We start from the raw sequence: 127255 nt of genomic DNA on the forward strand, positions 1-127255 counted from the left end.
AAAAGAAGGTTTGTTGACTAAATGTAGGCATCTAATTGGCTTCCCCAGCATCCATACCCAACTCTCTCTAGTTCACATCTGACACTCCGCTCCTCCGCCTCTGGGCAACTGGGCAGCCGTGTGTGTGTGTGTGTGTGTGTGTGTGTGTGTGTGTGTGTGTGTCTCCATGTGAATGCACACACCCTGAAGTATTTCACAGGTGCCCCAAAGGCCAGCTTCCATAGCGCCAGCCCACAGGCTCACCACACTGGTTCCCCTCGGCCACTTCCCCCAGGACAAGCAAAGCCCCTGGCCCAATACTTCCAGGGCTCCAGCCTGCCTGGTGTGGCTCAGTAGTTGAGCATTGACCTATAAACCAGGAGGTCGGGGTTTGCTTCCCGGTCAGGGCACATGCCTGGGTTGCAGGCTTGATCCCTAGTGAGGGGTGTGCAGGAGACAGGCAATCAATGATTCTCTCTCATCATTGATGTTTCTATTTCTCTCTCCCTTCCTCTCTGAAATCAATAAAAATATATTTTATTTATTTTTTTAAATATATTTTATTGACTTTTTACAGAGATGAAAGGAGAGAGATAGAGAGTTAGTAACATCGATGAGAGAGAAACATTGATCAGCTGCCTCCTGCACATCTCCTATTGGGGATGTGCCCGCAACCCAGGTACATGTCCTTGACCGGAATCGAACCTGGGACCCTTCAGTCCGCAGGCCGACGCTCTATCCACTGAGCCAAACCGGTTTCGGCTAAAAATATATTTAAAAAAAACGTCCAGGGCTCCAGTGGCCCTGCTAGCCACACCCACTCCTGCCCTTTGTGCACCTATGAAAGAGGGTGGTGCATAGAGGCTCAGGCAAGGCTTGGGGCGGGGGGTAGCTGCCAGTGTCCACCTAGGGCTCACTCAGAGCAGCTGCCCATTATTGTGGACAGGTGGTCAGAGGCAGTCCAGTCACCAGTGGATGTGGCCAGGGCCTCCTTCTGAGCAGCTGTGGGGAGCTGGCCCAAGAACGGGGCAGGCCCAAGGGTAAGGGTGCAGCTCAGCCTTGTGGGGGAGCCCTCCTTGGGGCCAGCCCAAGACAGGGAGGAGGCCGGTCAGGGTCCCTCACTTCTTCCTCCTCTGGTCTTTGCTAAGATACTCTCTGGTTGGGGGGTGGGGGGGAGTCTGTAGGATGCTAGGTCTGTAGTCCATGAGAGAGGTCCAGGCTGGAGACCAAAATGCAGGGGTCATCGGCACATTGGTGGCATTTAAAGCCGTGAGCCTGGGGAGGTGAGGATGGTAAGAAGCTCAGGAGGGGAGGAAGGGCAGAGGTGGGAGGAAGCCCCATGAGGCCTGCCTTCCAGGGGGGCTGTACTCCCCTCCCATCAGCCCCACAGAGAGTAAAAGGACAACCCCCCTCCCATGCATACACAGCTTCCAGGCACCACTCCATGGAAAGCTCGGTGCCCCCTGAATCTGGAGAAAAGGGTGCTGTGTATGGACACAGCCTTGTCCTTCTCCCAGACTCAGTTCCTGTCTGAAACCAGGCAGGACCCCTGGCTCCCCACCCGCCCCCCCTGCACCCCTGGCTTCTTCCCCGGCAGCGAAGGCAGGTGAGGATGGGAAGCTATTTCTAGGGTTCAGTCCAAGCATCTCCCCAGACTTCAGTTTTTCTTTCCTGGGAATTATGGGGCTGGGGTGAGCAGAGTGGAGTGAGCTCACTTAGGGGTCAGAAGCCCCTGCACTCCGGGCTTCAGCCCCCGCACGTCAGCCTCAGGGCTGCCAGCTTTGTCCAAAAATCTCTGACCCTTTATGTGGCTGAAGCGGGAGGAGGGCAGGGGCAACAATGGGGCCAACCCCGACCGGTTTGGCTCACCCGCCTGTGGACTGAAGGGTCCCAGGTTCGATCCCAGTCAAGGGCACATGCCCGGGTTTCGGGCTCGATCCCCAGTGGGGGGCATGCAAGAGGTAGCCGATCAATGATTCTCTCTCATCATTGATGTTTCTATCTCTCTCTCCCTCTTCCTTCCTCTCTGAAATCAATAAAAATATTATTAAAAACAGAAAATTGGTTTAAAAAAAGAGCATGTGAATATCACATCCGTGAACAAGTGAACAAATAAAATAACTTTATTTTTTAAAATGGGGCCAGTGGTGGGAAATGCTCCTTAGAGGAAAGCAACAAGCAGGACCCCACAAGGGCTCCCATGGGCTCTGCACCACCTCAAGCTGCTCAGCCAGTTGCAGGGGCCGGAGGGCAGGAGGGAGCCAGGGACTGCTGGGCTCCCAGGGAGCCACAGAGAGAAGTAGGCACCCAAAGTGCAGCCCCCTTCCTCCCAGGCTGGGAGTGATGCTGACCTTCCTGCCCCAAGGGACGCAACCTGCCTCAGACCTCGGGAGTGAGGTCCCCTTTTCCGCTCCCGCTCTGAGCCCTGGGAGCACCTGACAGTGGGGGCAGGAGCAGCAGAGCCGAAGCTCATGTGGGCGGGGAGTCCATGCACGCCCCACCCAGCAGCACCCCCTCTCCAGGGCATGGGCACGGGCATGGGCCACTGCCCCACTCACTAGCTGGGTGGCCTCAGACAAGACGCCACTGCCCTCAGCCTCCCGCAGCGTAAAGGAGGCTGGGCTCAGGTACCAGACACACGACCCGCATTGACTACTGAAGTCAGTATTCTTACTGGTCATTGCCACTCCCGCAGAAGCAGTTGGTACTGTGACGCCCTTTGGAGACCTCCCCCTCCCCACCACCCTCCTCGTGGCCTCTCTCCAGAGCCCTCCTCCCACACCCCTCAGTCCGGCGCCACCCCAAAGGGGCAGAGGTGATTGGTACGGGCAGCTGCGTAGGCACGCTGCGTAGGCACGGCTGAATTCCTGGAAGCGGGGTGCACAGCCAAGCCAGGCCTCACCAAAATGGCTCCAGCCCACAAAGAGGAAAGTGCCAGGGCCAGGGCAGACACCACAGCGCAGTGGGGTGCGAATGGAGGCTGGTACCGGGCCCCCAGAGCCCCCCGCCGGGAACAGCGGCAGTGCCTGGCGGAGGACACAGACAGCTGCCACAGTGACAACAGACGCCTGCAGCTCTGTGCCGTGGGCAATCCTGTGGAGGGTCCCCTGGATCACTGCAGGGAGACACACTGGCCAGTGGCTCGCATAGAGGGGAGGGGAGGCTCCCCGGCTTCGCCCTCCGCCCCATTGGCGTGGCAGGGCCTCTCACCAAAGTCGCCAGAGTACAAGGCCAGGAGGAGCTCGGTGTCATTACAGGGCCTGCAGGCACCTGCATGCAGGGAAGATGGTCAGTGTAGGTCCTGCCCTCTTCTGGACCCCCCCCACCCCAAGGCCTCCTCCCACCAACCAGAGGCAGGAGGGCGACAGCAAATGACCAGACACCACAGTGCAGTGGGGTGCGAATGGAGGCTCCTGGCCTTGCGGCAGTTGGGATCCCAGGGAGCACATGTGTACAAACCCTGAAGACCCCCAACCCTGAAGACCCCCTGCATTTGGGGTGATGCTTGCAGGCTCATGCATGCACCCACACATGTGCAAAGACACGGGCCTGAGGGTTGTGCCTAGCACACCCCACCTGAAGCTCAGTGTCCTGATGCATGCTCTGGCTCCCGGATCTTGCATATACAGTAACCCCTATGGGCTCCCAGAGCTGTGTCCAGCCCAGTCACCAGCCTGAATGGTGGGGGGATAGGGGGCAGCAGTAGGATATGGTGGGCACGGAGCCAGGAGGCAGAACAGAGACACTCCACCCGCTATGGGGTCAGGCTCTAAGCTCCAGGAGAGCAAAGAGCTGGGCCTGCTGCCCTGCAGGGGGGTGGGGCATCTCCATGGTGACAGGCTCACACTGGACTTCTGTTATATTGGGATGGGGGAGGGGAGGGAGGTCGCCGCTGGGCCAGAGTGTCCAGGAAAGCTTTGGCCTGAGGTTTTGATCCCCCGCCCGACCATCAACCCCAACCCCTTAGGGGCTAGGGACCTGGGTTGTCGAGACTGGCCTCCCCTTCCCCCTATTCTGCACCTGCCGGCTCTTTCCCCAAGTGAGTCACTGCCCTTCCTCCCGCTGACCGTTCCTCCCTGTGTGGTGGGGACGACAGGCATTTCCCACACGGCCCGGGCAGGGCGCGATTTCCCTGACTCCCACCCAGACCGCCACTGCGCTGGCCTCTGGACGCCAGTCCTCGCGCAGCTCGAAGCGGAAGGCGGCCACGCGGCGGCTGATGGCGCGGTGCGGGGTGGCCTGCAGGAAGAGGGCCCCGCGCTCGCGAGGACCCCAGCGCGCGCACCGCCCCGGGCCGGGCCGGGCCCTCGGTCCGCAGCAGCTCCGGGGCGCCGCCCGCCGGCTCAGCGAAGACCTGCAGCCCGCGCAGGGCCCCCCGGGCTGCAGGCAGGCGCTGCGGGGCCGCGCGCCGGGGTCCGCGCCGCCCAGGGAAGAGCCACTCGATGCCGCCCTCCGCACAGGCCAGGTCCGCTGCCCCGCGCCGCCGGGCTCCGGAGTCAGGCCGCTGCGGACAGAGGCTCGGGTCTGAGCCGAGCGGCCTGCGCCCGCGCCCAGCGCCGCCACACAGCTGCGTGCGCGCGGGAGGGAGACTGAGGCCGCTGCACTCCGTGCGGGGAAGGAGCGCCCCCGCCCCAACCCACAGGGCGGGCCGTGCCACCCCGCAGGCCCCTCAGAGACCAGCGCAGCCCCAGCGCTGACCCCGCGGGCAGTACCTGCCCCTCCAGCGGCAGCGGTCCTCCGAGAAGCCGGCGCGGGCGGCCGCGGCCTCGGAGCGCGCAGAGCAGCGCAGGGGGCGGCAGGACGCCGGACCGAGCGGCGGGAGCCGCCGGAACCCGGCCCCGGCCGCGCGCAGCCCGTGCCGCTGGCCGCGGGGGCCGTGCGGGGCGGCAGAGCTGCAGGAGGCGGGCTGGGCGCGCGGCCAATCGCAGCGGCCCCGGAACTTTCCGCCAATCAGCGGCGGTCGCAGGAGCCGGGACGACAATCCGGGGACCTCGGAGACCCGGGGAAGGGGGCTCCCAGCTCTGCTTGCTCTGAGTCGCCCCCTCGAGGTGCCCCCGCCCCCGGCCTTGTGCACGCCAACCCGGTTAGCCTGCTGTCCTCTGAGCCCTTGGCCAGGGTGGGGGTGGGTTTGATACCCACTGGAAGGGGGGCGGGGCGGGGTCGTCTCATCACGGGTGGCCCTTTCCAAGACTGGGACCTGGGCTCTCAGCCCCCATCCCGCCCCAATCTGGACCCAACCGACCCCAGGAGGCGACAGATACCCAAGGGAGGTGTGGCCAGGTGCCTGGGCTGCTGGCACCTGTTGCAGGAGGCGAGGGGCAGGCCTGAGCCACAGAATCAGGCCCAGGAGGTCCTGACATGGGACCGTGAAATGGGGCCCTCTCTTAAAATGAACCCAGAGGAGTGGGGCGGGGCACAGAGATCCCACAGCCAGTATTTCCCCTGAGGGGAGGGTCTGGGGAGTTGCTGGCCAATGGGGACTGGAGAGATTCCAGACCTGGCAAAGACCCTAATGTGGGGCCCAAGTGGACCGGGCCTTCAAAAGCCCTGGAAACCTTCAGGGTCCGCTCAGAGAGGCCGTAGCCACAAGGCCAGAACTCAAAACTCATGCCGGATCCCTTGGGGTCACTGAAAGCTTTAGGGGGGTCTTTGGGAACGAGCATAGACTCTGCCATCTGTGGTGTGAGCTCTCCACCCCCGCTGTCCCCAAACCCCAGCCCTCCTGCTACCCCTGGGCCTGACAGATGAGGGCAAATGGCCCAAGGGGAAGGGGAGGGGTTCGAGCAGCTACCAAAATGAACAGACCACTGCCCTTTCCCCTGGTCCCAGGGCCCTCCCAGGCCAAAGAAGGGCCAGACGCCTACAGGGCTCAGCTGGTGGGATGAGAACCACCAGCTACACAATAGCCAACAGGTGGACACAACTGTGGAGAGCGGCTACAGTGTTTGGACGGGTTCGAGCCTCGGACTGATGAGAGGGCACAGTCCTCTCATGGCCACATGCAAGTCCCAGCTTGGAAGGCAAAGCCCTCCCAGCACAATTATAGCCAACAGCTATGGTTGTCAGCTTGAACCTATGGTCCGAACACGTGGCCCCACGTGCCTGAGTGATTGGGCTTGAGAGAGCTCAGGTGCATGTCATTGAGTAGGTTCGAAACCCACGAGACTGTTGTAAACATCTTGACCACGCCCTTACTTTGTCTCGAGGAATCTGGCTATAAAATAAAGAGATGGCTTGTAGTCCGTGGCGCTGTCGCTAGCTCCTCATCAGAGAGAACAGCGTCCCACCCAGACCCAGCTTTCTCCTCTTGTCTGTCTTTTCCCAACCCTTCACCGCCCCCACTCAGGCTCACCGAACCCGGCTGAGCTGGCGCGGCACATAAGGTGCCCATGTGGGGCTGAGTATGCCATGGCCGTGCCGGCTTGCCACACACAACACAAGTATCCATCAATGGATGAACAGATAAACAGAATGTGGTCCATCCATACAGTAGAATTTGATTTAGCCTCAAAAAGGAAGAAAATTATGACATGCACCACGATATGGATGGGGAGTTAGTACGTAACTGCTTGACGGGGACAGAGTTTTAGTCCGGAAAGATGAAACATCCTGGAGATGGACGGTGGTGATGGTACTTGAGCACTACTGAACTGTACACCTAAAAACGGTTAAGATGGTTAAGTTTTATGTTATGTGTATTTTACCCAATTAAAAATAAAAAAGGGTAGTCAAGGCCTGGGGCTGGACACCATAAGGCAAAAGAGGTGCTGCAGATGGAAGGGAGAGAGCACTAGATTAGCTTCTAGTGCTGCCCTGGCCAAGGCCGTGGGTCCACTTACGGCTGGCTAGTCACTGGGGCATTGGCCTGTCCCCCTGGCCTCTGAGGCAGAGTGGGCTCCAGGCGCCCTCCAGTGGCAGTATGAAGAAACAGCCTCAGACGCACCCTCCGCCAGTCTAGGGCCCCTGGCTCCCCACCTCAATCCCCTCTCCCCCCATAATGGGTCAGTATCTGTGGGTGCAAGGGCGGGAGGGGGACAGCTAACCTGTTCCAGAAGGGGCACATGCCTACCCATGAGCTGTATCTCCCTCCCCCGGCTTCCCCTTCTCCTCCCCCAGCTCTTCTTTGAGGGGCCAGGCGATGACGTAGCCCACAGAAGACTCAGACAGGAGCCACCTGTCCTCACTTTGGTGGTGTTAGCCATGGGAGTTCTGCTGCCTATGGGACCGGGAGCCCAGAAGGCCCTGTGTGGCCTTGATTGCTGTGTGTGCAGGACCAGACTCACTGCAGGTGCCCAGTACATATCTGGAGAATGAGTGTGTGTGCCAATGAGTGAACGAGTGAATGAATGAATGAATGAATGAATGAATGAATGAATGATATCCCAAACCTCAGGCAAATCCCCTGACGTCTGTGCTCAGTTTGGGAGCTCCTTTGCATCTCCCAGTTCCAGACCCTCGGTGCCCTGACCCTTCAAAAAGGACTCTCTCCATCCCCACATAAAACCTAGGTCTTGCTAAGTGGCTGGAGCTGATGCTGGGACAAAGAGCAGTGTCTGAGGTGAGCCCTGCCCTGAACAGTGCCTGGGACAGGTGGCACTGGCCTCCAGCAGGGGAGGAAGCCTGCAGTGCTGGGGACACGGGCAAGGAACAAGGCAGGGTCTGGCCTGGATAGGGGCCTGGGGGAGCAATGCAAAAGCCAGAGAAGAGTACCCCAAGTTCGGGGAACAGAGGGTAAGGGCCCGAAGGCCAGGAACCAGGGAGGTGGCCGGTGGGAGGCAGGCATCGCCAGCCCCAAGCCCATAGGCTAGAGCAGCGTCGCCAACCTTTTGGACCCCACAGACCACCGGTTGGCGACCGCTGGGCTGGAGGAGTTTGGGGACAGCGAACAGGCCCCTGTGGAAACGGTGAGGAAGCCCAGAGAGAGAGGTCAAGCCTCCCACTAGCCCAAGACCTCCCTCCTGGACTCCCACTTCAGCGAAAGCAGGGCAGAGGGAGAGATGTGGGCAGAGCAGAGGCCAGCCCCACCCATGTCACCAGCTAAGACTATGGTCACCCACACCCCTGAAGCCAAGACCACCTGCACACCTGGGCCTGGGGGCTAGGGACAGCAGGTACAGTTTCCACAGCTGAGGGCCAGGGGGTGCCAGGAACTCTCCAGAAACTGGGTCACCCAGTGATGTGCTCTGATGGTGCCATGAACACGGGCCTGGATCACCCCTGGCCAGCCTGACCTAGGGAGCCCCAGGGTGCCGAAGTGACCAGCCCTCCCAGAGACCCTGACCGGGAGAGAGTCATATCTGCCAACTCTTCCAGGCAGCCTGTACAACCTCTGGCTCCCCTGCACCCCACTCACCCACCCCCAGCCCAAGCAGAATCTGGCCTTGCCACCTATGATGAGCCTGCACCCTGGGACATGGGGCAAGTTTCCTGTAGCTGGGGTATTTTCCTCCCTTTGACAAGAAATACACACATACACACCTTGCATCTTCTCCAGGAGCCAAAAATGCAGTTGCGACTGATTTGCAATTGAGCTAAAAATAACTGCCAGACTCCAGCCAGGACTGGGAAAATATCCCATTGCTAGGAGACAACCGTTACCAGGAGACTGCCATTGCTAGGCGACAGGGTTGCCTTGGAGACAGCTAGGCCCTGAGTCATCCTCAGCCCTGGCTACTCCACTCTCGCAACCCAGTGCTTCCGGTAGGTTGGGCCTGGGTCCCAGGAGGACGGAGAGCAGGGAGCAGAAGCTAGAAGGCAGCAGAGACCCACCACCTGCAGTTGGCCACCACGGCCATGCCAGGCTGAGAGGTTCTCGTTCCTGTGGGCGTCTATGCTGCCTGTGGAGGGCTGAGGACAGCCAAACACCTCTGTGGCCTGCCCACCCCACAAGGACCCCTGCCTCTGGGTGGGGCCTGAGGCAATGGGGGCCACCGTGTCCATCTCATGGCTGCATAGCAGGAGGCTTCGGAGCTAGCGTAATCACTACCGGGCATGAGGCACTTACCACCTGTGCTCTGCTAGGGCCTTCGGGGCACCGCTGGGACCCCAGACCCGTTTCCAAGGAGGGGAAGTACTTGCCTGAGGCTCCACTCAGGGAGGGAGTATCTGGGCCTAGCAGATGCTCCAGGGCACACATACCACTCCAGAACCCCCAAGGGAAGGCCTGATGACCCCCTGTGAGGAGAATCAGGGTGTTTCAGAGCCACTGCCTCAGGCCTTGAGAGCCACGAGGGGTGACCCCATGACAGGCTTCCCCATTCCCTGATGTGACAGTGGCTCCCTCTCTCTTAGCCCCAGGATGTACCAACAGCCTCACTCCCCCTGACTCTGGAGCTGGAATCCCCCAGCAGCCCGGACTGGGGAGATCCCTTTGTGCCCAGGCATGAAGATAAGGGAGGGGGACTCCCCCCACTTCTCCAGGTGATGGGCCCTGAAGAAGGCCAGTGTAGCAGAAGCTCCACGAATAAAGGGCAAGGCTGTGGGCTGACAGTCCTGGAGTCAGGGGGCTTCGTAGGCTGCAGGACAGAGCCCTGGGAGGGTGGGGACCATCTCTGCACTATAGAGTGAGCCCTCTGCACCAGAGAGAACAGGTGGGTCGCAGCAGGGTTAGACCAGTGAGGAGGTAGGTACCATCAGCCACGGAGGAGAGAGAAACCTGGCACAGGAAGAGGCGGTGAAGGTAGAGACGCAAGTTGTCCACAGGTGTTCAGGAGGCAGGCCTTCCGCAGGACATTTCATCTCCCTTTTGCTCTTCATTCAGATTCTTCCAAGGCAGGCGGACTTCTCAGGCCCCTGTGAGGGCACAGCCTGCTCTCTACCTGAGGCCTCACACCTGCTGGGGGGGCATGAGCTCCTCCCCGTCACCCCACCCCCCCAATCCTGACATGAAACCCTGCCTGCCAGCCAGGACAATGTCCACATCGGGGTCCACACCAGCTTGTGCCGGTGCGCATGGGGTGGAAGCTGAACTGGAAGGCCAGCCTGCCAGACTCGAACACCGGAGGTGACCGGATGGATGGGACAACTCTTTTTTCAGTCACTCAAAATGTCTTCACGCATCGCACCCTGTGTGCCCATACCCAGCCTCCTCCTTGACTCACTGTCTGTACAGGGGCAAGACTGATTCTTCAGTCCCAGTCACACCAGAGAGCTGCCTCCACCCAAGCCAGTGTCCCACAACCAGCCAGGGTCCAGCCAGCCTGGTTCCCCCTCCTGCCGCCCCCATCGCCCCCATCGTCACTGGGTCCTGCTTCCAGTCATAAAGCTGCAGACACCAAACACCAGCCGGCTGCACAGCCCAGCCCTGGGGCTCTTTCCCTGATGCAAAGACCCTGTTTGGCTTTCCCCACACCTAGTCCCTCTGGGAGCAGAAACCTCAGGCTGGATACCATTAGCTTCCGTCCTCCTGCCCGAGCAGGCAGGGAGGCCTGGCATCTCCCGGGGGACAGGCAGCCCTCCACACCCACCTGCCACAGTCCGTCTCCTCCACCATCTCTCCCAGCCTGGTCCCTAAAGAGCAGCCACCACCAGAGCCTCCCGTCCCCCCAAAGGGAACTGGCCAGGCTCCGTAAGGCCTTAGGACCTTTGCGCACGGTTCCTGGACCATCTCACTCTTGGGGTCTCAGCTCCAGCGCCATGTCCTCGGGAGCCCTACCACCACCACCCTGGAGGGGTCACCATCACGTGGCCCTGTTCAACGTGCCTTGCACTCAAAACAGTCACTCTTTGAAATGATCTGTTGTTCTTCCGCTCTGAAGGGGGGGGGGGGCTCCCACGGAGGGGGGTTCCTGGGCCTGACACTCAGCCGCTGCGCAGGAGACGTCAGGGCCTTAAAGGGGGACGGGCTGACCGCTCCGCAGGAGGTGGGTGGTCACGTAGGGAAGGGGAAGGGGTGGACCATCCTAGCCCCCGCAGGTGGCAGCCAAGGGTTAGGACGCACGGGGCCGGCAACGAACCCCATAGGACCAACCGCGCACCCCTGGGCTAACCGCTAGCCCCTAAGGGCTTGTGTCTTGTTTGCACCGCAGGATTTGGGGTCCCCACCGCGCCGCGCAGGCATGGCTAGCTCCGGACCCGCTCTCCAGCCCCGTGCCCTGGCCTCCCCTCCCCTCCTCCCCTCTCTTGCCCTCCTCTTGCCCTTCCCTGCTGTCCCCGCGCAGCCGCGCGCCCGCGTTTGTTATTGTGAGGGCGCCCGCGGCGAAGGTGGGGGCGGGGTGCCGCCGGGACTGGCGCGTGCCCGTGGGCGCCGCGGCGGGAGCGCGCTGTGTGCGCGGCGGGGCGGGGCGGGGCTCGGCATCCTCGGCCCTCCCGCCGGGCTCCCCAACCCGGATTGGCTCCCGGAACCGGGAGCGCGCGAAGGCGCGGCGCGTAGGGCCGGGCGGGGGCAGGGGGGCCGCGCGCGCGGCGCCGCCGGCGACCGCGGAGGAGCGTCGGGAGGAGGGGGGGGAGGAGCGCGGGGAGGAGGGCGAGGGGAGGGAGAAGGCGCCCGCCCGGCTCCCTGCAAAGCGGCCTTATTTATCTGGGCACAGCCTCAGCCTCCCCGGTGGGAGGCTTGGGGCAGCCGATCCTCTCCCACCGGGGAGCTCCTCTGGGGTGAGGCCGAAGTGGCCAGCCAGGCCGGGGCACCGGGCGCGGGGTGCGGCCAGGCCCTGCCGGCCAGGCCAGCACCTCCGCCGCCTTCCCGCTTCGCCGGCTCTCATGCCGGGCTCCCAATGACGGGAGGAAGCCCGGCGAACAGCGTGGCATGAGCCAGGAGCCCGGGCCGAGGTAAGGTGTGTGCTCCCGGACTGGCTGCGGGGTGGGGCGGGGGGCAGGCTACGCCGCGGAGGCGACCACAATGCGAGGGTGGGGAGGGGGCTTGAGACCGCCTCTCCACCCCCGAAGGCTTATGTAATCGCATCCCCTTCCCTGGCCTTGGCTGCCGGGCGTCGGGCCCTGCCAGACCTTCCCACAGCCCCTGACCCCAAAGGATGGCCTGGCTGAGTGAGGCCCACTCCCCATGGCAACCGGACCAAGACGGTGGGTCGGTGCTACCTGACAGTGCCCCCTGGAAGCGCAATCGCAGGCCCCCAGTCGCCTGACTGGGTGAGGTCCCGGCCCACGGCTGAGCTCCGTGTCCCGGCCTCAGCACCAGCAGCCCCTTGGGCTGTGAGAGGGTGTTAGATACATCACACTCCAGGTGGAGCCGTGCGGATGCCCAGCCTCAGGGCCTGTCCGCCTCTGGACACCTTCTGGCCCTGGGCCTGTATGGAGCTGGCACAGTGGGCGGAGGAGGGGACGGGAGGGGACTGGGCACATGCCTGGTTCTGGAGGAGGGGTCAGGCCTTGGCCAAAGCTGCAGGGCCTCAGAAGGGGAAATGGGTACCCCGAGACTTGCGGGGGAGGGGGGCCTGTACTCCTGGAGTTTGAGCAGGTGGAGAGAATGGAACACCAATCACCCCAGGAGGAGAGAAGCCCTGGCTATTGGAACCTCAGGGAGCCAAAGGCCCAGTGCCACTCCTCCAGCCCCTCCCTTCCTCTACACAGGAAGTCTCCCCTGCATGGAGAGAGCAGATGGTGGATGCCACCTCACCTGCCCCTCCAGCATGCCCCTCCCCTCACCGCCTCCTCCTAGGGCCCAGTGACCAGAGTCAGTTCAGGCCTCCCTGATGCCAGGCAGGCACTGGGCCCCTTCCTACATCAGACTCCTTTGAAGGCTGCTGGACAGCAGCCTGGGTGCAGAAGGCCTGAGAAGTCTGGGGGCCCACAGGCCAGGTCAGAAGCCTGATGGAGACCCATGGGTTCAGCAGGAAGTGGCCACAGGGCTGGAGCTGAGCTGTCTGGAGAGGAGAAAAAGTCATGCCCCAGTCGTAAACATGGGCAGTGCAGGACCCCAGGACTAGCTCCCCCAGTGCTTCCCGCCTCCACTCTCTGGCTCCCCCCACGTCAGCCACCCCTCACCTTGGGCCAGGCCTATGAGCCCCGCTAATGCTGCGGAGGGTCATGGGACATTTGCCACCCTCCAGCTCACACCCACTTCCTGGGCACTTGAACGAGTCTTATCTCCCACTGATGGGAAGGAAACAAGTGAACCTGAGGTTGGGGGACCTGGTGCCCTCCAGACAGCTGGGCCCAGCCCAGGAGGCCTGCACGGCTGAGAGCCAGGGAGACATCTCCCCCGGAGGTAGGGGAAGGAGCTCCTTGGCTGGCCCCCATTTTGTGACCTGGGTCTCAGAGGCTGGCGTGGGAAGAGTGGAGGTGGCAGTGAGGGAAGGTTTGTGGGGCCGGTGGGTGGCTCAGAATCGTTTCTACACGTGGACTGGGAGGAACTTCAACCAGAACAGCCACAGAGGGTGGGCTTGGGCCACCTTCCCCTACTTGGCAGGAAAGAGGGAGAGGGGTCAAGGCAGCTGCCCAACGAAGCAGGCACTGAACACCCCAGGCCTGGGCCCTGGTGCTCAGGTGCTTCAGAGTAGACGGGCTTAGATGAGGCCTGACATCCCACATCCACTCCCCAAGGCACCCAGTCCCACTTGGCTGAGCTGCCCCGAGCTTGGCCAGAAGACTGTTGGAGCATGAACTCCAATCCCTCTTGAGGCCGCGTGCTCCCTTCTCGGAGCCCCGGTGCATGGGTGGGGCAGCCTGCATCCCAGAATCATCTCTAAGCTGGGGGCGGGAGGGGAGCGCTGCGGCTAGGACGTGTGCAAAGTGACAGGGATGTGAATGTGCCTGAGTCACGGGGTTTGTCATGGAATGTGTCAGCCTGCACCACACCCCCAATCCCAAGCTGCCCCGGTTGTCACCCAGGCCCTGGGGTTACCACCACAGATCGGTCTATGTGAGTTTTTCTGGCTTCGTGGCTCTCAGCAGGCAGGGGGACTAGTCAGTGCAGGTTCTGCTGGGGCCAGACCTCCAGTGTCCAAGGCAGGCTCTGTCAGATGGGGTATCAGAGATGGAGGAAGAGTCCTCCACGGTGGGGGACATGAGGGGTGGAGAGTTTCCCGGGAATGAACAATCCAAAAGAACAGTGTCCCAGGGGTGGACATGCAGCTTGCAGCCTCTGGAAGGAGATAGGGGTGTGACAGGGACAATGGTGGGAGAGACCACCAGCCCAGGGTTCCGAACTGGGAGGGCACAGGTACGTAAGCAGAACAGAGCAGAGCAGAGAGGCCACAGGAGGTGTGCCTGGCCAGGGACAGGCTGGCTGGGGGGCCTGGGTTGCCCTCTGGACCACTGTGCCTGGCCTGGGCTTAGGGAGTCAGACAGGTGGGGATCTTGGGGTCCCAGATTTGTACAACTTCTAAAAGTTGACTCTCTGAGCCTGCTTTCCCCACTATGTTGGATGGTTAGGCAGTGTGTGAAGGACTCAGAGCAGCAGTGAGGGGTGTGGTGCTGGGAAGAGCAGGACCGCTAGCCTCCGTCCCTCCTGGTGGTGCCTGTCCCCTTCTCCTCAGGTCCGGCCGGATTATGGGGGAGAGGCAGCCAGCTTCCTTAACCCTGCAGTTCCCAAGGGGAGTCTCAGCCGAAAAGGAGCCATGAGTCAACCTCTTCCCAAGGGTCTGAATAACTGCAAGGCCCACCTGGAGCCCCAGGGTCTTGGGGGCCTTCCCAGAGGCTCTGGTACCAACCCAACCCCAGTGGCCTCCCTCCCCTGTGGACACTAGCCTCTGTCACAACCGGGATGAATGAACCAAGTTGCAGCTCCCCCTCTGACTGCCCTCCTCTTAATCTAACCTGTCCTCCATCAAGCCTCATGAGCTCTAGGTAGCCACACCCCTTTCTGCATGCCCCTGCTAACTGATTGCCAGTCCTCACTCATTCATTCATTCATTCAGCAAGCAAGCACTGAGAGGCCCCTGAGCCCTGGTGCCATCTTTCCTCAAGGAGCCCCCAGCCGAGGGGAGAGGCCAGTAGGTAGACAGTGATGAGATCCCAGCTGCTGACTGAGACCCTGGAGTCAGTGCTGGGGGTCCTTCGGGCCTAGTGGGGACCTGGGTCTCAGGGCCTAGTGAGGGTCTGCAAAAGAGGCAGCTCTTTACGATACCCCAGTGTGGCTGTCTGCAGCCTGTCAGCCTGGAAGTCACAAAGTTCCGGAGGACTCCCAGGAGTCCCCAGGGCCTCGCTGTGTTTCCTAGGTCCGCTCTGGCTACCATGCTTCGCTGTAAGCCTGCTGGGGAAACACAGGGGCTCTCCCAAGTGGCACCCTGACCCAGCTCTGGTTCAGGCTGAGGGGGACCAGACAACTAAAGTAGAGGCCACCATCTTCCCCCTTCCCCTGCGGTGACCCCAGGAGCCTCAAGCTCTGGGGACCTCCCCTGTAATTCTACTCCTCACTGAGGAACAACCCACCAGTGCTGAGGCCAATAATAGTGCAAGTGTGGGCATCTTTTTTGAAAAGCCTCTTTTCCCAGCATCCGCTCCTGGTGTTTATCCCTAAATGGGGAGGCAGCCCCCAGCAGACCGGCAGCTGTCCCTACCCCTTCCTGGTGGGAAACTCCAAGCAGGAACTTCAAGCCCCACTGGGTGCAGTCACAGGTACCAGGAAGGTAGAGGCACTGCGACCCATCTGGCTAGGTGGATGGGGCCTGGGCCAGGCAAAGGGGCCCTCGTCCTCGCCCTGCATGGACCTAACTGGCATCTGTGACCCTGAGCTCACCTTTCTCCCAAAGCCCTGACCCCTGGGCCAACGTGTGGCTGTTTCCAATTTTGAGCTACAGAGCGGGGGATTCTCAGGCTGGGTCAGTGAGGCTGGAGTTCGAGGAACAGCTGGAACACAGCAGGACCATGGACAAAACTTGAGCAGCAGCCGGGCTGCCTCTGTAGGGAGGCAGTTCTGATCCAGGGCATGGAGGTAGGGGTTGGGAGGGCTGACTGACAGGCAAGGCAGTACCCTCTGGCCGGGGTGGGGGTGTGGGATGAGGGGCAGCCAGGCCTCAGACACCCCCCAAGCTCCCACCACCACCACCACCCGGCTGCAGAGGGTCGACCTGGTCCTGGCCACTCCTGAGGGCACTCTCCCAGAGGCAAGTTTGTTTCACCAGCTTGGCCCTGAGGCCCTGGAGTGGAGATAGGACTGTGGATGTGTGCAAATGTGAGCTCCAGTGGGGGACAGGAAGGGGCGGGGGGGCATCCACGTGCGTCCCCCCAACTCAAGCACTCCACACGCACGCCCATGGCTGGAAGCATTTTCAGTCTAAATCTGCTCTTGAGTTATTTCTCCCCTAGTGCCGCCTCCGCTGCCTCCTTGGGATCTTAGACGAACCGGGCGGCTTCTTTCCTCTCCCCGAAACCCCTCTCCGCCTCCAGGGCCCCTCCCTGCTGAGCTGGGTTTGCCGGATCCGGCTCCCACACACCGCCACACCGCCAGCCGCTGTCCGCGGTGGAGGCGGCCGGCCTCGCCTTCGAGCACGCGCACAGCGGCTGCTTGGGGCGCTGTCCATGGTGCTGCGCGCCGAGGGCCAGGCCGGCCCCGCCTCGGCTGTGGGAAGCGGCCCAGGCCGGGTGGGCGGCGCGCCCTGAGGGATGAAATCATGGAGCCCTGCTCCGGGAACGCAGAAGGTCTTCAGGCCGGGGCTGCTTCTCTGCGCCCAGCAGCCCAAAGGTGGGAGCTACCGGGATATCCTCTGCCCTGGACCCAGGAGTGGGGGCCAGTTGTGGCCTTCATCCTGTAACTCCATGAAACACTGCTGGCCACGATGGCCCCCTCCTCCTGTGCTGGCATTAAGGGCAGCCCTCATGTCACACCACCCCCGCCACTGTGGGCAAACTGTAACTCCTTGGAGCCTAATCTAATCCCCACCCCGACCCCCAGCTGCTCTGAGGCTGAAAGCCATTACTCCAGTGGGTAATTGGCAGAAGTTATAGATGTCATGTATCAACCTGTGTGAAGTCATGAGCTACCTGGTCATGAGCTAGGGAGGGGCTAGCCAAGGTGTGGGAGCCTCTTCAGGGGAGGGAGGGCCCAGGGTGGACTCTGGCCTAGGGGCTCATGGCTGCCAGGTCAGGAGGGCTTTGGGGCCCAAAGCTGGGTTGGCAGTTATGAGGGCCACGTGTCCCAGGTCTGGGCACCCTCTCCAGGCATGGAATGCTAGCAAGGGTTGTCCTGTCCAGGGCTTGGAAGCAATAGAGGGTGTGGCGCTGGGAAGAGCAGGGGAAGACTGCCCACTTACCTCCCTCGTTCCTAGTGGCTCCTGTCCCCTTCCACTCGAGCCGGCCGTGGGGTTCAGAAGCAATTCCCGTGTCATTTCCTAAGTGCGCATTGTAAGCTATGCACCATGCGTAGCCCTTTGCACATGCTGTCCAGTGGAGGAGGTATTGTCACCTGTCTGGCTTCTAAGTGAGGAGAGTGAGGCTGGGAGAAGAGAAGGCCTTGCCCAGGCCACACAGCCGAGGTGGGACCTGTTTTGAGTCCAGTGTGTGTGACCGTGTGGATGAATGCAGTGCACAGCCTCCTCGCTGGATGTCTGGTGGGCAGGATATCTGGAATGTGGAGCAAAGGGTAGCACTGTGAGAGCCCCACTGCCCCATCTCTCAAGGGCCATCTGTGGCCTGTGCCCTCTGACACCCACTCACAGACCTGGAGGCCTAAGAAGGGGAGCCAGGGTGGTCTCAGCCCCGCTCTGGGGAGAGCCCCCTTCACATAGCCTTCCATAACCAGCTCTGCTCTACCACTATGACCTTGTGCAAGCATTTCACACTGCCTCAGCTCGGCCTTCTCCTCTGGTCAATGGCTACAGTCACCACAGCATCATCCTCAATGAACTAGGCGGAGGGTTAAAGAGATAGTATGTGCCCTGGCCAGTTTGGCTCAGTGGATAGAGTGTCGGCCTGCGGACCGAAGGGTCCCGGGTTTGATTCCGGTCAAGGACACGTACCTTGGTTGCAGGCTCCTCCCCAGGTGCGTGCAGGAGGCAACCAATCGATGTGTTTCTCTCATATTGATGTTTTCTCTGTCTTTCCCTCTCTCTTCCACTCTCTCTAAAAGACCAATGGAAGAATACGCTTGGGTGAGAATTAACCAAAATAAAAAAAATAAAGATAGTATGGTCCAGGGCTCAGTGTGCTGGCATCACAGTGATCTCTGGGAAGCCACCTGCCCTTTCTTTGTGTAGATTCTGAGCTACAGAATCTCCTGTAGCCACTGAGATTCTCAGGGGCTGGTGTGGGAATCTCAAGAGTACTGGAACTACTCCAGAGCCGTGCCAGCGCCCCACCGTGGAGAGGCCAGAGACTGCCCTAAACCCTGTCCCTTAGCTATGCAGCCCCTGTGCAGTGGAGGTAGGCCAGGCAGGCACGGATGGTGGGCATCGGAGTAGCAAAGGTGAAGAGAACAGTAACGGGTGAGCGACTTGTCTCTCGCCACCTCTGTTCTCTCATCTGTAAAATGAGAACCATTGTAACCGAGATGTGGAAAGCTCTGTGAGTGGGTGCAGGTTGAGCTCAGTGCACACACTAGGCGCTCAGAGACTGGCCCTGTGCTGTTGCTGCTCCATCAGGGAGGGAGGCTACACTTAGATCCTCTTTGTCGGGTGGCTCTAGGAGTGTCCTGGGAAGGGACACCCGGGGACAGGAAGGGGCCCAGCTCTTCTGCCCTCCCAGAGAGAGCATGAAATTCATTCCTCACTCTGGGCCCCTATCTGCAGAGTGACGGAGGAAGATGTCCAGCCCCGGAGTCGACGGCGACCCCAAGCCCCCATGCTTGCCTCGAAATGGCCTGGTGAAGTTGCCAGGCCAGCCCAACGGTCTGGGTGCAGCCAGTATCACCAAGGGTACACCCGCTGCCAGGAACCGCCCCTGCCAACCACTGCCCCCACCCACTCTCCCACCACCCAGTCTGGCTGCCTCGCTGCCCCGGGCTGCCCTGGCTGGGGGCCTATGCCCCCCAGCAGGGATCCCCCTTGGTGGACCAGCCTCAGCCCCTGCACCTGGGCCCCCAGTGGAGCGGCCGCCACTGGCCACAGATGAGAAGATTCTCAATGGCCTCTTCTGGTACTTCTCGGCCTGCGAGAAGTGCGTGCTGGCCCAGGTGTGCAAGACCTGGCGACGCGTCCTCTACCAGCCCAAGTTCTGGGCGGGCCTCACACCTGTGCTGCACGCCAAGGAGCTTTACAACATGCTGCCGGGTGGTGAAAAGGAGTTCGTGAACCTGCAGGGCTTTGCGGCACGCGGCTTTGAAGGCTTCTGCCTAGTGGGCGTCTCCGACCTGGATATCTGTGAGTTCATCGATAACTACGCCCTGTCCAAGAAGGGCGTCAAGGCCATGAGCCTCAAGCGCTCCACCATCACTGACGCTGGCTTGGAGGTGTGTCCTGCTGCTGGCTCAGAAGGGACAGGGAGGGGGCAGGGCTGGGCAGCAGCAATGGAGCAGGTGTGAGGGTGAGGAGAGGTGGGGAGTGGACCCAGAGGCAGCTCAGGCATGCAAGAAGCAATGTAGCTGAGGGCTGAGCCAATGCCCTGGGGAGGATCATGGCTCTGGGATAGGTGAAAGCGGGACTAGTTACATAATTTGAGCAGCCCAGTCCAAAATGGAAATGCAAGTCCCTTGTTCAAAGATGATTTAGAATTTCAAGACAGTGACAGACACGCAGCTCATTACGGGTAAGGTTCTTCTGAACACCGGCCCAGTGGGGAGGATTCTAGAGATAATGGGGGGAGTGTGGCAAAGGGCAGGGGTGCAGGTGGCGCCTTCCTTGGGATTTGGACTGTAATCATCAAATCATTAACACCAACTGCTCTGGGCACGTGCTCTAGCCAGGCCATGGGCTCCCAGTTCCCTGCGCCCTGCCTCCTCTGTTAGTGTGGTTGAGGTGTAACAGGAACACTGTAAAGTGCCCTCGTCCAAGCGTACAGCTCCACGTGTGATTACACGAAGGACAGGGTTCCTTCTACCCTCTCTCCTATTCTCCTCACGGTGCTCTGTGGGGAGGGGCACACCCAGGGGACCTGGGTGAGCTTGAAGGTCACACCTCCTGACCCGCCCACAGGTGATGCTGGAGCAGATGCAGGGCGTGGTGCGCCTTGAGCTGTCCGGCTGCAACGACTTCACGGAGGCAGGGCTGTGGTCCAGCCTGAGTGCCCGCATCACCTCGCTGAGCGTGAGTGACTGCATCAACGTGGCGGATGACGCCATCGCAGCCATCTCGCAGCTGCTGCCCAACCTGGCCGAGCTGAGCTTGCAGGCCTACCACGTGACGGACACGGCACTGGCCTACTTCACAGCGCGCCAGGGCCACAGCACCCACACTTTGCGCCTGCTCTCCTGCTGGGAGATCACCAACCACGGTGTGGTCAACGTGGTGCACAGCCTGCCCAACCTCACAGCGCTTAGCCTCTCCGGCTGTTCGAAGGTCACTGATGACGGTGTAGAGCTGGTGGCTGAGAACCTGCGCAAGCTGCGCAGCCTCGACCTCTCCTGGTGCCCGCGCATCACTGACATGGCGCTGGAGTACGTGGCCTGCGACCTGCACCGGCTGGAGGAGCTGGTGCTGGACAGGTGTGTGCACCCTCCCCCACCCCCAGGCCATGAGGGCGGGGCGGGCGAGGTCAGCAGAGCCCTTTGAGCCCGCAGCCTAGATTAATGAACTGTAAATAGGGTGGGGCTGCTGCAGGGTTGGGAGCGCAGGTGAGGGGCGCGGTCCTCAAAACTCGGGCCTAGTGTGGGTGAGGTGGGGCTGTGGAAAGGAAGGGGCTATTATGAGTGGGGCAGGGGGTGAGTCCACGCCAGGGGACCCCGGGAACAGGAGTAAGGGGTGGGAGCTGAGGGAAAAGGAGGGGTGTTCTGAAGGTGGACGGCCCCGCTCTGTTGCAACCACAGGTGTGTGCGCATCACGGACACGGGCCTCAGCTATTTATCTACCATGTCGTCCCTCCGCAGCCTCTACCTGCGATGGTGCTGCCAGGTACCGGCCCTCTCCGCCTCTGGCGATTGGGGAGTAGGCAAGGGGTGGGGGGCGCGGGGAAGGCCCCGCCCGGACCGTCCTCTGATCTGCTCCCGGCCCACTCAGATCCTGTAAGGAAGTCTGGGATCCCTCCTCACCCAGCGGCCGACGTAAGCGGAATGTGCGGAGTCCCCAGGGCCCTCAACGACATTCCCCAGCTGCCTCCTGGCTCCGTGGGGAGCCGAGAAACCCCCGTTTTGAACCCCGCTCCCTGACCCTCCAGCAGCTCCAGGCCAGCGGCCTGACCCCTGGAGTGGGGCTCCCACCGGGCGCGAGCGGAAATGGTTAACTCGCTCCGCCCTCCCGCCCAGGTGCAGGACTTCGGGCTGAAGCACCTCCTGGCCATGAGGAGTTTGCGTCTCCTGTCTCTGGCAGGTGAGACTACCCCGGCCGCCCTCCTGGACAGTGATCACCCCCGCACACGCACACACTTTGTCCGCCTCCGCCAAACCTGCGGGGTCCCTTGTGCGGATCTAGGTCCAGGTCAGCGGAGGGAGAGGCCCCGCAGGCTCTAGCCCCGCCCAGCGCAGGCTCTAGCCCCGCCTTCCACGAACCGCCCCTTCCCCGGGCCCCGCCCACTCAGCCACCGCCCGGTCCCCGCAGGATGCCCACTGCTGACCACCACCGGGCTGTCGGGCCTAGTGCAGCTGCAGGAGCTGGAGGAACTGGAGCTGACTAACTGCCCCGGGGCCACCCCCGAACTCTTCAAGTACTTCTCGCAGCACCTGCCCCGCTGCCTCGTCATCGAATAGCGTGGGGTCTCCTCGCCCCGGTCGCTGGAACCCGCCTGGCTCTGGGCGGGGACCCGAGGGCCCTACTCAGACCCCCCTCCCCGCACTTCCTTGTCCAGCACGGGAGGTCCAGCGAACCAAGGGAAAGCCCTGCCCCGCGGCCCCTCCGCTCCTCTCCTGGACCCGCCCAGGCAGGGAGAAGGGGGGTGGGGGGTAACGGGCGGAGCCCGCCCCATGCACGCACGCACACACTCGGGGATTTGTGCATGCCCCTCGTGCCCGCCCTGCACGCCCACCCTCCGCAGCCACTTCCCTTGAATCGCACGCCCACTGGGGGTGGGGGGTGGGCCTGGGCCTGAGAGGCCTTTTAAGCTCTCAGACGCCGTTCTTACCGCCTTCCCCACCGCACTGCCCTCTGTCTCCCGGGGCTGTCCTCCCCGCCTCGGGAAGGGCCCACTGGGATTGAGGGGGGCTGGGTCTCCCAGGACACAGGGGCCCGAAGAGCCCCATGGGCTGCCTGCATCTTCCACCGCACCTCACCTGGAGCCCTCCAGGGGGTACGAGGGGAAACAGGCTGCCACCAAAGCCATGGCCCTCCAAGGAGCCCAAGTCCCACCGCCCTTCCCCCACTTCATTCCAGCCTGCCCTACGCCACCTCCCCTCCTCTTTGGCACTGTGTGAGACAGTCCCCTGCTTGCCCACCCTACCCCCAGGCCTACAAGTCCCTAGGCCCTGGCCAGACTGGGCTGAATTAGGCTGGGAGAGGTGCAGAATGGGTGACAATGACCTTGGCACAATGAGCATTAGCCCAGCCAGCTTCTGTCCATCTTAACCCAGAGGTGGTACAGCTACCTTGAGAGACCCCAAGCTGAAGCAAGCCCCAGGGCCCACAGGCCGAGGGAGCAGTCCTGGGTGGACCCTTCACTGCAGTCCCTGTAGGTAGCTGGGCCCAGGCCTCTCGGTGACACACGTCACCTTGGGCAGGTCTCTATAAGTTAGAAACTGGAAAAGTGGCCCAGTCAAGGCTCAGGGTCAGCAGCAGCCAGCTTCCAGCGGCCAGCACACCCTCAGCGCCCAGAGGAGGGAGGGCTCATTTCTAGCCGCCCCCCACCCCTCCCCAGCTGCCCAAACTTTTGCTTGCCCTATTGGGCTCTGACCATGATGTGTCAGATCCTGAGACTGGGAAGTCCTAGGGGATGCTGGCACATCATGGCAATTGCTGAGGAGGGGGCTGGGACCCCTTTCCATCCCAACCTTGAACCCCAGGAGATACAGTGCCCACACCTAATCTTGGGACATCCTGCCCCCCATCTGGTTGGAAGAGAGTAACCAGTTCTAGAGAGAGAGAGAGAGAGAAAGAGAGAGAGAGAGAACAAGAGATACTATTGAAGCATAGAAACAGTTCAACAGCCCAAAGATCTTTCTGCCCCTGGAGTGCTCACAGGAGGCTCCTGGGCTGAAGTAGTGAGGAGCCAGTTTCTTCAGCCCCTCCCACAGCTCCTTAATGGGAGGTGGCAGCTGTCCATTTGTCCAAAGTATTAATGCAACTGAAGCTGTGATATTTCCAACGACTGTAGAAGGAAAGATTAAGGGGAGAGAGGAAAACAAAACCAACCAACCCCTAAAATCATTTTCTTATTGTACATAATGACCTCATTCTCCTGTATATGCGGAAGATATAACCTTATATTTGGTAAGTGTTTCTTGTGCTATTTTATCACGTGACCTGTTTATAAAAATATATATTAAAAAGGTTGTAAAAACATGTGTCTGAGTTGTTTTTAGGTAATCAGGCTATGATGGGGAAGGTATATCTGCCTGAGGGGCCTAAGTCTCTGGATTCTTGTGCACCACTCAACTTATCAAACTTGTTGGTTCTTTCCACAAATACAGGGGCTGGGTGCCTTGGTGCCAGGCAGAAAACCCAGTACTGACCAACAGAGAAGGTCCCTAAGCTCTCTTTGGTTCAGGGGGAAGAGACAGGCACTAAAGTCATTACACCTAATATTCTCTCCAAAATATCTAGGATCTAGTCCATCCTTTCAGAAGGGCAAAAATGAGCCTTGTTTTATGCACATGGTAAATGAGGTTAAGAGAGGGGCAGGCCCGGCTGGTATGGCTCAGTGGTAGAGCATTGACCTATGAACCAGGAAGCCACGGTTCCTGGTGAGGGCACATGCTCCGGTTGTGGGCTTGATTTCCCCGTGTGGGGTGTGCAGAAGGCAGCCGATATATGATTCTTCTCATCTTTGATGTTTCTATATCTCCCTTCCTCGCTGAAATCAATAAAAATATATTTTTTTAAAAAAGAGAGGGGCAGGCCAAAACCGGTTTGGCTCAGTGGATAGAGCGTCGGCCTGCGAACTGAAGGGTCCCGGGTTCGATTCCGGTCAAGGGCATGTACCTTGGTTGCGGGCATATCCCCAGTAGGGGATGTGCAGGAGGCAGCTGATCGATGTTTCTCTCTCATCGATGTTTCTGACTATCTATCTATCTCCCTTCCTCTCTGTAAAAAATCAATAAAATATATTTTTTAAAAAAAGAGATAGGGGCAGGATGTCCTAAAAGATCACACAAGGACAGACCAGAACTCACACCCAGGAGAGAAAGGGAGGCTCATAGAGGGGCACCTAACAGGGCTGTGTGAACAGGCGCTCAGGCACTGGAGTCTGTGGAGACCAAGACAGGGTGATCCCTGCCTGGTGGAGCTCACATTCGTATGCAACAGACAACCACCAGTAAACAGAGAAACGGGTTGTGATGAGTGGAGTGACAGTGATTCGGAGAGGCCACGTCAGATAAGGTGGTCAGAGAAGGCCTCTGCGAACGGACCGTAAGCTGAACACTCAAGGGTGGGCAGAAGGCGCGTTCTGGAGAGGAGAGCCTAGCACGGTGGCCGAGAGGCAGGAACGTGGCGGGCTGGAATAAAGAATGGAAGTCGCTGTGGATGGAGGTACGCCGGGAGAGAAAGAGGTCAGGGGTTTGGGCTTTATTCACCACGTGATGGGGAGCTATGGGGCGCCTTAGTCCGAAGAACGGTAGGTAGCTGCTCTGCGGAGTTCAGATCATGGGGAACAGGGGCCCGGGAAGCCTTTAAGAAAACCTGCTCCTGGGGTTCCGGGGACATGCGCAAGGAGGTGGAGACGACTGGAGGAATTCGGGACTCGTTTAGGGATGATGCATGGACTTGACGGACCATGAGGGAACGATGAGCACTGGTAACAAACACTGAGATAAAAAAAGAAAAGAAAAAAGACAACCACTGAGGCGAAACCGGAGGATCCTGGACCGAACCTCCCGCCTCCACCAGCGTCTATTCCTAACCCGGAACTTTTGTGGTGTGGGAGCTCGTTTCCGGCGAGGAATTGACAAGTAAAGGAGCACTTCCGACAAGGGGCGGGAAACAGACGGGCTATTTCCTGTGCGTCGCTTCCGGCCCAGCCGGGCAGCTTTACTAAATGGTTCGGGTACTCGCGGAGGAAGAGGCTCCATCAGTTCCTCTGGCTCTGTTCCCGCTGCCTTCGCCCCCCCACGCCACCGCAACCTCCGAGCCGCCGGCGTCTCCTGCCTCCCGTCCCGCCAGACCCTCCAGGCTCCTTAAACATCTCGGCTTGAAGTTCCTCTGGGTGCCCAGCGCCTCTGTCCCTCCACGGCCCCCTCTAGCCCTCTGCTCCGTCCCCCGGAGGCCCGGGAGCCGACTGTGTGGATGGTGGTAACGACCTCACTTTTCTGTTGGGATTGACTAAAGGTCCAGTGACTGCCTAGACCTGACTGCGGAGGGGATGGAAAGGTGGTCTGGGCAGGGACTGACCAGGTAGGGTCTTTCCCACAAGTCAGACATGGGACTGACCAGCTTCAGGGCAGCTATGGCACCTTCTGACCGCCTCGCCAGGGTGCTGGAACTTGTCAGTCAGACTGACTGACTGACGGTGGACTGCTCTGGACCGGCTCACCAAGACTGACTAGCCCAGGTCTAAGCAGTTTTGGGGGATCCAACTAGGGTGAAGTGTTTGAACTGACAGAGCCCCTTCCTTTATGGTGACCCGGCCAGCCAACTTCACTGACCTCCTGTCTCCACTACCTGTACAGCCATGGAGAAGATGTCCCGGGTGACCACAGCCCTGAGTAGCAGTGCGCTCACAGGCCATACTATGCATTGCCACCTGGACGCTCCAGCCAATGCCATCAGTGTGTGTCGTGATGCAGCCCAAGTGGTTGTGGCAGGCCGTAGCATCTTCAAGATCTATGCCATTGAGGAGGAGCAGTTTGTGGAGAAGCTGAACCTGCGTGTGGGTCGCAAGCCTTCGCTCAACCTGAGCTGTGCTGACGTTGTCTGGCACCAGATGGATGAGAACCTGCTGGCCACAGCAGCCACCAATGGTGTCGTAGTCACATGGAACCTGGGCCGTCCATCCCGCAACAAGCAGGACCAGCTGTTCACAGAGCATAAGCGCACGGTGAATAAAGTCTGCTTCCACCCCTCTGAGGCCCATGTACTGCTCAGTGGCTCCCAGGACGGCTTCATGAAGTGCTTCGACCTCCGCAGGAAGGACTCTGTTAGCACCTTCTCAGGTGAGGCCCTTGGAGGCGGGTTGGGCAGGTGTGCATCTTTGCAGGTGGCTGGACTCTCGAGGCAGGTTAAGACGTGCTGCATGGAGCCCTGGCCTGGTGGCTCAGTTGGTTGGAGCGTCGTCCGTACACCAAAAAGTTGTGGTTCGATTCCGGTCAGGGCACAGACCTAGGTTGTGGGTTTGATTTCCCTATAGGGACACATACAGGAGACAACTGTCTATAATCAATAAAAACATCCTCAGGTGAGAATTTAAAAAGAAAAAAAGGCCTTCCTAGGGGAGGGACCAGCTTAGCTGGGACTGAGAGAGTGGGTGGGGTCAGCAGGGGAGGGACCAGGCAGGCCTAGTTGAAGTGTGAGGAGTAGCTGGAGTGTGGCTGCAGCTCTGATGCATCTGAAAGGACAGCTGGGTATTGGATGGAAGGGCAGAACCTGAGCAGACCTACAGCCAACCTCAGTGGTTGAGCAGATGGTTGTTTCACTGCTTCCTCTTCCCTTGCCTCAGAGCCGCAGGCTGCCTCATTGCAGGAAATCCACTGGGACTTTCAGGGTCCTCAGCCCAGGGATGCAGAGGTGGGGTGCACTGCCTGGTCCCACTATGGTTGTTTTCCTAGCAGGCCCAGCTCCCTGACAGTGGTCTTGAGACAGTTCTCCCTTGTCCATCTCAATGAAACCAAGTGAAGCATAGGGCAGAGTCCTTGGAGAATTGAGGGTGGGGTTCCCTTAAGACAGACCCTGAGCTACCTGTGCTGGGGCAGAGCTGCACACTGCGCTCAAAGGCTCTCGGTGTGGCAGTTTATGGTGGTGGACACGGACCCTCAAAGCCTCCAGTCCTCTGGATTTGACCCAGAACTTCAGCTCAAGGTGGAGGGACTGGGCAGAGGCTGAGGCACCCTCATCCATGCCTCCTTGGGCCTCCTTCTGGGGCCTCAGAACTCACTGGGGGGCATGGACATGTGGTCCAGTGAGCCTCCTGTCCACCCAGTGTTCTGCCACCCAGTCCTGAAGCTAAGCCACAGCTTTGTACAAGGACTGACATCAGAGAAGAGAATCCAGGGAAAAGCAAGGCCCAGGAGTTTCTATCAGAAACCACCTGATGCCACCCTGGCCGATGTGGATCAGTGGTTAGAACATCGGCCTGTGCACTGAAGGGTCTTGGGTTCGATTCCTGGTCAAGGGCACACGCCTGCATTGCAGGTTCCATCCCCAGCCCCAGTTGGGATATGTTCTGAAATCAATGGGGAAATGTCCTCTGGTGAGGATCAACAAAACACAAGAAACCACCTGATGCCTGGTGTCTGCTCTCCAGCCCAGGCTGTTGTGTCTGTGCGGCCTCTCCTCTTCTTGTCTATTCCAGGCAGGACTCGAAGGGTCCACAGCCACTCCCAGGACTCCCCTCTTGGCCACTCTCTCTTCTGGAACCCCCTTTGGGCTTCACCCCCTCACCTTCTCCCTCCATTGACATCCTACCCACAGGCCAGTCTGAGAGTGTGCGGGACGTCCAGTTCAGCATCCGGGACTACTTCACTTTCGCCTCCACCTTTGAGAATGGCAATGTGCAGCTCTGGGACATTCGGCGGCCTGACCGTTGTGAGAGGATGTTCACAGCCCACAATGGGCCTGTCTTCTGCTGTGACTGGCACCCCGAGGACAGGTATAGGGCGGGCTGGGGCAAGGGCATGGGTAGGACGGGATGGGTGGCACTCATGGAAGGACTCTCTCTCACTGCCTCGAGTCCTGTGAGTCAGAGAGTGGGGAACCCTCCCACCCCAAGAGAAGAAACTGAGGGCTCATGCGCCTTCCATAGGGGCTGGCTGGCCACAGGTGGGCGTGACAAGATGGTGAAGGTCTGGGACATGACCACCCAACGTGCCAAGGAGGTGCACTGCGTGCAAACCATTGCCTCAGTGGCCAGAGTTAAGTGGCGACCCGAGTGCCGCCACCACCTGGCTACATGCTCCATGATGGTGGACCACAACATCTACGTGTGGGATGTGCGCAGGCCCTTTGTACCAGCAGCCATGTTTGAGGAGCACCGCGATGTCACAACAGGCATCGCCTGGCGCCATCCGCATGACCCCTCCTTCCTGCTCTCTGGCTCCAAGGACAGCACACTCTGCCAGCACCTGTTCCGTGATGCTAGCCAACCTGTAGAGCGTGCCAATCCTGAGGGCCTCTGCTATGGTCTCTTTGGGGACCTGGCCTTTGCCGCTAAGGAGAGCCTAGTGGCCGCTGAGTCAGGGCGCAAGCCCTATGCTGGTGATCGGCGCCACCCCATTTTCTTCAAGCGCAAGCTGGACCCTGCTGAGCCCTTCGCAGGTCTCGCCTCCAGTGCCCTCAGCGTCTTTGAGATGGAACCTGGCAGTGGCAGCATGAGCTGGTTTGTGGACACTGCTGAGCGTTATGCCCTAGCTGGCCGGCCACTGGCTGAGCTCTGTGACCACAATTCAAAAGTGGCTCGGGAGCTTGGCCGAAACCAGGTATGTGGGGCTGAGAGGGACTGAGGGACCATGACCTTGGGGCAAGGTCAGGGGACTCCTTTAACTGCTGCACCCAGCCCCTGCCCTGAGTTCAATTCACCAACCCTTACCTGCCCCAGTAACTGAGGGTGCTCAGGGCCCCAGAGCAGAGCAAATCCTAGTGCCATCCTGGGGGTATAATTTGGGGGCATCATGGGGCTTAAGCCCCCTATTCTGGCTCATTCTTGCTTCAGACTTCCTAAGGTGCCTGGCCTTGTAGAAGTCCACACTGCCTCTCTCATCATCTCCCTGGGAGATGAGGTTTATTTCCTCATCAGCCACTTCCCACATCTGCCCCTGTGCCCTGCAGGATGGGGGCTGGGATTTTTGTCTTTCCCTTACCTGAGGTGGGCCAGGACACCGGGTCCCTGGGCAGCTGAACGCAGAGAGTTTATAGTTCCATCCAGGCAAAGGGAGGGCCTGCATGGGGCACCAGGGACCCAGGACCCCATGAGTGACCAGTGCCCACTCCTAGGTGGCACAGACATGGACCATGCTACGGATCATCTACTGTAGCCCTGGCCTGGTGCCCACTACCAATCTCAATCACAGTGTGGGCAAGGGCAGTTCCTGTGGCCTGCCACTCATGAACAGGTAGATCCCTGGCGGCGGCTCTCTCAGAGGGTGGGACTGCTGGAGCCTACCCACCTATCAGCCCTCCCTGCCCCCAGTTTCAACCTGAAGGATATGGCCCAAGGACTGGGCAGTGAGACCCGGCTGGACCGCAGCAAAGGTGACACACGGAGCGACACGGTGCTGCTTGACTCCTCAGCTACACTCATCACCAACGAGGGTAGGCTAGAGGGTGACACAGGGTATTGTTGGGAGTGGGGCTGGGCATCCCAAAGCAAGCCAGCTGTGTAAATCCCTCCCTCCCTCATGAGCAGATAACGAGGAGACCGAGGGTAGTGATGTGCCTGCTGACTACCTGCTGGGCGATGCAGAGGGCGAGGATGATGAGTTATACCTGCTGGATCCAGATCACGCCCACAGTGAGTGGGGGCTGGGAGGGGCACAGCTGGGAGTCAGGGCCAGAGGCTCAGACCTTGCCTTCCTGGCCCCTGCCCCACAGCTGAGGAGCCTGAGTACGTGCTGCCCCAGGAGGCCTTCCCACTGCGCCATGAGATTGTGGACACGCCACCGGGGCCTGAGAACCTACAGGACAAGGCAGACTCACCCCATGTGAGCGGCAGCGAGGCAGATGTGGCCTCCCTGGCGCCCATGGACTCCTCCTTCTCGCTGGTCTCTGTTTCACACGCACTCTACGACAGCCGCCTGCCACCCGACTTCTTCAGCGCCCTGGTGTGCGACATGCTACGCTTCTATGCTGAGCAGGGCGACGTGCAGATGGCTGTATCTGTACTCATCGTGCTGGGTGAACGTGTGCGGAAGGACATAGATGAACAGACGCAGGTTGGTGAGCGGGCCGGAAGGAGGGCCTCCCTGCACACCTGTCTGGGCTTGTACCCAGCATGCTGGGGTGAAACCCCGGGCCCACGACCCTGGTCTCTTGCTTCCCTCTGCCCTCCCCGCACCACCAGGAGCACTGGTACGCGTCCTACATCGACCTGCTGCAGCGTTTCTGCCTCTGGAACGTGTCCAACCAGGTGGTCAAGCTCAGCACCAGCCGTGCTATCAGCTGCCTCAACCAGGCCTCCACCACTCTGCACGTCAACTGCAGCCACTGCAAGCGGCCCATGAGCAGCCGGGGCTGGGTCTGCGACCGGTGCCACCGCTGCGCCAGCATGTGTGCCGTCTGCCACCACGTGGTCAAGGGCTTGTTCGTGTGGTGCCAGGGCTGCAGTCACGGGGGCCACCTGCAGCACATCATGAAGTGGCTGGAGGGCAGCTCCCACTGTCCTGCGGGCTGCGGCCACCTGTGCGAGTACTCCTGATCTGGTCCGGGGAGGGAGGAGCCTGGAGCTTGTGAACCAAATAAAGGAAACGGAACCACGGTCTGAGGCTGCCCTGTCCTCTCCTTGAGCAACTCTGTGGGGCGGGAGGGCAGTGCCCCGGGGAACTGGTAGAAGTCACTAGTAGTTCTGCCTTCCCTCTGCTTTCCGGAGATAACGCCCCTTCTGGGGCGGGCCAAAGGAGGCCGCTTCCGGGAGCCCGCCCCACGCCAGGCTGTTGCCACAACGACGGAGTTCCCAGCGTGCCTCGCGGCGGCGGGCTCATGGCGCGGCGGGGGCACAGTCTCTGGCTGCTAGTGCTCTGGACGCTGACGGCTCCCGCCCGGCCCGGCCCCGGAGAAGAGGGCGATGGAGGGTGGTGAGCGGCGCTGGCCGGGTGGGGAGGGGGCGCACAGCGGGGCGGCCCGGGTCGCTGACCGGCTGTGCCCACAGGCAGCGGCGCGGAGCCGCCCCGGCGGCGGTGGCGGAGGAGGAGCGCTGCACCGTGGAGCGCAGGGCGGACCTCAGCTACGCGGAGTTCGTTCGGCAGTACGTGCGCCGCCCAGGCTGCCCCGCCGCCCAGGCCCGAAAACCGCCCGGGAGCGCTGTCACGCCCTTACTTGCCTGCGCGCACCGGGACCCCCAAGACTGCCTCTCCTTGACCTCCTTGAGCGAATGTGTGGGAACGGGAACAGGGACGGGTCGGGCCAGACTTTAACTCTGCTGTTCCTTCTAGCTACGCCTTCTCCAGACCTGTCATTCTGCAGGGACTCACAGACAACTCAGTGAGTACTGGTTCCTCTCCTGGCCGCCTCTCCCCCGTGCGGGGCGGGGCGGGCCCGTAAATACTCTCTCCACCCCCAACCCCCAGAGGTTCCGGGCTCTGTGCTCCCGCAAAAGGCTGCTGGCATCATTTGGGGACAACGTGATTCGGCTGAGCACTGCCAACACCTACTCCTACCAGAAAGGTGAGCTGCCCCACCTCGCAGCCCAGCCTGCTTGACAGCATCCTGGAGGCACCAACCAGTCCTGACTGGCCTCCCCCCGCCCCCCCTCCCCTCCACAGTGGACCTACTCTTCCAGGAGTATGTGGAGCAGCTGCACCCCCAGGACCCTACCTCCCTAGGCAATAGTGAGCACTTGGGCTGGAGGCAGTGGGTTGGGGAGGTGGCACTTGGAAGTGCCCAAGTGCCGGGACCCCTGCTTCCTCCTGTGTTCTTTGCTGACAGACACTCTGTACTTCTTTGGGGACAACAACTTCACTGAATGGGCGTCACTTTTTCGGCATTACATCCCACCCCCATTCCGTCTGCTGGGTACCACTCCTGCTTACAGCTTTGGGATCGCAGGTGGGTGCCTTGCAGGACCAGGGGATTTGGGGGATGGGGAGTGCAAATTGGGTTTGGTCACTAGCTGCTTGTAACTAACCCCACAGGAACTGGCTCTGGGGTGCCCTTCCACTGGCATGGGCCTGGGTTCTCAGAAGTGATCTACGGACGAAAGGTCAGCATAGGGTTATGACTGAGACTTCTGGCTCACTGACCACAATACAAAGAGTGACCTTGCTGCTCCCACCCCCAGCGCTGGTTCCTATATCCTCCTGGGAAGACCCCGGAGTTCCACCCCAATAAGACCACTCTGGCCTGGCTCCAGGACACCTACCCAGCCCTGACACCATCTGCACGGCCCTTGGAGTGCACCATCCAGGCTGGTGAGGTCAGTGGCTGGTAGGAGAGCGTGGTCAGGCTGGGTTGGAGTGAGGCCCCCCAACCCCCACCCCCGCTAATCTCTGCCCTACCCAATCCAGGTTCTGTATTTCCCTGACCGATGGTGGCATGCCACACTCAACCTTGACACCAGTGTTTTCATCTCTACCTTCCTCAGCTAGCCAGAGCGGGCAGCCGACGAGCCCAGTCTCACACCAGCACACACCCCTATACTGCTCACAGGTTTTATTACAAGGATAGTAGTGGCAGCAGCCTCAGCCAAAACCACCATAGCCTGCTGTTTCAGGCCAAGAAGGGAAATGGGGGGTAGGGGGTGGGAGGGCTCGTGGCCTACCAGCGGAACTGATAGATGGGATGGGGACACCAGAGTAGGGGTCCAGGGACACAAACTATATACAGGAGCGGAGGAGGGGTACTGCCCCAAGGCCCTCCGGGGCCAGGGTGCCAGGCGAGGTGGGAGGAGTTGCCCTCCCACTTGCTGTGCCTCAGTAGTCCTCCACCCAGCCATTCTCAGAGATGAAGGCATCGATGACCTCTTTCATGGCCAGGTTGGGGATGAGCTGTTCCTGGGTCAGAGGGCTCCGGGTCACAGGGTCAAAGTGGCCCACACGCTGCAGTGACAACAGAGTCAGAAAGTGTTTGGTGGGCTGGGGCCCTGCCCCCAGCACCCATGGGCCCTCACCTGCAGGTGCTCCTCAATGTCCTTACGGTCATAGGTGATGCCACTGGGTGTGATGCACGGCTCCCGCATCAGCTCAAAGCTGATTTTGCCACACAGATAGTCAGGGATGTCTCGCTTCTGCATCATGAGGGTCAGGGATCAGGAAGGGGATGCTACTACAGATCCTGCTACCTACAGGCCCTAGAGAACAGCCAACTCACCTTTCTCTTCTCATCCACCTGGGAGAAGAGGTCATCCATGTCTGCTAAGTACTTGTCCTGCAAACAACCAAGCAGCCATGCATGGGCCAGACTTCCCGTCTCCCTTCCCCAGACACAGACACACCCAGGAGCCAGGGCACCCTCACAGAATGTGCACACAAACACAAGACCCACACGTGGGCCGGGGCACCCTCACGTGCTTGGCCTCGATGCAGGCCTGCTGGGCCCGGACGTGGCCATCATCCTCATCACCCTCATGGTTCCGCTGACACTCTTCCAGCTCCCTGGGGGTTGACCAGGAGCTGGTCAGAGACAGATCTGGCCAGGAAAGGTCAGACTCCACCCAGCCTCAGGCTTGTTCAGGCCTGCTCCCCCTCTGCTGTTCACCAGGGTTAGCCTTCAATAAACACTTGTGTTCATGACTTAAAGTGGTGACTTGTTGGGGGCAGGGGAGGGGGTCCCCGGAGTCTGTCCTCACAGCCCACCTCTCACGCTCGGCCACAATGAGTCTTGTGAGGTAGGAGTGCAGCTCGTTCTCCTGGTGGATGCGCCGCTCCTCAATGCTATTCCAGCGCTTCTTCTTGGCGATGCGCAGAGCACTGGGGATGTCGTCCCCAAAGTTGAGTCGCTGCTCCTTAGCCAGGTTGTAGGCTGGGGGGACAGAGGCTTCGGGTCACCCTTTGGCCAGTCCACCCACCTGGTCCCAAGCACCCCCATAACCAGCCGCCTGCAGACCCACCTCGCTGCAAGTTGGCAATCGCCTCATCATAGCTCTCCATCTCCAACTGGCATTGCCCCAGGAAAAAGTGTGCCTTCACGGACTGCCCGTCCAGCTCCAGGGCGCGCCGGCAGTCAGCCAGGGCCTGCTCGTGCTGCTGCATCTTCAGGTAGCACAGTGCCCGGTTGGTGTAGTACACTGCCACCAGGGGATTCCGGGTCTGGGGACCAAGGCAGGCCAGTCAGCGCGAGGGAGCGACCTCAGCCTGCCCCCTGTCCCAGGCCTTGTCCTGCCTTGGGGTCCACGGTTGAAATCAAGACACTAGAGGTTTTACAGCTTCCAAGCCTGAGGCCTGAGGACGGGTGGAGGGCGGTGTCCGGGCCCTGGGGCCTGCGGGAGCCCTCTCAACTCCAGTAGGTTCTGTAAAGGTAAGTGTACCGGAACTGTGGAGGCCCCCGGCTTTGGACGGGGTCCCTGGCCCTGCCGGCCTCAAGCGCCCTGAAGCTCCCACCCGACATAGGTCTCCGGCAGCCAGCCCTGGGTTCGGCCTTGGCACCTATGCAACGAGATCATCGAGTCCTCAGAGCCTACGTGCTCCTTCCCCGTCAGAACCACGGCCCTCCTAAGGTCCGAAAAGGGCGGCCGGGCAGCCCGGCCCCACCCCCTCCTCTGGCCCGGGCGCCGGTCCCCTCCCCCGGCGCCGGTGCACTCACGATGGCGCGGCCGTAGCAGGCCGCCGCCTCCGGGTACTTGCGGCCCACGAAGAGCCGGTTGCCTTGCTCCTTGAGCTCCTGCGCGCTCGGGCTCTTCTCCGGGCTTCCGCCAGCTGCGCCCAGCCGCGCGCCGCCCTCCTTCTCCTCCTTGCCCTTCATGGCGCCGCGCGGCACGGCCTGGGATCCGCTCCCAGACTCGGCGCCCGGGTCGCCCAAGCCCGCAGCCCGAGCCCGCGATCCGCTCGGGCCCGGTCCAGCGATTCGCCACCGGAACTTCCGGCCGCGTGGGGCGGAGTGAACGGGAAGGATCCGTGCCAGCGGGGTGGGCGGGGCCGCGCGTGCGCACGTCGGCCTGTGGGGGCGGGGCTGATGGGCTCGAGGGTGGGGGCAACGTGAGCCGCGACGTCGGAAGTCTGGAGGAGCGCCTAGGTTTGCACCAGGCAGCTCCGCCCCTCGCGTCCGGGGGTGGTCCTTCCAGAAGTCGGCCCCGCCCACGCCCCACGGCCGCCCACGCCCATCGAGGCCCAGCCTGGCGCGTGGACTTGGCGGCCGCCCGCGGGCTGTGGGACGGAGAGGACCCGGGCTGCCGAGCAGCCATCCTGGCGCACCACGGAGAGGTGCTGCGGCCTCGCGCGGGGGACTGGAAGTCCTGGACAGTGCGGCCTCGTTGCCCAGACGGCCATCACCGCCCTTCCCCAGGCATCCAGAGGATTTGCCCGCGGCCATCGAGGGCGGAGCGGAGCACGTGACGAGCTGGCGCTGCTGCTGGCGTGGAAGCTGGCGATGAGGGGCTTCCACGTGGGTGGCGGAACCTCAGCGGGCGGCCCGCCTCCTGGTGTTGGGGCTTCCTTTTGGCGGCGGCCCCTGCGCCGTGGGACGGGGCTTCCTCCTGGGAGTGAGCCTTCTCGTGGTGGGGCAGGCCCCCCTGTCGAGGTCCACCACCAGTGACCATTGCACCTACCCCAACTCTGCTGCACAGGGCCGCTGCCACCCGCGCCTGCAGCAGCCGGTGACCCCCAGAGCTCGTAGCAAAGCGCTGGGCCGCCGCCTCCCTCCACAGCCTCAAGGTTAGTGGGGAGAGCTGGTTGTATGGGCGGGTCACAGGAGGGACCAGTTAGTGACTTTGTGAGATGAACCGATGGTCACCTCCATGACATGGAGGGTCATTGATAATGGCCGCCCCCACCGACGTTGTTCTGACACTGGCGGGTCTGAATGCTGGCCTTTCACTTACCCCAGCAGCCTTAGCTGTTGCAGCTCCTGAGGGGGCAGCCCTCATGTCCAGTGAGGCAGTGGACCCCGTACCTGGCCTGCCAGCCCTGCAGTATACTCAAGGTACTCCCAGCTGTACCTGGGCCAGGTGTGGAAGCATGCCACAGCCCTGAGCCCAGGTGAGGGGACTGCTGGTAGGCTAGGAGGACATTCAGGACTCTGGTCAGGATGCAGTGTACAGAGCTGTTCCGCAGGACAGGGTGCCCTGGGCCCCAGACTCCCTGTGCACCTCCCAGCTAGTGCCTTAGCGTTGTGGAACTAGCACTATGGACCTGGGCTGTGGGGTAGAAGCTGCTCCCAACCTGCTCCCTGATCTCAGCCCTAGCCTAGCCACCCCTGAGGATACCAGGCCAGCCAGGAAGTATAGGACCCAGTCCAAGTGAACTTGACTATGGCCTGCTCACCTGCTAGGTGACTGTAGGAGCTCAATAAATGCTTGCTGAACTCACTCCAGACCATGAGGTCCACAGCCCCTCTCCAGGGGCTCCCACTTCTCACACAGACATACCTCATACACCTGCAGAGGAGCAAGGGGGAATCCAGGCTGCCCACATGGAGGGAAGAGCCCTCATAGTTGGCTCAGTGAGTTGAGGGGAGGCCAGACCAGCCCCCAGAGCCCCATTACAGCTACCTGGTGTTGTGTAAAATATTTATTTATTCTCCAAAAAGGCTCAGACTGCAAGTCATGGAGGGAGACCAGGACAGGGTCTCCTCTGGGACCACCCTTGGGACCTCCACCACCCAGCCTGGCCCAGCAGTCCTAACACCCCCAGGCCTCGGAGGGGGGCTAGGGCTGGTGTAAGGCTTGGCTTGGACTCAGTAGGCCACAGGAGCCACCTGCCCTCACGGGAGAAGCAGTCTTAAGACATACTTTCACAGAAGGTGGACATGCAGGCCACGCCCTGGCCTGTGTGGCCCCCAGGAGCTCCTCAGGGTGGTGGAGGAATATGGGCACCCAGCAGGTCATAGGCGAAGATATTCCAGAAGATGGCGAAGAGCAGGAAGGTGCCGTAGGCAAGCAGCACCACCCACCAGCCGCACTGGTCCCGAAGGCGTTCCTCATAACTGCGCAGGATGGTCAGGCCCATGCTGACCCCCACCACCGCACCAGCCAAGTGCGCCATGAAGCTGGGCTGTGGGCCCGAGGCGGGCAGTGGCGGGGAGAAGCGCAGCCACACAGCCCGGCCCACCTCGGAGCTCACTGCAGAGGGAGTTGACACATGGGAGGCACCCCTGGCCCTGGGCTCAGTTCCCCGCCCGCCTCCGGCACCTTTCATCCCTACTTACTGCACACCAGGGCCAGCACCATTCTCAGCAGCTTGTAGGGACACCTCATCCCAGCCCAGTTCTGATGGGACATGAGACAGGCAGTGAGGCAAGCCTTGTGGGGCCCCCCCGCCCCAAGCCCACCCAGGTTGTTTGATTACCATGACGACATTGGCCAGGTGTGCAGAGCACAGGGCGTAGACTCCGCCAGAGCCCCCCACCACAGGGGCCCGCATGTCAGTAATGGAGACAGTCAGGGAGCCTGTGTGAAGCAAGGGGAGGGCTGTGAGGATGATGCATTTCAGCGAGGTGGCCAGGGGCTATGCGCCTGCCTCACCTGCCAGCACGCCAGCCAGGTAGAGCAGGCTGATGCGGAGCAGGCCGTGCACCATTTCCAGGGGCACCCCAATCATCAGCTGTAGGAGTGCGTTGAACCCCAGCTGCTCCAGCCTGGTCACGTAGAGGCAAATGGGTATGAGGGGTGTGCTCAGTCATCAGGCTCCCAGCCCCAGCCCCAGCCTCTGAACTCAGGGGTGCCAGAAGCAGGCCGGCACTCACCCAACATGCATGAACATGTAGGTGAGGAAGCGCCAGGCCCGCGCCCGGTGCCCGGGGTGGTATACAAGAGGGCTCTTCATGTACTCAGGGTGGTAGGTCTGCAGCACCCACTTGTTGAGACGGGCCCCATAGCACAGGAACACGATGATCTAGGAGAGAAGGGCATTAGGACTGGGCCAGGCCAGGGATGTGGGTGGCAGACAGGGGGTAGGCTCACCTGGGCCAGAGTGACCGAGGCCATAAACACAGGGGGTGGGCAGCTTCGGTGCCGGTAGAAGTACCAGTGGCGGTCCACCTCTCGGGGCAAGATCTCGTAGGCCACGTAGCGCACAAACCGCTTATAGACACCCAGGCCCGGCTCGTCTAGCAGCCCCTCCCGGGGCAGTGCCCGCTGTCCATTGGCGATGGCCCGCTTAAAGCTGCTTGAGCGCTTGCTGCTGATCTGGGGGAGGGGGCCTAAGCATGGGGCATCACACTACCCCCACGACCTCCGTGCCCACCTGGTCTGCCCAGCTCCTCACAGGGTTTGCAGCCCTGCTCCAGCGGGGAGGTAAGGAAAGAGGGGCTACCTGCCCACCCAACTCGCCAGGCACTATGCGGGCCACGGCCTGGGCCCCCACCCCTGCTGCCCACCCACTTGAGCACTGACCAGGTCCACCAGCTCCTGGTAGCAGACCTGGCCCCGCTCATTGCTCTGGGCCAGGGCCACCAGCATGTCCAGCTTGGCTGGATCCAGGGGTAGCTCATGGCTGTGCACCAAGCCAGTGAAGGTGTCTGCACCGATGAAGCCCGTGTTCTCAGGGTCCAGCTGCTGGGGTGGGGGGTGGAGGAGGTGATGCTGGCCAAGGCCTGAGGGTGGACCAGACCCACAGACCCAAGGGCTGCCCCAAGCCAGCTGGAAAAGGCAGTCTCCCAACACCCTTGGGCTAGATCCCTGTGCCCACGTGGTCTCAGGAGCTGCCAGGGAACCGGTTCCTGAGTCCCAAGCCTCTAGGGGTCTCCTCACCTCATTTTGGCTCTGTCCATTCTGGAAGGGTAGGGCTAAAGTCTGAGGACAGTCGCCCCCCCCCCCCCTTGCCCCTCCTCAGGCGTCCTGGTCTGGCTCACCCTTTCCTGGGGTCTCAGGCAGTGGGCCAAGGTCGTGCATAAGAGGGTGTGGGGAATGGGCATGAGCGGGGGCTGGGCTAAGGCGCTGCGAGTTCCATTTCCCCAGCCCACCCCAACGGCAGGGGCGGTGCCGGCGCCCCTCTACCCCAACGCACCTGCTCCTGGATAAGCTGCAGCAGCGAGCTCCTGTCCATAGAGCCGGGCCGGGTCCGGGGTCGACGGCCGCGGCCGGGAGGGGCTGCTCTGCGGATGACTCCGCTCCGCCCCGGCCCGTGCGCTCCGCCCGCTCTGCCTGGCGCCGCGTCACCGAGCCGCCCGCCCCCGCCGCACGCGTGGCCGGAACACGCGCGTGCCCTGCACGCGGACGCGCTCCAGGATGGTGATGGCCCGACCAGCGCCCCAGCCTCCTCACCCGCTCACCACATGCAGGCTTCCCCAGCCTCGCCCCCGCACCCTGGCAGAGCTCTCTACTACGAAGAGGGGACAGTCGTGGGAAACAGCCGCAGGCGGCAGCCAAGCCCCTGGCACATCCCTTCTCCCGGGACGGGGCCTCAGCGCCCACACCACCTCCTTGGGGAAGCCTCCCCGGACCACCCCGCTACCTGTGACTCCCCGGGCCGGGGCTCCCTGAACGCGGCTGCCTGCCAGGGTGCTGGTCCATCTGCAGTCGGGCAGCAAAAGGCCCCGCAGATGGGTGCCAAGGCTGACGGGGCTGTTAGTGACGGGTAGAGAGGAGAGGCGCCTGCATGCTCTTTGCAGACCAGCCCCAGCACACGCCTTCCACTGGAGCCCCTGCAGCCGCATGCTGGGTAGTGACAGTGGAGACTACCCCAGAGGGCACCGGAGAGCCCAGGCAGAGCCCGCGAGGGACAAGGCTGCTGCTGAGACAGGAGGCCCTATTTCCTGGGTAGGCAGGCAGACCCCTCCAACAAGGGGTTACAGACTAGGAATGTCACCACAGCAGCCCCTCAGAGCAGCACTCGGAACCCCCAGCCATGGAGCGGTCAGTCCTAGCAGCTGGGCCTCAGGATAGAGCTCAAGTGAGCACCACACCTCAGCAGCTGGAATAGCAGGACAGTGGCAGTTCGACTTCAAGAGTCTTACCCTCTCCCCTGGCTGGTGTGGCTCAGTGGCTGAGTGTTGCCCTTTGAACCAGGAGGTTCCAGTTTGATTCCCAGTCAGGGCATTTGCCCAGGGTTGGGGGCGATTCCCAGTGTGGGGAGTGCAGGAGGTAGCCAATCAATGATTCATCAATCATTGATGTTTCTATCTCACTCCCCCTGCTCCCTTTTTTTCTGAAATCAATAAAAAAAATATTTTTCTTAGTCTGATCCCAGACCTTCTGGGTCCGGCCTGAGCAGAGCAGGTAACTCCCCATGCCTCCCAGAAACAGCACTGATGCTCTGGGAGAAACCTTGGTGTGGAAGCTCTGTCTTGCATGGAATGACTGATGGCAGCGGGCACCTGCGGGGGTAACCAGGGTCTCCCACCCAGTCCCACCATGGGCTGCCTCTGCTCCGCGTCCCAGAACACCGGCCAAGTAAGCACCTGGGACAGGTGTTGAAACATAATCCCAAGTAGAGCCTCCCCTTAGGCTGGGGTCTCTTGTCAGGGTCTCTGGTCACGGTAAGAACAGGCAGCTCCCCCACACCAGCAGCCACCGTGCACCCCGGTTCCACCTCAGAATCCCAGGTCCTCCCCATAGCTCAGGCAGGCTGCCGGATGGATGCTGAGGTTGGGGAGGAGGTAGGCCACCTCAGGAAAGCAGGGACCTCAATGTGGAGGCTCCCAGGCTGCAGCTGAACCCCAACTGGACCTCATGTGGGTCTGTTTGCAGCCTCAGGCCTAGAGGGCAGGTGTGGGGGGTCAGGAGTGAAGTTTCCAGTCCACAGAGACAAAGGGCATGATTAAGAAAAACCACCGTCAGAAAGTAGGGTCTAAGATGGAAAAGACACTGAAGTTTAATCAGCAAACCCAACCTCACATCTTCCATGAGTGCAGCCCTGGACCAGTCTCCCATTGATGGAGCGGGGAGCAGCACAATGACCCAGTCACTTCCTGCCCCCACCCCCTGCCTGTGGCCCAAAGCTCTGCCCTCTGACTCCCCTCAGACCCACTGGCTGCCTGGGACCAGGAATGGGTGGAACCCTGAGAATTCAGATCTAGGATCACTGGCTTCCTCACCTATACCCCAGTCTCTCCAACGTGATGCCCACACAGGTGGGTGATGCTGGGCAGGACACAGGCTGGCAGGACCTTGGGGCCCACCACTGGGGTTGGGCAGTGAGTAGGCTATCCTCAGAAGCCAAGTTTAGATAGAGGGCAGCTCCACCAAGTGGGTGGCCCAACACCAGCACCCTGGGACCCTGGGGCCGAGATCAGACTGCAGGGCACCAGGGCCTCATCGGCTCTTCACCAGAACCCTGTAGAGTGAGAAGCTGAGGATGGCAGCAACAGCAGCCCCAAAAGCCCCCAGTGTCACCCGGAGCCAGAAGGAGGTGGTGTGCAGCTCCCCATGGACCAGGTACCTGCAGGAGAGAGGCTGGTTGGAGACACCCTCAGGGTGCTATCCAGATGCTTGCTGCTGTGCCCCCCTCACCACCACCACCCCAATGTCCTGGAAAGTCACGGAGCTGCTACCTGTCAGTGTCTACACAGCAGAACTCCCAGACCACAGGGCAGCTGGTGAGACAGGCCCCAGAGGGCCTCTCAGGACATCAGCATCTGACTAAGGCCCACCCTGCAGTCCTGACTGACTCCAATCTGACACCACAGCTGTGCCACTCTCCTGGCGACAGGGACCACCAGTACCCTGGGACACGGCAGGCCTCCCACCACAGGGGCTGTGGTGCTGGTACCCACGGGAAGGTGGCCATGGTGGCAAGCCGGGTGAAGACAGCTGTGCCTGGCTCTCCTGGGCCAGCGCAGGAGAACGGGACAGGGGCAGGCAGCCGGTGCCTGCGGCAGAACTCAGCTGGAGACAGCCCAGGCAGTGGAACACCTTCCGGCAGGTCGGCCTTGGAGGAGACGAAGAGGCAGGGGGTCTGCCCATCCATGTAATGGCGCTGCGGGGAAAGGGCCGCGTGATGCACAGTCCCAGAGCAGGCAGGTGAGGGTGCTGGGGGACGACCACTCAGCCATGCTGCCCACAGGAGCTGGGGTAGGTGAGGCTTGCCTTGTAGATGCTGGTGCAGAGTGCAAAGGACTGGGGGTCACTGCCATCAAACATCAAGCAGGCGACATCACAGGCAGCATCAGACGCAGTGGACAGCAGGCTGTCTGCATCCACCTCGCAGAGCTGGACAGAGGGTGGCCTCAGGGAGCTCAATTCCCCCGGCCACATTGGGACAGCACCGCCCAGCATGCACCTGGGATCTATTGCAGGGACCCCCCTCCCCAGCACTCACTATCAGGTACTTCTCCTGCCCGTTGACCTGCACCGTGTTGATGGCATAGATGGCAGGTGTCTTGTGGAGCTCCCTGGTGTCCGGATGCTGAGGAGGGAGGTACCTGAAGCTCGCTGGCCCCGATGCTTCCCAAAGCCCATACCCCCGCCCCCCCATCCCAAGGCCCTAGATGGGAGCGGGGTCCCCTCACCCAGCACACAGTGATACTCACCCCTAGGCCACGGCCAAGGAAAGCCTGCAGGAAGGCGGACTTGCCCACGCCACGCGCCCCCACCACCTTGCACAGAAGGACATTCCTGTGCGTTTGTCCCTTCTCCTGGTCCAGCCTCTTGTCACGGGTGACTGTGAGAGGATGGCAAGGACAAACAAGAGTAAGTGGCTGCCAGGGAGGAGCTGGCCAGACCCCTGTGAGGGTGGGCGCCCACCTGTGATGGCATGGGTCTGGGAGTCCTGCTTGCAGAGGGTGGGGTAGCCCAGGTAGCCAAGGTGCTCCAGACAGCGCCGGACATCCAGGTAAGTCACCAGACTGGGGCATAAGGGGGCAGGGGGAGCAGTCAGCATCATGACAAGGCAGCGCTGTTTGCTAAGTGGGGCAGGTGGGGGCTGCACTTACGTCCACTGGCAGAGGTACCCGTGCAGGGGCAGCCGACCTGCTTCGGTTCGGACTTCCTGCAGGAACTGAGGGCCCCAAGGGGGTGCTGGGGACACACTGAATAGGTCCTGCAGCTCCGCCAGCGAGAGGGCTCCATCATGGTCCTGCAGGCAGAGGGGCTGTGGTGACACTGGCTGGGGGCCACGATAGGAAACCAAGACAGGCAGCACAGCAGGGTGACAGCGCCCTCACCTGGTCATGCTTCTCAAACACCCTCTGCACAAACTGGTAGCCAAAGTGGTTGAGCTCGGTGCTGCAGCCAGGGGGCACATGAAGCCTGTGGGGTTGCCATCCGTTTCCACCACGCTCAGAGGGTGCAGACCGACCCTCCCTGCGAGTCTGACTGAACCCCAGAGTTCCTCCAACTCTCTCCCTTGACTGAGCACAGCAGAGAAGCAGGCGGAGATGTGGCTGGGGCCAGGGGCCACCTGCTCGGCATTAAGTCCCAATCTGCCTGCCCACAGCAAGGTGCCTCCTACACAGGCCATCCTCTGCCCAAGCCAGGGCTCCAACCCGCCCGGCACCATCTAACACAGAGCCCATCCCCCACTCACAGAGGGAAGAGGTAGTCGGCGGACAGCTCGAGCGTGTCGCCGTAGCCGAAGCGCCGCAGGATGGTCCACGTGGTCTCGTGGCGGCCACGCTGGATGAAGAGTGTGTTCAGGAAGAGGAAGCCTGTTCAGGAAGCAGAGGAGGTGACACTGGGTATCAGCTGAGCCTCTCCCCACACCAGGATACAGGGTGCCAGGGCTCACCGTCCAGGGTCAGCCGGTCATCCCGCACCCCGCCTGCCACGTTCTTGCGCACCACCATCTTGACATCCTCCAGGGCTTGTGGGGCCAGGGGATGCCCAAAACAGCATTTCTGCCTCCAAGAGAAAGTTGCTGTTAGTAAGCCAGCTGTCCTCCTGACAGCTGGGCCCGGTCATTAATGGCATGGAGCCCGGCTGCGGCCAAAAAAGGGTGGGCACTGCCAGGAGGCGGATGGGGCCCACCTGGAAAGCGTTGAGCTCCTCATCACTGAGCGCCTGGTCCAGGTCCTGGTCTGAGAGCCTGAAGATGCGTGTGAGGGCCTGGGTGCACGCGGGCTTCAGCTGTGGGGACAGCCAGCTCAGCATGTTCTCCCAGTCCCACCTGCTGGCCACCCCCGCCCACGCCAGCTGCTCACCTGCTTGGTCTCAGGGTCATACAGAGGAGCTGTGGGGTGCAGCACGGCCTTCTGTGCGTAGTAGAACAGCTCCGAGATGTTCCTCAGGTTCCGGGCCGAGCACTGGGAACCACGGGACAGACTCAGAGAGTGCCCGAGGCTGGGAGGCTCGGAGATGCAGGCACAGGGGCTCAGCAGCCCCCGTCCCAAGGAAGTCCTCAATAAGAAAGCTTGCCTGTCCTAAGGTCCCAGGCCACCAGCACATGAGTGCCTGCTGCAGGGCCCTGGCCCTTCTCTTCTCCACCCCCTGCCTGGCCCTGCTGTGCGTGTCTGCTTACCTCCACACAGGTCTCAATCTCAGGGAACTGACTCATGATGGGCAGCACGGCCTCCATGGAGCTCCCTGGCCGCAAGTCCGACTTGTTACCCACCAGGATGATGGGGACCCTGGAGAGAGGCCCACGGTCATCAGGGATGAGGGAGCTGGAGGAGGCCGACCAGCCCCTTGGGCACTGCCCATTACCTGGGCCCCTTCTCTGTCCCTCCATTCACCAGTGGGATCCATTTGGTTCGGATCTGAAAGGCAAGGCCTGGCATGAGGTGAGGGAGCCGCCCAGCCCACACCTCTCAGATGGAACTTAAACCTAACCCGAGAGAGATGGGGGGAAGCTGAGGGCCAAAGTCACGGTCACTGGGAACAACCGGAGAATGCACCTTACGGGTGTGACCTTATCTGATTCTAGCAGTTTCCCAACACCCGCAAGGGACCGGGGGTCAGCAGCTAGGGATAGCCCCTCTGCAAGCCTAAGTGGTTTAGACTCATGGCTGCTCATGCTTTCTGCAGGGAGACGGGGTCACAGGGAGCTCCCTGGGGAAGTTGAGGGGGCTTGTGGCCAAGAAGCTCCCTGAAGCACCCATTAGAGATGGGGTTGGCAACAGGTGAGAGTCACCCCAGCGCCTGGATCAGCTGGGCATGCCCCTGGGGTCCGAGCGGAGAACAGAACGATGACCAAGCTGGGTGCCAGCAGCAGGGATGCAGGATGAACACTCGCTCCCTTGCTCACCTTCTCAATGGTGGCCTCCTCGGACACGTCGTACACCACACACACCACATTGGCCTGCGGGGGAGGGCACGTGGCACAGCATTACCAGAGGCTTCCTGTCCACGCCACCCCGGCACTCAGGCAGGACACGGAGTGGCTCAGAGACCCAGGAAGCCACCCTTCACTGGCGCTCCTCAGCCAGTGCCCCTTGGCGGTGTCACTGGGGTGGTCGTCTGCTGTGCAAACCTCAGACCGCCCTTCCCTGAGCACTTCCAGGTCCCAGCACTGTGACTCTGATCAGCGAGGCCCCCGAAGGGCTCAGGGCAGACACAGCCACCCCAGAAACTTGGTACCCAGATCTGGCCTTGGTCCGTCACTCCGTGTCACTTTGGGCAGAAAAGATGCTGAGAACAGCACCCCTAGGACACAGCAGCAGCTGCAGAGGGACAGGGCAAGGCTGCAGCGGGCGGCTTCCTCCCAGGAGCTTGGCCCAGACACATGTCCTCCCGATAAACGGGTGAACAGAGGGCTGTGCAGCCTGCGGCCCTGGTCACGGTGCCACGGCTCAAAGGCCCAGAGTAGTGGGTTGCACTACAGGGTGGGGAGCGGGTGGTCGGGGCACAGAGCTGTTGAAGGGGTCATTTTGAAAGATAATGAGATCTGTCCCCCAGTGTCCACTGGAAGAGTGATGGGTGGAGAGAGCCATGGGCTGGCCAGCCATGTGGGTAGGAGGAAGGGATGGTCCCTTTTCTCCCCAACTCCCAGCAGGGTGCATCACAACAACTTAGTACTGGACTAAGAGGTCATGGGAGAATTAGCGAGGCGGAAGCAGCTCTGAGCACCTTAATCCAATCCTCAGAGAGAGAAGCCGATCAGAACTAGGCAGCAGCCCACCCCCCCCCCCCCCCCCGCCCCAGCCTGAGCACCGAACCCATCCTCTCCCCGCGCCCCGCGCCCCCAGGAGTGGGCGGCCCTCCCTGAGCCTCAGAACACACCGCACCTTGTTAATCTCGTCCTGCAGCTCCTCCACCGTCTGCTCAGCTTCTGGAGGGAAGAAGGGACGGCACTGCACACCTCCTGCCGGGAATGCGGCTCCTGGGCAGGACGTGGCGGTGGGGGGTGGCTCTACCTGAGGAATCCACGATGTGCGTGGGCACCTTCTCGGGGGTGACGTCCGCGGGGATGGTGATCTCTTCCGCCCGGGGAGGCACCTGAAGCAAACGGGCCGTGAGGGTGGCCCGGGGCGGAGGAGGGCCGCCCTGGGGCCTCAGTCCCTTCCTCTGCGCGACCACCACCGTCCTCACCTCTTCAGGGAACTCCTCGCCCACCAGCGACAAGATCAGAGACGTCTTCCCCACCTGGGCTGCGCGGGACGGCGCGGTCAGCGCGGCGGCCAAGGTCGCGGCGCCCCCCCTCCCAAAGGACAGGCCCGGCCCCGCCCCGGCCCTGGCGCCCGCCCTCGCCCAGCCCGCCCCCGCCCCGGCGCCTACCCTCGCCCAGCAGCAGGATGCGGACGTCCCGCTTCATGGCAGCCGACCCAAGCCCCAGCCCCAACTCCAGCCGGAGCACTTTCCGAGTCCTCTGCCCACGCTGCCCACCCCCCAGCCCGCACTTCCGGCCCCGCCCGCACGGCCGCACTAGCGAGCCCGGCGGGCCAGAGAGGCCGGGTGCGCGGCAGTGCCACCGCGTGGGCGCCCCCGGCATTGCTGGCGCTGCGCCGGCCAGGGGGCGGGGCCACGGCCTCGGGTGCCACTCAGCCCCAGCAGTTTCCCGCTGGGCCAGGACCAGCCCGCTCTGGGCAGGATCGCCCTTGCAGGTGGACTGGCCAGGGCCTCAGTTCTGGACAGGGAACAGGAGGCCTGGGATTTGGGCAGAGGCTGATCTCAGGCCAGGCAGGAGAGCCAGGCCCAGGGCATAGGAGCCTGGAGTGACCAGCAGACAATGCGACAATGCAACACCCACATTTATTTCAACTGTACAGGTAGAAACACAGAAAAGCACTCAGGTGCCAACAAGCACTTTACACATGTTTGGGGTCTTGATGATTTACATACAGAGTCCTGAGCCCATCCAGTGTGAAGGGGCTGCACCTACCCAGCACCCTGGCCTAGCACGAGGTTCTCCACTAACGCAGCTTCTCAGGAGAGCCCCTGCCAGGCCAGGTGCCCAGTGTGACCTGGACAGCACACCTGACCCCAAGGTCCCCAGTGCAGCTCAGCAGTCTGTGACCTCCCACACCAAGATCTCGTTGTGGGCCGCCGTGAAGAGCAGGCTGGCAGATGGGGCAAACCTACAGAGCTGTACCCCGTCGTCGTGGCCAGCAAAGTCTTGCGCAGCCCCTGACACACAGTCCACCAGCCTCAGGACACGCTCTGTGGGCAAATAGTATGGGGTGGGCCCTGTGCCCATGCCTGCAACTCCAGGGCCCAGGGGTTCCCCACGCACCCTGGCTGTCTCCAGCTGGATGCTGAAACACCACAGAGAATCTGCGCTAAATGGCCTGTCTCCCACACCCACGGCCAAGAAAGAGCCCGTCACCGCTGAGCCCCTCTATTTAGTGCTGGACTCGGTACCCCACTTCAGAGATAAGGGTACAGATTTGAGGGGCATGTCTCAGTGTGGGGGTACAGGTGAGTCCCCTAAGCCGCACTAAGATAGGCTGAGTCCACACCCACCAGTACTCACCAGCAAAGCCAATGGCCATGAAGTGGGCCCTGGGGGACAGACTCAGGGACACAGCAAAGAAAGGCAGTGGGATCTTCTTCACCACCTGTGGGCATCGAGCACAGGGCAGTTAGCAGCGGTTCCCACGGCCCAGGACCCTCCCCTCCCAGGGTCACGGGGGGCGGGGGGGGCGGGGGCGCGCGCACGTGCCTGCTTCAGGCAGAGGCTGTAAAAGACCACCTCTGGATGGGGGCCGAGGCCTGCACACACCAGCAGCGTCCCATCCCAGGGACAGAAGGCAGCGAGGGAGGGCGGCGAGCAGTCTGAAGCCTGAGGAAAGGCACACGTGCTGTGGCAGGATGGGCGGGCACCGACCCCACCCGAGGTGCCCCCAGGACCCTCACCTCCGTGAGGATCGGTGCCGGGAAGCTCAGCCAGTCCACCAGCTCACAGCAGTCCCGCAGCCAGTCGGAGGCCCAGACGCTGACCCGCTGGTCCCCGCTGGCGGCCAACCACAAGTCTGTGCCCTCCACCCCGAAGGCTCCATTCTGGGCGGGTAAGGGCAGGTGAGTACCTCCTGCCCCACTCTGCCCAAGCCCCTTCTCTGCCAGCACCCCCCAGCTGAGGCCTGCTGGCCACTTCACCTCCTTGCTCGTGCTCCGGATGGTAGAGATGGGAGCGCCCCGCTGGTCGCTCAGTGTACGGAAGGTCAGACCTGTGCGTGGCTGGCTCACAGCCACAAGCCCGTCCTTGTCGCCAGAGATGATGGTCTGACCTGGGCCAGGCAGGAGCCACTCTGTTACCTTGTGAGCTCCCGGCCCAAAGGTGTGACCTGGGCCAGGCAGGGGCCATGGGACCACCCTGGGGGCCCCCAGCCCCTCACCGTCAGCAGAGAAGGCGATGGCCGTCAGTGCAGCCAGGTGTGGATGCATCTTGAGCTCCATGGAGATTCGAGAGACGTTGAAGACACGCAACGTGCCATCACTATAACCTGCCGCCATGTGCTGCTGTTCTGGGCGCCCACAGGATGGGGGGCTCCAAGCCAAGCAGAGGCAACTCTGGGGACCCCAGTGGGGAAACATCAGCACTCCCCTGGGGAGCGAGATGGGGCCCAACCCCAAGGCCGAGGACAGACACTGAGGCTGAAGGGAGGGTGCATCTCCCAGAGCCCTTCAGTGGAGAGGCCGGGTCCCACCCCAAGCGCACGCGCGCGCGCGCGCACACACACACACACACACACACACACACAACCCCTGGTGCCCCCGAATACCTGGTTCAGCACCTGGAACTGGATTACCAGCTCCATGCTGGACAAGGACCACACCCGCACACTCCCATCATCTCCACACGTGGCACAGTGGGACTCGCTGGGGCTGAAGACCACCTCGTTCACCTGCAGGTAGCCAGCCAGCCCTGAGGCCCCGTGGCCCTCGGGCACAGGACACAGTGAGGCCAGGTCATTCCTATGAGAGCATGTGTCTCCTTCCCAAGCCCGCCTGGCCATGGTCACCTCCACATGGAGTAAAGAAACTGTCCTGACCTCCCTCCTGGGTGCCCCACACAAGACCTAGGTGGAATTCAAATTGTAAGGAGCCCACCTGCCATTGAACCCGACTGGGACACCAGAGAAGTGTTCTGGAAGAACCTAAAACGTGGTGAAGGGCGCTCGCCAGTTTGGCTCAGTGGACAGAGCGTCAGCCCACAGCCTGAAGGGTCCTGGCTTCAATTCAGGTCAAGGGCCCGTACCTCGGTTGCAGGCTCAATCCCGGGCCAGGGTCAGGGCTCATGCAGGAGGCAAACAATTGATGTCTCTCTCATATTGATGTTTCTCTCTCTCCATCTCTCCCCCTCCCTTCCAATCTCTCTAAAAACCAATGGGAGTGAGGATTAACAAAAATAAACCAACAAAAAATAAATAAAACGTGGTGATGGGACAGCACATCCCCGGAGGACTGCAGACTAAAGGTAAAGGAAGCATGAGACACTGTCCAGGCCAGTGCAGGGGCCTCACCACCGGTGCTGGTGGCGTGGCTTTTCCGGAGATTGTCGCGTGCGCACCGAGGGCGAGTCAGGATTTTGGGTGTGGCAAAAAGGGGATACAGACGCCATACACCAATGAGGTAAAATAAAATGGCCTCATCCTGCATTTAAATTTCAAATGTCTGTATGAACTCATCATACATTTTATCTTTAAGAATAATAATTTAGCTCTGTCTGGCTGAGAAATGACGGGCCCGCTGGAGGGAGCTGCAGGGGGAGAGCCAGGGCACTGCCACTCCACGTGACAGGGACCTTCGGCTCCGGTCCAGACTCAGGACCCAAACGCTCTTCCCCGATGGGTGGACACACAGTGTGCCCTGCCTGCACCACGGGACAGTGTTTGGCAATAAGGGGAGAAGCCCTGACACGCTTGCACAGATGAACCTGGAGGCTGTGGTGCTCAGCGAGAGAAGCCGGCCGGAGAGGGCCACGTGGCGTGTACCCGTTTGTGTGGAAAGCTGAGAACAGGTAAATCCACGGTTAGCGGCTGTCAGGGGATGGGGGGCGAGTGCTTGATGGCATGGGTTTCCTGTTGGGGTGATGAAGGTGCTCGGAAATGGGCTGTCGTGATAGTTGTACAAGTCTGTGAACAGACTGAAAACCACGGGGTTTGAATGGCTGAAGCGTATGGCGTGTAAATTATACCTCAGTATAGAACTGTCACCAAAAAATAGAAAAAGCCTATCACCCTTACTCCTCTCAAACTTAATTTCTTCGATGGATGTCATCACTTCCCAACAAATACATACAGATTTAAAAAAGAACTCGGTCGCCAACTCAAAGAACCCGTCACTGGCCGAAGCCAGGGCTCCGTGAGCAGCGACGCTGGGGAGGCCGGCCTCCACGCACACCCACCAGCTCTTACAGACTTGGAAACACATTGGCTGTTGTTGGCAGAACCAACCCCGTGCCTGGAAACCTGGTCCGTAAGGGAGAGAACCAGCGATCCCGCAGCTCCTGTCCCAGCTCTGCCTCAGCAAACCCAACTCCACCAAGGTGACGGGCACGCTGGACAAGGGCAGCACTGAAAGGCAGCCGGCCCCAGCTTCCTGGTGGGACACAGCTCACCCAGGAGGAGCTGTGGGACTGCCCGGCCTGACCAGGTTCTGGCAGCCTCCAGGTTCTCGGACCCCAGGGGACGTGGGAGCAGAACGGCAGGTCGAACCCTGGTCTGTGGATGCCCAGGGATGGACGACCTGGTTTCTTTGCCAAGTAAATTACAAGGGGAAAAGCAACAGAGGGAAGAGGAAGGAGAAGAGGCCGGGCCTGTGTGCTGGCGCGAGTGGACACGGCGTGGACTGTGTCAACACAAGACGATGTGCAGTTCTAAGTGTGGGGCATCCTTATCCTGAAAACCTGAACTATTTACGCGTGAACTAATCCCACAGCTGGGCTTGACTCGGAACGACAGCTGGGGGTTGGGGGTGACAACACAGGCCGGGGAGTGACTGTGGGGCTCACAGCGCTGCCTGCGTCCAGGGGGGAAACCAACTCAGACATCTGACGGACAGCCGGGGGCCCGGCAGCCTCACCTTGCTCCTGTGGCCGCTGATGAGGCGGGTACTGGTGCCCTCGACCCAGCTGACATACCAGAGCGTGCCCGCTGTGGTGCCCACCACACCCATGTCCATGCTGTCGTGGAAGACAGCGCTCACGACGGCCCCGTCCAGGGTCAGCTCGCGCTCCATGAACACAGAGCTGGACCTGGGGGGAAGCAGAGGGTCCCGAGTGGTGGCCAGGGGAGCCCAGGAAACCTGGTGCTTCTGGGGTGCACCCATGTTCGTGAGCTCTGGCCTCCCCCAAGCGGGTCCCCACAGAGGGCAGGCCCAGCTGGCAAGAGTGCTGGCTCACAGCCCTGGTCAAGGACGCCGGCTAACGCGGAGGCTCACCTGGCTCCGGAGCCCTTGCGCCTCAGCTCCGCCACGGCTCCCACGGCCCACAGGCGCAGTCGCCTGGTGTTGCTGCCACTGACCAGCCGCGATCCCGAGCACAGCAGCACTCCTAGGAGGCAGATGTGGCATCAGCTGCTTCCCCAGATGCCCAGGACTCGACAGGGTCCTACTGCCCCAGCACTGGGGCTCCCAGGCAGAGGCCAAGCCCCTAGCGTGGGGGGCGCGCAGGGGCTCCTCAGGCACCCACCGATCTCACCGTCGTCAGCCTCCCAGGCCAGGAAGCAGCGGCTGGCACTTGTGTCCCAGACACAGACCTGGCCGGCATTGGAGCCGCAGTACAGCAGCGGCTCGGCCCCGTAGCACAGGGACGTCAGCTCGCCCGCCCCCACCGTCTCGGGGATGGGCTCTCGGTGCACCTGGAGGGACACGGGGACAGTGCGGGTCAGTAATGCCCCAGGCCCGGCTGTACCCATCCTCCAAAACTGCCTCTGAACCCGGGCACCTGGAGGCTGATGTCGGCCCCGCGCTGCTGCAGGAGCCACAAGGTGAGGGCGCCCTGGCCCACGCAGGCGAGCTCCCCGGCACCCCAGGGGTTGAAGGCCATGTCGTGCACCGGCTCTGGGAGGTGGGTAGACGAAACGAGCTCATAGGTGGCCATGCTCCACAGGGCCAGGGTTCGGTCACCATAGTCCCCTAGGGAGATGCATGGTGGTCACACCAGCTGCCCTGGAGTCCCAGGACAGGCAGGGGAGTCCAGACGCCACTGCCCTCCGCACACCCCCTCCCCCCAGCCGACCTAGTGTGACAAGGAGCCGATCATCCAGCGAGAAGGCTAGGGCTTGCACAGCGGTGCAGTGGTGAGAAAGGAGCTGCTGGCAGGAACCTCCAGGCACATCCCAGATGAGGATCTGGCAGCCAGAGGCGGCACCACTACTCCCGGAGGCAGAGGCCAGGACCTGGCAGGGTGGGTGAGGGGGAGGTGGTGAGTGGGATGAGGGCAGTCCAGGGGGTACTGGCTCTGGGTGGATGGGAGGCCCCTGGGCTGCTCTGGAGGCCCGACAGGAGGCATACCACCACCTGGGCGTGGGAGGAGCACCTGGGCGTCATGGCTGAGAGCCAGCGTGGAGATCTCCTCGGAGTGGCCGAGCCAGTGCTGCTGGGAGCCGGAGTGCAGGTCCTCCACTACCACCAGGCAGCCGCAGGTGTAGGCAAAGAAGCCTGTAGCAGGGAGGGAGCCCCAGAGCTGGTCTGTGTGGCCCTGTCATCCTCCCTGCAGGTTCTGGGCTGGGAGCGGGGCGGGTGGTGTCCGTGGTCCCTACCTGTGTCTGGCCTCCAGATCACGTTGGCCCGCCCATTCCCGTTGTAGCCCACAACAGCCTTCAGGTGCAGCCACTCGGCCCCCGCAGGAGGGGAGGAAACATTCTGTGAGAAAGTGGTCCAGGACGCTTACGTGTGGCACAGCACCCAGCCACCCGCCCCACCCCGCCACCTCAGGCTGTGTCCCATCAGGCTGGGGCCTGGGACGAAGCTATGGGAGGTACATGCCCGGGATGGGACAAATGGCAAGAGCGTGGGCCCACAAGCCCACACATGAGAGGCCAACTGGGGACGGAAGCTGGGGGTGCAGACAGGGAGGCAGGAGTAGGAGATGTGGGCGGTCCCTGGAGTCCGGGGAGGGCAGACAGAGGGATAGCAAGACCCAGGGGCTCTCCAGGACAGGACACGCAAGGAGACAGGACCGTCCGGGGGAGACAGTGGGCTTAGCAGGACACGGTCTGGGTGTCCGCGTGACAGTGACAGCACAAGCGCACGGTAAAACGGTGCCTGTGAAGTGACCACTCTCAAGGCCTGCACCGCCGTCAACTTTGGCAGCAGCCCCAGGGAGACCCGGGGGACCCATGAATTAGGAAGAAGGGACACTCCCAGAAACCACAGGGCTGTGCCACCCTCACCCCCGACCCTCTGGGGGTCCACCTGCGGCAGAGGCTGTGAGGATCCCACCCCGTACCACCGTGGCCATCAGGGGGGCTTTGTAGCGTGCTGTGAAGTGTTTGTAGGCGTCTGGGCGGGTGGCGGGCTGGGTCCTGGCTCTCCTGAGGCTCCAGGCACCTGGCAGAGAGGACGAGCCATTCAGAGACCCTCCCTCACATAGCCACCTGGCCCTGGCTGGACACGAGCACCCAACCCAGGAAACACTCAGGGTCAGAGGATGCATATGAGCCACATCCCAGCACCGGCCTCACAGCAGCCTCAGGCTGACTCACTTGCCCTTTAAGTGCAGGCCTCATCTCATGGGGTGAACCCCCATCTGGGGCCCATGGGTACCTACATCTGACCCCAGCCCCGTCACAAGTATCCCTGCCCTACCTTGCTTACTAGGCTGGCCATGGGGGTGGGGCAGCACGCTGGGGTCCCAAGGGCCCCCTGCGGCCCCGTCTCCAGCCCCACCAGCCTCCTTCTGCACCAGCACGGGTGGGCCTGGGGCCTGGCAGAGCCCCTCAGGGCTGTGGCTCTCCTCAGAGGGTCCTTCATCTGACACAGAGGAAGTGCCTAGGGAAGTTGGGGGGCAGTGAAAGGAGGGCACAGGGCCCCCTACACCCCTCCCTCTCCCCACAGACCTGGAGCAGCACCCAAACACACCGACAAACAGGCCTGCCCAGGTGCCCCAGGGCTGCTGGCCTTACCATCACCGCCATCTAAGGGCCCAGCACAGATGCTCAGCTGGGGGGGGGCTGCCTGGGATGGCACGGGCACCTGCCACCGAGGGAGCCCATTGGTCGCAGACAGCGCATCCTCCTGCTGACTTGCATTTGGACCTGGGGATGGAAGAGGCTGTGCTGTGCTTAGGGACTGAAGAGGACAGAGCGCAGAGGGGGAGGGGTGCCTAGCCCCCCACCCCTCATGCACTGGGACCCTCAGGACCGGAAGCGGCACCATGCCACTCCCAGTGGCTGCAGTGCCAACACGAGATGTCACCACAGACCTTCCACCGCGGTGCGACCACTCGCAGCCTCACAGGTTGGGGGGGGCCCGGGTGAGCCTGGGACGCTGCAGAGGCAACAAGAGAGGGTGTCAGGCGGGGAGGGTGCAGCAGGAGCCCTGGCAGATACAGGTCAAGGGCACTTGCCTTTCTGGGGGCGACCTCTCAGGGGAGGCCAGGATGTCCCAGAGGAAGATGGCATCTCCCACGCTGAGGAGATGCTGCTGGTCAGGGGTGAAGGCCACAGCCTGCACGGGCTCTGAGTGGCCAATGTACACCTGGGGGCAGCACATTTCACATACAGAGACCCCACTGTTCTCCCACAGACAGGGGGTCACCGTCCACCCTCCTCCTCACCCGCCTGCCCACACCCACCGACGTCCTGTGCAGCACCCACCTGGCAGCTGGGGTTGGACTGCGTTAAGTAGTCCCACACCTTGATGGCTCGGTCGGCAGCTGTCAGCAGCAAGCGGGCATCCCCGCTGAGAGCCAGGGCGGAGCAGGACACAGGGTGCACATCACAAAACTGCAAGAGAACATTGTCGTGGGGAGACGATCAGAACACATGAGCCCCCGGAACCCGGGAAACCTCCCTTCTCAATAAATGCACCTCTCAGGAGTGGAAGGCGGCCCAGCACCCCCTCCTCAGGCACGGGGACACCAACATGGGAGCCAAGGGGACACCAAGCCACCGGCCCCGACTCGGGACTCACCTGTCGAACCAGGCGGCCCGATGTGGCGTCTAGCACCACAACCTTGTTGGATGACAAGGACACCAGCAGGTGGCTAGGGGGTGCGGGACTGAAGCAGACAGCCACAGCCGAGTCCAGGCCGCTGCTGGCCGGGTCCAGGGCACTGATGTCCACCCGTAGCAGCTGGGAGAGAGCAGCAACTAGTCATCAGCCATGGCCTCTGGGCAGAGCTGACGCTCCCAGAGCCAGGGCACAGGAGGCAGGCAGCCTGGGCAAGCCCCACACCCTCCCCTGGCTGGCCCGCCCTGGGCACACCATGTCCTGTGCCTGTGAGTGAGGGCAGCAGGGCCCGGGTCCTCTCTGAAGTGAGTGTGGCCTCCCACCTGCTCCCTGGATGCGTCGCACTCCACGCAGGGCCAAGGAGAAGCCCTGGCGGAACCCAGGGGAGCCATGTGGCCGAGAGTTGAAACACCCACGGGGTCTGCCGGCCAGGCTGGTGCAGGCCCGCCCACATTGGGCACACGGAAGGTTCTGGCTGACTCACATCATCCAGGGAGGCTGCGTCCATGATGGTCACCATGTGCTTAAAGGGACCCGTGAAGGCCAGCAAGCGGTTGTCCCCACTGACGGCCAAGGCATTGGGACTTGGGGGGGCATCCCGGCACACCACGTTGGCTGCCGGAATCACAGGGGCCGGCGGTCAGCCGGGTGGGAAGGGGGCGGCCAGAGCAGGCACAAAACCTGCCCACAAGTGCAGAAACCAGCCCAGGGGCCTGAGCATCAGGGCGCCAAAACACCCAGGGCCCAGGTCTGCCAGAATATAGCTGGGGTTCCCCTGGGCCACGTGACCCCCAAGGGACCATCTGACTGGCCATGGGAGGGGCAGGTACCCCTGGGTGGGCCGACCCTGTGCCAGCCTGGCGCTCGGGCTGCTCACTTCCTTCTGGGTGGGACAGAGACAGACCCTCGCAGCCTTCTGTCTGGAGGACTGGGTGTGGCCTAAAACCACACCTGCCCTGGGCGTCTAGGTGGTGAGGCCACAGAAGGCAGCTTACTGCTGGCAGTGGACACCAGGCAATCCCACCCCCACAGGAACCCGATGAGGGGCAGGCTGGGAGGCTGCGGTGGGGCCGTGCAGGTGTGGGGGGAAGGTTGAGGGTGGTGTCTAACCTGCAACACGCAGGACGCGGCAGCAAGTGGCAGCGCAGTGGTACTGGGCCAGGGTGCCCTGAGAGCAGGCGCTGAACAAGAGGCTGCCATTGGGGCTGGCGACCAGGCCGGTGACGGCTCCTTGGTGACACCTGCCCACACAGGGATGCCCGCTGCCTTGGCCCCGCGTTGGACCATCCCTGACCAAGTCCCCCAGGGGCAGCAGAGCAGGAGGCTCCTGGAGACAGCCCTCCCCTGCTCTGCCCAGCCACCCACACACCCCAGGGGACCCCATGAGTATCCACCATAGGTATCTGTGGAGCCAGGGGCCCGCTGGGCACCCACCTGTGTTCCACCAGGACCCTGGTGGCCTCCAGGCTGAAGGAGCGGACGGCCCCACTGCTGAAGCCGCAGAAGAAGATGGGCTGCGTGGGATAGAAGGCGACTGCACACGGCGCGTCCTCGGGCGACGTGAAGTCGTAGAGCTGGAGGGTGGGGCCGTGTGAGGGCAGGCAGGGTGGTCGCTACCAGCCGGCCAGGAGAACCTGAGAGCTGGTCTCTCTTCAGGTGGCCTGAACCGGAGGGTCCCCAACATGCCCACAGGACAAAGTGCACCAAGGGTCCTCCCCAGCCCCCCACCTGCCTGGGCCCTGCCCCCCAGGCCTCAGCATGGCCTGTGGCTCTCCAGTCTTTCCCCCCTGGCCGTGCTCTACCTGCTGCAGGGTTGCCAGATCCCACACTCGGACAGTGTGGTCCTGGGACACGGTGGCCAGCTGTCCTCGGCTGCACTCGGTGGCGAGGGCCAGCACCGGGGCAGTGTGGGAGCGCACCAGCACATTATACTCCCGGGAGGGGACGTCCAGGAAGCCCAGATGGCCCGAGGAGGTGGTGGACAGCACACGCAAGCCATCGGGGCTGAGTCGGACTGAGCTGATGGGGCCCTCGTGCTCTGCGGGTAAGGTGGTGGGTGACCTCCCAGGCAGGGTGGGCCGGCACCAGGGCAGGCTGGCCACATCCAGGATGCACCTCCCTCCCAGCCCCCCAAGACACACACTCGTTTCCTTGCTGCCTAGAGCCCCGTCTTCCTGTGGACAGGGTCAGGCGGCTCCCCCGTGGCCACCCACTCCTGGCTCAGCAATGGTGGGTCCCAGGGTCAGGATGAAGCTTCTCAGAGCCCTGACTGCCATCTAGCCCAGGGCTGGACCCTGATGGCGAGCTACTGTCTTGTCCTACCTGCCTCCAGGAGCACAGAGGAAAAGTCCAGAGGCCAGAGGCGCAGGTAGCCGTCCTCCGAGCCCACCGCACACTCAGCCTGGGAGACACTGAGGCTGCTGATGGCGATGCCGGGGCCTGGGAGGCAGGCAGCGTCAGTAGAAGCATCAGGGCTGCTCCGCCCCCACAGCAGGGACTACCTACCCAAGCTGCAGGCCTGCTTCTGTGGGAGGGGGCTACCGGGAGTCTGCGTGGGCAGGAGATAGCGAGTGCGCCGCACAGCCATGCGCTGGTGGTCGATCTCCAGGATGTGACCACTACGGCTGCAAACGTAGCTGCCCGGAGAGGCACCAGGTGAGGGCCGAAGGGCCAGACGGAACGGGGCGGGCTGGTTAGAGGACAAGGGCAGTACTCACAGCGTGCGGCCGTCCTGGGCCTTCCCAAAGGCCAGGTCCGTGAACTCGACTGCGTGGTGCTCCCCCAGGTCCACAGGGCAGGAGCACAGGCCCCCACCGCGAAGCCGCCACAGCCGCACATTGCCCCGCCCGCATGACGCCATCCTGCGAAAGGGTATGAGGGTGAGTTATCCAATCCCCACGGGGAGATGAGGCTGCTGTGGACGAGGGCCCTGAGTGAGGAAGGGGAGGCAGGCTCTGTGGCTCACCCCCACCCAGGCCCATGGGCTGCCAGACCCCCATCCCAGCACTGCAGGTGGACAGGAGGCCCAGTTACCTGGTTTCATTACAAAAGGCGATCTCAAAAGCCTGGATGTCGACGTCGGTGTTTGCCTTTGCGAGAATGACGGCCTCACCGCCTCGCCCCACCTGGTCAGTGCCCCAGGCCACCACCATCTGCAACAAGTCCCTGCTGAGCTCCTGTTGCACCAGCCTGCCCTGCTCGGCCCCCACTGGGCTCTTCCTCCTATGGGAGCGGCCTGAGCACTCAGCTGGTGAGAGTGTGGGCGGGGGGCAGCCCCACTACCCCGGCGGGACCTCCACTTGCCCCACCTGGCTTCGGACATAAAACCCAGCTGCCCTATGACTCCAGAACATGCCACCAAAGAAAGTGAGGTGAGTTATTTAAATGTTGACTCTAGCCCGGCCGGCGTGGCTCAGTGGTTGAGCATCAAACTATGAACCTGGAGGTCACAGTTCGATTCCCAGTCAAGTGCACATGCCTGGGTTGCAGGCTCCATCCCCAGTGTGGGGCATGCAGGAGGCAGCTGATCAGTGATTCTCTCTCATCATTGATGTTTCTCTCTCTCTCTTCCTCTCTGAAATCAATAAAAAATATGTATTAGCCCTAACTGGTTTGGCTCAGTGGATAGAGCGTCGGCCTGCGAACTGAAGGGTACCAGGTTCGATTCCGGTCAAGGGCATGTGCCTTGATTGCGGGCACATTCCCAGTAGGGAGTGTGCAGGAGGCAGCTGATTTGATGTTTCTCTCTCATTGATATTTCTTTTCTTTTTTTAAAATATATTTTATTGATTTTTTACAGAGAGGAAGGGAGAGGGATAGAGAGTTAGAAACATCGATGAGAAAGAAACATCGATCAGCTGCCTCCTGCTGGGTATGTGCCCGCAACCAAGGTACATGCCCTTGACCGGAATCAAACCCGGGACCCTTGATTCCGCAGGCTGACACTCTATCCACTGAGCAAAACCGGTTAGGGTTCATTGATATTTCTAATATTCTATCCCTCTCCCTTCCTCTGTAAAAAATCAATAAAATATATTTAAAATATATATATATAAAATAAATAAAAGTTGGCTCCACCCAAAAGGGGTGTAAAACACAAGATACTCTGCAGTGTGTGGGAGGCAGGGGGCCTCCTGGCGGGGCCAGGGGAAGGCCAGCAGGGGAAGGCGCTTCCTGAGCGATTTGGACATTGCCCCGCTTCCTCCGCCCGCCCTGTTACCATCTTCCCATGGCGGTCCTTGCCAATGCAGCAGAGTAGGGCCCCACTGTCGGAGAAGCTGTGGACGTGGAAGAGACGGTCAGTGTCACCAGGGCTGCCCCCACCCACCTCAGAGTCCCCTCACCCACCTGAGGGAGCAGACAGTGTGGACAGGGCTCCGGAACAGGGACAGGCAGCTCCTGGTCTGGAAGTCCCAGAGACGCAGCATGCTGTGGGGGTGTGCCTGGGCTGAGGCCAGCAGAGAGTTGCTCCCATCCAGTGCCAGGGCAGAGACCTGGGGAGGTGGCAGGTTGAGGGAAGTGGTGCAGCCTTTGGGTGCAGGCCACCCCTGGGCCAGGCAGTACCCACCTTGTCTGTGTGGCCGAGGAAGAAGCGCTGCTCCCGGGTGTCAATGCACAGGACCACAATGACCGCGTGGCAGGGGTACACGACAGCAGCCCCGTCCTTGGTCCACAGGGCCTGTGCACGGGGGTCGGAGGCTGAGTCGCAGGCTGGCGGGCCTCGCCTCCCCACCTGGCATACCTTTCCCCACGTAATGTGTACAGGAGTCAACGGGATGCACACACCAAAGAAATAGGAGACTTACAGACACATGAATACACGTGCAGGCGTGCACGCGCGCGCACACACACACACACACACACACACACACACAGTTTTCTCTGAGCCCTGGCTGCAATGCAGGAAACTTTGGAGTTCAGGCCATGAAAAACCAGAAAGCCAATAAAAACTTGGAGCTTGTGTCCAGGAGGGGCTGGCAAGCCAGGGCCTCCTCCCCACTGTCCCCGACCACACCCCACAGGGACCCACAAGTCATGCCCACACCAGCCCCACGCGGCTGCATCAAAGCTTTAGAGGGTAAGAGCTCACTGGTCTCTGGAAGCTCAAACACTTAGAGCAACACTGACCAGCCAGCACCCGTGCGAACAAAGGGGACCCGTGAGTGACGGTCACTGAGGAAGCACGGAGGCACCATGCGGACGTGAGCAAGAAGGGAACGCACACAGCAACCTCGGGGCACATAAGGCCTTTCCTCTGACACTTGTCCAACCCAACGAGAGCATGGGACCCCTCACCCATTTAGTGCTGTGGCCCCCAAGGCCAATGACTCTCTTGAGCCTCAGGACCGGATCTGGCAGGAAGCTCTGAAACAGGCAAACTCACTGTGAGACCCCAGAAAGCAAGACCCGGTCCAGCCAGGGCTGCCCACCTGGGCTGGTTCCTGCCTCCCAACAAGCTGCTTAGGACTGGGGGCTGCTTTTGACTGCTCTGCGGCAGGAGTCAGGATTCCGGCTACAATGCCAGACCCTCTGCTGCTGCCCCTGAGGCTCCTGGGGCTGGGAGTTGGGAGCCGGGCACCAGACCCGCCTTACTCTTTGTTGAAAGGGATTTTTGCCCAAAGCTGCTTCCTGCCTACTCTGCTTTCTGCCAGGGGGCTGATGAGAAGGGGCCTAACTGCCCCAAGCATGGCTTGTGGTGAGCCAAGGCCCAAGATCCCCCTACCCACACCTCACCAAGGCCCCTCCCAGCTCTATGGCTTAGACTCCCCTGCCTTCCTCAAGACATGCACTCACCTCATGCTTGGTCGCATCCTCTGGGGCCGGGGGCACCACAGCCAACTTACAAGCAGACACCGGAGGGCCACTGCCAGCAGCACGCTTGTCAGTGGCCTTCGCGCTGGCCGAGGGCTCTCGTCTATCGACCCCGGAGCCACCCACGATGGAGACTGCTGAGCATTCAGAGGACAGGCCATCCTCTGGAAGGAGCCCCAAGGAGGCCTGCCAGGACTGTGGAGGGGACAGTGTCCGTCAGACCCTGGGGCTACCTTCCTTAGCCCCATCTCTAAGGGCACGGGCACTCACAGCTGTGGGGCCAAGCGTCTGAACCACAGGGGACACGCTGTCCTGCCTGGACTTGCTGAAGGGCCCCGGGCGAGGGAGAAGCTGTGGCACATGTCTCGGGAAGCCTGCAATGAAGCAAAGGGCAGAACCCACTGAGCAGAGTGAAGAGGCCTGAGAAGGAAGTGGCAGAAGGCACCGGGCAGGGCAACAGAGAGAGAAGCCACCTCATCAGCCGCAGCCCGCCACTGCCCCCAGGCTCCGGCACCCCTCCCAGCTGGAGAGCTCAAGGCCCCCAGGCACCCTCCATGCAGCCTCCCAAAATGAATCTGGGACCGCGGGATGACCTCCAGGCTAGCCCGGGCCCTTGCAGGCACCACACCGGGGTTCACCACCCAGACACCATGCCAGGACCCCACCTCCCACCGAGCTCTGCACGCCCACAGGCCCACCTGCCTCAGGAGGGGAGCAGTTCCTCTGGACCAGCTTGGAGGGCGCTGCTGGGCTGTCGCTTGGAAACCTCAGGGGGGCAGAGGGAGAATCAGCACAGTGTCCACCCTGCCCTCCCCTGCGTCCGCCCTGGGACAGGCAGAACTGCTCACCGGATGTGAATGTAGTGGTCGTGCCAGTTCTCCCCCTTTGGCACTGGAAACGCCATTTCTCGAGGCATGGGGGTGACGGGCAGCTTTGCCCGCCGCGCCTCGGCGACAGTGACAGCTACAAAGAGCAGAGTTGCTCCAGCTCTAAGGAAGCCCGGCCAGCAACCTCTCCCAGGCCAGGCGAGCCTCCGCACACCAGGTGCTTGCAGAGTATCGCCTGAACATCTGCCCAGCCACCGCCTCCTCCTATCAGTGTCTTGGGAGCTAGGGCAGCAAGGGCACCTTCATCATGTGCCAAGGCCTCTCCTGGGCAGAGAATCTGGGGGGAGGGATGGGCCTGGAGCAGCCCACGGGTAGGCTAAGTGCAGGGCGTGGGGCACAGCCCTCACCTGGGTCGAAGCACAGATCACTGGTGTAGAGGCTTCGGACCAGCAGGCTGGCACACAGCCGGACACTCTTGAGATGGCTGTAGCGCCGGTTCAGGTAGACAAGGAGGATGTCGTGCAGGTCCAGCTGCAGGCAGGTCCAGCGGGCACCAGGGGGAGCCACACCTGCCAGGTCTGCAGGAGGCAAACCAAGATCAGCAGTGCCCATCTTCTCACCAGCCAGCCCACAATGCCTTCTGTCCTTGGCCTGACCCCATCCCCATGGCCAAAACCATGTGCCCCCCACTCAGGCTGCCCCACTCCAGGCCACAAAGGAGCCCGACTGGGCCTGCCCCAGTCCGCCCTCAGGCTGTCTCTCCCGGACTCTCCCTGTCCCATTCACGTCCCATCTCTGTGTCACCTTTCCTGGATGTCCCTTCACAAATAAAGGGGAACTGAAGCCACGTGGCTGTAGACTTGAATTCCCTGAAGAGGTTGGAAAGGGATACACGGATGACCTGGCTGTCCTGCAGGGACAAAGGTGGCCGTCAGGAGACAAGAGGTGGCCCCGGGGGTGCAGAGCCCCCACCGCAGACCCTGCTCCCAAGCTCAGCACCTCAGTGGACAAGTCCAGGTGGATGACGAAGTGCTTGGTGGACAGGGGTCGGAAAAGCAAGTACAGGTATCGCCCTGTCAGCCCCAGGGACTGCCCGCTGGTTTTGGGGAGCTGGATGTAATTGCTGGCGGAGACAGTGCCTCTAATACGATACACAGTGCACTTTAGGGTCTTGTCCTGGAGAAAGAGATGGGAGTGTGCCCCACAGCGCCAGGGAGCACCAGGAGGGGCGCTGCCCTGCCTGCATGTGTCCAGGCAGAGAGGAGGACCCCACCCGGCCTGCTGCCAGCCTTCTGGCTCCCTTACCATCACTGCGGCCACGTCACCCTCCTTGGTGGACTGCTTCCACTCGTCCACCTTGAACTGTCTGAAGACGTTGAGGAATGGGTGCTGCCACACTGGGGGGACAGGGAGGTGTGTGGGGACCTGCCCCAGGTGCCGGACCCAGGGAGGGGCCGGGGTCTGGGTCTGCACGCTCCCCAGTAGTGACAGCAATCAAAGCGCGAGTACTGGGTTCGGGCCCAAGATCGGCACCAACCCGCCCAAGGGCCTGCGATTGGCGCTGACGAAGCCAGGCCGCAGGCTCAGTGCGCACCGGCCACCGGACCCTGCCCGCCCCCCACTCAGGATCCCGGGCCGCTCGCCCCGACACCCGAGTTTGCGGGCCGCGAGCCTACCTCGCGCCATGGCGCAGCCGCTTGCACTCAGCTTGCACTTCCCGCCTCGGCCGCCGCGCGCCCCACGCAGGGCACGCAGCGCGCGCCTAGCAACGGCCGCCTGGCAACGGCGTCACTTCCGCCTTCTGGACCACGTGATCCCGGGCCGCAATCCCCACCTTAGCGGCGCTGGGTTCGCGGTAAGGTCTTTGGGAGCCCCCCCAAGACTCTGCCCAGACTGCTCCGGCCACCTTTTCGCTGTCGCAACCTGGGGTAGGAGCCTTTGTCCCCAGATCCCTGCGGGCACTCCCAAGCCAGGACCCAAGAGGGGGCTCTAGCACCACCAGCTATGGGATCCAGGTAGTTTCCTGACTCGTTCTGGGGTCCATCTCCATTTCCAGAATGACACGCACCCCCAGGAGCGGCCCACACCCACTGACAGCCCAGCCCTCTGGAGGGAGCGTGCACACCTGGGTACTCCCACTTCATCCTGTCGGCCGGGAGGTCACCTGCCCAACAAGCTAACAGTGTCCCACAAGCCCCGAGGGCTGAGCAACCCCAGCTCCCATAGTCGTCTGCCAGGGTTCCCCCAAAACCTGCGGGACACCTTCCTCCACTGTCCCACGCCAAGTCTGGGAGAGAGGACCAGGGATCCTGAGCCCTGGCCCCAATCCGGGGTCTCTGGGACCCCATCCCAGATCCAGGTACAGAGCATTGATGGGCCTCCCAGCTGGGCTCAGGCACCTGCCAACACCAACAGGGAGAGGAAGCAGGAGTGGGTGTCGGGGGTGGGCGGCAGGGTGAGGTCCACAGACTCCCAAGGAAGATGAGCTGGCCCAGCACCTCTGTCAGGACCCAGAAGAGCAGCTACACAGAGCTCAGAGGACCCCTTCTACCCCCCCCCACCCCCACCACCAAATAAAGGCCACGCTGAAAAGGCAGTTTCTTGACTTTATTAACCTGGAGCTCTGCCATACCAGCCCCAGGGGCTGGTCCCCAGGCACAGTGAGCAGGATTGAGGTCAGACAGGTTCAGCCCCTGGCAGCCTGGCACAGCTGGGCCAAGGGGTCAGAAGGTACAAAAGTCCAAATGCTGGCACTTCAGGTGTGGCTGGCGTCCAGCCTGGCCCAGAGGGAAACACGACCTGCTGCAGAGGGTACACGTGGTCTTCTCCTAGCAGAAGGTCTGCCATGTGGCAGGGCCAGGCCCGTGCAGGCGACGTCCCTTCCAAAGCGGCGGCTAGGAGCAGTTAGTGATTCTGGCCAGGAACTGCTGTGCCCACCACTCATCCAGGTCGATGGGCACGAAGTCTGTGGGCAGAGCAGAAGGCTGGGCAGTGATGTCGCCTCCCAACCTGTCAGCATCTCTCCCCCTCAAGCACCACAAGCCCCTCAAACCGACCCCAAATGCGGCAGGCCACTGTGAAGATGTGGATCAGGTTCAAGTCCCCTCGGCTGTGCTTTGGGACTAGAACCTGGCAGGGCCCAGGTCACTATGGCAGGGAGTGGAGGGGTCTCCCTGAGGGTGGGGGAGGGCTCACTTTGCAGTCTGGGGTTGGGGGTCCTCTCGACATACTGCACAGGCCTCGGGCTGCTCTCACCGGCTGGGCCACCACCCAGCTGCTGCTCCACTTGCTGCCAGGCTGTAGGGAGAGGACAGTCAGGCTGAACCAGGTCCCTGGAACCCTGTCTCCCCCCCCAGGGCCTGGTGGCCACTCAGGACCACAGCCCAGAAGTGGAAGTAGGCAGCCCTCTGGACTGTCGCAGGGCAAACAAGTCGAGGGCCCAGGAGGAACCCAGCGCTCTCGCAGCGGCAAGTCGGGTGACAGTGGGGTAGAGGACCGGTGGCCCAGGCCATAACCTCGAGCCTCCAAACTACCTTCGGACACAAAGCGGACATTCTCTTCGTGGGCCAGTGTGTAGGTCTCCTGGGTCGCCTCGGTGGATGGGGATGTGGTAGGGGGCCGCCGGCCGTTCACTCGGTTGAACACAAGCCTTGGCCCTGGACTGTGGGAAGAGGGAGGAGGTGATTGGTGACTGTCCCAAGCCTAGGTGCTGCCTGGTGGAGTTCCAGGCTCAGGCTCGGGCTCGGGCCACACCCACCGCCCCCAGGCCAAGCCAAGCCCAGCCTCAGCCCTTCCCTGAACCACAGCCTTCCTACAGCCAGTGGCCAAGGCCTCTTTCCTGCAGGCCTGAGCCCCCCAGCAGCTCAGCTCACACCTGCAACCCTGGCCCTGAGGCATACCTTTGTCCCGGTTCCCCAGCAGGGCTCCATGTTCAAGGCACACAGGCACCCCCTCCCCAACCACCTGCCTCCCACCTCCCATGGACTGGCCAGGCCTCCAACAGCCCAGGTTTGACTAGAGTTGTGACCAGGTCACTCTGTCCCAACCCCACCCACCAGGTGGTTCTTGGCCATTTCTCTCCACAGAAGCTTCTCCATCTCATCAATGCCCCAGGGTGGGAAGAAGAACCCAAACAAGAGCCCAACGGCCTCTGCTCCAGGCCCCATAGGGAGAAGCCCCAAGGAATGGCACGCAGTGCGGGGTGGGCTGTTCTTCTTGGGGAGGGTGGGACTGCAGCCCCGGGCAACCCCTGCCAGCCCCAGGCAGGGGCAAGGCTCTTGCTCACAGGGGTGGGGATGCTGAATGAGGAGATGGCCCCCGGGTGCTGGAGTCGGCCCAGTGGGCATGCTATGTCCAGGGGGCCGCTGGGCCCATCCTGGCCAGCTGGACCCAGGGCTGTGATGGGCCGTGGAGGGAGCAGGGCCGCACCTAAAGCAGGAAGTGGGAGCCGGGAGTCCTGGGCTGCACGTGCCACTCCGCCAGGCACTCTCCTGCTCGCCATCCTGGGCTCAGGTGCCCCACCGCTGCTCGGACTTCCTCCTCAGCCGAGAGGGGCACTAAAATAAAGAGGAGCGTCTTGAGGGGCACCGGTCCCACCAGCTCTGGGCTACAGGGACTCTGCAGGGACGGGGCTCCTCCCAGTCTGAGCTGCACAAACCAGAGGGTGTGACTTGGACAGCCCCTCACCTGCCCCACACATGCACACACGCACGCACGCACGCACGCATGCACACACACGACTGCAGACTTCAGGAAAGCTTGCAGGCTGGATACTGAACAGGGAATAAATAAAGGGAAGTGCAGCCCTGGCCTTCAAATCACAGGGACCAAGGTGGTGGCTGGCACCAGCCTGGCCACCCCGTCGTCTATGGGCAGTTAGTGTGGTTACATAAAGCCAATACACAGGCCCTCTGGGGGAAAGGGCACGGGCTCCCATGTGCTCCATGGATGAAGGCCACCCCGTGCCTGCTCCCAGGGACACCGCCAACCGGCAAGCCCCAGCCCACAGCACCCAAGTCTCTGCTTAGCACCAACAGGGGCATCTTCTCACCTAATCCCGTCCGAGGCCCCCAGGTAGACCTCCCACCAGTTTTCAGCCCAGAATCTGGGCTCAAAGGAAGTGACCTGTCCAAGGTCACCTGCCGTGATGGGTAGCAGCATCAGGCTTAACTGCACATCTATCTAACCCCAAAGCCTACAGCTCAGTACAGGTCCCAAGCCCCCTCCCCACCTGCCTGACTATCTGCCCCTAGACCTCTGGTGGCCACATGCCCCCATTTTATCTTCTTCCCAGCAGTTGATATAGCCTCTCTCCTGTCTGCCTCTGGCTGGGAGGGAGAGCTTGTCAGAGGTACAGACCCATGTGGCCTGTTCACCACCCAGACCTCTGACCAGCTAGAACCCAAGCCTGTCCATTTGCAGTGGTTCTCAACCTTCTGGCCCTTTAAATACAGTTCCTCCTGTTGTGACCCAACCATAAAATTATTTTCGTTGCTACTTCATAGCTGTAATGTTGCTACTGTTATGAATCGTAATGTAAATATCTGATGGTCTTAGGCGACCCCTGTGAAAGGGTCGTTTGACCGCCAAAGGGGTTGCGACCCACAGGTTGAGAACCGCTGATTTAGTGGGTCAGACACTGTGAAATGTGCAGAGCACCAGGCCTGCAGGATGGATGCAACACCCCCTCTCTCCTGGGCAAGTTGGGGCAAGGAAGGGGAGTAGTGAAAAGGCTCTGCAGAGGAAAAAAGCAAGGAAGGTGGGCGGGAAGTCAGGGGAGAGGCATTTTAGAGAATGGCCCCTGAGAAGGTGCAGTAGAGGTCGGGGTGCCTCCGTGTATAGGACAGCTGGCTGGCTGACCTCCCATTGGGGGCTCTTTAAGGCCACAGGGACTATAGCGGGCAGTTCAGGGGAGCGGGAGTGACCTAGGAGACGAGGGCAACCAGCACAGCCGGCACACGCTCTTCCTGCTCATCACTCTGCACCGTGTGGGCGGCCCAGCTCCCTCAGGTCCAGCTTGTCAGCACCCTTCTGGCCGGGGACTTGGCAGGCCGCCTGTGCCCACTGGCTCAGGGCACGCTGGAGACGGAGGCGAGGCCTCCTGGGCGTTTTAAGGGCTCTGTACTCTTTCCCACACCCTTCCCCAGCAGGCGGCACATGGAGAGGAAGGTGATAGTTTCTCTAGGTAAGAGGGTGGGGAGCACCCTGGGCCATTCCAGCCCCAAGCTACCTGCCTGGGTGACCAGTGGTAGCTACACACCTGTACCTAATTTCTTCCCCTGGGGGGTGGGGGCGCTGTGAAGCACAGGCTTGGTCCCAGGGAGCAGCCCTGAAAGCCGCTCACTCACTTCCCTCCCCAGGACGCACCTGTGCCTGGCCTAGAGCGTTTTCCTCTCTAGGATAGAGCCCCAAAGTGTCAACTCAGCTCAGAAGGGTCCCCAAAGGATGCCTCCACCTGTGGCATCTGAGGCCTGTAACTGAGGGGGAGGTGCAGGCTGAGGAACAACTCCCCCACTGCCCACACACACACACACACACACACATCCCTGACCTCCTGGCCAACTTTAGAGGCTGTTGGTCCTCAACTTGGGAAGTGCCCCTTGCCAGCACCCTCCTCCTCGCCCTCCTCAGCACTGCCTCTGCCCCACGCCGCCCCCCCCCCCCCCAGTCTGCTCTGCTGCCCTCACCCACAGCCTAGGCCAGGAGCCCTCAGCCTGTGTGCGCCTAGACCCGTGGTGGGCAAACGCGAGCCACATGCGGCTCTCCGGCCCCTTGAGTGTGGCTCTTCCACAAAATACAACGTGCAAGCGCGCACGTACAGTGTGATTGAAACTTCGTGGCCCATGCACAGAAGTCGGTGTTTTGTGGAAGAGCCACACTCCAGGGGCCAAAGAGCCGCATGTGGCTCGAGAGCCGCGGTTTGCCAAGCCGCAGTTTGCAGACCACCGGCCTAGACCAAAGCCAAGGCCAGGGCTTGAGCTCTGGGGGAGGGGAATCCGACCTCCAGCTCATGGTGGTGTGAGGCCAAAGTGTCCAGGACTGAGCCTGCTGCGGCTGGCCTCAGGCTCTTGGCACCAGTCAAACTGCCGGTCAGAAAAGGCGAAAGCTGCAGGCTCCAGAGAGCCCTGGGCATCTGTGGGGGCCTCCAGGGCCCAGCCAGGGTGTTTGGGGTGAAGGGCAGAGGAGGGCAGTGGCATGGCAACACCAGAGGGAACCACGTGCCGCTCTCCCCCAGCTAGCTCTGCAAGCAAGGAGTTGGCAGCCAGACAGGATCCTTGAGGGCCAGCGCCCTGAGCCGTCCTGCACCCGCCCTGGGCCACCACGCACCCGCGGGAGTGCAGAGCAGCCGGCCTTAAACCTTGGCCTCTGAAGCCCAAGGTCGCCCGGACGTTTGACTCAGATGCGTGGGGCCCCTCCGACCTTGGAGCTCGTGGGCTATCTTCCCGGGTCCCACGGGGCCCGTCGTGGGGGTGTCCAGCACGTCGGGCCCAGCCCCATCCGACCCAGCTGGGTGCCAGGTGAGGCCGGAGCGCTGCGTGGGAACCAGGGCTGCCCGCGCGGGCGGGGCGAGCGGGTGGGTAGGCGCGCCCCGCCCCTCCGCGCCCGCCCACCTCGAGCACGTGGCCCAGTCTCCGCTAACCTTTCCCCAAGGTCACCCTCCCGGCCCCGAGGCGGCCGGCGGGGGAAGGGAGGACGGGCTCCCGCGGGGCCGCGCGCGCCTCACCTCAACAGGGGCCAGGGTCCGGGTGGCTGCGCCCGCGGGGTCGGCGGCGTGGGCGGCGCGGGCTGCCGGCATTTCAGGAGCTCGCCGAGCCTGCTCTCCACTTGCTGCTGCGTGGGCCCTGCGGGGACAGGGAGGCGCGTCAGCCGCCGCGGCGCCAGGACCTGGGGCGGGCCAGGCGCGCGGACCCCGACCCGACCCGGCCCGGCCCGGCCCGCCGCCCGCCTCTGCGCACCTGTGCGGCGCTGCGCGACCAACTTGCTGGGCCCCTTGGTGATGGTGTACATGGTGCGGAGGGCCGCTCCGCGCCACGCTCGGACGCACGCCCTCGCCTCCCCGGCCCGCGGGCAGGTCCGGTGCCCTCCACCCGAGCTCGCGCGCGGCCGGTGCCGTGGGCACGGCCCCTTTAACGGGCGGCGGGGAGGGGGCGGGCCCGCTACACGCCCCCGGCTCTTAAAGGGCTCGCGCTGCGCGAACCGGCCCAGGGGCGCGAGGCGGAGGCGGTGCTCTGGCTCCTGGGGAAATTAACCCGATCTGGCGGGGCCGAGGCGGGGCCGGCGGGCGACACCAGCGTCCCGCCCCGCGCGGCTGCAGGCCAAGGCGGAGTGCGATGGGGCCCGAGACGCCGGTCCCCCGCGCTGCCCCGAGGCCAGGGGAGCCCAGGGGCACCCAGACCGTGCGCCAGGCTCCCGCCCAAGACGAGAGCTGGGTCAGCAGTGATGTCCCAGAAGCCGCCGCCCCGGCTGTGGCAGGCGCTGGGGTGCTCTGTGTGCACCCTGCATAGGAGAGCGCTCCTGCTCTTGTCTTGGGTGGCCTAGGACAGGGTGAGGGGTCCGACCCTCTCGGCCTGCGTATTGCACTGGGGGCGTCAGAGGTGAGAACAGGGGGTCGGTCCCCAGGGTTTGGGTAGTTGACACACACCCTGGGAATCTTCCTTCCACCCCAGGGGACAGGAGCAGCATTCTGCTGCGCGTCTCGGCCCTCCCGTGCCCGTGTGCATGCCAGCCAGCCCCGGGGCCGGGAGCGAGCATTTCACAGTCCCGGAGACCCGGGGGCAATGGGATGTGGGGGGAGACGGTGAGGGGGCCCGGCTGGCCTATGTTATCTTGAGGCAGGTCAGTACGAAGATGGGGAAATTCCTTGACAAGTGGCATAAGGGAAACAGACGAAATAATTAGACAAGGCCAAAGATTTGAACAGTTTATAATCAGCTAATGAATCACAAGGTGGTGGTATTTTTTTCCCCTAACCAAGGACACTTGGGAGCAAATGGTTTACACAGTTCAGACCGTCTCAGGACAGAACGGCCTGGGTCCCTGTCCCCCTCTTCAAGAATGTTCTTTAAAATTAAAACTTGCCGAAACCGGTTTGGCTCAGTGGATAGAGCGTCGGCCTGCGGGCTGAAAGGTCCCAGGTTCGATTCGGGTCAAGGGCATGTACCTGGGTTGCGGGCACATCCCCAGTGGGAGATGTGCAGGAGGCAGCTGATCGATGTTTCTCTCTCATCGATGTTTCTAACTCTCTATCCCTCTCCCTTTCTCTCTGTAAAAAAATCAATAAAATATATTTAAAAAATAAAAATAAATAAAAATAAAAAAATAAAATTAAAACTAACCAGCCCAGCTGGTGTGGCTCAGTGTTTGCGCGTGACTTATGAACCAAGAGGTCGCTGGTTCGGCTCCCTGTCAGGGCACATGCCCAGGTTGCTGGCTCGATCCCCAGTAGGGGGCGTGCGGGAGGCAGCAGATCAATGATGTTTCTCTCTCATCAATATTTCTGTCTGTCTCCCTTACTCTCTCCCTAAAAATCAATAAAAAACATTTTTAAAATAAATAAATAAAACTAACCAGAAAATTACCCTGGCCTCTGTATACATACATTTTGGTAAATCGACATATTGAAGGACCCAAAGCTAATGAACGTTCCGTTGAGACCCTTCCCTGAGCACTCCCCCAGGATTCCAAGAAAGATAAAAAAAAAAAGACTCAAGACAAAGGATACAAGGCCCCTCTGCTAGAGCAAGCCCGCACTTTGTATCTTTGCAGTTTTCCTCCTAAACTCTAAGGGGCCCCATGAGACTTGCAAGAAGGGGAGCAGTGGGCAGCAGCAGCAGCTCGTCCTGGGCTCACCCCCTGAACCTGTCTCCAAGGGCCCCTTGTTCTCTGACTTTGTCCTGCTGCTTCCTCTACCTTAAGCCTGTGTTTCACTGTCCCCAGCTTTAATAAACATACTCTCAAAATCACCTCATATTGTGGAATCTTTCCTACCTAAAGTCAAGAACTGGGGCCCTAGACACTAGCTGGGGGCCCTAGACACACCACTCCAGGCCCAGACCCCATCTAGTACATTCTGGAGCCCAATAGGGGGAACAAAGTTATTGTTTTTTAATATGTATTTTTTTAAAATCTATTTTTATTTATTTTTTAGAGAGAGAGGAAGGGAGAGGGGTAGAAAGATAGGAACATCGATGATAGACCTGCCAGCGTGGCTCAGTGGTTGAGCATCTACCTATGAACCAGGAGGTCGAGGTTCGATGCCCAGTTGCACGCAGGAGGCAGCCAATCAGTGATTCTCTCCAATCATTGATGTTTCTATCTCTCCCTCTCCCTTCCTCTTTGAAGTCAGATTATATATAAATATAAAGAAATATTGATAAGAGCATCCATCAGTTGCTTCTGCACACCCCCTCCTGGGGATCAAGCCCGAAACCCAGGCATGTACCCTGACTGGGAATCAAACCAGCAAACTCTTGATTAGTGGGTCAATGCTCAACCACTGAGCCATGATGGCCAGGCTCTCATTCATCTTTTTTGTCACTTCTCATCATTGCTGTGGGGGAAACCTAGCTATCAGCTGTGGAGTAAATCCTTCATCCAAACTTGCCTCATCAGCTGTAGCCAGTTTGGCTCAGTGGGTAGAGCGTCGGCCTGCGTACTGAAGGGTCCTGATTCAATTCTGGTCAAGGGTACAAGTGACCCCAAATCTGTGCACTGGGCCTCTAGTATTATATAAATCCTGGTCATTTATTACACCAGTTTTAACAGCATCATTCGCGTCATGCCATGCGGTATCTCCTATCACCGGGTTTCTCTTCCTCCTGTGTAAACCACTCTGTGGGACACTATATTTGCAATTCCTTATCTTGTGGTCAAGATTTTCTTTGTTTCTACAGCTCACTCACAGATTTCATTGACAGTCTCAACAAGTCTTCCTACTTGGTCATTAGAAATGTAAACAAGGCCTGGCAGGTTTTACTCCGGGGCTAAAGTGTGTGTGGGAGTCGGGTGGGGGGGGGGGTACAGGGGTTCAGTTCCCGGTCAAGGTCACGGACCTTGGTTGCCGGTTCAATCCCCAGGTCCGGTGGGGCACAAGCAGGAGGCAACCAATTGATGTGTCTTTCTCACAGAGATGCTTCTCCCCACCCCCTCTTCCACGCTCTCTAAAAAAAAAAAAAAAAAAAAAATCAATGGAAAAAATATCCTCCCTCCTTGGGTGAGGATTAAAAGAAAAAAAAAGAAATGTAAACAAGACTAAGGTAATTGAAGGGAAAAAATGAGCCCTTAAACACCCTAAGTCGTCCTCCTGGAGGCTGGAGAGTGGTTGCGGGTGGTGTGGCCCTCAGAACAATAGGGGAATTAACACCCCGCCAAGGCCTGTGCAGGTTGTGGGAACAGCAGTAGCAACTGCCTCACCCCTGTGTGAAGGGGGAACACTGGCATTAAAACAAACAAAAACCCCTGAAGCTGCTAGGCCAGTGGTCGGCAAACTGCGGCTCAGCAAACCGAGGCTCGTGAGCCACATGCGGCTCTTTGGCCCCTTGAGTGTGGCTCTTCCACAAAGTACCGGCTCTTCCACAAAATACTGACTTCTGCGCACGGGCCACGAAGTTTCAATCGCACTGTACGTGCGCGCCCGCACGTGGTATTTTGTGGAAGAGCCACACTGAAGGGGCCAAAGAGCCGCATGTGGCTTGTGAGCCGTGGTTTGCTGACTACGGCCTTAGGATATTTACTTACGCCAGGAGTCCAGACCCTGGCTCCCCAAACAAAACAGGCCGTAGTGGCTCTCGGGGTCCCATACAGTAATGACAGCTTCAGGGATATTCAGGAATAGCTGGCTTCTGCTGCCTGTGGACACCAGATTTTGGGCTAATTGCTACACCTCTGTTAATGTAAAAACATTCAAACCTGTAAAGAATTTTTGTGAGTTTATTTGAGCCAAATTGTCGACAATTGCCGGGAAGCAGAATCTCAACGGATCGGGATAATGCTCCGGAGAATGGCGGCTTTTCAACTATTTTTATACATTTCAATCAAAGGAGAAGACGTAGGTGGGTTACATGAAATCCACTGGTATTAGAATAAAGAGGCAGGAGAAAGCAAAGCGTGGAAACCTCTGGGATTGGGTAAAGAGTAGAATGATAGACACATACTTCTTTTACTTAGGTGGGTGCAGGATAGTTAACAGCCAATAATTAACATGATAATGATAATAACAATGAAGAAATCTGTGGTCTTTGTCCGGGCGCCCAGGGCATTTGGTTGTGCCCTGAGGGGTCCAGGAAAAAAAGGGGAAGTTACCAGTTACCCTGACATTTCAATGACAGTTAAGGTAAAGATTGACCTGACCAGCTCAGGGGAGGCCTTCGTGGCAGTCTTGCAAACTCAGGGAACTAACGTAACCACAAAGGATGGTCTGACATTAAACTTTGACTAAAAGCAGTGATGGTGGGCAGTCACCTCCTGGGCCCGTATCTTCACTGACAAGGTCAATCTTTACCTTACCTGAGCCTATCTGTCTTTCTGCCTATGATAACATATCCTTGAAATGTCTGGGTAAGTTGTAACTTCCCTTTTTCCGGAGCCCTTGGGGCACAACCTAATCATTTTACTTTTTATCCAATCCCAGGGGTTCCCCCCCCTTTGCTTCCACGTGCGCCCCCCCCTCTAATCTATCACCAATGGATTTTATATATAACCCACCTATGTCCCCTCCTTTGATTGCAATGTATAAAAATAGGCGAAAAGCCGCCATTCTCCGGAGCATTATCCTCATCCGTTGAGCTTCTGCTTCCCGGCAATTGTCGACAGTTTGGCTCAAATAAACTCACAAAAATTCTTTACAGGTTTGAATGTTTTTATGTTAACACCACCCTAGTCTCCCAACTGTTTGTGATCCAAGGGCTTCATAAAACTGTAAAGAATGCGTCACCCCGCGTCACCTCCTGACCCCAGTACAACACTGGGGCACATACCCTGGGAGGATTGGCAAACTGATTTCATTCCTATGTCCCCCAAAGCTAGATTTAAATAATTGCTAGTACTTGTAGACATCTTTACCGGATGGATTGAAGCCTTTCCTACCAGAACAGACAAAGATACTAAAAGAAATCTTACCCAGGTTTGGACTACCAAAAAGCTTACAGAGTGACAATGGACCCTCTTTGTAGCTAAGATCACACAATGGCTGGCTCAAGCTTTAGGAATCAACTATCACTTACACTAATTATGGAGACCTTAATCTTCAGATAAGGTACAAAGAGCTAACCAAACCCTAAAAGGGACTCTAGCCAAGCTATGCCAAGAACCTCAGGATGTCTATGAACCTGGGTGTCTATGTTACCCGTAGGCCTCATGCGAGTGAGAGCTGGACCTAAAGAAAAATCACAAGTTAGCCCCTTTGCACTTGTTATCCTATATAATAAAAGGCTAATATGCAAATCGACTGAACATCGGAACGACCGGTTGCTATGATGCGCACTGACCACCAGGGGGCAGATGCTCAACGAGGGAGCTGCCCCCTGGTGGTCAGTGCACTCCCACAGGGAGCCATGCTCAAGGCTGGGGAGCACAGCGGTGGTGGCGGGAGCCTCTCCTGTCTCTGGGGCAGGCTAAGGATGTCCGACTGACGGCTCCCGGACTGTGAGAGGGCGCAGGCCGGGCTGAGGGACCCCCCTGCCTGAAAGGGCGAGGGCTATGCCCTCCATCTTGCCCCGTACCCTCCATGTTGGGGCAGCCGCCATGTGCTCAGGAGAGTACCTTCTTCCCAGAAGCCCAGGCCCCTGTTGGCCACGCTTGGGATTTCTTTAAACTAACCAATGACAATCAAGGGACGTGCGCGCCATAGAGATGATCACATCCTGTGTAAGAAGACCCAACTGGCGCCTGGCCAATCGGCAGGGCCCACAGTCAGCTCCCCTCCCCTCACTCCACCCCCTATTAAAACCCTGTTTCTCTCACAGAGGTTTCACTCTGCTTCCGGTCGCTGCGTCGGCCAGGAGGGGGAGTCGAGCTAGCTCAATAAAGGACCCTCTGCTTTTGCATTGGACTGGCTGGCTCCCTGGTGTGGTTTTCTTGGGGATCTTGAAATCTGGGCACAACACTGCCCAGTGCAGGAATCTCGTGCACCAGGCCTCTAGTAGAATAATAAGAAACTAGGTGCTTCCCCCTTTTCTTTTTCCCCTTCCCTCACCAGGTATCCCCTAACCTCTAAGGGGCCCCATGAGATTTGCAACCAGGGACGCAATGGGCAGTGTCAGCTCCTCCTGGGCTTACGCCCTGAACCTGTCTCCAAGGCCCCCCATTATCTGACTTCTCAGTGAGCCGAGGCAGCCCCGCCCAGGCTCTCCTATGCCCCTCCTTTTTTCACTCTCCTATGTATACTTTTGCTGCGGCCAATATATTCTTGCTTTTCTACACTTTGTCTCTTTGAAATCTTTCCCTCAAGAAGACAAGAACCGAGGTCTCCTCTCCCCGGTAACATCTTTTTGACTTAAAACATATAACCCAGGAATTTGGGGCCATTGTCTCTCTCAGTTGGCCCACTCCTCGCTTGGAGTGTATCGTCAATAAATCCCACTTGGCTTTACTTTCGTTTTTGTTGCCCTTAACATCTTTTCTGCGACAACAAAAAGAACCGAGGTCCCAGCTGGTAACCCCAACCGGTAACAAACTCACCTCTGGCAGTCCCGTTCTCAGATCGGACCTCCTAACACATGAGGAAACCCTCCAGCTATTTATTGTCTTATGCCATTAATCTAGGACAGGAACAAAAAGCATTACAGGAATATGGGAACAAAATTCTATGTGCCCCTGATAGAGACTACCAACATAAGCATGTTAAGCCGGGAGATATGGTCTAGTTTAAAACCGGAAGACAGCCCTAGCCGGTTTGGCTCAGTAGATAGAGCATCAGCCTGCGGACTGAAAGGTCCCAGGTTCGATTCTGGTCAAGGGCACATACCTTGGTTGCAGGCTCAATCCCCAGTAAAGGCCGTGCAGGAGGCAGCCAATTGATGACGTTCCTCTCTCGTCGATGTTTCTATCTCTCTATCCCTCATCCCTCTCCCTTCCTCTCCCTCTAAAAAATAAAAAATTAAAAAAAATATATATATATATATTTAAATATGTTTTATTGATTTTTTACAGAGAGGAAGGGAGAGGGATAGAGAGTTAGAAACATCGATAAGAGAAACATCAATCAGCTGCCTCCTGCACACCCCCTACTGGGGATGTGCCCGCAACCAAGGTACATGCCCTTGACCGGAATCGAACCTGGAACCCTTCAGTTCACAGGCCGATGCTCTATCCACTGAGCCAAACCGGTTAGGGCAAAAAATATGTATTAAACAATATAAAACTTGAGACAACTCTCCTGAGTCCCAACTACAACCCAAATAGAAGGGCCCACGCCAGGTCCCACAAAGCGCCCCAACTGCAGTGAAGTTCAGAGGGAGACCTTGCTGGGGTCACTTATCCCGAATTAGACCCGTTTCTTGTGAGTCCCCACGGGAACCACAAACCCAGACCAACTCTGTGAACCCGTCAAGTTCCTCTTCGAGAAACAAGAACCTGTGACAGATGAGTAATATAAACGCCAGACCTTCACAGAACGTTCTTTCTCTTATTTCTATCCCTCTTTCTACTCGCCTGTCAATATGCTCGGCCTTCTCCCTGGAAAGGAATTGTTCTCTCTCTGTCGGATTTAACCCTGTGCCGGGCCAGCTCAGCCAAGGGTTTGGTGAGCCTGAGTGACTGACAACAATTCCATGTCAAGACTCAAGACAAAGACACAAGGTGAGTTCTCTCAAGAGCACACCCATGCCTTGTATCTTTGCTGTTTTCCTCCTGACTCCAGGGACCCCATGATACTCGCTTTCAGGGGAGCAGTGGGCAGCGGCAGACCGTCCAGGCTCACCCTCTGAACCTGTCCCCAAGGCCCCCTTCTCTCTGACTTCTCTCACCTGCTGCTTCTTCTGCCTTAGTCCCCTCTTTTGTTTCACTGTCCCAGCTTTAATAAACACACTCTCACAATCCCCCGGACTCAGGTTGTGACGTCTGCCCTGCACCAAGCCCAGAGCCCACACACCACAGGCAGGCCCGAGGCAGATCCGCTCAGGTTCGGTCCCCTTTCCGGTGACACCCCCACAGCCCAGAGCACAGTGGTCTGAAGCCTCCCACCCAGGCAGGGCAGACACTGCAGAGGGGAGAGGAGTGAGGGGTGTAGAGGGAACAGGCCGGCAGGAGGAACCCCTCACCCCACCTGCTCTGTGCTGGGTCCCTCCCAGGCCACCCTCTGCACCTGTGTAGGTGACCAGGCCTGCTCGGACCCTCGAGGAAGCTGGCATCCCAGGGGTGGCTGGGCTGTCTTTCCTCTCATGTGCCTCTCACACACAGCCCTTTAGCTCTGCACCCTGTCCTAAGCAAGGTTCAAGGTCAAATGCCTTCCTCCCAGCTACCTCCTCAGGCTGGGCTAGGCCTGTGACCCCGAGAGGCAAGAGGAGGGCTGGGCCCCAGGCGAGAACATGTCCAGGATTCAGGATTCTGTCCACCCTTGCGGGGCCTACCCCTACCCCAGCAGCATCACGGCCGGCGCGTTCCTGCACCAGCTGTGCTGGCTGTCCTGGCCTTCCTGGTGGCCTCCAGCACGCTCTCACTCACTCTGGGGAGACACCACAGGGTGAGGCGTCTGCGGAGGGCCTGTGTCCTGAGAGTGTGTGCCTGGCAGAGGGAGCAAGGTCCTGGGGCACATCCTCACCCTCAGCCCCGAAGCTGGCACAAGCTTTCCGAGAGCTCCTCATCCCCAGGCACCCCCTCTGGCTGCCTGAATAAGGGGGAAGGATGGGCCCATTAACAGGGAGACAGGCCCAGCCTCTGCTGAAGCCCTCTGGTGGCCACGGCCCGAGGCTGTTTATCCTGGCCCTGCCCACAGGCCTCGTCTGAGGTCAAAGGTTGTGTCCAGAGGCCTGAGAAGGGCCCCGATACCAGCCCAGTTGGAATGGTCCTGACAAGTGGGAGGGGAGGAGGCACAGGTCAAGCAGGGGCTGCAGGGGTGTGAGGGTACGAGAGCCCAGGGGTCTGAGGAAGGGTGAAGGCCAAGTTGTAGGGGCAGCTGCCAGCCGCGCTGCTCGCAGGACACAACTATGAACACAAGACTCACCCTGGCTTGGGGACAAAGGTTGGCATCCAAGGGGCGTGGGATGGGCCCAGCCAGAGCCCCCCAAAACTCAGCTTCTTTCTCTTGAACCAGCAGGAACCCCAGCCAGCTCTACAAGGCCTGCCGCCCCGTCCCCCACCGCCCTGGCCTTCCTCTGTGGGGAGAGACTGTGCAACGACTTCAGGGCGGTGGGACCCTCACATTCGATGTAGCCAGAACAGAGATCGCTTCCCCAAACCCCCTCAGAGACTGTACAGAGACCCCTGCCCTGTGCCCCAGGCCTGCTGGTTTGTGCTGCCTCCTGGAACAGGCCGTCGCTCTTCCCCAGGCGAGCACGTAAAGCATTTTCCCTCATCTGGGGTGGATTGCACCCCAGTGCCCCCATCCATTTTACACTGTCCTATATACTATATAACCCCCTGGCCCCTGTCACATTAAGGACTGTTAACCTCGCCCCGGCCAGTGTGGCTCAGCTAGTTTCTATAATGCTTCTAGAGAGCTGAAGCAGAGACCAGCTGGCTCTCTCCTGTTGCTCCTTCCACCCTAAAAACTGTTCTAGTCCGGCCGGTGTGGCTCTGTTGGTTGAGCAGCGTCCAGTGCACCAAGAGCCCCGGGTTCAATTTCCAGGCAGGAGGCGTGCAGGAGGCAGCCAATCCATGTTCCTCTCTCATGGATGTTTGTCTCTCTCCCTTTCCCTTCCTCTCTCTCTAAAATCAATAAAAAAATATATTTTAAAAAAGGTCCTGGGTGCAATACTAAAATGTTATGAAAACGATGAAGGGAGTTACATTTTTAGTCCTCAATCACTTTCCAGACCTGAGGCCCAGGCCCACACCAACCCAGACAGGAAGGTGGGCTTCTGCCAGGGGCGGGGCGGGGTGGCCAGCAGCCCAGGAGAAGGCTCTGGCTACATGCTCCGCCTCCCTGCCCAGCTTCCAGGGAGGGCCCAGCCCATTCCCAAACCCAGGTGCAGTGGGTCGACTGGGTTCCCCAAAGGATGCGTGTGCTTCGAACCTCAGATGGTGACCTTATGTGGAATCAGTCGGCAAAGACTGAGAGAAGGCCCCTGGATTAGGGTGGGCCCTACCCCCACCGGTGAGTGTCCTTGTAAGAGAAAGGAGAGAGCTGTTTGGTCACAGAGACGTGCAGAGACAGCACAGCGAAGATGGAGACACACCGGAGTGATGCAGCCACAAGCCGGGAATGCCTGGGGCCCCCAGCAACCGCCTCGGGCACTGAGGGAGCTGACACCTTTAGTTTGGGTTTCCGGCCTCCAGAAATGAGAAAACGAAGGTCTGTTGTTTCAAGCCACCAAGTTTTAGGGTACAGGGGAACCTCATTTCTCAAACCTCGTTCCAGAAGGCTGTTTGCGAAGTGATTTGTTCGAAAATTGAATTGTTTTCCCATAGCAATAATGTAAATGGAATTAATCCGTTCCAGACCCTCAAATGATTCTGTTTCAACCTTTCTCATATATAGTACATGTATAATGTAGTTTAATCTATAAATAAACACTCCTTTTCTTAAATCTATAGAACCGCCGCCTACTAGCCTTAAATACATTTTTCATATATCACTGCCTCTGAAATGCTATCACCGGCTGCTGATCTTTTATCCCACTGGTCGGCAAACCTCGGCTCCCTTTCTCTCTGAATTCAATAAAAATACATTTAAAAAAAAAGAAGAATAATACAGGAGGGAATAGCAGATAGCAGAGATGCATGGGGAGAGGAGGGGAGGATTTGCAGCTCCATGCCCCCTCCAGGAGCAGCACCTCCACATGTTCACCAACCCAGGTTTCCAAACGCCTTCATTTAGGGTTTTTATGGAAGTTCCAGTACACGGGCTGATTAAGTCATTGTTCATTGGCGATTAGCTTAGTCACCAGCCCCTCAACCTCTGAGAAGTCAGGAGCAGGGAAGAAAGTTCCAAGCTCCATATGATCACAAGGTGAGTTCCTCTGGCAACCAGCCCTCATCCCCCAAGAGTTACCTCATTGGTGTAAACCCAGGTAAGCCTGAAAGGGGCTTATTAATAACAGCAAATGCTTCTCTCACCCCCTCATTCAGGACATTCCAGTGTGTTAGGAGCTCTGTGACAGGAACTGGAACAAAGACAGAACATATATTTATTATCTGACAATACCACAGGGTGCCCGGTGCCCAGGGAACCGCAGGTGAAGCAAGTAGGAAACTGGTGCCTCCAGGTCAGGGGTGGGGGCCGTATAGGGGCCATGAAATAATTTGGTCTGGCCCTGCCAAGGCATTAGGGGTGAGTGAATTACTAGTAAATGTTTGGCCAAATATATCAGGCTAATTTTTTTTAAATATATTTTTTATTGATTAAGATATAGCAGGCTAATTTTTTTAAATATATTTTATTGATTTTTTACAGAGAGGAAGGGAGAGAGATCGTCAGAAACATCGATGAGAGAGAAACATTGATCAGCTGCCTCCTGCACACTTCCCACTGGGGATGCGCCCTCAACCAAGGTACATGCCCTTGATCGGAATCGAACCCGGAACCCTTCAGTCCGCAGGCCGACGCTCTATCCACTCAGCCAAACCAGCCACGGCAGCAGGCTAATTTTTAATGTGATAATTTTGTATGGCCTGTTTTTGTTTTATAGCAACATAAATTTATATTAAGTGAGTTATATTAAGCAAATGATCTTATAAATATCCAAATGGCCCTTGGCAGAAAAAAGGTTCCCCACCCCGGCTCTAGGTGGGCTAGGAGTAGTGAGGGGCTTGGCTGGTGAGGGGCGCAGGCAGCGAGATCTCAGGTGACCATCACTGGTCACAGGGGGTCAGGGGCAGGGAGTGCATTGAGAGAGACTTTTCTTCCACCCCAAGATTCGGAAAATGTCCAGCTGACAAACCAAGAGAAAGCAAAGCAAAAAGCGAGTCAGATTAAGAAAAGCTCAGGGTGCCGAAGCCGGTTTGGCTCAGTGGATGGAGCGTCGGCCTGCGGACTGAAGGGTCCCGGGTTCGATTCCGGTCAAGGGCATGTGCCTGGGTTGCGGGCACATCCCCAGTGGGGAGTGTGCGGGAGGCGGCTGATCGATGTTTCTCTCTCATCGATGTTTCTGACTTTCTGTCTCTCTCCCTTCCTCTCTGTGAAAAATCAATAAAATATATATATATAAAAAAAAAAAAAAAAAAAGCTCAGGGCTATGAAATGTGAAGGAAGTCGGGTGGTCACAATGCAGAATGCCAATGGCTCTTCCTGGAGTGGGGAGGCCCTCCACTGAGTGGGACTTTCCCAGGGCGGCTGTGCGGATGGGCCCACCCTGCAGCACTCAGGAGATTCACTTCCCTCCACATCTGACTAGACTAGACCCACCCCCCTGGTCGATGGCCCCACCTGCCGGGAGCCGGTCCATGCTTGCTGTTTCAAGGGACCTGGCATATATGGCATACTGTTCTTAATATGTTTGCTCACCTTCTTGGCACTATGTGTTTTAACCAAGGTCTCTGAGAAAGGTTGTTTCCCCAGGTAGGGATTTTCCCCTGAAGTTAGGGAGGGAATAACACCTCTTACCTAAGTGCCAGGCGGGTAATTAATCACTTTAACTACGAACAATCATGCTTAAGCTACATAATCTTTACTCCCTGGAATGGAGATAAGAAACACCCTAACCTTTGTAATAGAGATTGATAGGATTGGAATCAACTGGTATAAATACAGTTGTAACAAGACAGCAAGACAGAGAGAGAGACAGAACCTAGGCACAGAACCTACACAGAACGTTCTCTAGAGACAGAAGAACTTCGCTGGCGAGGACATGGCAAAAGATCCTGGACAGAAACTGGCCTCAGAACCGAGATACAGAACCTAGCGGGAGAACATGGCAAAAGATCCTGGACTGAACCTGACTACAGAAATTGGCAAGAGAACCTGACTAGAACCTGGTGACTGAACCTAGCTGGAGAACCTAGCGAGGAAACATGGCCACAGAACCTGGCTGGAGATCCTGACCAGAACTTGGCTAGAGAACCTCGCTATGATGATCATCTGAATGCCCTCTCCGTGTCATTCCTTCTTCACTGACTCCGTCCACACCTTTGGGGACCCCTGGACCTGCTGGGGTTGGACCCCAGCACCCACCCCGCATACCCCTGGCCCCTGGCGGGCAATGCCAGGCTGAAGTCTGGGTTAGAGTCTGAGTGCCCTAGGTTTCCGGGGTCTCACTGGTGAAAAATTGCTCAGCAAAGGAGCTAAGCTAGTCTGGACTGCAGGGCACCGGCTCGCAGCCTGCGAGAAGGCCCCCCTGAGACATGGGCCCCAGACGGACAACTGGGGAAACACCTTGGATACAAATCGGCCTCCGATTTGGTTCAGGGGTCACCGATCCTCACACCATCCGCGGACCCCGGCGAGCGCCGGTCATTTCAGTGTCACAGACAAGCCCGGGGCATCACCGCGTCCGCCTTCTCTCAGGCTTGCCGGGTTCCCGCAGGCTGGGACCAGCCCGCCGACCTGAAGCGCCCCCCGCACGCTTCGGCTCGGGAAAACCCGCGGTTGCCATGGCTTCCACGCCGCAGGCCCGCGTCGAGGCGGTTCACAAACCCCGGTCCCTGGGTCCAGCTCCCAAGCGACGCTGTGAGACCTCCCACCACCGCGGACCCGGGCAGCCGCCATTCCTACCCTAGGTGCCGCCTGCAGCCGCTAGACCGCAGGGGTGGCGCGGCGCGCGCATTAGGACATTTGAGCAGGGGGAGGTTGCGTCACAACCTCCTAGGTCTCGCGAGCCACGAGGCACCCAACAGGCGCCGCTGGTGTAGTGGTATCATGCAAGATTCCCATTCTTGCGACCCGGGTTCGATTCCCGGGCGGCGCACGTACTTTTTTTTCCCCCTCCATCTCAACAAACTGTCGGTGACAAGCAGAAATTTCAAGCCGAGAGAAAGCCGGAAGCATGGGGTAACCATCCATTTCGGTGCAAGCACGAACGAGACCATTTCAGAGTCACAAGAACTATGAAAATGTTAGGGCAGCCATGGCGACAGAGTGCTGAGCTGAGGAGCACCTACACAACCAGAGACCCAAACTCTCCGCCGATGCTCCGCAGGGGCAGCCGCCTCCTACGCGTCTCCAGATGAAGCGGGCCCTTTAAACTGCTGCACGCGTCCTCCTGGGAACTGTAGTCCGTGGGGGCGGGCTTCGCGGGGGGCGGGCTTCGCGACGGCCTGACTACAACTCCCGGCGGGCCTTGCAGCGGCCGTGCTACCTCTCCGGACGGACTAGCTGTGGCGCCGTGATGCTTTTGGCAGCGGCCGCCGAGCGGAACAAGGAACCAATTCTGCGCGTTCTGCGGCAGTATGTGGACCCGGCTCAGCGCGGCATTCGCGTGCTGGAAGTGGCCTCGGGCTCCGGCCAGCATGCGGCCCACTTCGCGCGGGCCTTCCCCCTTGCGGAGTGGCAGCCGTCTGAAGTGGACCAGCGCTGCTTGGACAGGTGCGGGGAAGGCGGGGCCCCGGGTGATGAAAGTGGGCCTTGCTCCCCCCCCCCCCGCCCCCTCTCCCGGCTTCTCGAGCCCACGTGACTGCTGTGAACGCGGTTGTAGCGGGCGTCAGAAACGGGTGCACAGGCCACCCCCACTCACGGGCTGCCCCTCCGACAGCATCTCGGCCACCACTCAAGCCCAGGGATTGTCCAACGTGAAGGCTCCGCTGTACCTGGACGCGACCTGGGATTGGGAGAAATGGGGCGGGATCCAGCCGCAGTCGCTGGACCTGCTGCTCTGCATCAACATGATCCACATCAGCCCCCTGAACTGCACCGAGGTCTGTGGGAGCTGAAGCGAGCCACCCAAGGACCAGTACCTGCGCCAGGGGGCACCCTTCCCCCTGCATTGGGTGCCAGGTTTGCCCCGTTTCATAAGGCACTGAGGCCTGGGGAGGTCAGGTTGAGTCTCCAACCCCCAGCCCAGAGCTCTTTTGGAGGCCTGGGTAAAGTTACTCACCGCCATCCTGCCTCTCCCCTCCCTAGGGGCTCTTCAGAGCAGCAGGACACCTGCTGAAGCCCAAGGCGCTGCTCATCACCTATGGGGTGAGTGCCCCTGCACGAGATGGAACTCCCCTGACCCTATGATCCCAACCAGCCTCAGCCGTCCCCTCTTCTCAAGTCTCCTTCCCTCCCGTCTCAGTATTTTCCTTTGCCCTCTCCCCCACTACCTGCCACCATTGAAACAGGCCCAGGCCTTCCCCTCTGTCTCCCTACACCCCCTAGGCTCATGGGAGCAGGGAGCATAGTGTCCTTGTCATCCTCCAGGCGCAGCCTGCAAGTCTGCCCAGTGGCTGACCCTGTGTCCCTCTGTCTCCACAGCCCTACGCTGTCAATGGGAAGATCTCTCCCCAGAGCAATGTGGACTTTGACCTGTCGCTCAGATGCAGGTTAGAGCTGGGGGGGTGCGTGGGCCTACTTGGGAAGGCAGGTTAGCTGGGTGACTCCCAACTCTACCTCTTTTCCCCCTGCAGGAACCCAGAGTGGGGGCTGCGGGACACGGCCTTCTTGGAGGACCTGGGCCAGGCCAGCGGTCTTCTCTTGGAGAAGATGGTAGGTGGGAGGGCCTGGGGGTCTGGGTGGCCTCCCTGGACAGCTTCTTCAGCCAAAGCATCTCTCCTAGGTGGATATGCCAGCCAACAACAAATGCCTGATTTTCCGGAAAGAGTAACCCTTCTCCCTGCATGCCTATGTCCCCAGTGAGGCCCCTTCTGGGACAAACTCAGATAGCCAGCCCTGCCTCCCTGGACCAGGCCATGCAGACTGGCCTTGCCCATTCTGCGGGCTCTTGGTCAGTGGCCACAGGGCTGCTGAGAGCCTGGGAATAAAGTGTTTCCTGCTATCCTATTGCTGGTGTCCACTACGCCTCTTCCTGGGAGCACCCTAGGTGGTGCTGGGTGTGCAAGCTGTCTCCAGGGGCTCCATTCCTGGGGGCAGGAGAGGTCTGGCCTATGGGGTCAGGGCTTATGGACGTCCTAGACCCTGCTGTTCCACTTGCACGGCAGAGAAGGGAGAAGTCTCGGACTGCTGAGGCAGGACTGAACTGGCTGCATGGCCCTCCTGCCACCAGAGGTGGCACCCACCCCTGGACCTAGTTCTGGCTTGTCCTCTTGGAGGGAAACAGGAGGCTCCCCAGGAGGGAACTGGTGCTCCATGGTGACCTTGGACTAGAGCCTCAACACCAGTGTGGTAGCAGGACCCAGCTGGATTACAGGCTGGATGGGGGAAGGGAAGGGTGGTAACCCTGGGAGGCTCAGCACCAGCAGGCCATGATGTCCCTCCTGGGAAATGCTTTTATTGGGGGGCGGGGACTGGGAGGACTGGAGGACAGGGGCAGGCAGTGCTCTAGGTCGGTGGGGCTAGTCCTGGAAGCGGTTGAGCAGCTCGCAGGCCCTCTTCTCCAGCAGCTCTGAGATCTTCTTGATGCGCTTCTCGCTGGCGATGCGGACGTAGCTGCCAGCATCCAGGACAGCCACACCGTCTCGTACTTCACCCATAATGACCAGCGGGCCATCACCTGCTGTCACATTGGGGCAGGGGCAGGCCCAGTCCATGCCACTCAGCGTCACCTCCAGGTACTTGGTGCCCAAGAACCTGAGGCCCATCTTGTCATCCTTGAGCACATCGTCTAGGGCCACGCGGGCAATGCTGCCGCCGCCAGCCTCCGATTCCTCTAGCACTTCTGTGAGTCGCCCTACAATAGCAAAGTCACTGCGGCACAAGCTCAGCGCCAGCTTGCTCCTGAGGCGGCAGGCCCGGCAGGGTGGCATGCGCGGCACAGGGCAGGCATCCTCACAGCTCTCTTGGCTCTCGAAGTTGTTGCTGTTGCCTTCACAGCCACCATACACGAAGGGGTGGCACTGCTGTAGCAGTGGGCTATAGGCCCAGCGTGGCTCCCAGCCTTGGCAGGGGCCCTGCACAGCTGGCAGCACACAGTTATCCCCTGGCCCGCGGGCACAGGCTTGCTGGCACTCCTCATAGGTCTCAAAGCCCTGGGTGCCTCCATCACAGCTGCCGACTTGGAAGGTCATGCAACCACCCCGCTGTGGGTCAAAGTGCCAGAGGACATGGCTGGAGAGGGGGCTGGCACAGGCCTGCGCTTGGGGCAGGCACTCCGCAGGGGCGCTGGGGGCCCTGTCCCTGGCTGGATCCCGCTGGACCACAGAGAGTGGGAAGTCAGCCCGCAGCAGGCCAGCAGTGTTGCGTGCAGTGCAGGTATAGAGGCCGGCATCCTCAGGCCGGGCATTGTAAAGCACCAGCTGCCCAATGCTGGTGACCACCACATTGCCATACATCTGGTCTGGCCGCATGATCAGGTTCTCCCGCTGCTCACTCTGCTTCTCCCAGGTCACAGCGGGTGGTGGGCGGCCACTGACATCGCAGTGGAGGCTGGCGGTGCCCCCCACATACACCACCTGTGAGGAAGGGCTGCTGTAGAGGGCAGGTGGCACTGGGGTATCCCCGGGTGTCGGGCGGGCAGTGGTCTCAGGTGGCCCTGGGCTGCTGGGTGGCCAGGTGAGAATGTGTTTGCAGGGCACGACGTGCAGGTGGAGACCACGCAGGCAGGCCTCTGCATCCATGTAGCAGCGATTATAGTAGGTGAGGCCATCTGAGGCACAGGTGAAGCTGGGTTCCTTCTCACAACGGTCACGGCAGCGGCACACAGGCTGCCCGTCCCAGATGTCGCAGTCTGAGCCCTGCTGTGGGCATGAGAAGCCCTCGCACGAAGCCACCAGTGCAGGTGTGGCCAGGCCACCCTCTGGGAATCGGGCAGCCACACAGCTCTGCAGCCCACACACGTTGGTGCAGCACTTCTCAGTGGCCAGGCAGTCCTGCAGGAGGGGGGTGAGCGCCAGCTCAGCAGGCTACCGAACACTCCCCAGCCTCAGCCAGGGCTCTGGCATTGCCAGGTTGGGGTGCCCCTACCCCATCTCCCAGAGCCTGTTTTCCCTCTGGAAAGCCAAGCAGGCTTGCACGAATTTCCATCCAGGGCTATTACAGCGCCTCACTGACAAGTCCTGTGTCTTCTCACTGACCCTCAGACCCCCCCCCCCCCCCAAACAGGTTTAATTATTACTCCCGTAGTGCAGATGACGGAACTGAGGCCCAGGGGAGGCGGCAGCATGCTCAAGGCCGCTTCAGGGGATGCATGGCCGGCTGCAAAGGGGGAACCAAATGTAGCCCCTGCCTTTCCGCCTGGCTGGTCCTGAGAACGGACCCCTGGGTGGGGGTGGGCAGGTTTGGTGGGTGATGAGGGGAAAGATGGAGTGTCCCTTAAGACCCTCATAGGAGCATGGCCTGAAACCCCTGCAGGATGTGGGAGAAGAGTAAGGAGACTCCAAGGGCTGGGGGTCAGGGGATAGGGTCTGAGCTTCCCCCAGGCCACCCTCATTTCCTGGGACTCCCACCGGGGTGGGTGGGGATGGTGCCCACACTTACCTGGTCCCCGATGCACTCGCGCTCACAGGTACTCTGGGCATCCACCCACAGGTTGGGGCTGAGCTGGTTGGGGCACACGCCTGAGTGGCTTCTGGGCCCCGGCAGCAGGCTGGCCCCCGAAGTCAGGCCAACCATGAGGAGTAGCGGTAGAAGCAGCCTCTGGGCTGACATGGGGACCACCAGCCCAGAGGGCGGGGGCGTGTGGCTGCCAGCCCTTCAGGACTTGCTTTGCGCTGATCCCTTTAGGCATCCACCCTTCCAGGCCTGTGGTCAGCACCCTGACCTTGGGCCCCCAAGGTCTGAGCCCACAGCAGATGCTCCCTCTGAACACCCCTGTGCAAAGGACTGGGTAGATTCCAGATCTGAGCTCTGGCAAGACCCCTTCACAGCCTGGCCCTCTGTGGTTAACAGAGGGCAGGGGGCGTGGTGGGGGAGGGGCTGAGGCCCAGGAGCAAGGAGACACTGGCCACCAGGGTTACTGAGGGGCGGAGAAGGGCTGGCTCTGGTCAGAGTGGGGAGGGGAGGGGACACTGTAACCGGAGGCCCTCCTCCCTCCAGGCTCTGGGCTCAGGGGATCAAAGCAGCCTCACAGACCCTCCCAGCTTGGATTCAGGACCCGGAAGGAGGGGGAAGGGAGATCAAACACAGGGACCGCCAGAATCTGCCCTTCCAAACCCTTCCCTGGGGTCTGGGGCCCCAGGAGCATCTGCTTTAAGACTGGATGAAAACGTCCCATGACCCTGTGTCTGACCTTCTGACCCAGGAGGCAGGGTAATAAGAGCCTGGTCTGGTCAGAATGAGACCAAAAGACATACCAGGTGCAGAGGACGCCATTGATCTGCTCTGTGAGGGGGCCTCAGGCATGGGGGGCCAGGGGGCCAGGGGGCCAGACTTTGGACGGGGCTCAAGGCCCAGAACCCTCCCACAAAGCTGCGGCCTGAGGTGGGGGTAATGTGCAGTGTGATGGTCCTGGGCTGGAGTGCATGTCAGGGGACGGCCCACCGTCTCCACCACATTCCTGCTCCAAGCTCACTGCCCTCCAAGGTAGCAGTGGTTATGCCCCACCAACACCCCCAGGGAGGGTTCAGTCTCCCAGGTTCAGGATCCCAGGCTCCAGCCTTTGGGGGCAGCGGGAACAGGTGATCCCGCCAGCCATCTGCTTTACTGCCGTGTAGGGAAGGACAGTCTGGGTGGGCTGCCTACCTAACCCAGAGAAACGCAGCTCATCCCTGTATCCAGGGAGGCTGATGCAGCCACACTCGCCCCAGTGGCCAGGATGTGTACCAGTCAACAAGACTAGTCATGGGGGGTGGTGGGATCGACAAAGCAGCCCTCAACCCATCATGTGTCAGAGTGCAGACCCACCCCACCTCACACCTCCAACTGACCAGCCAGTTAAAACCAGAGACTTTAATTCACATAAAATGTAGCCTGGAGGTCAGAGCTTACATTTACTGTACAAAGAAACAAAAACCGTCCAAAATGAGCTCAGGAATGGTGCGAGTGTCAGCAGCAAAGGGTAGTGTTTATGTGGTGAACGCAGGACCGTCCACACCCTCACAACAAAGTCCATGTTATTTGGTTCAAAATACAAAGAAAGGGGCTCCGTTGGCAGGACAGGACAGGCAGGGCCTCCTCTGCCTGACCCTGCTGGTGGCTAGGCCTTGAGCAGAGCCCCCAGGCACCGCTGCTCACAAGGGCCGCAGACCCCTGCCCAACCTGCCTCCAGAACAGCAGGCACAGGGCTCCCTCCACAGAGGAGTCCCAGGGGAGCCCAGCAGGAGGTAGAGTTGAGCACCAGTGTGACTGGTGGTCATGTCACCAGCCAGGCAGGTGGAAGGCAGGCCTCCAGCTCAGGATTGGCTGCCAGATCATGGAGGAGGCCCACTGCTATGACTGCTCCAGGTGGCATCACTAAGAACTGGGTTCTGGTGACATGTGACCTCAAAGAGGGGCGATGCCAAGTGAGGAGCAGCTATGGGGTGATAACCAAGGTCAGGGAACAGAAGCTGGCAAGAGTGGGATCCAGACGCCCAGAGGCAAGTGGGCCAAGATTCAGTCCAAACCTGCAGAGCACCTGGCAACCCCACAAGTATTCATTGCCCACAGACAGCTCTGCATCTTCACACATAGAGATGCAGAGCCTATCTCATGTAGCAACGTGTAAAAGTGCCTCCACGCAGGGAGGGAGGTGCACCCCACTTCTTTTTTCTCCCAGAAACATTGACATTCTGCTTGGAGTCCATGACACATAGGAACATCACCCCATTGTGCAGACTGCCGGGCCTACACCCGCACCACTGACCAGTACTGTGTGGTAGGCACACTAGCCACAATACTCAGAAAGGCTGGCACAGGTAGCGGGGTCCAAGAGTGCTGGCCAGAGCTCCATGTGTCCCCACTGGGCCTTGCATAGTCCACACCCCACGTGAAGTGTGACGGCAAATTCCTTCCCATCTTTGCCTCCAGTTCTACCCTCTCCAATGTCCCAAAGGTCATCCCCACGAGCAGACATGAGCTCACCCCATGGCTGCATTAAGGCTTCCCTGTCGGCCCTTTAAAAAGGTATAAAAGTGGTGAAATGTCTTCTATATAAATAAGTGAGCCAGGCCCCACGGGACCAGGAACAGCAGGTGGGGACTTGGGCTTGCTTAGAGGCCCAGCCTCTGCTGTCCTACAGGGCTCCTCTGGCTGAGACCACCTGCCTCCTAGGTGTGCCCCACGCTCCCAGGAGGGGTCATGTGGCGAAAGTCTTCTCTGCACATGGTGCCGCCCGAGCGCCCAGCAAGGAGCTTCCCCAAGCCTGAGACATCACTCCCCAAGCGTGTCCGGATGGGCGGTGCCTGCCTCCCCTGCTAGGAGATCTTGCAGTTGCTCCTGGAGCAGTTCTGGGGTGGGCTCTGGGGGGGACGGATGGACTTAGACCTCTTGAGGCTGTTGCCCTTGCTGCCGCCACCCCCCGCCCCACTGGCCAGAGAGTAGGAACGCCCATGCATCATCACGGCATTCATGCCATTGGCCATCGAGAAGGACTTGAGGTGGCTCTTGATGGTGACAGGCAGTGGGAGCTTGTCGATGAGGTGCACGGGGGTGCAGGAGACGATGGCACGGCAGCAGAGGTCCTGCAGGCTGAACACTGCGGGGGGTGGTCAGAGAGAGGGGGAGTCAGACAACAGGGGTCAAAACAAACCATAGGGGGAAGGGATCAGTGGTGAGGGAGGTGTCAGATGGGAGGAGGATCAGACTATGGCAGGGGTCAGCCATGGAGAGGGTCAGACCATGGGCAGGGCGGTCAGATGATGGGGACATTCAGACTGGAGAGAAAGACAGTGAGGTGCTGAGAGATCTCGGAGCCTACGGACCTGAGTTGGGGGGACACTAAGGGACAAGCTGTCATCCGGCCAGATGAGCACAAGTGACACTAGTGGGGGATGGAGGTTTCCAAACCAGGACCCTGGATGCTCTACTACTTGGTGCAGGGCACCACCGGGTGCAACCCCTGGATGGCACCCTGCTCCTGCTTTCTCCCTACAGCTGCATACTGAGAAATGTCCTTGGGGACCCCACTTCTGAGAGCTTAGCCAGCTCTGCCCCAGCACCTCGCAGGAGACTGAAGCTTCTGGGAACACTAGCAATCCCTGGCAGCTCTGGGTGGGCATGGCTTGAGCAGCTGAAGGACTGGGAAGTACACAGGGATTAGAAGCCGTTCCCCTGCTTGCTCTGAGACATGTCACCACCCCCAGCATGAGGGCATCATCGGAATGTAAGGCACAGTCCTCTCCCATAACTCTGGGACCCCCACATAAAGCACATGCAGCACGTTGTGGAAGTTCTACAACTGGGGAGCCCGGACACCTGGGGGTGACCACGACCTCTGAAGGGTCGCCTGTCCACTGCACTCTACACTCAGGTCTCAGGCCCTGGTGGCCCCACTGGCCGCACCTCACCTCGGTTGGGCCTCCAGATCTTCTCCATGCCATGCCGCATGAGCACGATACGGGACAGCTCAGTGAAGGACTCGGTGACATTGAAGTTGCACAACGGGCTGACCTCGAAGAAGGTCATGCAGTTCTTTTCTGCGTAGGCACGTGCCTGCTCTGTTGGAACTTGCCGCTTGAAAGCCAGGTGCAGCCGATTCCCAACCAGGATCCGGGGGACCCCAGGTGCATGCTGGGGGGAGGGGGGGACAGAAGACTCAGCACAGGTATGAACGTAGGATGCCCCCCTCTTGGCTGTCCCCATCCCAATTCTATGATGAGGTGGGGCTCAGACCCATGAGCCATGGCCTCTTGAGGCATCAGATCCCGACCTTCAAGTGCCATGGATGTAAGAAAGGACGCACAAAGCTGGGGCCACGGGAGAAGCAGCAAATGGGGGCCACAAAGACTCTTGTGGGGATGGGAGCACACGGGCCCTGGGGAGGATGACCATGGGAGAGGGTGTCCACAGGTGCACACCTACCTCATCAATCTCCTTGATCCATCGGTCAATGCCATCAAAGGACCAGCGGTTGGTGATATCATATACAAGGAGGATCCCCTGCAAGAAAGATAAGCGTGTCACAAGGCTGAGGGGTCGGCCAGATGGAGGCCTCTTGTTCTGGCACGGGCCCTGGCATGGACATGCGCCCTTCCTCCTAGGACAGGCAGGGCAGGGACACTTGGCACAGCCAGATAGCTTTCAGGGGATCGTACAGGTTACTTAACACATGGCAGTGTAGACAATGTACTGTGAGACACCCTGTCATATTTAAGAGGGGTCTCTGGTGTTGGACACTGTGTCTTCTCGCCTTGGCCAGGTCCATGTGGCCATGGACACCCTTATGTGGGGTAGCAGCAATGTCATCCATGGTCAAGGATCTCATAGGCTCAATGCTGCCCCCTCCCTCCCCTTGGGGACTTGGCTAGGGCAGAAGTGGCATTTTTTCAACTTCTTTCCTCCAAGTGAACAGGAAGCACTATCCTGTGACCATTTGAAAGTCATGGGAGCTAAAACAGATGCACGCAGATCTACAGTGTGGGTCAGACCCTGTGGATAATCCTGGTAGGCAGATGTGGACGACTTGCCTGACACTCTAACAGTGTACTCTTTCTTGGGGCCCCAGGAAAGCTGAGCAAAGGTGTTCCTGAGTTTTCCAGCCCAAACTTGCAGAGCAGGACATCAGTTACTCCAGCAGCTGCATGTGCAGCTCCACTGGCCAGCAGGTGGTTTGCTACGGACTTTCCTGTCACATCCCTTAGAGACTAATTATTCAGAGCTCAGCTCTAGGCTGTCTCCATCTGCTCTGAATGTCTTAGTAGTGACCTGTCACAGGCCTTAGGAAAGTGACTCCACAGAGTGCCCCCAGACCCTCACACTGCCCATGGGGACCTGCACTCCACTCTGAAGCAGGCTCACAACCCTCCCTGTCCCACCGTGTCTTCATGCAGCCTATGTTCCCAACACACAGAGACAGGGAAAAGTGCAGCTGAGATGGAAGGCACAGGATGTCTCCATCTCAAAATGAGTGATTTTAAAGCCTTTCTCCTTAAAAATGTTCTTCAAATTTTGGAAGACTTAAATGTAGCCCCTAGGTCAGTGATGGCGAACCTATGACACGCGTGTCAGAGGTGACACTCGAACCCATTTTTTTGGTTGATTTTTCTTTGTTAAATGGCATTTAAATATATAAAATAAATATCAAAAATATAAATCTTTGTTTTACTATGGTTGCAAATATCAAAAAATTTCTATATGTGACACGGCACCAGAGTTAAGTTAGGGTTTTTCAAAATGCTGACACGCTGAGCTCAAAAGGTTCGCCATCACTGCCTAGGTCCTGTTAAGAGGAATGTAGAAATTACTGAACACCCACCCAGTGGCCCTCTGGACGGAAAGCTTCGTATAGAACAAACAGAGCTGCCTACCTCCCCACGTGGAAGGGCTATGATTATAAGGAAAGACCCTCTCCCTTGAGCCCACTTGAAGAAACAAACCAGTTTGATGGGGACAGAGAATAACACTGGAAGGGAACCATGGGGTAGCAGGAGTGAGTCCTGCTGCTTGGGGAACAGGGAACAAAGCCCTCTGGTCTGGGGTTGGATGGAGATGTACCATTGACCCTCCAAATCCCCTCCTAAGAAATCACTGAGAATGTGTCCACAGACCAGCCCTCACAGATGTTCATCACAGCATGAAACAAACTGCACACGCAGTGGGAGCTGCTGAGTAAGTGAGGTGCACACATGCTGATCCTGGGCAGGTGCACAACAGACTGCATAGTGAGAAGCACGGATCCTAAATAATATGTAAAATATGGTGTTTGTTTTTTGTTAATCCTCCTCTGAGGATATTCTTTCCATTAATTTTTAAAGAGAGAGAGAGAGAGACACAATGTAAGAGAGATATATCTATTGGTTGGCTCCTGCACGTACCCCAACAAGGGCCTGCAACCCAGGTATGTGCCCCTGACCAGATTCAAACCTGCAACCTTTCAGTGCACAGGCTGCTCTATCCAATGAACCACACTGCCAGGGCAGTATGGTATTTTAAAATAGAAATATAAACATAGAGCACACCACACAGAAAATGTTTCCATGCATGTAACCACATTTTCAAAGGCTGGATGAGGGCTTATGCTCTTGCTTTTGCTTATCTATGTAACATTGAAAAGCGTAAACTAGCTTGGCTGGTAGCTCAGTGGTCAGAGCGCATCGACTCAAAAACTGAAGGGTCCCAGGTTCAAGGGGCACATATTTGAGTTGCAGGTTTGATCTCCAGCTCTGGTCAGGATGTGTGTAGGAGGCAACCAATCAATGTGTCTCTCTCATATTGATGTTTCTCTCTCTTTCTCTCTCCCTCCCTTCCTTCTACTCTCTCTCTAAAAATAAAAAATAAATAAATAAACAGAAAAAAATACCCTCAGGTGAGGATTACCAAAAAAACAAACAAAAAATTCAATTCAATTTTGGCATGTGTCATGCATTTGTATGGTAGAGCTCCCAAGGAACTCAGGCTGCAAGTGGAAGCCTCTGCCCCATCGCCACAAGCACTTAGGCTCTGCCCAGAAGTAAGTGACGCACTGAAAATGAGGAGCAACTGTTAAATGGTCCCTGAGCCTTATGCCCACCCACCTGATCGGCCCTAATGAGCACTCACCAAATGGTAAGTGCACACCCCCCACTTTGAAACCCCTTTTTGTGTGGACAAACTGATCTCTGTCCAGAAGGAAGACCTGCTCTTCCAACTGACCCCAAACCCTCACAGGACATCCACTCCACCCCCACCTCCAGCTCTCAGCACACTCCGCCCAGGGGACCTGTTCTCTTCAGCAGCAGAGGTGCTAGCCTCCCAGGGCCATGAATGGCCACATCACATCTCGGCAACACAAAACAAGGGTCATGCATATAGGAGGTCAGGGACAGAAAGGTTGTTTCTTGCCCAGCTGGTGTGGCTCAGTGGTTGAGCATATGAACTAGGTGGTCACGGTTTGATTCCCTTCCCGGTCAAGGCACAAGCCTGGGTTGCAGGCTTCATCCCCAGTAGGGGATGTGCATGAGGCAGCTGATCAATAATTCTCTCTCATCACTGATGTTTCTTTCTCTCTCTCTCTCTCTCTCTCTCTCTCTCTCTCTCTCTCTCTCTCCCCCTTTCCCTTCCTCTGTGAAATTAAAAAAAAAAGCTTTTAAGAAAGGTTATTTCTCATGGTAAGAACTACAAGACAGTCCTGTTGCAGAACAGATGACAGCAGCCAGGGGTTGGTGGCTTTTGTAACTTGGGCCCTGAGGGACCCGTAAGGTCTCTCCAGTCTTAACCAAGGGTGGGAAAGTGACTGGAAATATAAAACTTGACTGGGAAAGACGGTCCTGCAACTCAATGTACCATCAGGGGCCACACAGAGCAGCAAAACCAGGCGGTCTACTCTGGATGCTGCCTTCACGTCTGCGCTGCCACCATCAGGCAGGATGGGAATGGGACAGAGCAGAACAAGCCACTGCAATAAGAGCACAGGAGGGCAGAGTTGAGCTCAGACCCTACCACTCACCACTCAGGCCCGAAATGTGCAACTGGCTCCTTCAGCTCAGAATTGACAAGAACCTCCAGAATTAAAGCAAGAGCAACAACAAATACACAACCAACTGGACTGGATGCTCTGGAGAGAACGAAAGTGACTCAGTGTTTGCTTCCCTGAAACACTGTATATTTTGACAAAGGTGTCCTCAATTAGCTGAACAGAAACACCTGTCTTCATACTGTTCCACGTTCACACCCAGAGTGCGCACACCAGCTGAGCCTCCCAGGTTTGACCTCAGTGCCTTCCTGATGTTTCCCAATTGCCCTTCATTATCACAACCCAAGAACTACCCCCTTATCTTTTCACTTTCCTTTTTAGTTCAAAAGTAGTATGTGTTTATTATAGACCATTAGGAGATATTCAAAAGCATAAGGAAGACAACAGAACTCAGCCACCCCGTCATTCAGGGTAACAGCACCTTTGGAACAGCTTTCTCACTCCTTGTAAGTGTAAGATTACATACGCAGTCACTTCTTAAAAAAAAGAAAGGGACCCATGGGATGCATTCATTTAAAGGGCACTGGGTTCTGCAGGCAGTTCTAGCTATTCAACCTCACCTCTGGTGCTGACAAACGTCCCCAAGCTATGATCCACACCTTGATTATTTAGGATTAGCTGCTCCAGGTGGAACTGCTTACAGGCCCCCAACACCACACACACTGGGGGACTATCAAGCTAAGGCTTCAGGTGCTATCACCCACAGCTCTGCAGATGCTGCTAGGACAAGTGCTGCCAAGCCCAGCCTGGGGGTCCTCGGCAACCCCGTTGAGGAGAGAAGAAGACCACATCCAGTATCTCCCTGCCTCCCACCATGTCTAAAAGGCCCCTATTGAGGAAGGCCCTGGAGGAAGGCACAGGTCGGGGTGGGGGGGGGGGAGGTGGGGGGGGGCGGTCCCTAACAACACGTAAGCAGATTCAGCCAGACCCCTGCCACAGACTTCTCTCCCTCTCAGCCTCCTCAGGTCTCATGCAGCACCAAGATCAGCAGGAGTGCAGAGTGTCAAGGTAGGTAGCTGCAGTCTTCATCAATTCTGACAAAGCTAAAAGGACATCCTATGGGGCTCCCCATGAGTCCCAGCCAGAGTGAGGGGGTGACAGGAAGCCCCTGCTTCTGCTGAGTGCAGACCCACCTGGAGTTCATGCCCACTCCATGAGAGGCCCCAAAACACGCCCAAGTGCCTCCTCTCCCAGGAATGCTGGTACCAGTGGAGGACCCTGCCTGGTGTGTAGAGCAGGTCTAAACTTGGGGGTCTCTTTGGCAATTCCAGAAGTCTGGGGTGGGGGGGTCATGGCCTGCTCTGAATTACAGACAGGACTGATCAGACTCCTCACATTGACACAGCAGCCACAGCCTATAATTGGCCGGTTCTTGCAACTACTTCTCCCGTCTCCTTGGAGCATGCTCAGGGAGACCAGAGGATAAGTAAACCCCCACATCCCGCCCCCCAGAATGCCTCTGTACAGCTCCCTCTGTACAGCCCTTGCACCTCTGTACACTGACCCAAACTTAGGCATACTTCCATGGCAGCCCCTGGATAGGCCCCATCTCCTGCTCTTTGCTAATACCCTGTGTCTCTATGAGCAGCCCTTCCCACAGTGGCTCCAAAGCTCAGTCCCCACAGTCCTGATTAGGAAAACAGCCCAGCCCGCCCTGGGAGCCCCTAGCCCTGTGATGGACCTGGCTGCCCCAGCAGCCTCCTCGCTCCATACGTGGAGGTCCTGGGTGACAGGGAAGTAAGTCACTTTTGGTTCCTAGTGAACCAGGTGACTAAGTGGAGGCTCCACAGTACAGGGTCCCAGCACTACCACAGGAGCCGGCAGAAACTCAGAGTAGCAACACAGAGTGGGGGTGGGGACCTGGTGCCCTCTGACACCTGAGGCCCCTCGCTCAGAGGGCAGCCTAGTGGAAGCCTGATGTCCCAACATAAAAACTTGTCAAGAGTCACACACATGGGGTCTGACAGCACAGAAACATGCCTTGTCCCTCTGGAGAGCAACACCGGCAGTATTGCTGGTCTTACCTGTGCGCCTCTGGAGTAGGACCTGAAGATGGTGCAGAACCTGCCTTGGCCCGACGTGTCCCTGAAACACAGGGGGAATCAGTGGGATGTGTCCTGTGGAACCTGGCATGTGCAGCGTGATCCCTACAAGGTGCTCTCCCTCCCCCTCCACAGCTTATACTGGCCAACCTCTGGGGCCTGAGTGCTCTAGGGCAGCAGTTGCCAACCTTTCAGACCTCACAGACCACCAGTGGTCTGCGGACCACCGGTTGGCAACCGCTGCTCCAAAGGTTTCCTTAAACCAGCGGTCACCAGCCTTTCGGACCTCAAAGACTACCAGTGGTCCGCAGACCACCAGTTCATGACCGCTGCCTCTAGGAGACCACCCTGCCAGGCTGGAGAATCCCAAACCTATGGGAATTCACATCTCAACTTCAAGACTCTAGAAAATGTATAGCTAGGTAAAAGGGAGCAAAGGGGGCTGTGGCTACTGTGGAAATGAGTATGGGTAAAGGGAGCTGGGCTCTATCAGAACAAACGGCCCTGGGCCTTTTGGTTTTTACATCACAGAGCAGAATCCACTCCATGTTTACACAGGATCTCTTTAACAGCTATTCCACTTACAATGTTAACAGGACTCCTTCCTTCCTGTTCCTTTAAGGATTCTTGACTTATTCATTTAGCTTCTGAGGCTCCAGCTATAACTCTGAAGTGCTGTCCCCGACCCCCAGGCACTGCAATCCCACACAGCCCGACTCACCAGAGCTCCAGCTTGACCCGCCGGCCATCCAGCAGAATGGTAGTCGTCTTGTAGTCAATCCCTGCAAGGAAGCAAAAAGGGCTGCTGAAGGGGACGCCTGGAGAGGAGCCTGCCAGGATCTGCCTTGCCAACACTCAGTCTCTACAGGCTAGCGAGTCATGGAGGAACAGACTACCCCCAGCTGGAGCCTTCTTGTGGCTCCAGCCCAGGGACCCAGACTGCTGGGCACTACAGCACCAGTCAAAGGGAGGATGGCACAGGAGTAGAGTTCAGCAGGCCAGCAGGAGCTCATCTCCATCTGACCTACTTTATGTGGATTTCAAGTAGAGAAATTTCTGAGTTCTTGGATTCACCATAGCCCCTAGGTACTGGCAATTGGAGTGTGCCTAGAATATTATTAAAGGTAAAGTAATTTCTAAAATGCCATTTCTCTGGAGAGCTCTCTGCAGAACCTATGCATGCCATATCTTTAGTTTTTAATATTTTCATATTTTTATGGGAAAAAGTCAGTTCAAGAGAAGTCGGAAGGATCAGGGACAGTGCTGGACATGTTACCTTACATGTAAGATCTTCAACTGGTTTATGGACCATCTGGAAACTTCCTAAAGGCTCAGTGTTTCCTCCCTCCTTCTTAAGCCTTAAAAAGGCTGTTTCATGACTTTTTATAACACTTACTCCAACAGGGCTTAGAAATGGGCATCTTAACATAAGTGTCTCTCACACATTGTGTGAGCATGCACATGCAAGCTGACCTCAGAGCATCTGCACCCAGCACCCTCCTGGTGCCTCAGGCATTGGTGCCTCTTCCCTTACTCTATTTCTGCCTGGCCAACTCCACCTGCAAGTGAAAACCTGGCTACCATGCATCAAATGACACTCAACAGAAGGAAAACGCAACCCACAAAATAGGAGAAAATATTTGAAATCACACATCTGAAAGGGATTGCTATCTAGGATATATAAAGAAATCTTACAACTCAACAACATAAAAACAAATTAAAAATTGGGCAAAAGACTTAGACATTTATCCAAAGAAGATACACAAATGACCACAAACACATGAAAAAATGCTCAATACCACTAATCATCAGAAAAATGCAAATTAAACCACAGTGAGATCACCTTATACTCAGATGGCTATTACCAAGAAAAACAGAAAGGTGAGGATGTAGAGAAATCAGAATCATTGTACACTGCTTGTGGGAATGTAAAATGATGCAGTCACTATGGAAAACAGTATGGCCATTCCTCAAAGAATTAAACACAGAATTACCATATGATACAGAAATTCCACTTATGGGTTAGTACTCAAAAGAAATGAGAGCAGGAAATTGAACATATATGTATTTGTACACCTGGGTTCATAGCAGCATTATTCACAATAGTCAAAGGTGGAAACAACACAAGTGTCCATGGAAGGATGACTACACATACAATGGGATTCAATTCAGCCTTAAAAAAAGATGAAATTCTGACACATGCTATAACATGGATGAACCTTGAGGACACTATGCTTAGGGAAATAAGTCACAGAAGAACAAAAACTGTATGATTCCACTTCTATGAGGTCCCTAGAGTAGTCAGTTTCAAAGACAGAAAGTAGATTAGAGGTTATCAGGGCTGGGGAGGGGATTGGAAAGTCAGTATTTAATGAAGACAGTTTCAGTTTGGGGGGATGGAAAAGTCCCGGAGAGGATGGTGGTGATGGTCACACAACAGTGTAAATGTATTTATTGTGTCTCTGATCCGAACACCTAAAAATAATTAAAATGGTAATTTTCATGTTATGTATATTTTACCACAATATTTTTTTAAAGTGAGAGGAGATTCTCTTGCACATATTCTCATGTGAAGGAACCATTCTTCAGGAAGAAACAAAACTCAGGCCTGCTGCCACCATACCTTCTCAGCATTTACCCTTCCCCCAGCTCTCATCTCCTGATAACCAGATTCTTTGGGTGGAAGCTCCTGGAATTCTGTCAAACAGGAAGCAAAGATTTGGCCCAGGACTTATCTCCTCTCAATCCTGTCTCCACAGCTTCTGTGAGAGGGACCCCATGAGGGTAATTTCCAGGAAGGCTAGATGTAGGTGCCCATCTTCTAGGCAACATCAGATCTGCCTCCATATGGCAGATCAGCCACACAGGCTCAGAACTCAGGAGGAGACAGGGTACAGGGAGAAGGCTTCCACACTCCACCCAGCTCTGGGCTCCCTCCCACATCCAGCATCTTGAGTGTTGTGCACCCTGGGCATTTTGCAGACCCATCTACCTGAGTTCCACCCAGGACATCAGGTCATTAATTGTGGTCTGTGTCAGAAAGGACGCTCCCTCCCTGCTCTCCAGCAGCTCTGCTCAATACTGCCAAACACACGCATGGAACCAGTGGGGATAGGCACTCAGTGGGAACTGGTACCAAGGAGGGGCCACTGTCCTCCCGACACCCCTTCTGCTGAAGTTACCCACCTACCACTGGGTCAGAGAGTTCATTAGAGAACAAGATTCTCAGGGAACACCGCAGAGGAAAAGCTGAAGTTCAGTTTGATGGCTGAGCAACGTCACCATTAAAGTGACTTGGTCTCACAGAATGACTGTGCTCTCTGGAGCCCTCTGGTGCTGGCACTGGCCTCTAAGGAAAGGTGGCCTCCATGCCTGGCTCCAGCCTGAGCACTCCCAGGAAGGCTGAGCACCTGTGTGAGTAAAGTGGGTAGCAAGTTCCTACACAGCGGAGAGCAGGGTCCAGCTGAGAGCTGAGGACTGCCCGGGAGCCAAGAAGTCAAAGTGCGGTGGGGCGGGTGGGGGAGGAAGGGGAACGGGAGATGGTGTGCATGGAGAGCTCCTTCGCTGACACACTCACTTGGATATTGAAATATTAAAATTCAAGTATATTCTTCAAGCTTATTCTGTCCCCCACCCCGCCACGTCCAAAATCTGGATAAAAAATTACAGTGTGCTTTATAAATTCATAGAAAATATAAACATAGCAAGTCCAAAGAGAGAGGCAGGTAGGAAGACAGAATCTTTCTCCTGTAAACAAAGATAGGTGTCAACCAAACTTCACTATGAATCAGCTCTGACAATTCTCTGGTCTGAAGATTTGTTGCTGAAGAATGTCACTCACCCACTTTGAAATATGATGACCAGAGGCTTCATTCAAAACATTTAATACTGCCCTGGCCAGCATGGCTGTTGGTTGAGCGTCATTCCATACACCAAGAGGTCACAGGTTTAATTCCCAGTCAGGGCACTTACCCTGAAAACAGTATGCCCCAATAGGGGGCATGCAAGAGGCAGCCGATGCTGTCTCTTTCTCTCTTTCTCTCTCTCTCTCTCTCTCTCTCTCTCTCTCTCTCTCTCTCTCTCTCTCTAAAGTCAATAAAAACATAGTTGAAAAAAATTTAATGCCCTGTACAGCACAGTCATGACCATTCAGGACAGAAATCAGCTATGGGCACTGGAATCACTGCTGGTGCACAGGGGTTGAGCAGGCTTCTTGGGGACGGAAGCAGCTCACACCTGGGATGACCAGAGCTCAGATCCTAGGACTGTAGACACTCCCTGGATGGACACAGGGCTTGGGGAGGCCACCAGCAGGTGACCAGAGGCTCTCAGGGGAAAAGAGTGCTGTTCTGATTCCTAGCCCTTCTCATATGACCTTCTTACTATGAAAGCTTTCAGGGCTTTATCTGTCCAGTGGTCTGGGGGTATTTTTCACTCTCTGTGCAGGGAACCCAGTTCACCCTTCAGGTCCCCAGTTCACCCTTCTAACCACATGCTCCTCTGTCCCACATCCTGGGCCCCCATTAGCCAGGGCGTGACCTCTGGGCTAATGGTCAGTTTTCTCATCTATTCCCCCATGGCTATAGTTTTGTTCCACTTTCTGGAAAATGCCTTCAACTTAATCTTCCAGCCCTTCTAAGATCATTTAAAAAATTCTGTTATTTTAAAAGCTCCGTCTGTTTTTCTGGAATGTTCCTTTCTAATAGCATCCTGTTCTTGGATGCAGTAATTCTTTATGTTAGACAACATTAATTATAAGGTTGCTAAGGTTCCCGAATGTGTTCCTCACCTGGTGGTGGCCCTTGACTGTCCATTTACTCCTCAGAGATCCTAAAAACCTGTGGAGTCCTGGCTGGTGGGGCTCAGTTGGTTGGAGTGTTGTCCCATGCAGGTTCGATTCCTGGTCAGGGCACATGCCCAGTTTACAGGTTCAATCCCCGGTTGGGCTGTGTACCGACAGCAACTGATCAATAATTCTCTCTCACACTGATGATTCTCTCTCTCAAATCAATAAAAAACATATCCTTGGGTGAGGATTAAAAATCCCTGGGAAGTTCTAAGTGACTCTGTCTTGTGAACTGGGCTTACAATAAAGCTGCCAGGAACCTTGGGGAGTGTGGGGCTCATGTCTCTTGGACTGATGACTATTCCAACAAAGACTGTCTGCTGCCACAGGGCCCCTACCTGAGCACTAAGGATGAAGGGCAGCCAGGTCTCCTCACTTGGAATGGACTTACACTTGGCCTCCACCGTGCCTGATTCTCTCAGAGGGTAGACCTCTTGTATCCTTTCTGTGGGCCACCCAGCCATTCAGCCCCTGCCCTTACTTCAACCTATCCTCCTTGTGTTGAGTTCAGAGGGGCCTGGGGACATGGAGTGCAAGGTTCAGAGCTACAGGATCCATGCTGGCCCCTCACAGCCCAGGCTTTAGCTCTCTGCACTCAGCTGTGGCAATAGCACCTGCTTCCCAAACTGTCAACTTCTCCACCTGATGGCAAGTTTTTAAGAATGCATTTTCTATTGTTTCATGGGTTTCTGAAGGGAATGGCAATTCACCTGACATGAATTACTTTCTCAATTTCTATTATACAGCAGGCATTTTTCCAGGAGCTAATGGACTCATGATGCCAAGCTGCCCCGTGCCATGTTTTTCAGGGCTGCCACCACCTTGCAAATCACAGGAGACAGGGTTTTGTTCATAAATTTACCAAGAGAAGTCTCATCACCCAGAGTGACACCTACACCAGGTACATTTTAACTGTCATCTTCTCAGCATTTAGTACAACTGTAACCAAGCACTGACAGACTGAAATACAGATGATCTAACGACACCTTGCACCCTTTCTTTCCCTTTTAAATTACAGGTATATGTACATGTGCACATGTCTATTTTAGTTTTGAATATAAGTAGAATACATTATCTATGAATTTCATTCCTTTTAAGAACAGTAAAGGGGATGCTGCAAAGTAATGGTCCAGCAGGACATGCCTGGGCTCAGTATGGCACACGCTGGTGTCCTCCCCACACCATGTCCCTGCATCACTGGCCTCATGTCCCAGTGATGTCTCTCATGACCCTATTTGTCCCTGACAACAGCCAAGGCAGGGAGGAGGACAAAGCAGATCACTGGCTCCAGAAAAATGCTGACGGAGGCTGAAGTTGCAGGAACATTGTAATTACTTGTCTGCTAACTGCTGTCCTTCGAAGAGGTATTTCAAAGTACAAATTCAGAGAAAGGAGGTGGAGGAGGAAGGAGGAATGGTACAAAATGATCATTAAAGTCTCAATTTTCTAGAAAGTCACTTTATTTTCTGACAGTCACCCTTGACCTGGTGATTAGGGGAGTTCACCAGGGTACCCCTCCTGCCCACTGAGACCCACTTCATCAGGGGCTGTAAACAGAGTTGTGGGGACGCATGGGAAGAAGGCTGAGGGCTGGGTGGCACTGACAAACAGGACATCAGCTCTGTCTTCACCTGCCCTCTCCTCCAGACCGGGGACATCGGCCACCTGAGTGGGACATCCATGGCCACGTGGCCAGACTATCAAGGATCATCTGCACAATCCACTCTTCTTGGGCCAGTTAATCTGCACAGCACAGCAGCCACTCTGCTGGCTGAAGTCAAGGCACAGTGTTCCATCAGGAGTCTTGGGACAGAGCAGGCTGAAAGTCCCAAGTTCCTCCTGCACGTCCCCTCCTTTAGAGCAGTGGTTCTCAACCTTCTGGCCCTTTAAATACAGTTCCTCATGTTGTGACCCAACCATAAAATTATTTTCATTGCTACTTCATAACTGTAATGTTGCTACTGTTATGAATCGTAATGTAAATATCTGATATGCAGGGGATGGTCTTAGGTGACCCCTGTGAAAGGGCCGTTCGACCGCCAAAGGGGTCGCGACCCACAGGTTGAGAACCACTGCTTTAGAGGTTCACAATGCGCGCATATCTGTTAGCACTGACACAGGACAACAGACCCCCAAGTAAACCCACCCTCACTAAAGCCCTAGGAAATTACAAGGTAATCAGGGAAAGGGAACAAATACACATGAATAAGAACCAAAAATTCTCAGATGTCTGCTCAATGCTCAACTGTCTGAGATCCACCCTCAGCTTTGTTTTGGGTGCATAAATCAAGATTGCTGGATGTTTTCAAGTTCAATTTCCCACTGTTCAGAAGATGCAGGGACTGGTCAGACTGAGGACCACTATTCACAACTCGGCAGTCCTCCAGGTGAGGGCACTCCCCACAAACCTGCCCAGATTCCACTTGGAGCAAATGGAGGGAGCAGGCAAGGAAGGATGCCACCTGCTCAGGCAGCATGTTCATGACCACCTGCTTTCTGTTTGAGGTTCCAGTCTTAAATGGAAGAAACTGCAGCCCTAAATGTGTAATCATCAAGCTATTTTCCAACATAATTAAAAGCCACAGGAAGGCCCGGCCAGTGTGGCTCAATGGTTGAGCACTGACCTATGAACCAGGAGGTCACAGTTCGATTCCCAGTCAGGGCACATGCCCGGTTGCGGGTCTGATTCCCAGTAAAGGGCATGCAGGAGGCAGCTGATCAATGATTCTTTCTCATCCTTGATGTCTCTCTCTCTCTCTCTTCCTCTCTGAAATAAAAATATTTAAAAAGAATGAAACAGAAGCCTTGGCTAGTGTTTCTCAGCGGTTAGAGCATCAGCCTGGGAACCAAAGGGCCGTGGTTTTGATTCCCAGTCAAGGGCACGTACCTAGGTTGCGGGTTCGTTCCCTAGCCCGGTCAGGGTGCGTACAGTAGGTAACCAATTGATATACCTCTCTCACATTGACCTCTCTCCCTCCCCCACGCCCTTCTGCTCTCTCTCAAAGGAAAAAATATTCTCGGGTGAGGATTAACAAAGAGAAAAAAAAAGAATGAAACAGAAAATGCTAACCAATGTTTTACTTTGCAGTGTTTAAACAGAGGACCAGAAACTAGAATGCTGGCTAGTGTCCGAGGGAAAGAAAACCATTCCCAGCAGGTTCTCACTATTGTGGCAGCTCCATGATAGAACTAGAAGCATCCCCCGGCAGTGTGGACCATGAATGTCAAGCCCTCACACCAAGTCAGGTGACTCAGCCGAACACAGGTCACCTAGTGACTTCAGGGAAGGCTCCAGTGCAGCACGGCCCCTCCACACTGGCAGGAGATGCTGCGGTGTCAAAAGCCGAGGCTGCTGGCTTTCTACACAGTTCCCAGATCTCACTTCCTGGGAAGCACAGACCCCCAGCCAGGATGTCTGAATGAGGCACATGCCTGTGTTTCAACATGATATCCAACTCATAGCATGAGGATGCCACCCCCAACCCAAGACAGGCAGCTGCTGTTTCTTAGTGTTATTCCTTAGGGAGGGAAAAGAAGTTCCCAGAGGCAGACAAATGGCAAACCGGAATGTCAGGTCTTCTAGGAACCAGCAAAGCTTTCCATAACACAGGCGGGGAAGTGCCCTGGGATTCACACACCAGCCATCCAGGCAGGTCCAGGCATGCATGTAGCCTGAGACACTTGACCAGCCTTCCCTCTTACTCTCCCAAGGGTAAGGTACATGTCTATACCAAGGAAATGCACCTTGTACCACAGAGTGGGGACAGAACAGGGAATCCCACATGTCCCAGTGGGCATGCAACTGGGTGCAGCCCCAAGGAGGCAACACTAAGCAGTGTGGCAGGCACTCTCAGGTGGACCAAGGATCCCACCTCCTGGCACTCATGCTTCTGGGTACACCCCTCCCCTGATACTTGCTTCTGACCAAGCAAGTAGGGCCAAGTAATGGATGTCCCCTCTGATCACATTACATGAGACTCCTGCAGGCAGATTCTCTCCCTTGCTGGCTCTATGAACAAGCTGCCCTATGGAGGGGCCCATGTGGCCAGGAACAGAAGATGGCCAGATGCTGATAACAACCACATGAGTTAGAAAGGATTCTGCCCCAGCCCACACCTGACTACAGCTTGTGAGAAACCCCAAGGTCCTGTGAAGACCCAGCTAAACTGTGCCCAGATTTCTGACCCCATAAAACCTATGTGCTAATAAGTGGGTGCTGTTTTTTGTTTTGTGTTTGTTTGTTAATCCTCATCCAAAGGTATTTTTCCACTGACTTTTAGAGAGAGTGAAAGGTAAGGGGAGAGAAAGAGAAAGAGACACATCAATTGCTTGCCTCTCACAGGTGGCCTGAGCAGGGCCAGGGATCGAGCCTATAACGGAGGTACATGCCCTTGACCAGAATCAAACCCAGGACCCTTCAGTCTGTTCTATCCACTGAACCAAATCGGTTAGGGTTGGGTGCTCTTTTAAGATGCTCAGTTTGTGGTAATGTCTTGGGATGCTGTAACAGAATATTACAGATTGGGGAGCTTATAAACAACAGAAATGTATTTCTCATAGTTCTGGAGACTGAATGTCCAAGATCAAGGTTCCAGCAAAGTTGGTGTCTAGTGAGAGCCCACTTCCTTGTTCACAGACAGCTGACCTCTTGCTGTGTCCTCACAAGGCAGAAGGGGCAAGGGAACTCTGTGGAGTCTTTTATAAGGCACTATGCAATTCATGAGGTTCCACCCTCAAGACCTAGTCACTTCCCTAAGGCCCTACCTCCCAATACCATTGGGGATTAGGTTTCTACACAGGAAGTTAAGGGGTGGGGAGACACATTCAGTCCACAGCAATAACTAATACCAATTATTGAAAACATACACTCCTCTGACCAGGCACTGTAGCTATAAAAACCTATCAAAACAACAAGAGAACTTTTTATAAAGGTGGGGTAACAGAGTAGTGGCCCAGAGATGCCCACATCCCAATTCCTGGAACCTGAGAACATGCTTCCTACAGGGCCAAGGGACTTTGCAGATGTGATGGGGGTTATGGGCCTTGAGAAGGAAGAAGACTCTGAGTTATCCTGGTGGGCCCAATGTCATTACTTGAGTCCTTAAGGGTGGGGACCCTTTCCTGGATGAGTCAGGGAGATGAGTTGGGAGGAGGAGAGAAAAAAGAGAGACTCAAAGACTAGGAGGGACCTTAACCTCACTTAGAAGACGGAGGAAGGGGAACACCAGTGAAGAATGTGGGCAATCTCTAGAAGCTGGCATGACCCTCAGTGTACAGCTACCAAAGAAAAGGGACCTTGGTCCTATAATGCAAAGAACTGAATTCTGCCAACAACTCAATGAGCAAGGAAAGAGACCTCCCTTAGAACCTGCAGAAAGCAACGCAGTCCAACACCTTAACTGTTGACTTATGACCTACATGCAGAACTCTAAGATAATGTTACAGCAGTAACAAAAAAGAAATATCCAGGTATAAACATAATTAAAGGCTATATACTATTTACATTTTTTTATTACAAATAAACTGGATACAAATTTTAAAAAAATCTATCTACTGTGGATGATTAAAAAACAGAAGATGACCCACAAAATGGAGGTTATATGGCTATTATAAAGAAACAGGCATCTGCCCTAGCTGGTTTGGCTCAGTGGATAGAGCGTCAGCCTGCAGACTGAAGGGTCCCAGGTTCGATTCTGGTCAAGGGCACATGCCTAGGTTGCAGGCTTGATCCCCAATGGGGGACGTGCAAGAGGCAGCCAATCAATGATTCTCTCTCATCATTGATGTTTCTATCTTTCTTTCCCTCTCCCTTCCTCTCTGAAATCAATAAAGATATATTTTTTAAAAATGTTTAAAAAAAGAAAAGAAAAACAGGCATCTGCTGAAATGAAAGCAGAATGTAGAGCAAACAGAAATTTTAAACCCTCCTGATGGAATAGAAATTCTTCAACTGCTTTGGAAAACTGTTTGGTGATACTTACTAAGGCTGAATATATGCATACCCAACAACCCAGAAATCCTACTCCACAGCATCCCTGACAGAAATGCATGCATATGTGCACCAAAAACATGTACAGGGAGACTTCATTTTATTGCTCTACACAAGTGTGCATTTTTTACAAATTGAAGGCAAGACCTCCACCAGCAAAAAGATTACAACTCGCTTTACTGAGGTGATCTGAAACCGAACCCGCAATATTTCCAAGGTGTGCCTGTATGATAATTCTCATAGGGGCACTATTCAGAATAACTCAAGCATAAAAACTATCCAAAAGCCCACCTGCAGAAGGGTAAACACATGGCAGTACTCACAGTGAAATCTATACAACACAAAGGAGTGAACTACAACTACACACAACAGCATGGCTGAACCTCATAAAGAAGCCAGAGACACAAGAGTACATATGGTGTGATTCTATTTATAGAAAACCCTAGAAATGCAAACTAGTCTATAACATAAAGGTCAGAGACTGCCAGGTCTGGGGGCAAGGGGGCTGGTGTGCGAAGAGCACAAGACTGAATGTGACCATGGTTTCTCAAGTGCGCACGCCTGTCAGAACTCATTAACTTCAAATTTTAAAATGGATACAGGCTTTTGGTGCATAAATGATACTTCAATAAAGTTGATCAAAAGAAGGAAAGACTGACAACATCAAACATTGGCCAAGGTGTAGAGCATGGAACTCTTACATGTTGCTGGTGGGAACTCAAAATGAGAGAGTCACTTTAGGGCACAGTTTGGCAAGTTCTGGTAAGTTAAGCAGACACACAAGGACTTGTGCATTGAGAATGTGCTTCAGCCCTAGCCAGTTTGGCTCAGTGGATAGAGCATCAGCCTGCGAACTGAAAGGTCCCAGATTCGATTCCAGTGAAGGGCACATGCCTGGGTTGTGGGCTTGATCCCCAGTGGGGGACTTGATCTATGATTCTCTCTTATCATGGATGTTTCTCTCTCTCTCTCTCTCTCTCTCTCTCTCTCTCTCTCTCCCTCCCTCCCTCTCTGAAATCAATAAAAATATATTTTAAAAAATCTTAAAAAAAAAAGAGAATGTGCTTCATGCCACTTGAACCATACACTTAGAAATGTATGATAAATATGCTATTTTACCAAAAAAAATAAAATTTTAAAAAATGTTTAAAGGATTTGTATAAGAATGTTTATAGCAGCATTATTCATAATAGCCAAAGTCAGTAAATAACCAAAACTGCATCAATAGGTAAACAAATTAAGGTATATTTGTGTAAAGGAATGCTATTCGGGAACAAAAAAAAATGAATATGAACGAATTTCACATACATTATGCTGAGTGAAACAAACCAAAGTAAGGAAGACCATATTGTATGATTCAATTTACAGGAAGTTCTGGAGAGGCAAAAGTACCCTAAAGTGACAGGAAGCAGACCATGGGGGCTGGGGCTATGGGACTGACTTCCAAGGGGCAGGAGAGAACTTTTAGGAGTGGTGAAAATGTTCTAGGTCTCAATTAGAGCAATAGTTATACAGATACTAGAGGCCCGGTGCATGAAATTCGGCGGGGGGGGGGGGGGGGGGGGAGTCCCTCAGCCCTGCCTGCACCCTCTCACAATCCGGGACATCCCTCTAGCAATTCAGGACCACTGGCTCCTAACTTTTTGTCTGCCTGCCTGCCTGATCACTCCTAACCACTCTGCCTGCCTGCCTCATTGCCCCTAATTGCTCACCTGCCTGCCTGGTCACCCCTAATCACCTCTGCCTCGGCCCCCACCGCAGCGGCTTCGTCTGGAATGATATCCGGAATGACGTCTGGAAGGTTGTTCAGCTGTCCAGTCTAATTAGCATATTATGCTTTTTTTAAAATTTTGTTTTATTGCTTAAAGTATTACAAAGAGTATTACATATGTCTCCTTGCCCCCCCCCCCTTGACATTCCCCCGGCCTCCCCTACCCCCCAGTGTCTTATGTCCATTTCTCTTATCCACGCCTCCCCTGCCCCCTAACTCCCCCCCGCCCCCCAGCCTTCCTGCTGTAGTTTGACAGTGTTTGATGCTGCTCTGCCTCTGTATCTATTTTTGTTCATCAGTTTATAATGGTCTGTATTATCCATAAATGAGTGAGATCATGGCATATTATGCTTTTATTATTATAGATATACACTTGTCAAACTCATCTAACTTAAATGTATACTTAAAAATGGGTATATTTTTTTGTATATAAAGTATATGTCAATAAAATTTATTATTTTTTTAAAAGTAAACCCACAGCATATTGACCTGCTCAGAGTTAGATTAGTAGGCCTTTTGACCATGAGGACCTGAATTACCCTACAGTGGTAGGCAAACTGCGGCTCGCGAACCACATGCGGCTCTTTGGCCCCTTGAGTGTGGCTCTTCCACAAAATACCGACTTCTGAGCATGGGCCACGAAGTTTCAATTGCACTGTACATGTGCGCCCGCACGTGGTATTTTGTGGAAGAGCCACACTCAAGGGGCCAAAGAGCCGCACGTGGCTCGTGAGCTGCAGTTTGCTGACCCCTGACCTACTAGATAGGGCTGAATAGAGATCAAAGCCAGGTGTGAACACCCAATCCATGCCATGCTGACTGCACAGATATTCTGGGAACAAGGATGATCCTCAGGTCCCTTATACCTGCCCTTCTATGGGCCAGGACTACCACCACAGGCGCATGAACAAGCCTATCACTAAAGACAGAGAAGAAGGGAGGGGCTGCCTGGTGAAGGACGAAAAGAAAGCAGAAGTTACCTAATACATTTCAAAATGCCTTTGTGTCTACACTGGCATGCCAGGTTTTGGGAGAAACACCAGAGCAGTTTGTGGACTGGTTTCCTGTGAAGGAAGAGCTTTTCCTTAATGCCTTAAAAACCACACCAGACCAAACCAAACCAAAGCTTCCTGCTGTCCATAAAAGGCACACACACAAGCACATCCACACACAGAAACAGGCGAAATACAGGACATTTTAAAAAATAAATCATAACCCCAAACAGAGATAACCACCATTAATGTTTTCATGTATTTCACTCCACAACTCTTTCATTTGACACCCATAGATATACTATATAATTAAGCATACATTTTCCCCACTTAAAATATCAGAGATTACCCCATATCATTGAATATTCATTAAATATTCCTCCAAACCAACACTTTAAAGGCTGTATAATAATCTCATCCTATGAATATACCATACTTCTACTGGGCCCTTAGGCTATTGCAATTTTTGTTTTTTTAATAAACAAATACAAAACCTTGATTTCCGCCGAAACCGGTTTGGCTCAGTGGATAGAGCGTTGGCCTGCGGACTGAAGGGTCCCAGGTTTGATTCCAGTCAAGGGCATGTACCTGGGTTGCGGGCACTTCCCCAGTGGGGGATGTGCAGGAGGCAGCTGATGGATGTTTCTAACTCTCTATCTCTCTCCCTTCCTCTCTGTAAAAAATCAATAAAATATATTTTTTAAAAAAACACCTTGATTTCCTCTAGTTGTATCCCTTATTATTCTCCAGGAGACATTTCTAATCACTTGGGAAGTAAAAGGGAAGGCTTCTTTAAGGCTCTGGATACATGTTGCAGAGTCCCTTACAGAGCACCACACACACGCCCCTGTGCACTTTTAGTGCTGAGTGTTACCAGACTCACCTCTGTGATAAACTTACAGGTGAGTGTTTCATCCTATTTAATTTTAAGGTTAAACATCTTTCCATGTATTTTTCATGACAGCAATTTTCAACCGGTGAGCTGCAAGAATTTCACAATAGCTGTCCAGTACAAATAAATAAAAATTATACTTTTTTTTGGTCAGATCAGCAAAAAATATTTTTTTGGTGTGCTGCAGAATTTTAGTAATTAGTTTATGTGTCCATGAGATGAAAAAGGTTGAAAATACTGCTTCATTTGAATCTCCTATGACTCTTTGTTATGGCCCTGGCCAAGTGACCTAAAATAAGGAAAATACTCCCTCCGATGACACCGTCACCAAGTTGTTCCTATCCATCAAGGGGCCTGATCACTGCTGATCTGGACCCAATCAAGTCACTGCCAGCCCCAGTAACCAAGAGAGCAGTGTGCATGTACATGTGTGCATGCAAGCATGAGTGTGAGCGTGAACTCAGGACCACCGACTCTTGTGGGAGATCTGTGCCACAAGACAGTGTGGCAGCTTCTGCAGGCTCACGAGGACTATCTGCCACACTACTCCTGAGATCTGTGCCCAGACAGGCCTTTCCCTTGCACACCTTGCATCTTTAAGAAAACCAGACTCAGCTCCTAAAGCCTTCCAGCAGTTTGAGGCCCGCCACCACTGGAACCAGGAAGAGAGAGGCCCAAATAGGAAACAGAAATCAACACAAAATGATTAGGTAACTAGAGGAGACTCACTGAACAAGTGCTAAGTGTGCATCCCCAGAGGCTTTGGGATGGATACCAACAACAGTACCTGGGCGGGGCGGGGGCGCGGAGAGTCATTGCTGCTGCCAAGTTAAGAGCTCCCAGTTCATCTGCGGTGACTCTTGGACCTAAACACAGAATCTCAGCACCCTGTTAGATATCATCACGTTCCTTCAGTCACTCAAGGCTGTACAAAGCAACTAAGTCCTGATAACGTCACTTAAGCTGTCACCCATATCTCCCAGCAGAGACCTGAGTAGCAGGCACTCACCCTACCTTGGCCCAGTTGACAGACAACTGCTGCCTGGGGAGGTCCAGGCTGGTAATGAACCAGCTTATGACCCCAAGAACTGCTGGAAGGAACACAGGCCCACCTCAGCCACAGTGTTGCCACTTAACCTAGGAACCACCTGGAGGCTTCTTGGGCTCACAAACACCTGCTCATCACCCAGCTTAGATCTCTGTCTAGGGTTTACATTTATTCACTTGCCCAGAGATCTGGCACCCGGCTGTCCACACTGACACTTCAAAATCTGGGGAGTGCCTGCCTTTCCAGCACTTGGACCTTCTTCCATTCTCTGTTCTTCCTTAAAGATGCCAGGCCCTAACTGGTTTGGCTCAGTGGATAGAGCGTCAGCCTGCGGACTCAAGGGTCCCAGGTTTGATTCCGGTCAAGGGCATGTACCTTGGTAGCGGGCACATCCCCGGTGAAGATTGTGCAGGAGGAAGCTGATCGACGTTTCTAGCTTTCTATCCCTCTCCCTTCTTCTCTTTAAAAAAAAATCAATAAAATATATTAAAAAAAAAAAGATGCCGGGACACCTTCTCCGTAGTGGAGGACTCCCTCTCTAGGGATGTTGGCCTCCTGACACCACACCCCTTGCTTCCCTTGTTTAGACCACTCCTCACCTTGCCTCCCTCTTCACCATCCTGAAGACGACTTTCCTAACACTGCCCCAACCCGGCATGAATCACTTCCCGCTTGTGAGTCTAACTAAAGTGCCATAACCCTCTGGGACATCAACACCTAATGCCTTGAGGGGCCAAAGCTTATCTGGTCATGCCCACCATCCTGCTTAGGTCCTTGGGTCTTCACCTCCTCCATCAGTGTCGAATTTACCTGTCCTCCATCCCTCCTCTACCCTTTGGAGGGCACATGTCCACAATCAATGAGATACTAGTATTCCCATCTTGGCTATATTCCCTCGGTTATGACCTCAAAGTTCAAGTTCACTTTATTCACTATATTTATCCTCATTTCCCATCCTAATGATGACCCCACACACCTAGTGGTCTCTGATTTCTGCACTCACAGTCTCAACATCCTGCTCCTTAGAGCCCAGGGCACTAAATTCTGCCCCACAAGCCATCTCCCCTCCCTTCTCCCATTTTTTCTGCAGTTTGCTCCAAGCCAGGGTGCCAGACATTGAAAGACCTCCCCCCACTTTCTCCAAACGCCCAAAGAAGGACGCTCTGACTGATGTGGCCCCAGGTCCCACAACAACCCATCAAGAGGCATGCCACCCCCGTTATAAGTGCTGCCCATTACGCAGGCCTAACTACAACTCCATCCCTTTTCCTCCTCCTCACCCATGCCCCAGACCAAGTAAGTGGCCAGCTTCTCAGGGACCAACCACTTCACACTTTGCCAACTGCAATTCATACAGAACAGGAGGCAAAAGTGCCTACTAGACCTTCGCATCTTCTTCCCCACTTCCTGTAACATATTTCTATTTAGTTCATCATTCAAACATAAACACTCTTGCTAATGGGAACAATGACATTACATATACACAACACGACACAGCAGTGTCACTGTGACCACACAACCTTGAAAGAGGGACCCAGCTCTGCACAGTAGAGCATTTGCCCTATTAACTGCTTAGCTTACATAAAGTGCTAAAGATTGGTGAAAAACTTAAACACTGAAAATATTCTGCCTACTCAACTGTTTTCTGAAAATTTAGGAAAGGCCACACCAGTCCAAGTTACAAATCAGCCAAGTTAGCATAATCTGAAGCAGATAAGGTAAACTGTTTCCTCTCCCCGTGAGGCCTGACACCCTCCCAGGCAGGGGCAGGCTGATCTTTACATCACAGCAGGTGAGTTCCTCTGGCAAAGGGGTAGACAGGCACAGATGGGTCTATGTGTGGTCCTTTGTGGCATTCTGGAAATCTCTCTGTAAACCCGTGGTTGGCGGGTGACCTGGAAGCTCTGGGGCTTCTGCTGCTCTGTTGGATGTAGACAGGAGGGAGGCAGCAGGGCAGGAGCAATGTAGTGAAGGGAATAAATGGGCCCCAGATCAGAGGAAGAAGGCAGCCCAGGACCAGGGACAGAGGTACCAGGAGAAGGAAGGAGTTCAGTTTGGGATGCACTGAGAACAAGTAAGCCACACGCAGAGGGAAGCACTGGAGAGGAGGGTCATCGGAGAGGGGAGTCAGGCCCAGGCCCAGGGTGGAGGTGAGGGCAAGAGCACAAGAGTACCTAGCGAGAAGGTCACTCCCACCAATCAAAGTGCCAGACTCCTGAAGAAGGGGGTCACACTGCCAGCACTAAGAAGACAGTGGTGAAGGCCTCATGCTGCCTGAGATAGCTGCAGGTTCCCAGCCTGTCTGAGCCTTAGTTCCTCATTTGTAAAATGAGATGGTGATGGTACCTGCATCACAGGATGGCAGTGAAGACTAGATGAGTTGCAGCACCGAGGAGCTCAGCCCTGGGCCTAGCACATATTACTCAGGCCAACACCCACCTCAGAACCCACCTCAGAACCTGGCATCGGACAGAGAGAAGGCAAACCCCAATAAATCGCCCAGAAAATGGGCAAAAGCCAGACATGAGAACCCAACCAAGTACAGCGGGAGAGAGGAACTGGGAGGGATTGTGAGGTACCCGTCAGAATGCGGATGCTGCACACAGGCTGCTCCTTCATTTAGAACACACATCTATCTAGTTAGTGCCTCTTGTGTGCAGGTCCCATGCTACTGCTGAGGACCCAGATGAGACACCAGGGTGTACAGGCCAGAGGCATGTCTGACTCAGGAAAACGGTATGGAAAAGTGTTTGAAGACACCATATACTCTGAAATTTGAACTGAGGACTGAAACCCACTTGCAGCCCGGTGAGAAGAGACATTTGGAATTGTCTAGTGAAAAGCCATGGAGCTGGGGGACAGGGCGAGCTCAGGCCCAGCTGCTGGGTCGCTGACATGGACCATAGCCCATACTCTGGCACCGTAGGGGTGTAGGCACACAGCATCCTCCTCCCACAGGCACAGTACTAACACAGAAATAACCTGTAGGGCCCTAGCCAGTTTGGCTCAGTGGATAGAGCATCAGCTTGCGGACTGAAGAGTCCCAGGTTTGATTCTGGTCAAGGGCACGTGCCCGGGTTGTGGGCTCAATCCCCAGTCGGGGGCATGCAGTAGGCAGCCAATTGATGATTCTCTCTCATCCTTGATGTTTCTCTCTCTCTCTCCCTCTCCTCTCTGAAATCAATAAAAATATATTAAAAAAAGAAAACCTTTAAAAGCTTATTAAGACCCATATTTTAGAAAGAGAGAGAGAGAGAGAAAGAAAGAGAGAAAGAAAGAATGAACCAGCAGGCCCAAATATTACTGGCAGACCTCAGTGCTTGCCCGACTTTATCCATACCTGTCACAACTGTCTCACTCCGCCTGCCCATCGGACCTCCTTCTTCCCTCTCTGCATGCCCCGGACTCAAAGGACATGAGCATCCTATATACTCAGCAGCTCCCACCAATACTGACCCCCCCGATGAGCAAACAGAGAGAGATGGAGTTATTCCTATTTTCAAGTCTTTCAAGATGCGGTCGTATCAACTATATCGCATCTTATCGACCCTCAACATAGAGATCTGTGAGAGCGAAGGCGCAGAGGACACAACTGTCTTGATCAGGACCTTCAACACCCTAGATAAAAGGGGTGGGCTATGCACCAGGGTGCACCCAGCATACTGCCTTGGGGACCCACAGCCTTGGAGCAGAGTCACTCAGGAATAGAAGCTGCTCACGGAACACTCTACTTTCCTGCCAACTTCCACAACCCAGACTCCTTGTCGCTTATGCTCTGGAGCGTATTTCCCCAGCAGATGGCCTGGTAGAACCTCTATGAAAAGTGTTCTGCTCTGTCCAAGGAGAGCACAGACTCTCCCTTAAAATTGCTGCTATGTATTAAGAAAAAAGTAAACCACCTGAGAAGAAGGTTTCCAATTCTACGGAAACCTATAAGCACAGGGCACATTAGCATCCCCAGAGTCCAAGAGCCACTGTGGGCTCCCACAAGGGTTGGCATATTGGCACACAGGGCTCATCACTACTTCAGGTGCCAGTGCTGGAAAACACTGTCTTGATGACTCACATGTTTATGAAGCTGGTGAGAGTGACGTGCACTCACATACATGTCTGAGGAACAAGCTAGACAAGACTTCAATGTGGGTAAATCATCTGGGTGGCCCAAGGAAGAGGGTTTAGTTACACACCTGTCACAGGCCATGTGTCATCTGCTCCTAGACAGAAGAACCATAAACGTTTAGGCTAAAAACAAAAAGCCTAGAAACATGCTGAGGGCTTTTAGCAACAAAGGGGAAAAAGAAACACATGTATATCCTTTGTAAGAGGATCAGAAATAAAATAAAAAAAAAAACAACACTCCTGAATATTACAACTTTTTCAAAGGAAAAATTCTCATGATGCTGAATCCTGAGAACCAGTGGCTCCAGAGCTTCCAAAACTGCCAACAGTCTCCTTTAGGAAGCCTTCGGGGGAGCAGAAAGAAGTATGCTCAGGCCACCAACTTCACCCTGGTAAGAACAGTAGGCCTTGGGGTCAGTGAGCCAACGCACTGACCACAAAGACCCACTGTGCATGTCTTCACTTCTAGGACCCTAGAAACAGGGGACAGGTACTCTGCCTTCTCCGCTTAATGCTATGGGGGACCCACAGCAACCTATGAGTGTGCCCTGGCCCTAACAGCACATAGAACCTGTCTAAAAGTGGGCTTTCTTCTTGTTTTCTGGCAGATGGCCCTACACTGGACCAAACATCTCTGCTACCTCAGGCAGGCCTCCACACTTTACTCAGTCAGCATGTCATAGGAAATGTGGCAATGCCCTGCAATTTGACAGCGGGGACAGACGGCAGTTCCTATCTCCGCAGCTAGTGGCTCTGTTCTCTGAATGCTCACTGCACCGGCTACAGTACCTGACCGTGGAGCTAAGTTGACCCTCAGAAGTGCAAACCTATGTCCCAGGAAAATACTGCTGCCCCTAACGAAGCCCAAAGCCTCTCACACTCTTCTCATACACCACCAGCAGCCCAGGCGCAGGGCTCCAGGGAGCAACACTACGAATGGAAAAGCAACTCAGCAGTAGCTGCCAAGCGTCCATTAAGGTGGCAGTGGCTGGTGAAGGGGCCTGCGAAAGCCCCAACGAAGGCCCTCCCTCTCCCACCCCGGTCCGGCCTCACACTTTTCCTCCCTCACCTAAAAACACACCCAGAGTTCCTCCTTTCTTGCCCTTCCAGGTGTCTCCTCTAGGGCTGAAAGCATGTGCTTTCAGAGGTGGCACAGCATGAATCTGGCAGGGCTGCCCACTGCTGAAGCTGCTACAGCAGGAAGGGCATTCAGCCAGTCCAGGTAACCCAATCTTGACAAGTCCTAAATCGAAAGGGTGGGAAAAGCTGGGTCCACACTCTCAGCTGCGCACAGGCAAGCAATTTAGCAAAGAGCAAATGCTCAGAGCAGTCAGACAGGACTGACAAGAGCCCAAGAAATAAAGCAACAAAGAGTGTGGAGCGCAAGGACTTGAAGTAAAATTAGTTAGACAAGACAGAACTTCCTGAAGCACAAAAGGTCCTTAAAGAGACTGGATGATGACATCCTCTAAGCAGAGTCCCTGGTTCTCCTACGGAAACACCCTGTGTGGCCTGGGACAAGGCCCCCACTGCAGAGGTGGAACTGGCTACACTGCTTCTTGGCCAAAATAACTTTGCTAAACACGTAAATTAAGGGGAGCTCAGACAAGTGCTGGTGATGTGTATTTTAGTCACGCAACCAGAAATTTTAAAAGAAAATTTAATAATGCATTTTATTGTGCAACAAGGTGTTGATTCCCTGAGCACTGAGTAAACGCTTCAAGGGAAAAGCCTGCCTTTGGGTCCCAGCCGTTCCCCCCACCCCCGCCCCACCGGTGCACACACTCCACAGGGCTGTGAGAAAACCCTGGCCATACCCCGCACGCCTTGTCATAGGTCCTCCACCGGGACCTCATGCGAGCCCCACTACTGGATGCGCCCCGCTTACATCCTTCCTCCAGCTCCTGCACGTTTCTTTCACACACTTCCTAGGTCAGCTGCCACCCAGCAGCCACAAAGCTACTCGGCCGTGAAAGCCCTTCTCCAAAGGCTCACGGCAAAATCTCGGCCTCCCATTAAGCCCTTAGCCCCTAAAAGGGCCTCAAGCTGACACTTAAAGGTGCCAAGCTGTAAGCTCAGGATCCAGCTGCTTTCTCCCCGCCTCCGGCCTCCATTAGAGTTGAAAATGGTGAGAAAGAAAACAGATTGCAAATTGCCACAGGCCTGCTCCTTGCCAGACAGTGTTAGGCTTTAACCACAGCGAAGAGATGAAGAAAGGCAAGGCGCGGATCCCTGCCTCCTAATTGCAGTCTAACCGGGTAGGGCAAATGGCTGGCTGGCGCAGTTCTCATTACAGACCCTACGTGACAGGAGGTGGCAGATCAAGTCCGCCTCCCAGGCCAGCTAACTGCTGTGGGGACTGCGTGGTGCCCACGCCGCCTCCAAGCAGCACTGGGCCCAGCAGGGCGAGCCCTGCCGAGTACCCTGAGCCCCCGCCGGGAGGGGACACGGAGCGGCTCCCCAGGACAGGCCAGCGGCGGGGCCTCCTTACCGTTGCTGTAGGCGTACGGGGACTCGGCCGCGCCGTCCTGTAGGCTCTCCAGGATCTCGCCCTTGCCCACATCGCTGTCGCCCACCAGCAGGAACTTGAGGAGGTAGTCGTAGCTTTTGACCGGACTGCCCTGCGTCCCCATCCTCGCTCACGCGCGCGCAGGCCGCGCCCGCATGCCCACGGCGCCGGCCGCGGGAGCACGGCGGGGAGGAGGCCTTCGACAGATCTGCGGGGGTCGGGCGTGGGTGAGTGGGGAAAGGCGAGGCACGGTCTGCGAGGGCCCGACCGCCCCACTGCCTCACCGACCGCCCAGGACGCAGAGTCCAAGCGCGCCCGCCGCCCGCACCTGCTCCGCGGTCCGCCTCACCTCAGCGATGCCGCCGCCCCGCCGCTTCCCGCACCGCGCCGAGCAGCCCCGCCCCGCCCCCAGACCACGCGCCGCCATTGGCCGCCCGCCTCCTGCCCGCCCTCATCGATTGGTGTGCATACACGTCCTTCACGTACGCCCGCCCCCACGGTTTCCCACACTTTGTAGCAAAGCCTCCGGTCACTCCTCCCCATCACCGCCCCATTCCACCTCTCTGAGATCTCCATTGGTCGCCCACCGACCCTTTCCTGATATCATTGGTCTCCGTACACGTCTGTCATGGCTGCCCGAACCCCCCCCCCCCCCCCGCCACCGTTCCCCACACAGAGTTGCGGAGATTTCAGCCGCCTCGCCTTCTCGCTGTCGCCATTGGACACTCATCTCCCTCTTTCCAAGAACCACTGGTCTACCTGCACGTCAGTCAGCATCGCTACAGGACTGAAGCGTCACGGAACCACCCGCAATCCCGCCCACTGCCCCCACCATACCTCACATTTGTCCCGCCTCTCCACGTCGTCATTGGCCACCTCCGCTGATCCTCCCAGAGCCACTGGACCAACAGCACGTCGATCACGTTCCTCTAAGCCCACCCCCTATTTCCCGCCCTCTTCACTACACACTCACCAATGAGGAGCTTGGAACTCCAAGTTGTTTGCATACGCCCCCTTCTTCCAATGGGCCCGAGCGGGATGGTGGCGGTCCCCGGGCTGAGATGACGCGGCTGGGTCCGGGAGGACTAAACCCCCTAGTAAGCTGCGGCCGGCTGCTTCCTCAGAGATCCCACAGAGCGCGGGTTGGACCCCTGGAATTGCGCTCGCGGAAGCCGCCCTCCCGTGGCGGGGCGTGACCGGGCGGGCAAAAGCGGCCAATCAGCACTGGGGATCCTGGAGAGGTGGGACTTCCGCTGCCAAAGTGGGTGGGCCCGAGGGGGGCGGTGGCTGGGCCTGGGAGGTGGGCGCGGCCCTTCCGTGTGGGTTCAGAGAGCTGACAGGCGGGTCCAGTCTGTGGCGTCTGTCCTTCGCAAGGTCGTAGGTCACAGCGCGTGGCTGGGGAGGCCTAACGTTCCAGAACCGGGGGCTCCGCGGGCGGGTGATAGCAGCACAGGCTCCAGCGGCGGAGTGACAGGACTCTGCCTCCACGTGCCCGGGCCTAGATGCCCAGCTGAGTTCGGGTCAGCCCAGGTGAGGGACTCTGGAGGGCCCACGACTACGGAGGCTCCCAGGAGGAAGGGACTTTGGGATTGTTTACCGGGTGGATGGGTGATTTTCCTAATGGGCAAAGAAGTATGAGAAGCCTGTGAACATGTGTGGAGATGTTAATTTTCACTCTTAGAAATGAAAATTAAAACAATACCCTTTTCACCCACCAGATTGACAACATCGTTTGTGGGCCAGGATATGGGTGTGAGAATTGTGAGAATGAACAAGTAGTCTTGGGGAACAGCCCTCAGCGAGGGAGGTTGGACTGGCTAGTGATTCTATCTGATTCAGCATGGAGAAATCCTCAGAAAGGGGCTGAAAGGATTTCAGGGCAGCATTGCAGTGATGATGAAAGTCAGGAAACTGACGGAACTATTACATTAACCAGGTGAGCGGCATAAGGTGCAGCTAGCACCTACATGAGAAGAGAAGAAAGCAAATGACTGCAGTATGCCCAGTGTAATTTCACCGTTTATGCCTAATAAAACCTAGCCAATCATTTCCATTCTAGATTTACATATAGAGAAATGGAATGCTTGCGTAGGGCTAGGTCTGGAAGGATGCTCAACAAAGGGACAGCATTGTTTCCTCGGGGGTGACTTTCTCTTCACTTATGACATTTTTTTAATCCTCACCAGAGGATATGTTGTGTGTGTGTGTGTGTGTGTGTGTGTGTGTGTGTGTGTGTGTGTTTGGTTAATCCTCACCTGAGGATATTTTTCCATTGATTTTTAGAAAGAGTGGAAGGGAGGGGGAGAGACAGAGAGAAACATCGATGTGAGAGAGACATTGATTGGTTGCCTCCCACACGTGCCCCGACCAGGGCCAGGACCAGGACCAGAGCTGCAACCGAGGTACATACCCTTGACCAGAATCAAACCTGGACTCTTCAGTCTTCAGACCAACACTCCACTGAGCCAAACTGGCTAGGGCTGGAGAATATGTTTTTATTGATTTTTAGAGAGAGAGGAAAGGAGAGAAAGAGAGAGAAACATCAATCTGACAGAGAAACATCAATTGGTTGCCTTCCATATGTGCCCTGACCAGGGAACCAACTCACAACCTTTTGGTGGACAGGATGATGCTCCATCCAACTGAGCCGCCGTAGACAGGCTCCCAACCTACAAATGATGACCATTTTATGAGGCCATATTCACATATGACATGTAATTTGTAAGTAACTCAAAAAGTTAAGCATAAAAGTACCTTACAATGCAGCAATTCTACTCCTAGAGAAATGAAAACATGTCCACACAGAAATTTGTATATGAATGTTCACAGCAGCATAATTCACAATCATCAAAAGGTGGAAACAACCAAAACATCCATTAACAGATCAACGGATAAACAAAATGTGGTATTATCCACACAATGTCTATATTCATTTATAAAAAGGAATAAAGTACCCATTTATGTGAAACTTCCAGAACAGGCAAATCCATAGACAAAGTAGATTAGTGGCCGCCAGAGCCTGAGGTAGGGAGATGTGGGGAACAACTGCTTAAGGGGGATGGGTTTCTTTCTGGGGTGATAAAAATGTTCTAAAATTGGTGGTAGTTGGCCCGGCAGAGTGGCTTGGTGGTGGAGCATCGACCTATGAAACAGGTCACAGTTTGATTCCCAGTCAGGGCACATCCCCATGCCCAGGTTCCAGCTAGATCCCCAGTAGGGGGTGTGCAGGAGGCAGCTGATTGAGGATTCTCTCTCATTGTTGATGTTCCTATTTCTCTCTCCCTCTCCCTTCTTCTCTGAAACCAATAAAACATATTAAAAGTAATAAAATTGGTGATAGTTGTACTACTTTGTAAAGTTACTACAAATAATTCAGTTGTGCACTCAAAATGGGTTGACTTTATATGTAAAATATCCCTTAATACATGTTTGAACAAATAATAAAGTTGTCAAAACGGAGCCAAGTGCAGCCCTTACTAGCTCAGGCACAGAGTGGTGTGGGCTAGGGAGAAGCCACATGAGAGTTAGAGCTTCCTAAAAATTAGAACTGTGCAGAGGGAGCAACACAGCAACCAGGCCCCAGTGTGTGGCACCGAGGGCAGCCTGGCTAGCATGTCCTTCCGGCAGGCGAGGAATGGGCAGTGAGAACTTTCCTCCCAGGGGTCACTGCATCCACGCCATGCCTTCAGTAGCAGGTGGACCTCACAGAGAGCAAACCCTTCCATGGGCAGCACCTCTGAGTGGCCCCACCCCAAAGCCGCACAGCCTTCACTGGCCTGTGAGCCCTGTGATGCTGCCTTTTCATTCTGGCGTGGTGCCTGGGGAGGCTTCCTAGGGAGCAGGGCCCTCTGCTTGGTGGGCAGCCCCTGATGAGTGCCTGGGCCTTCCTCACCTGCCTGCAGTGAGTGGCTCTCTGGGGAAGCAGGAAGCTGGGACACTTGATGGCAGAGGCTAGCCAGGGGTGGGCAGGGCCACTAGGAACCCTGACGGTCCTGCTCGTGCGCTTCTTCAGGCCATGTCCCCTCCGCCAGAAATGGCCGTCCCTGGATTACAGCAGACACAGCCTCCCGTGTTTACGAAGAAGGCACATCCACCCACACACACAGTGTTTACAGAAACGGCCAGCAGGCAGTCTTACTGGCCCTCTGCTGGTCAGAGGTGGGGGACTGGGTTGGCAGACGGGCCAGGGACTGAGCACTGACTGCTGCAGCACAGGGGGAGCCAGCAGCTAGTGCTTGTTCACCCTTGACCTCCACCTGGCAGGACAGGGAGGGCCCTTGGGGTCATCAGGCCAGGCATCACGGTGCCCAGCCTTGAGCCTGCCTCTCCCTTGCCCTGCCCACTCCCTGCCCTGAAGTCACCCAGTCCCCTCTCCAGAGACTGGATGCTCTGTAGATGAGAAGCTATTAGCACCTTTCCAGAGAATTTAAATCGGAAGCGCCTTTCTTGCCGCTCAGGAACTCCCTGAAGGGGCTCCAGCAGCTGCAGGCCCTGCTGCCTGGTTCTCCATCAGGACAAACGAAGAAGTGGGCTCAGCATGCACATCTTCTGACTTGACCTTCCCCAGCAAGGCCTGTGGAGCAGGTGCAGCCATTCCTGCTTTGTAGGTTGGGAGCCGCTCCACGGGGTGATTCCGGAAGCAGGCCTAGGCGACCTGTCAGGGGCTTCAGGTCCTTCGCTGAGATCCTGCACCTCAGAACCCCCATCCTCAGAACACAAAGGTACCCATAGGGTCCAGTTGAGGAAGGACTGCCAGAGGGGTCCCACTATCTGGTGTCCAGGAGGCCTTGTGGACAGTAGCTGGCTTCCCCCTCAGCGGCATGCTTTTGTGCAAGGACATCTGGGGCCCACTGCGTGCCAGGCCTGGCCTGGGGACTGAGGAAGGGACAGGACAGCATCCCGACCACTGAGGGACCTCAGGCCAAGGAGGAAGCAGATCTGTTTGCAGTCCTGGACCAGGCACCGCACGTTGGGTAGTTGAAGAGGCCCAGGAACTGTCTCCCCTGTGGTTCCCACACCCACTGGCTCTGGGCGGGATGGGCCTGGGCCTCCAGACCCAGCCTCTGTCCAGGTAGGGCGGGTGTGGAGAGAGGCCTAGGCTGCCTCTCCCCTCCTCTCCAGGGGACCCACATTCCTCTCTGCTGTAGTCCAGCCTCCCCTTGGAGAAATAGCTAGGGTTTAACCCATGGGGCAAGTAGACGTTGGTCCTGAAGCTCTGTACGCAGGCTTTCTGGGAGCACCCACAAAGGTTTCAGTTGCTCTAGAAACCCTGGCCCAGGTCTGATGCCAAGGAGAGGCCCCACTGAAGTCCCCTAGGTGGACAGAGCCAAAAACCTCTCTGTGTACATCTGGCAAGAACCAGGCCTGACACCAGGGCGGTCACTCAGGAAATGGGCAGGTAGCCCAGCACCTGGCACAGAGGGTGACAGCTGCCAGGCTGGCCTGTGATGTGGCTACCATCTTGTAGTAGTCTGGGTCACATAGCAGGACCCTCACCTGACGGGAGCCCTGGCAGGAGGAGTAAAGGGACAAAAGTGGGCAGAGGATGAGCAGGTTGGCCAGAGAAAGTGGGAACAATTCAGCACCTTCCAGAAATGCAGTTGCGGGGCCGTTCTCAGCAGGCACTGGGGGCGCACTCCCTGCCCACCAGGACCCATGTGGGACCTCTGGGGTGGAGGTGCAGGACTGGGAGTTGCTGAGTGACTTTTCTGGGCCAGTCCTTCCCTACAAAGCCAAGACAACAGATGCAGAAGAGGCCACCTGAGGATTCCGGGAGGCTGTAGGACAGTCAGGGAGTGCCTGTGCAGAGTCCTCAAGTTTCAGGTGATGACATATTCATCAGAGCCAGGAGCAGCTCACCCCTCAACAGCAGGAAGGCCTGCACCCCTGCTGTGGGAGACCCCGATGCAAGGGCAAGGCTAAAACCAGAAAGCAAGTGGTCCTGGGTCCACCCACCCACACTGGGACATCTTTAAGGGCCAGAGCCTGCTGGGGTCCAGCCCCAGCAGGTCCAGGGGTCCCCAAAGGTGTGGACGGAGTCAGCGAAGAAGTAATTAAACAGAGACAGCATTCATTTGATCAGCAGCCTAGCCAGGATCTCTAGCCAAGTTCTGGTCAGGATCTCCAGCGAAGTTCTGGTTAGGATCTCCAGGCAGGTTCTGCGTCCATGTTCTCTTGCTAGGTTCTCCAGGTTCTCCAGCCAGGTTCTGTCCCGGTTCTCCAGCCAGGTTCAGTCACCAGGTTCTAGTCAGGTTCTCTTGCCATGTTCTATCCAGGTTCTGTAGCCAGGTTCTGTCTCTAGGATCTTCAGCCAGGTTCTCTTGCTAAGTTCT

General features: G+C 57.4%; 12 protein-coding genes across 27 annotated transcripts; 4 read left to right on the forward strand and 8 right to left on the reverse strand.

Annotated features, from left to right (window-relative positions):
- Positions 1–1690: 1690 nt before the first annotated feature.
- Positions 1691–5588, reverse strand: METRN (meteorin, glial cell differentiation regulator; the record flags this gene model as incomplete). The annotated part of the gene is given in 11 exon segments (XM_081090298.1): positions 1691–1790; positions 2806–3094; positions 3190–3249; positions 4047–4279; positions 4281–4338; positions 4341–4405; positions 4407–4449; positions 4452–4483; positions 4692–4745; positions 4747–4871; positions 5535–5588. Coding segments are annotated over 11 exon segments (1113 nt in total).
- A 5831-nt stretch (positions 5589–11419) lies between these two features.
- Positions 11420–23390, forward strand: FBXL16 (F-box and leucine rich repeat protein 16). 3 transcript variants are annotated; one of them, XM_081090448.1, is made up of 7 exons: positions 11432–11745; positions 14412–14514; positions 18600–19258; positions 19941–20449; positions 20771–20855; positions 21206–21269; positions 21498–23390. In XM_081090448.1, the coding sequence occupies exons 3-7, from the start codon at positions 18614–18616 to the stop codon at positions 21644–21646; spliced, it is 1452 nt and encodes a 483-aa protein (XP_080946574.1). In that variant the 5' UTR covers positions 11432–11745; positions 14412–14514; positions 18600–18613; the 3' UTR covers positions 21647–23390. The 3 variants fall into 3 exon arrangements, with proteins under 3 accessions (XP_080946573.1, XP_080946574.1, XP_080946575.1); XM_081090447.1 differs by lacking the exon at positions 14412–14514 and having other exon boundaries at positions 11420–11745; XM_081090449.1 differs by lacking the exon at positions 14412–14514 and having other exon boundaries at positions 11731–11750.
- Positions 23391–24519: 1129 nt separating this feature from the next.
- On the forward strand, positions 24520–30672 carry WDR24 (WD repeat domain 24). Of its 2 annotated transcripts, XM_081090444.1 has the most exons (9): positions 24520–25337; positions 25715–26197; positions 27672–27849; positions 28003–28675; positions 29190–29308; positions 29386–29507; positions 29602–29706; positions 29787–30127; positions 30256–30672. In XM_081090444.1, exons 2-9 carry the CDS (start codon positions 25717–25719, stop codon positions 30607–30609), a joined length of 2373 nt encoding a protein of 790 aa, XP_080946570.1. In that variant the 5' UTR covers positions 24520–25337; positions 25715–25716; the 3' UTR covers positions 30610–30672. The 2 variants fall into 2 exon arrangements, with proteins under 2 accessions (XP_080946570.1, XP_080946571.1); XM_081090445.1 differs by lacking the exon at positions 24520–25337 and having other exon boundaries at positions 25486–26197.
- On the forward strand, positions 30542–33637 carry JMJD8 (jumonji domain containing 8). The gene is made up of 9 exons (XM_081090455.1): positions 30542–30985; positions 31060–31155; positions 31343–31391; positions 31478–31574; positions 31673–31738; positions 31836–31955; positions 32042–32109; positions 32188–32322; positions 32414–33637. The coding sequence occupies exons 1-9, from the start codon at positions 30891–30893 to the stop codon at positions 32492–32494; spliced, it is 807 nt and encodes a 268-aa protein (XP_080946581.1). The 5' UTR covers positions 30542–30890; the 3' UTR covers positions 32495–33637.
- On the reverse strand, positions 32544–36575 carry STUB1 (STIP1 homology and U-box containing protein 1). Its single transcript, XM_081090446.1, has 7 exons — positions 34647–36575; positions 33955–34153; positions 33701–33866; positions 33412–33499; positions 33216–33272; positions 33016–33132; positions 32544–32944 (listed from the first exon to the last, which is right to left on the reverse strand). Exons 1-7 carry the CDS (start codon positions 35370–35372, stop codon positions 32819–32821), a joined length of 1479 nt encoding a protein of 492 aa, XP_080946572.1. The 5' UTR covers positions 35373–36575; the 3' UTR covers positions 32544–32818.
- Positions 36557–39148, reverse strand: RHBDL1 (rhomboid like 1). 5 transcript variants are annotated; one of them, XM_081090451.1, is made up of 8 exons: positions 39005–39133; positions 38392–38553; positions 37960–38184; positions 37743–37891; positions 37522–37634; positions 37346–37446; positions 37206–37266; positions 36557–37119 (listed from the first exon to the last, which is right to left on the reverse strand). In XM_081090451.1, exons 1-8 carry the CDS (start codon positions 39041–39043, stop codon positions 36848–36850), a joined length of 1122 nt encoding a protein of 373 aa, XP_080946577.1. In that variant the 5' UTR covers positions 39044–39133; the 3' UTR covers positions 36557–36847. The 5 variants fall into 5 exon arrangements, with proteins under 5 accessions (XP_080946577.1, XP_080946576.1, XP_080946580.1 ...); XM_081090450.1 differs by having other exon boundaries at positions 37346–37467; positions 39005–39124; XM_081090454.1 differs by lacking the exon at positions 37960–38184 and having other exon boundaries at positions 39005–39148.
- A 1632-nt stretch (positions 39149–40780) lies between these two features.
- On the reverse strand, positions 40781–46705 carry RHOT2 (ras homolog family member T2). Of its 7 annotated transcripts, none has more exons than XM_081090597.1 (19): positions 46588–46705; positions 46402–46460; positions 46227–46308; positions 46098–46141; positions 45119–45172; positions 44578–44630; positions 44393–44501; positions 44076–44177; positions 43903–44001; positions 43664–43776; positions 43463–43583; positions 43101–43185; positions 42870–43012; positions 42682–42782; positions 42468–42598; positions 42257–42343; positions 42025–42147; positions 41712–41914; positions 40781–41377 (listed from the first exon to the last, which is right to left on the reverse strand). In XM_081090597.1, the coding sequence occupies exons 9-19, from the start codon at positions 43923–43925 to the stop codon at positions 41251–41253; spliced, it is 1257 nt and encodes a 418-aa protein (XP_080946723.1). In that variant the 5' UTR covers positions 43926–44001; positions 44076–44177; positions 44393–44501; positions 44578–44630; positions 45119–45172; positions 46098–46141; positions 46227–46308; positions 46402–46460; positions 46588–46705; the 3' UTR covers positions 40781–41250. The 7 variants fall into 7 exon arrangements, with proteins under 7 accessions (XP_080946723.1, XP_080946718.1, XP_080946717.1 ...); XM_081090592.1 differs by having other exon boundaries at positions 43664–43772; positions 46588–46701; XM_081090591.1 differs by having other exon boundaries at positions 41708–41914; positions 43664–43772; positions 46588–46699.
- Positions 46706–47042: 337 nt separating this feature from the next.
- WDR90 (WD repeat domain 90) lies at positions 47043–64207 on the reverse strand (the record flags this gene model as incomplete). The annotated part of the gene is given in 44 exon segments (XM_081090299.1): positions 47043–47469; positions 47783–47867; positions 47972–48091; positions 48166–48309; positions 48406–48536; positions 48645–48819; positions 49032–49154; positions 51334–51505; positions 51691–51802; positions 51941–52109; positions 52196–52386; positions 52490–52649; positions 52790–52911; positions 53013–53115; positions 53705–53802; positions 54061–54243; positions 54378–54509; positions 54677–54741; positions 54821–54951; positions 55071–55199; positions 55387–55548; positions 55910–56040; positions 56536–56666; positions 56860–56999; positions 57228–57463; positions 57748–57864; positions 57931–58061; positions 58143–58286; positions 58459–58577; positions 59645–59702; positions 59773–59918; positions 59993–60103; positions 60721–60789; positions 61018–61080; positions 61219–61431; positions 61909–62002; positions 62085–62199; positions 62471–62632; positions 62868–62973; positions 63063–63239; positions 63369–63460; positions 63740–63767; positions 63770–63864; positions 64189–64207. Coding segments are annotated over 44 exon segments (5562 nt in total). The 3' UTR covers positions 47043–47311.
- A 449-nt stretch (positions 64208–64656) lies between these two features.
- MCRIP2 (MAPK regulated corepressor interacting protein 2) lies at positions 64657–71745 on the reverse strand. Its single transcript, XM_081090240.1, has 6 exons — positions 71395–71745; positions 70019–71136; positions 69787–69904; positions 65597–65724; positions 65259–65360; positions 64657–65028 (listed from the first exon to the last, which is right to left on the reverse strand). The coding sequence occupies exons 2-6, from the start codon at positions 70068–70070 to the stop codon at positions 64958–64960; spliced, it is 471 nt and encodes a 156-aa protein (XP_080946366.1). The 5' UTR covers positions 70071–71136; positions 71395–71745; the 3' UTR covers positions 64657–64957.
- A 12671-nt stretch (positions 71746–84416) lies between these two features.
- Positions 84417–86073, forward strand: METTL26 (methyltransferase like 26). Its single transcript, XM_081090537.1, has 6 exons — positions 84417–84678; positions 84845–85007; positions 85213–85272; positions 85549–85616; positions 85701–85779; positions 85850–86073. The coding sequence occupies exons 1-6, from the start codon at positions 84482–84484 to the stop codon at positions 85895–85897; spliced, it is 615 nt and encodes a 204-aa protein (XP_080946663.1). The 5' UTR covers positions 84417–84481; the 3' UTR covers positions 85898–86073.
- A 512-nt stretch (positions 86074–86585) lies between these two features.
- Positions 86586–88836, reverse strand: WFIKKN1 (WAP, follistatin/kazal, immunoglobulin, kunitz and netrin domain containing 1; the record flags this gene model as incomplete). The annotated part of the gene is made up of 2 exons (XM_081090623.1): positions 86586–88058; positions 88666–88836. 2 exons carry the CDS (start codon positions 88834–88836, stop codon positions 86586–86588), a joined length of 1644 nt encoding a protein of 547 aa, XP_080946749.1.
- A 1224-nt stretch (positions 88837–90060) lies between these two features.
- Positions 90061–121315, reverse strand: RAB40C (RAB40C, member RAS oncogene family). 3 transcript variants are annotated; one of them, XM_081088596.1, is made up of 7 exons: positions 121252–121315; positions 120906–121131; positions 99479–99539; positions 98740–98800; positions 93127–93204; positions 92613–92835; positions 90061–91801 (listed from the first exon to the last, which is right to left on the reverse strand). In XM_081088596.1, exons 2-7 carry the CDS (start codon positions 121045–121047, stop codon positions 91521–91523), a joined length of 846 nt encoding a protein of 281 aa, XP_080944722.1. In that variant the 5' UTR covers positions 121048–121131; positions 121252–121315; the 3' UTR covers positions 90061–91520. The 3 variants fall into 3 exon arrangements, with proteins under 3 accessions (XP_080944722.1, XP_080944723.1, XP_080944721.1); XM_081088597.1 differs by having other exon boundaries at positions 121273–121312; XM_081088595.1 differs by having other exon boundaries at positions 120906–121312.
- Between the last annotated feature and the right edge of the window lie 5940 nt (positions 121316–127255).

Source organism: Myotis nattereri, assembly GCF_964212035.1.
Source record: "Myotis nattereri genome assembly, chromosome: 4".
NCBI lineage: Eukaryota > Metazoa > Chordata > Mammalia > Chiroptera > Vespertilionidae > Myotis > Myotis nattereri.

What these genes read in the sequence shown, in the direction of transcription:
- FBXL16 (XM_081090447.1), top strand. Translation starts at nt 18,614, where the DNA reads ATGTCCAGCCCCGGAGTCGACGGCGACCCCAAGCCCCCATGCTTGCCT. An exon ending in TCACTGACGCTGGCTTGGAG is followed by an intron (nt 19,259 to 19,940) that starts GTGTGTCCTGCT and finishes ACCCGCCCACAG; the next exon opens with GTGATGCTGGAGCAGATGCA. An exon ending in GCGTCTCCTGTCTCTGGCAG is followed by an intron (nt 21,270 to 21,497) that starts GTGAGACTACCC and finishes CGGTCCCCGCAG; the next exon opens with GATGCCCACTGCTGACCACC.
- WDR24 (XM_081090444.1), top strand. Translation starts at nt 25,717, where the DNA reads ATGGAGAAGATGTCCCGGGTGACCACAGCCCTGAGTAGCAGTGCGCTC. An exon ending in GACTGGCACCCCGAGGACAG is followed by an intron (nt 27,850 to 28,002) that starts GTATAGGGCGGG and finishes CGCCTTCCATAG; the next exon opens with GGGCTGGCTGGCCACAGGTG. An exon ending in GGCCTGCCACTCATGAACAG is followed by an intron (nt 29,309 to 29,385) that starts GTAGATCCCTGG and finishes CCCTGCCCCCAG; the next exon opens with TTTCAACCTGAAGGATATGG.
- JMJD8 (XM_081090455.1), top strand. Translation starts at nt 30,891, where the DNA reads ATGGCGCGGCGGGGGCACAGTCTCTGGCTGCTAGTGCTCTGGACGCTG. An exon ending in TACGCGGAGTTCGTTCGGCA is followed by an intron (nt 31,156 to 31,342) that starts GTACGTGCGCCG and finishes TGTTCCTTCTAG; the next exon opens with CTACGCCTTCTCCAGACCTG. An exon ending in AGGGACTCACAGACAACTCA is followed by an intron (nt 31,392 to 31,477) that starts GTGAGTACTGGT and finishes CCCAACCCCCAG; the next exon opens with AGGTTCCGGGCTCTGTGCTC.
- STUB1 (XM_081090446.1), bottom strand. Translation starts at nt 35,372, where the DNA reads ATGGCCGCGGGCAAATCCTCTGGATGCCTGGGGAAGGGCGGTGATGGC. An exon ending in CCTGCTACGGCCGCGCCATC is followed by an intron (nt 34,154 to 34,646) that starts GTGAGTGCACCG and finishes CTTGGTCCCCAG; the next exon opens with ACCCGGAATCCCCTGGTGGC. An exon ending in AGGTGGATGAGAAGAGAAAG is followed by an intron (nt 33,133 to 33,215) that starts GTGAGTTGGCTG and finishes CTCATGATGCAG; the next exon opens with AAGCGAGACATCCCTGACTA.
- RHBDL1 (XM_081090450.1), bottom strand. Translation starts at nt 39,043, where the DNA reads ATGGACAGGAGCTCGCTGCTGCAGCTTATCCAGGAGCAG. An exon ending in TACATGTTCATGCATGTTGG is followed by an intron (nt 37,635 to 37,742) that starts GTGAGTGCCGGC and finishes CTACGTGACCAG; the next exon opens with GCTGGAGCAGCTGGGGTTCA. An exon ending in GGTGCTGGCCCTGGTGTGCA is followed by an intron (nt 37,120 to 37,205) that starts GTAAGTAGGGAT and finishes CTCCCTCTGCAG; the next exon opens with TGAGCTCCGAGGTGGGCCGG.
- RHOT2 (XM_081090591.1), bottom strand. Translation starts at nt 46,624, where the DNA reads ATGAAGCGGGACGTCCGCATCCTGCTGCTGGGCGAGG. An exon ending in CCAGACCCATGCCATCACAG is followed by an intron (nt 42,599 to 42,681) that starts GTGGGCGCCCAC and finishes ATCCTCTCACAG; the next exon opens with TCACCCGTGACAAGAGGCTG. An exon ending in GGCAGGAGAAGTACCTGATA is followed by an intron (nt 42,148 to 42,256) that starts GTGAGTGCTGGG and finishes CCCTCTGTCCAG; the next exon opens with CTCTGCGAGGTGGATGCAGA.
- MCRIP2 (XM_081090240.1), bottom strand. Translation starts at nt 70,070, where the DNA reads ATGTACACCATCACCAAGGGGCCCAGCAAGTTGGTCGCGCAGCGCCGC. An exon ending in TGTCCGCTTTGTGTCCGAAG is followed by an intron (nt 65,361 to 65,596) that starts GTAGTTTGGAGG and finishes CTCTCCCTACAG; the next exon opens with CCTGGCAGCAAGTGGAGCAG. An exon ending in CCCCAACCCCAGACTGCAAA is followed by an intron (nt 65,029 to 65,258) that starts GTGAGCCCTCCC and finishes CTCTGCCCACAG; the next exon opens with ACTTCGTGCCCATCGACCTG.
- METTL26 (XM_081090537.1), top strand. Translation starts at nt 84,482, where the DNA reads ATGCTTTTGGCAGCGGCCGCCGAGCGGAACAAGGAACCAATTCTGCGC. An exon ending in GCCCCCTGAACTGCACCGAG is followed by an intron (nt 85,008 to 85,212) that starts GTCTGTGGGAGC and finishes TCCCCTCCCTAG; the next exon opens with GGGCTCTTCAGAGCAGCAGG. An exon ending in GTCTTCTCTTGGAGAAGATG is followed by an intron (nt 85,780 to 85,849) that starts GTAGGTGGGAGG and finishes CATCTCTCCTAG; the next exon opens with GTGGATATGCCAGCCAACAA.
- RAB40C (XM_081088596.1), bottom strand. Translation starts at nt 121,047, where the DNA reads ATGGGGACGCAGGGCAGTCCGGTCAAAAGCTACGACTACCTCCTCAAG. An exon ending in CCCGTACGCCTACAGCAACG is followed by an intron (nt 99,540 to 120,905) that starts GTAAGGAGGCCC and finishes GCTTCCTTGCAG; the next exon opens with GGATTGACTACAAGACGACT. An exon ending in GGATCAAGGAGATTGATGAG is followed by an intron (nt 92,836 to 93,126) that starts GTAGGTGTGCAC and finishes CCCTCCCCCCAG; the next exon opens with CATGCACCTGGGGTCCCCCG.